Source organism: Larus michahellis, chromosome 3 (assembly GCF_964199755.1).
Source record: "Larus michahellis chromosome 3, bLarMic1.1, whole genome shotgun sequence".
Classification (NCBI taxonomy): domain Eukaryota; kingdom Metazoa; phylum Chordata; class Aves; order Charadriiformes; family Laridae; genus Larus; species Larus michahellis.
The window spans coordinates 82,859,884-83,004,062 of record NC_133898.1 but is presented as its reverse complement, the minus strand read 5'-3'; the positions used below and the strand labels follow the sequence as shown (position 1 = coordinate 83,004,062).

Here is a 144,179-nt window from a genome sequence, read left to right as displayed (position 1 = left end):
GTTGACAGATTTACTTTCAAATGTGGTCTGTTTCTCTGTCCAAGGGCACATAAGTCCCCATGTCACACAAACATCTGATTATTTATTAAATCTCAACTGTGCAGATCCGGCAAAGTTTCAGACTTTTGTTTAATTTTCCGTGTAAGAATTAGGTCGCCTCTAATCTCCACATTTTAATAACTTCCTCTTCAACTGAAATTTAAATTGCTGAGAACCTTTGTGGGGGAGAGGAAAACTCTCATAATCATCTCATTTGAATGACTTGAGAAAAACAACACGAGTATCACTGGGTGCAGGTAAGCGGACTGCAGGTGAGCAGCCACAGCCCAGTGAGCTGTCTCATGTTGTCCCACCAGGCTGAATCTGGCTTGCTTTGGCTTTAGGGTTAGGATGAGTAGGATCGTTGATACTGGGTAATTCAGACCATCCCTGTGCTAGGCATGGGAATGGATGGTGCACCCCACTGAGGTACCTCCACTTGACAGAGAGAAATTGGTGGAGAGTTGGCTACCTCTGTAGCTCCGGGTACAAGAATACTGCCTGTGAAAGAGGAGGAGCACAAGAAGAATCCCCAAAAGAGACACAGTAGGTGCATTTTGCGAATTCCTGGGACCTGTAACACAGGCTGTGAGGTATTCAGTCATGTGTCCATAAGGAAAATGCTACATGAAAAGATACTGGCAACAGATATGCTAGCAAATTTTATATGGTTCAGTGTGGGGATTGTCCCCTTGCAGGATTACAGGCTCCTCAGTCAGCCCAGTTTGGTGGGTGGTGAGAGCAATGACATCCCTCCTTCAATGGGAGTTGTTGTTCAGTTCCTCCCAAACTGGTTCTTAGAGATCTTTCTTAAACAGCAACCCTGCTGGAAAAGCTAAGCCCATCTAACTCTGATCTTGCTGCAAGGAATCATGTACCCAGTGCCTGAGGAAGCGGAGAGGGGGACACAGCAGAGGACAGAAGGAGCAGTGGAGAAGGGAAGAAGGTTGACCTTGAAGAGAATGCCTCATCCCTTGAAGTGTTCAAGGCCAGGTTGGATGGGGCTTTGAGCCACCTAGTGTAGTGGAAGGTGTCCCTGCCCATGGCAGGGACATTGGAACTAGATGACCTTTAAGGTCCTTTCCAACTCTAACCGTTCTATGATTCTATGAACCACCCCCAGCTTTCAATCTAACAGTGGCTTGCCATTTGGGCAGCAGCTCATGGTCTATCACACCTGTAAGAAGCTTCAGAGAAACACTGAAAAGACGACTTCTGCCTGTATATAACTGTCCATCTTTTCAGCAGCCTTTCCTTCTGAAAGTGAAGACCTTCCACTGCCTCATTTGCAATGACTGACACCTTGAGGGTTGCAGGGTTCTCACCCACCACATGGAGTTGCAACAGAAAACACAGCAGCTGCAGAAACTCGCATTTAAGGAAGGTTGCCTACATCCTTGTCCCACTCTTGGCTAGAGAGAAGCCCCACTAAACCTGATAATTAAACCTTGGCAGGCAGGCAGAAGTGTGCAGCAGAACCAGCATTTATTCTCATAGAATAATAGAATCCTAGGGTTGGAAGGGACCTCTGGAGATCATCTAGTCCAACCGTTTTGAATGTCTCCAGAGACAGAGACTCCACCGCCTCTCTGGGCAGCCTGTTCCAGTGCTCTGCCACCCTCAAAGTAAAGAAGTTCCTCCTCATGTTTAGGTGGAACTTCCTATGTTCAAGTTTGTGCCCATTACCTCTTGCCTGGTCCCCGGGCACCTTCATAAAGGACATGACCTTATTTTCAAAAATTATAAGTAAATTTCACAAATTACTCAGTCAAAATTATATTAAAGAGACCTCTAATACCATGAATGCCAGCTTCAGGCTCAAAAGTGATATGCGTGCCTTTTTACTGCAGAGTGTGTTTATATTTTTCCAGGAAGTTGGTGCTGAGAAGTTTCTTGCACAAGACACGGTAAGTGCCTCAGAGTCCAAATGGTATAGATCAGAAATGGTAGGTACTGTCTAATCCACTCAAATTTTTGCTAAATACTCTCTCAGTTTCACTCTTCCCATGCTCCCTTTCTCTGCTGAACTATTTCTTCCCATTAAAACCTGAAAAAAAATATACATACTTCGGCTGGCAAAGTCTCTTGAATGACTATTTTGCATTTATGAAAGGGGAAGCTATGATGGGTGAAATGAAACGTCAGGACTTCCAGGTGTCCCAAAGGGCATTCCTAGGACATCATCTAGAAAATCATGACAAACTGGGCACAACCTGGCACCAGCACCATTGTAGCCCCTGAAGAATTCTCTTTGCGTCCATCTTTCACTCACGATGGCCATTGCATCTGTGGATCAGCTCCATCTGTTTTTGCCTTCCCTTAGACCCTCTATGGTTTGGAAACAGAGAATTTTGGACATTTGGAAACAGAGTGGTCTAATCTGCTCTCCTGGGATGTGTAGTGGTGATGTGGAAGGCACAAGAAACTTAGATGAGCACCTAATCCCTGCCCCAGAGTGATGCAAAACTACTTTAAAGACAAGGCTGAAGAAGATTAGCACTATCAGTCTTGTACCTGAGCAATCTATGCTGCATGCTGCTGGCAGCTTCAGCTCCTTCAGAGCATTCCCATCTACCGTTGGCTTGCTCTACACAATGTGACCATATCGCAATTCCTAGAAACTGGCAGATAATCGCTTCTGAATTATAAACCTCCCGCATATTCTCTATTCCTCTAATATTTTTTTTTCTTTCTGACACTTAATCTTTTCAGTTTAATTTCTACGTCAGGAAGCTCGCAATTCACAGGAAGGGGTTTCAAACTGCTCAGCAAATTGAAGTAGATTAATAGAAGTGTGGTTCAATGGAACGAGGACACTATCCGTCACCCCCACTGTCCTGTCTCTGCCAGTGACAAATAGGGCAAGAACGGCCTAGACATGCTGGCTGCAACAGCTTGTAGCCCTATGAAGCTCCTTCCCTGTCTCCTCTTCCTTTGCCTGGACCAGGAGAAGCAGAGCAGGAGCTGGAGAAAGCTGACACCACCTCCCAAACTGCCACCACCATCCATCAAGACCAAAGGTCTGACATGGCCAATGCTGCACCCCATAACATGCAGAGCTTCATCAAGGTGCAGGCTGGCCCTCAAACCATCTGGAGAGCTTGCTCACTCATTGCCTTTCCTCTCCTCTGTGCCTCCTACACAAAGGGAGTGGTGGGGTGGAAGGGAAAAGGGCAAAGTGACCCCTCCAGCTCTGCCCTCACTGCTCCACTGGCCCTGTGCTGCCATTCACCTCCCTTCTCTCTGCAGCTAAATCCTCACAGGACTTCTGCCATGTTGCCTCCAAAATCCCCAGGTATCCACAGGCTCACCTAGCTCAGATCTCACAGCTATCTGGGGTGAGTGCTCTGGGAGCAGGGTGCCCTTCCTTCTGTGCAAGAAAGCCATGACAGCCTCTGGTCAAGGGAGGACCACTGAAACCTGGGGAACTTGCACCCTGAGTCACTCTCCAGCACAGATGATCAATGAAGACTGTCTTGCCGCAACCTGAGTCTGTGCTGAGGAGCATGATCTATCTAGAAAAGACTAGCACAGAGTGATATCTCATGTCCAGATCCCAGTGATCCATCTACAACACAGGTGATTCCACTTGAAGCAAGATGCTATGTGCCTTCTCCCGCTACCTCCAATGGCTCCAACACAGCTAGCAACTTTTCACCATCAACATGAGATGTCTTATCATACAGCTCTCCAAGCTGTCAGGATTTCCTCACAACCTGGAAGCTCTTTGGAGTCACCAGATCTCCATGGTAAGCAATGCCAGGTGGATCCCACCTTGCCTGCCCAGCTCACAGAAAAACCCCCCTCCTCTGTCCCTGTCCCATCTGTTCCAGGTCTGCAGGGTGTGCTTAAATCCCACAGTCTTTCAAGACCCCCTTAAATCCTGCAGTCCTCTCTTGGCTAAGTTTACAAGCCTTGCCAAGTGCCCCCTCACATGCCACTCTACAAGACAACATGATACCCAGAGAGACCACCTTTGCACCACACCTTGACAACACCTTTATGAGTTCTTGCCCATTCACTCCGCTGCCTCCATCAACCCATGCCACCCAGACACAAAGTGATAAGAGCTCTCCCCACCAGGAGAAGGCAAGGAGCGTCAGCTGGCCATCATGCATTCTGAGCTAATTCTGTGTCCCTGGGAAATTTGGCAGGCGGGGACTGCAAGTCCTGTTTCCAATGCCTGGCCCTGCCACGTCTCCTTGCAGGGTCAGCACCTAGCAGCTACTCAGGTGCCTCAAGGGAGCAGTGGGTGCAGCTGGGGTGCCCTGCCATGTGTCCCCTTCTGGTTCCCTATTTTTAACCCACTGACTCTCCCCTATATCTCTTTTTATCATTTTTGCTATTTGTGATCACCTAGGGTTTTTTCGCCTCCAGTGTCTTCTCTTCATCTCTTATCCATCTGAGGTTTCTTTTTTTTGTTGTTGTTTTTAGCCTCTGTTAGGGATGGGCTGCCTCCCATTCCTGAAGGGGAAAAAAAAGATGGGGACAGTAGCCAAAAGCAGATAACTTTGGAGGAGTACAAAACAAGGAAAAATACAGCAACATTTTCCTGGTACACTTTCCCAACCATCATGCTCTCCTAGCCTCCAGCAACTTGCAGGTCAGGGATGTAAGCACACACTTTCTGCAGAAACACTGTTCATCAGAACTCTCCTTCTTTAGTCACCCACAGTGGAGCATGTTGTATTATCTCCCCCAAATAAATGAATATTAAAGGTTAAGCCTGGATATGGCAACATTACTGGGTGAACAAGGCGTGCTGCACCATGCCCATAAATGAGAGAGACCCATGATGTCCTTGGAGAGAGAACAGAACTTTCATAAAGCCACGGAGGTTCTTGTAACAAGCTTCATTACAAATGCAGACCGTCTGCCCATAAACCAAAAGTCAGTTCCTGCCAATTTCCTTGTACGCATCTAGTTCCTGGTACCTTATGAACCAGGGCTGGGTTTCCTTTCAGTAATGAAATGGAAAATGAAAGAGCATGAAGGGGCAGCAATGGCATGCTCTAACAGAGAGATACATATGAAGAGTAAAATTCTTACCTTCTTGAAGTTAGCAGGATGCTAACACTGACTTCGTGGGGCCAGAGTTTCACTCTGATCTGGAGAAGCTGGCAGACAACCTCATCAGTCTTTGGAAAGTGCTGCTATGCTTGTATTCCCAGTATTTTCAGCAATTTTAATGACATTAAGCCCTAGGGGGTGAAGCCCCAGGAAACAGAAGGATGCAAGCACTCTGAGTGATAAAATCATGAGCCCTGCTAACTTTCCTCACCCAAATCAATACCCTCAACTGCTCCACGCAGAGCTGCAATGAAAGGAACAACACAAAGCTACCACTGGGACCCTGAAATTTTTTTGAGGGAAAACAAGCAGAGATCAGCCACAAACACAATGTTCTGACCAGGCCACTTTATTATTATTTTTTTTTCTGTCTTGGGAAGTGCTGAAAATTCACCACCACGCTTCCACTCACTCTCTGGATCAGTCATATGACAATTTATCTTATTTACATTTTTACTATTTACATACCTACTCTAATCGCAGTTTGCTGAAGAACTGTGGACACACTATATGCAGGTGCCTAACTCCACCATAAATATTTACAGCAGCATTGCCACTTAAGAGCTTTCCCATGTGGCCTTTTTAGGCAGTAATTTATGCATGTTTTAACTCTTCTGATGCATTAGAGCATGCAGGTGAAGTTTCTCTTTAAAAGTGCAACCAGTGACATCAAGAATTGCCTAATAGCTAGGACATGCTTCATGTAATACTCATGCCGGTTTGGGATCTAATCCTTCAAGCATTCTATGCCTGGCCCTAATAATGTCTTCTTTAGATTTCTGTAGCCTAACACATTGGCTGCTTTCTTTTTATAGTCTTTTTTTTTTTTTTTAAATCCTCCCACCTCTCCCACTTCATTCATTGGCAAAAGACCCAACTGAACCAAATGGTAAAGGAAGCAAGAGGAAGCCTGCAAGCAGAACTTATAAAACCGATCTAATCTTTTAAAAAAACTAGTTTCTAAAAAGTCATGCAGCATTTATTGCGTGAATAGAGCTTTGTGAAGGGGTGCCTTTATTATTTAAATTCAAGTAAGAATTTAACAAAAACACTTCTGAAGTTTAAAGCAGTGAAGCTGGTGATGACAGAGATTAATGCTCAGTTTCAGGGAATCCACTTATTAATTTTGTCAGCCTGAAAACAACGGTTAACAGTTTCCAAAATAGCTGAACAATGTCAGCAAACATTTGCTTTGACTGAACTGAGACCCTCCCTTGCCCTAAGATCTGCCCCGGGACATTTTCAGAAAGGCTTTCTTTATCTCTTGACAGTGTGAAAAAAACTTTACCTGCAAATTGACTTGTGTGTAGAAGGAAGCTATCATTCATGCTAATGGAGCCCATCAGCTTGCTTTCACTGTACCATGATACCCTGGAGCAAAAAATGTGAAGCCTGTTAAGCCCTGGGCTTAGCAATAGGATTTACCAACTCTAAAATGCCTACCTTCCTCTGTACACATGTTGTCCACCACTATCCCACACATTTCTCTCTGTTTCTGTGACAGCTGGTCAATGTAAACTAGCTCTTAAAAGATTTTATGTTGATTTTTGTGCTCTGTGAGCTGTTTGCTTAAAATAAACCCTACAAATTTAAAAAAGCAAAGGCACAAAGAGACACTGGAAAACTGCAGTAGAAACAGAGTAGAAAATTGTACAGAAAATTGTTTACAAAGCTCCCAATAATTTGGTAATGTGAAGCATCTTCCCTGCTCGTCGCGCTCCTCAAATAAGACGTTGGTGGGCACATTCTGAAAGCATTAGAGTTCATGGCTCCTGCAAAAACATCGGTTTTATAAAATGTGAAGGCATGAGAAGGGTTTATCCCAGACCACAAAGCTGGAGAACAAAAGCGTGAACAAGCTGGTGCCAACTGCGCTCGATATAAAGGCTTTGACTGGGACACTCAGGTGGGTTAAGATGCACCAGATGTGTCTAAGTGGTGGGCAGCAACTTTCTTAGAGGTAATTTCCCAGTTAGTAGTATCATAATGCTAACACGCAAAGAAGCTTTCAGTGGGGGGAAGAAATGGCTCTAAGCCATCATCACCAAATGGAGAACATCAGGCTACTCCCAGCCTGGCCTCCTGAGATCTGGAGCTGTGCCAGCCCTGGGATCTGACACACCCCATCTCAGGCAAAAGAAGAAGGGTCGGGACAAAGGGCTCATTGACAGGCCCTGCATCTCAGGTCTCTTCTCTTGCCCATAAAAGCTGATCCCAGCCCTCCAGAGCTGGTTCCGTTGGCCCTTACCCCACACTGGACCCTGTCCAAAGCTGTGAAAGCACTACCCTCCTCATAACCCAATCAACGCTCCATACTGCCAGGCAAAAGTTTAAAAAACTGAAGTCATTATTGATCGGAAGGGGAAAACACCTTGGAGGACGTGACCGAAGCCAAAAGAGAAGCAGCAAGATTAAACAGAACCAGGTCAGGGCAGGACAGCAGTCTCCACAGGCGGCACGGAGCAGATACCCTTCATTTCAGGTGAGACAACAATTTATACATCCCTCCGCTGTGGATAGGTGGCAAAATGAGACTGGTCAGGAGCAGGGTCAGACAGTGAAATACAACAGGACAAGGAAACAAACCAACCTGAGAGAAGCATTTTATGGAAGCCTGCAGTGAAGTGTAATGATCAGAGCCTCCTTTTTTTTCTTGCAACAAAAATAGTCCTCTTACACAAAGTGCTGAGACCAATTGCAACTAGGTAGTGGTGAAAAAAATAGTGTAGTTGAATCACTAAGGAGCCACAAATAGAAGAAGTAAATCTCCCTTTACATGTTGATGAGTAGCTGGAAAAAGGGAATTGTCTTTTTTAGACAGGACAAAGATGGATTGCTTTCATGCCAACAGAAAAAGGTCGGTCATGCGCAAATCTTCATACAGAAGAAAAAATGCCTAACACAATCCTGGGCATGTTTGGTTCCGACACATCGCTACAACAGAAGATTTATGTGACTTCCCAGATAAGCACACCTAAGAAGAACAGCCAAGGCACCACAGCGTCATCCACTGCTGCCTGGCCTGTGACAGGGCATTCTAATAAAAGAACCATGACCTGGTTTAGCTTTCTTCCACTGGCACACACGATCCAGGAGCATCTCTATCAAATGAAAGTTAAACAGAATTCTGTTAGACTGAAAATAGAAATTATAAGATTTCCAAGACACCTTGATATTGAAAGATCTCAAAATTGAGAGATTTCTGGAGATTTTCTTCACCTTGGGACTGTGTAACAACCAACATTTCACACTAAGCTTCTAGATATTCTTTTAATGCAATACTAGGACATCAATTAAAATTTTGATAACTCAGTTAATTCTTACGTCTATTTAACCCGGGGTGGGGGACGGGGACAGTCATAATCCAGGAGACTCTGGCTCTGCTATGAGCATCTACATTTGTTATTCATTACACTTCTCCGAATACTTGGGATATCTCTGCTCACCTGCAATACTTCTTACCCAGAAAGTCCTATTTCTCAGCTACCGGTGCAGATCTGAGACGCCCTCCAACTCCCTCGTTATTTGCAACCCCCTGTTTTCCGGGTGTGGAGGCACTGTTTATTGTCCACATGGGGCACGCATTCAATGTGTTTCCAGCACTCCAGCCCAGGCCCTTCTTGGCCAGTCCCACTGCACTACTTTGTGCAGCGTTTCACCTGTGAGTCAATTCAGTCTGGTCTCACGAAGTCTTTTTCACTAATACTCAGTCCTCCTCCTGGCTATAGCTAGCACTTCCATTCTCCATCATGCAGCCTTGGAGTTTTGGTCTGGAGCCCATTTCTCAGTGGGTATGGCACCAAAGGACCCTGAGGATAGATAGGAGTTTCAAAGGCAGATGCGCTGTGCTTGACGAAGACTACAGAAGTCCAACCAGAAAGGATAATAAGTCTTTTGAAAAATTATTTCTTTGCATCCTGTTGTACCATAAAAGTACATTACAGACCATAGATTGTCTGGACTTACAAATGAATTCCCAATGTTTAATCTATCTGAATTTCTTTCTTGTGGTTTTTTACTTCAGTGTAATCCTTCACTAAACATTTTTCAGCCATTAGCTCAGGACTATACATTTTTCATTATTAAACTGCCGCATGTTTTCATTATATCTGCACGTCAGATTTTACTTAGTGATATATCAGTGGGATCACCTCTCTTATTACTGCAATTGAATTCCTCTTCTGAGAGAAATACAGTTATTTCAGATGAAAAGGGGCTCCTCAAAGCTAAATGGCCATGAAGCATATTGTCAAAACAGATACTCAGATTATTCGTGCTGGATCCATGACAATGTGTATTAACTGAAGTAATATCAAAGTAATATCAGTTATGAGAAGGCGACCAAACTAAAATATGTCTCTTCGGAGCAAGGTGCTATGTGCAGCTTGAGGAAACACCTGCCCCATGGAAGAGCTGCCTAAATAGACAAGACAGACAAAAGGTGTGAGAAAAGAAGTGTTGTTGCCCCATGTTACAAACTGGGACTTGAGTCACAGGGTGAGTAAGTGATCTGGAGAAGGTCACACAGGAAATCTGTGTCACGGTTGGTTATTAAACCCAGATTTCCTGATTTGCCACTGAATCCCATAATTACAAGACCATCCTTCCTGTCCCTTCCAACTCTATCCATAAAGTACCAAAATTTCGCCAGTTGGGCAATGCTTTACGGGAAGAAAAAGCCTTCCGTGCATCCTGCAGCATGACCTTGGGTGATTCCCACCATTGGGTTTGAAACTGTGTCCCTAGAGAGAATTACATTTCCTTGTCCCCATCAGGCTGCTGCCTACGCTTGTGCAGATGTCCTCCCACCCAGCTTGCACCCTGGCACTGAGCCTGCTCCGCTCCCTCACGCCACCCTTCCCTGATCCTTGGCCACAGCTCCTCTCATGGTCCTCCGTGCAGGCTTCTGAACAAACCCTGCCACTGCCTTCTGGTTTAGTGGGGTTTCCTCACTTCGTTGGTTGTGGTCTGGCTGGTGGGGCTGGAGAGAGGAGGCCCTGGAGACCTTCAGGGCTGGTCCTGCAATGTGTTTAGTGATTCGACTTGAAACAAATGAAATGGGGTCACAGCGCACACAGGCTGGCTAAATCTTATCCCTCATACTTCAATAAAAAAGGAGGAAAAAAGACTAAAGATGCCTGTGTCACTGTGGGGGTAGACCTACCAAGATTTCTACCAGCAGGGGGAGGAGACCCAGGGCTCCAGAAATATCAAATTTCCTGGAAATTTAGGGAGCTTCTGGAAATCAGAAGACAAAGGAGATTGGGCTGGGACTCCTGTAAATAAGAGGTGGAAAAGGGATGTAAAGATATGAAGTGGACACAATTCAGCCTACCTAGGAAAGGAAACAAGCGGAAGCAAGCAGTACATGTCCAAAATACCAAGTTTAACAGGAATATAATTATACAACGTCACAGATTTCCATGATTTGCTGAAGAAGACTAGTCAGATCTACAGATGAAAAAATAATTTGGCTTTTTGAGAGGTTTGAAATCTGGTTTTGGAAGTGTTAAAGAAGTAGGTAGTGGAAATAAAGAGAACATACAGACGGGCAGCCTTCCCTATGGAAGAAGCAGCAAACATTTTCAAGTTTAAAAAAACAGGGCCATATGGCTGGATGGTAATGCAGGGCTGAACCCTATTTAATATCAGCATTAACACTATAGAAGCTGTTGCTATAGTAGTGACATCTGGAAGAAACCTTCAAATAGATTATTCTCTAACCTGGATGAAGGATTCTGCCAGCCTGTCTGTCAAAGAAAGCCTTCAGAGCAAATCAATAACAAAGATCTTGTTACCTGAATGCAATGTAATTTAGCGGCTAATCAGTTTGACAACATTAGAAATATAAGGAGAGAAGAAAAAAAGAACGGAAACCAGGAGATGTAATTAACAGCCAGGAAGGCAGAAAAGACTCCAGAAACACAAGGAGAAACATCAAACTTTTATATGCCACTATCCATTGAACCTGATCGGTAAAATCACACTTTCACTCTAAACCGTTCCTGGTCTAGCCGACACTTACTGTTCATAGGTTCCACTTAAAAAGCAGTAACGTTGCCAATGGATAGTTTTATTAGTAAAGATGAGAGATGCATGCACAAAATACTGCTAATTGGCAGAGCAGTGATAGATACAACATCCCATCTTTGCTTAATGTTGGTTTGAATACCTGTTTTTCTTTGGCCAAGTGAGAAGGTTCCTCTTCACTAATTAAAATGAGTGTGCTGAGCACAGACGTTTGGCAGCCTCTGGAAATTCAATTCCTCCTCATAGTTGGCCTCTCTGGCTGAAACAATATGTGAAATTGTTGCTAGAATGGCGGGTTTGTTGGTCTGTTTATTAGTTTATATTATACTTACACAAAACCATTTTGGACCTGATTTACTTCTTCTGACACTGAAGAGATCAGCTGAAGTTGACAGGAACAATTCTCAGCACCGCTTGCACCTTTTGTAGTCATTGAAATCATAAAAGAGTGCAGGAAAATTATCAGTGCCATTTCTATTCACTTGCACAATGTATAAAATAACTGCATGTCCAACCCTCTCATGTGAAATCATAATCACGACCATATGTTTTTGGAAGGTAACAGGCTGTATGTGGGGATACAGCATTTAACTCTAGAGAAAAAAATCTTGGAAATAGTAATTGACATTTTTCACGCTTGTTTTCAAAAAATGCTGTCCTTTCCATCCTTTCATGTAATAAACCTATTTGTTTCCTGCAGAGAACGAAATTATTTACTCACTAAATAGACCTTGACATTCATCAGAGGTCTTACCCTGATCCCTTCAAAGTCAGGATGGGAGAATACCTGGTCCAACCCTGTATGCCTTCACCATTCCATGGAGCAGATCGGACAGGGAGCAAAGGCAGGACACAATTCCTGACTTGCAGCCTACAGGCTTCCCTGGGGCGCAAGGGAATCCTACTTCTCAGGAACAAGCATGGGCCCACGCTTAATAGGTGATGTGTATTCACCCCAGAAGTTTTGTTGTGGAGTCCAACAGGAGCAGATTCTTGCCGTTTCCTAACGTCATCTAATGTGCCACCTGCAGATGTCTCAGAAAATGAGTGTTTTTATAGTTCTCACTTTCCTCCTTGTTCACAGACATATGTGAGTGGGAGCTAGATAGACTATTCATATCAATAACAATTAATACCAGCATTACCTAGATGTTAACACAAAATGCGCTATTTTCAGTATGCCGTAATCCTCACACAAACAGTAATTCTGGACTTTCTTGTTCATGAAGCAGAGTTAGAATGTACGAGGGTCAGCACTGGTTCAAAAGGTGAAAACAGAGACAACCTTTAGGCCACAAAGCCCGTGCTCTTTGCAAATTTTGTTTTATTTAAATATATATATATATAAGTGCGATTAAAATTATTTAATACCAGAACTCAGAGTGCCTAAACAGGAGTAGCTGCGAGAGGAAGAAAAAGTAGATGGAGGACTAGAAAAAAAATAGAGATTCAGTTTCGAGAAAGTGGTTAAGAAGTCCCTGGATGGCTGTTCATGCAGTTCTTACGTTGGCAAAACTGCCACTGACTTTAATTGCAGTTCACTCAGTTGGATCAGCCTGCTAATCAACTAAGCACTTTTCATTTCATGGCAATAAGAAGGTGTGCTGAAAATGCCATCATATCTCTAACCATCTTCAAAGCCTAGAATGTCTTCACACCATTTCATGGGTTTCCCCTTTCCAGTACTAAAAAAGGATGCTATAAAAGTCATGATTTAAATGATATATTGCAATTTTATGGACTTGGAAGCTAATTTTGCTTAGAAGCATTTTTATGGACTTTGGAAGCTGAGAGTAGGGGGAAGCAGAGCTCCTAAGATCAAAAACTTTCCTTCTGTAGAAAAAGGTTTCGGGGGGAGCAGTTTCTGCCTCCTCTGGATAGAACTCAATTGCTTCTTAAGTCTCCGATATTGAAAGGTTTTTGCTGAAAAATACACGTAAAGAGGGAATTCATTTTATCTGCCTTGCAAACAAAAGAGATTATTTTCAGTTTCTGTTATGAGAGGGAGAAGGGAGGGGGTCTTTCCAGGGAAAAGCTGTAAGATGTTTTCCTTAATTAGTTTAATTACAAAATGTACTAAGACTATTAGATAAACATTAGGTTGTTTTCGGGTTCAAAACAGGCAGATGTTAGCAGGATTAAATCAAAATACTTTATACGCCTTTGAAGATTTTTTTTACTCAAAGACCTCAGCTCGTTTTTTTTTCTTTTTAGGCTCTGTAACAGCTGATATTACATTTTTTTTTCCCCCTTGGATTACAATTATGATCATCTAACTCATACAAGTCAGCTTTCATTAGCAAAGCAAGCAGGATTTGGCCTATGGTATCACATTTCTGGAATCTGATGATTTCTTTTGTATTCATCCATTCTCCCCGCTCTGATCAGATTCTAATTATAGCTAAATTACAGCTATTGTCTCAAAGGCTGAGTAACATATTTGTGGTGTTTGGGGGGGAAACAGAAGATGGCTGATTTAAAAATAGGAATTATACAAAGTAATAAGAGTTGTTTATAATCGTTTTTTTTATGGAAGATGGCAGTGGTGGGGAGGAGGAAGGCATCTTTCTGTCCAAGTAGGAGAGAGTGGACAGTTTGCTGAATTGAAGCTACAGCTTCCCTCAATGTTAACACTCAATCAGCTGCTATGAGGCACTGAAGAACTAGGTAACGCCAGGGTAAAAAGTACAAAACATGCTGTTTTGGGACCTAACAAAGAGTTCACGGAATATATCAACAGAATCACTGGAGAAATAAATGTAGACACGTAGAAAAATATTCATAGTCATGAACAAATCTGCTATAAACTTGAAATGATGTCACAGTAACATACATACCAAGAGGAGAAATAACACTATATTAAGCAAATGTGTACAGAACTGAACCCCATGCTCGTGTATTCTCATGAACAATAACAACAGTTTTCTGAAACCATCGAAATTATTTCCAAACTGAATATAGGCCAATGGCATTTCAGGCACAAATGTCCTTAACTATAATCATTTTATCATCTGAGAGTGACAATCTGACATAACTGCTTTTAAAGGTGTGAATGTTATCAACCATAAATTAAAACAGAACGCAAAGTAAAAAGAGCAATAAACTATTTTGGTCAGAAAGGCAGTTTCCAGTGCTAATGTATTTACAAAGCATTTTTACTTCGTCACTTTTTAAATCTAGTGCTAAAGACTACCTCTAAGATTGCTTATTACCGGCCTGCAAATTACTCCAAGATACATGCAAAGCCAAATGAAAGACTTCGCAAACATTCTTGCATATCAATAGAAGCTGTTTTACAAGAACAAGGCTAAATGCAGTATATTTTATTGCGTTACCCTGCTGGTCACCTCAGTAAGATGAAAATGTCAAAAGCTTTTTTAGCATTTGGTTTTCAAAAGGAGCTTTGGGTACTTGGCAGCCTTTCACCTCCACAACTGGTCTAAAAGCGTAAGTGTGAGTTCATTGTTTTCTCTTCACCAGCATCCACCGAGTAGACAATAACAACAAAACCCACTGGGCAGGCTGATGATGAGCAGACAGCTTCACAAAAAAATCCATAAAGCACAGCAAAGAGGCATATGGATAACACCGCAAAGGTAGTGATATATCACTACGCATTCAGTAAAAAACGTGTGCATTGTGAATATGTGCTATTGCATGTGCCCGCACAGACCAGTGGCCTACCTTTCACACATGGTAATCCCTTTAAAAGCCTTTGATGAAAAAGTACAAGCTAAAATCCCTGAAATGTTCTTCCTGTGCACAAACTGAGACGTGCAGTTCCTCCTCAGAAAGAACTGTGGAAATATCATCAGGTGTTAGTGTAATGCAATGACCATCAGATTTCATTAAATTACTAAATCTATTAAATGATTAAATCCTTGGGCACACCAATTCATGTCAAATGTAAACATACGGTGAAACCCTTTTAAATCAATTACCTGATGATAAAGGAATAATCTTCTTACTTAAATGAAAGCAATTAATGTATGTCAGGGCTATGCATTTAAGAGGTTTCCAGGATGAGAATCATCCATTTGATAGTACCTAAACTCACACTTTCAGAAGTTAAATATTGCTAGCAGATGTTGGGTAGTACTAAAATATGGGGAAAACTAGTGTTTAATTTTTTTTTCTTTCAGCATGTTTCATTCCATAGGATCTCACACCATTGTACTTTACACAACACTGAAATGCAGCCACTGATTTTCCTCTTGCCATTTGTTTGAGTATCAGTAAGTGTGACACCAGGAGGGGAGCAGAAGTGGTGATGCTGCTCCACTCGTACTGGTGAGAGGTGGCATTGTGGGGTTCCTACTAGCAAGGGCGACATGAATAGCACGTGAAAGAGAAAAAGAGACGTGATAGGGCCAGGCGATGTGCCCTGGCAGCAGTGTCTCAGCTGCTCGAGGTGATGATGGCCATGAGGCCAGGCACAGCATCCCCATGCTGGACTGGGCACATAATCTGCTTGTTCTGAGACCCCTGGACCACAAAACCTGAGATTTTTGAATGGCCCCAACATACACCAGGCCAGCTGACAAAGAATAAATACAGTCACTAGTTTAACCAAGAGCATTTACAGAAATTTCATACAGGACCTGCTACATTGTCTTTGACTCTGTCTTGCCGACTAGGCCTGTCTCTTGTGCTTGGCAGGAACTGTGGCCCTTGGTCTTGCTCTTGGCAATGTGAATCTAAGGATAAATGAAGAATTGCAACTGCCTCCCTTTTCATGCCCTCTCTGTCTCCTTTACTCCTTTCAGCCCTTTAGTTCCCACTTTTACAGATGACTTTTTTAAAAAATTATTTCTGCAGTATCATGGCTTGGTGGTATTGACAAGAGGTGGGTGTTACCCCCTCAGGTCTACACATCCTTTCTCCCTCAACCTGTGATCCATTCACCTCACCATGGGCCTCACCAACACCAGAGGTACAAAGCACCACCATGGTGGCAGAACTAGGAGTCACCCTGTACGTGTAACCACTAAGAGGTCATGTCCTGAGCAGAAGAATGATAGTGAACGCCAAGCATGATCTTGGGGGGTCTGGCCTTGTGCCTTGGGCCCTAGCTGAAGAGTAGTCTTCAGTGTGCATTATGTTGGATACTTCCAATGCACTGGAAAGGCTAAGTGATACTCATGTGCAGTGTGACCATGCCCCCAGTGAAACTGTGTTACACGTGGTTTGTGCAAGAAGTCTAGTCTCGACAAATATGCAATATACAGTCAGTCATTCTACAGCAGGGCCCTAAGGCAGCCCAGTTAAGTGGCAGTGACAAGTGTGGGCATTGGTGGAGCACGCTGAAACCCATTTGACTGAGAAATAGCAGCAGTTCCTCCAGCATGAGTTCAGTGTTCGCTAACATTGCAGAGCACTGCGTGGGTTAGACGCACCCAAGGTTGCAGGAGGATGGCTGCCTCTCCCTTCCCACTGCCCCGCCCCAGCTTTCATCCTCATTCTGTGAGGAAGCAGTTGCTCTTCCTGGCGCATAGGGAAGGCAGAAATTCCAGCCTGCTGCCAGCCCAGAGCTCAGAAACTTAAGTTGTCAGATGCAGTCACATAGATAGGTAGATAGTTGAAGATAGAGTGCAGATAGAGGTGGAGACATGTCATGAGTCTTGGGCCTTTCTTTTCCTTCGGTTGACTGGCCTTTGGCACCAGACCTTGTCTAAAGTTTCACTAGTTGCATCCTGAATTCCGTCAGTCAGTCTACTGTGTAGGGTCCTGGCAATTTTCTCCTCCCTGCCCTTTCCTTCATCCCCTCCTCCCACACCTATACTTTGGGTGTTTTTAGCTAAGGCTTCGCTGTATCCTGCCATGCAATGTGTCTAATACCTATGTCTATATGTCAAACATAAAATCAGAGAGGGGAAAAACAAGCCACACTCAGAAACACCTCCAGGATCACTACGTCCAGCTGTAAAATCTTTGGACCTGTATGTCTTTGCTCTGATCCCATTCTGAGAGCCATTTTCAGAAGTGATGCACAAGACCCTTAGATGTAGAGAAGTCCTTGGCCTACAGGGTCCCAGTCTTGGCTGAGTGCATCATGAATGATGACAAGATTCATTTCCCTCCACAACCTATGACATAGCTTGGCTGTGTTTGTTACCACATCCTGCACCCCAGGTTTCACCGACAGGTTTAAAAGAGTCCCCATCCATACAGGATGACACAGAACCGCATCCTCAGCGACATCATATGCAGTATAAATGTATCACACTGAAGTGTTTGACTCATAGTCACTTTTCACTCTCACTGCCCTCATATATCCCCAAATTGACTTCTGGAACTTCAGCTACGGTTTACCTCCAGTGTACAGCCTACATACCGTATATAACTGCCAGGAAAAACTTTGAGTTCTCTCCTGTTTCTGCTGAACTTCATCACAAATTCCCCTTAACCTTTCATGTGTAGATTCAAGTTCTTTCTCTAATGACTGAAGATCACTTTTAAAACCAGACCACTTCTAAGTATTAAAACCTGGGAAATAAGTTTAAAAGACCTTCTTCCACTGTTTCCAAACCCAAATAACCAACCAAACTGCTTAATTTCAAAATCTTTCGGAGTCGAAAAAAATGTCCTGCCTGAGACTCTCCACACCAAACTTAAGCCACAAATACGTTTTTACCGTGATCATTTACAACTGGTAAATGTGTGGTTTGTAATGGAATGATTATACAGCTTTAGCTTGGGATGTCATAGGCTTTCTGGTAAGGTGAGTAACTAAGAACACAGCCTGTTCTGATCCTTCATGCATACATTAGGCACAACCGTTGCAGTAAAACTGCTCCCTGGCCCTTCACACACAGTTTCACCAGTTCTGGGGTTTGTGGAATTCTTTTTTTAATAAAGTATATAGTCTAAGGCCCAGCTTGAAACAAAAATGCTCGTTGCTTGCTGAGTTGTATGAACTTTGGAAATATGGTAATAAAATGGACACATATGTTCTATTATTATTATTATTATGCTTAAGGGCTACAAAAATAAATCATTCTCCAAGCTCACATGGACAAAATGAGCACTGCCTTCTGTGAGTGTCTGTACTTACATGTATCTGTTTACGTAGATGCATCTGTTCTTGATATCTCATGGAAAAATCAAATATTGTATCTTATGAAAAACCATTGCTGAAGCATTGTTCAGAAAATCAATCCTAAACCAGAAGTCCATTAAAAAAAACTGAATACCTGGGTCTCTCTGCTTGGAACTCTCTTTTATTGTTATTAATAGATCATTTATCTTCAATATGGTTGGAGATAAAAATTCCTTTTTAAAGTGATGAAATGAAGAGATTTGCAAGTGCTGAAACCCCCTGATCTCCCCCCTCTCTCTCATCACCTGATACAGGCTTAAGGTTTCACAGTTTGTAAAAATCAATGGGAAGTTCTCCCCTTGCCAGCAGCCCAGGCCAATTTAATAAGTACCTGAACAGAGAGGCGGCCTGTCGAAGGGGCAGTCACCTTTCGCCTGGCAGGAGGAGCTGCGAGGGCTGGGACACTGGAGCGCATTGTGTCCCTGTGCGAAGGCCTTAATCAGCAGTGACGAGATTTCTTCTCGAGTCCAGCTTCGCCCCCCCCCAGCCTGACTGTAACCCGGAGGGGAACCTGCGAGGGGATGGCCAACTTCTGCCGCAGGTTGCAGTTACCGGGAGTGGGGGGACTTCACATTTCACGTAAAGGGCTTTCTCCTCTCTCACAAGGACAAGCACTTTGCAGGGAAACTCCAAGCAGCTGCTGGGCAATTTCCTTTCAAGTCTGTCCCAACATCGCTGTTTACAGTTTTATGAAGGCAGCTCTGACTGCCCCTTCGCCTTCTCTCCCTCCCACTTGTTCAAGTTTGTCGATACCCGATCCATGAACATTTGTTTCCTCCTTCCCTGGAGGAGTTTTGCGCTCCACTGACCTCAAGTTCAGCCCCGGCGAGGCTGGCAGGAGGGCTCAGCTGGCTCTCCTTTCCCCACTTGCTGCAGTCCCTTGTGTTGGACAAGCAAAACCAGTGTAACTCAAGCAGGAGGGGGAAACCCTTCCCTTGCCAGCTCCTCACACCGCCCCGGGCTCTGCTGCTGGGGAAAAGCTTGCCTGCCCTGGTCCCTGCCCACAGAGGTGAAACCCCTACGTTCTGTCCATGGAGGTCACTGGTGCTGGGGGTGTACGGGCAAGTCCAGACCCTCATCCCTGCTCCGGCTACCCTTAGCTCTCCTCCCTGGTCTGCACCGCTCCACGCTGCTCCGCACGGCACCCCGCACCTCACCGCACAGCACCGCACACCTGCGGTCTTGCTGCATCTTCCCCAGGTGGGTCCCAACCTTGCGGCACTGCTGTGGGTGCACGGGGGGAGGGAGGGGTGTGAAACACCGGGGGATGGCAGTGGGGTGGATGGATGGATGGATGGATGGTTGCATGTTTAATTCCCTCACAGCTTGATCTCCAGGTGGTTGCCCTCCCACTCTATATCAATACTCTTCATCATCAGACCTCTCTTGCCTCCCCCCGCCTTTCCTCTCCCTACTTCTTCTCCCTCTTTTCAGCACTGAGAAAGCTTTTTTCTTTAACCCATTCGGGCTGTTCGCTGCGATCTGCCGAAGATGGATTGAGGAGGGGTTGGGAGGTCGGGGCTTTCTGCCTGTCACCAGCTGCGCGGGCGCCCGTCTAGTGCGCGGAGCCGCCCCGGAGCGGGGATCCGCGGGGATGCGCGGAGCTGCCGCCGGCCACTCGCGGCGGGGACGGTAGCGGGAGCCTCGGGTGGAAAGAAAGGGTGCGCGGGCTGTCGGGCAGCGGCGCAGACCCCCCGCCAAACCCGGATCAGGGGAGGGGAGAGTTCTCCCCCCACCTCCCGGGGATAAATCACCCCGGCTCTCCCGCCGGTTTCCGCGGTGCCTCGCGGAGGGTGGGCGCAGTCGGGCAGCGGGAGGCGGGCAGGGCGCGCTGCCGGCTCGGCGCTCGGCTCCTCATCCCGGCGGGGAGAACCGCTCTGGTTCCCCTTGCCCGGAGCCAGTTCGGCCCTGGCCCCACGGCACTCGGAAAGCGCTGCCCCTCCAGTGGCTCCTTCTGCGCCACCGGACACCCAAAGGTTTATTAAATGCCGGCATTCGTTGCTTTCTAATTAGCGGCGCCCGAGTCCGTCTGCTTCGTCTTGTTCTTCAAGACGTTGCTGCTACGCGAGTGCACATCAAACAAGGAGAAAAAAATACCTACATTTAAATTAAATTACCGCGCCCTACTCGCAGGAAAAAAAAAAAACCAAAAAACCAAACCACCACACATTGCCGGAGATAATCTCTTTACGTTCTGCTGTCCTCTGCCCTTATTCATTCCGGTCGCCGCGCTGTGATTTATTTGCGTGTATTTTTGTTTCCCGATAGTTACATAGGAAACCCGTTTACGCAAACTGCAGCAAGGGAACCGAGGCAAAAAAAAAAAAAGGTTTTGGGAAGGATGTGAAAATGAATGTGGTTTGATAGCGCCAGGACTACCGCGGGGTTCCCATTTAAACCGCACTCCTTGTCCTGGCGCTTCGGGTGTGCAAAAAAAATAATAAAATAAACTAAATAAAGAAGAAACCCAAACCCCAAGCACTCGGAATAATGTATTCTTCTGGGTGCTCATGAGGATCGGGTGGTGGAAGCCCGCGCGGCTTTGCTCCGCGATGACCCGAGGAAAGCTCCGGCGACCGGAGCCCCCCGCTCCCGCCGCCGCGGCGGGGAGGCAAGTCCGACCGCCGCTCGCTGCTGCCCGGTGCCGGGCGCTGCCGCCCAGGTGCGCTAATTGATGCTCTCCGCGTCCCACCGGGGCGCACCTCGCAGGTGGGGAGCGGAGCGTCGGGGAACCCCCACCCCGGGCTCCCCCGACACCCCCAGCGGGGCCGGCTCCGCTCCCCCCGGGCCGCGGGGCTGCCGGCTCGGCTGCCGCGGGAGCCCTCGCCGGGAGCTGCCGCTGGCGCCGTTTTGCCACTGCCCAGCCCGATCTGGGGCCATTTTTAAAATTTTTTGTCTTTTTCCCTCGCACCGGTGGGTGGCCGGTGGAATAACCGGGCGGCCAGCCGGCACAGCCCGGTGCGGTGGCTGCTCTGAAGGGCGCCCCGCAAACGAGGAACTTCTCGGCGGTTCCTGTGCCGAAGAGCGGGTGGGTGGGTGAATCAGCCACCGTCCCCATGGATGCTCGGGAAACGCAGCCGGGCTGGTATCGGGAAGGAGAGAGGGCATCTTTTTTTTTTTTTTCTTGTTCTTCCCGGAGGTCTATGTGAAAGCAAAAAAAAAAAAAAACCCTTTAAAGTGCGTTTTAAAGTGCACGGTTTTATGATAAAGCAGGAAGTCCCCCGGCAGAGAGTTTAGGTTCAGTCCCAGGAGTTAACTCGTTCCTCCGCGCCCCGCTGCCGCAGGCGGGGGGGGGCGGGAGGTGACTGAGCCCCGCCGCTCCTCGCCAGCTCCGCGGCGCTGGGAGCCACTCGCCGGGGCTACTCCAAATTTGTCCCTTCGTACGCGGTTTATAAAAACCGCTTCCCATCTGCCAGCGGCTCCCCAGAAGCGAAATGACCTGTTATTATCGGCTGGCTGAGTTTACCGCTTGCCTTTGGGGTAAGGCAACGGTAACCTTCTCACAATAAACTTACCCCGGGGGTGGAAATGAGATTCCGGGAGGCTGCTGATGCCTTCCTTGGATTGTCCTAAATGTTACATTTTGCATAGTCTCTAGTGGCTTCCTGGTAATTAAAACACCACGGAACTATATTGGGGGGGGGGCGGTTCAAGGACAAGAGGTCCCGTGCTTGCAGGGGGAGAGGTATACATGCTGGATTTTGGGAACGGGGAACAGCAATCTTCCTTCAAGCAAGCACTTACTCTACTCCTAAATCACCCCCCTTCAAACCCAATTCACCTAATCCAGTAAGGACCCGAGCCTCTTCCTCACTAGTACAGAAAAGAAGGGGGTTTGGGGGCTTTGGGATTGTTGGCATGCTACTGATTGATCCCAGCTATCGGGAAGACAGACTGGATGCAATTCAGCAGATGCAAACAAGCAGAGCCTGGCTGAGAGATTGTTTTCCTCCAGAAAGTAACCTTGCAAGATGCTGAGGTTATTGACTTTGGAGTGGGGAAGGAGGTGTCTGATAATCAGCTCGCTCTCTATCTCCCTTAGATTTATAGATCAGGGCCTCCCTGTCACTCCTGAAAATATAATCATGCTGGCAATAAACCCTGAGGGAAGAATGAGACAGCAAGTGTTTCTCCTCGGAGCTAACGCAGTGACCTTTGAGTTACATACTTAAATGAGCCACGATGTTACAGCAAGCCCAGCGCGGGTTAATTTGATTGCCCTGTCATGGTTAAGCGGCCCGAGAAGGTGCCCGAGCTGTCCCAGTTCATGCAGGGCTGGCGCCGCTTCCCACACAGCCAGCGCAGGGTGCCTTGCTCAGGATCCGAAACTGCTGCCACCAGGCACAGGGCTGGTTTTGAGATTTGTAGTTTGGGAAGCGGGGGGAGATATCTGCCTCACTTTGTTTCACCAGATGGGAAAACTGCACCAGAGGGATTGCTTTTTTCTTCTTATTATTTGTGATTTTTTTTTTTTTTTGGACAGAAACATTTCCTGTCTTCTTTGCAAAAATGTATTTTATGACCATTTTGCTGTGCAGACTTCTCCCTCTCTGGACATTGCACAGAGTAATGCAACACCTTCAATCTGTGGAGCAGATACCTCTTGATTTCTTTATCTCAGAACATGCCTTTGTCTCTCTTCGACCTGTTCTTGCTCTTCAGTGAAAACTCACCTTTTTACAAGCTGTCAAACGTAACACTAACAGCTGAGCATTCCTTGGGAAAAAAACCCATATTTACTTAAAAATCACTTAGTATTTATGGGTCCTTGATTTTTTATTAGCCTTTTAACAATGTCTCTCACTTTAACACTAATCCAGAGGGAAGGGGCTCTCTCCTGTGCCTGTAGCAGATATATCCAAACAGAGAAGGGGAGAAGAGCTGTTTAATCGCTTCTAGTATTTCTGATATTTAAGGCCATTTTGGAACATGAAAAAGACCCCACTTCAGTGTGCCCTCTGCTAAAAAATAATATTTTCAAATTCCATGCTGGTGATAGCAGGATTCAAACAAACAGCACAAAAGGCTGCAAATTCAACTGCTCCTACAGTCCCATTCCACAGAGGAGGCACCATTTCCCAAGGGACTTCCATTTAACAAGGAAGAACATAATCAGAAGATGAAAGTTTGGCCCTTTGACACAACGATGGCTCAGGCTTCGAAGCTCTCCTTCACTTTCTTTCCTAAACTCAGCTGAGTAACCCCAGCCTGCCCACAGTCTGGCGGAGGAAAGGAGGCTAAGTGCAACTAAGTGGTATCCATCTTAAATGCCGCAAAGTGGTTACTTTGGCCAAATGCTTGACAGACTAAGAGGCATTTCAGAGAGGCCCGAGGCAGCCGTGAGCATGGGTAAGAGCTTGGCAAATGGCAAACAGCAGATACAAGGTTTGAAAAAAGCATTCGCCAATTTGCCTCTCAGTTTGCTGTAGTGACTCAGGATGGAAATCTGGACATCACTGTGGATAACGCAGTGAAAACCTCTGGTCAAAGGGCAGCAACAGCAAAAGAAGGTAATTAAATATTGGCTAGCAAAGGAAAGGGGAGGCAGGCGTGGGAGAAAGATTTACATAAGCTTTGTCATCATGTAGATCAGCGGGAAGCCCCTGCCAGGAATAGGATCTCAGAAAGAAAAGAGCAGAAATAAAATGGCTCAGGGAAAAGCACCGCAAATTGTCAGTGATACAGACAACACTAATATGTGAAAAGACCATGGCTGCTTTGGGGAGCATGGGATAATCAGAGGGTAAGATGAATAACACAGATGTGTAAAGTATAATGAGTGTAATATAAGGTAGATTAGGAACTTCTTGGCCACCCTCATGACTTGCATGAGTAATATGTAAACAAGACAAGAGGAAATGGAAAAGAGATCTTAGGAATTCTCTGCACAAGGCATAGTTAACTTGTGGAACGGACTGTCATAAGATGACATTAAATGCAAGGTCTTGACGGAATTCAAAGGAAAAATATACATGGATAATGAGAGTTATATTCCTAATGAAGACAATCATATTTTTGTATTACCACATTTAGAAGCAATGCAAATCTTCATCTCTAAGTCTAAATAACAGAATGTAGGAAGAAACATGACTAATCTAGAAATGCTTTTTTTGGGTGGCTTTTACAGCTTCCTCTGGAGTAGCCACTAGCAGCCATAATTTGAGGTTGAACATTGGATACACCTTGGACTGAGCTCGTATAACCATTCCCATGTTTTTCACATCTCTCCTGGTGCAGCTTTCTTTCCTGGACAGCTTTTAGCCCTGCTTGCTTGCACCAAGTCTGGAACTGAATTCACAGAATAGAAGCGCTGAATATGACACCAAAATATGAAGTAGAACAAAGCAAATAATGTTCCTTTCTTTTCTCCATGTTCTTAATGGCACCTATGTGAATTAGGATGCCTCATTGACTATAAAAATATTAAGTCTGCAGATTTTTGAAGATGGGACTTGGGAACTTTTGAAAACATTATCCACTGCTTCAATAATAGTGCGTAATATATGAACTGTTTCCTCCTTGACCTATTCAAAACAAGAATCGTGACCGTTTATCTGATTCTTCACATGTGTGAGAGTCAGTTTGACTTTCCCTTCCAATTCAAGTAATTGCTACAGGAAATCTTTATATTTGTGTTCTAATTTTGGGACTTAGATTTGTTTTTAGTGGAACTAGAAAAGAGTACAGGCATGCAATGTAAAATTTCTTTAAAACTACAAAGAGAAAAGTTCCACTTTTATTTTTGTTCCTTAACTTTTAATAAGAATAACTTTAATTTAACATATCTGGGCAACTTGCAGACTATCAAATGGTGCCTGCATATCCGGGGTTCTAAGTACACTGGACAAATACAGTGACTTAACAAATTTTAAAAAAAAATCTCTCAAATAAAATAAACCCAAGAACAACCACTGACACTCAGCAAATATGCTTACAGACATACAACATATTTCTTTGCGCTTCTAAGCACCCATGTATTCTAGGCAAGGGGAAAAGAGTAGGGGGGTTGTACCCTGAAAGAAAATACCTTCAGTAAAAATTCAAGCTGTTTGAAGCTCAGAAAGAAAATTAGCAGTAATTTTCCACGACTCTAATAGAGTAATTTCTCCCTCAGTACAGACTGAGCTTCAATACCTCTGCTAACTGAAATTCCAGAGGGAGGGAAATTTCTTAGCTAGACTCCTTGCCACTTCGGATCAAGCACCTTCAATGTGGGATTGCTGAAGCAGGTTACAAACGTAGAAGCACCAATACTTACAATTGCTAGGACATGGTGGACTGCTTGACATGGAAATATTATTTACCTTGTACAGAAAAAGTAAGGCACAATGTTCTGCCCAAAGTTTATAGGAAGCCTGTGTAGTTCAGGAACAAAAAGCTATGTTCTAATTCCCATAGGAAGCCCACCTTTTCCACCCTGTATTTAATCCGCCTAGCCCACCTCACACAGCACCACACGTTTGTCACATTTTGCCCATATCAGTTGTCTTTATGGCCGAAGGACAAAAAAGGGTGTAGACTGCCCCAGAGCACTTTTCCGTCGGCTCTTTTCTTCAGAACAGGATGCCATTTAGACTCATGCATGCCATTATCATAAATAACCTCAGAACTACTTAAATCACAAACAGAGTTTGCAAGCATTTGGAAACCAAAAATATGTGCCAGGTACACATTTTAATTTATACTTCCTTCATCGTTTTTCGCTTATAAATGTTGGCAAATTAGAATATTGTGAAAACTGTACTTAAAGGAACGGCTTTGAGTTTGCTCATCTCTCCGCTGCTCAGCACCCTGGCGTGCCTTCTCTGTGCACCTTGACATGCAAACACGGGCTTTGGCTGCCTCGGATTATTCTGCTATTGATCATTAAATTGTTTTTGTGCTAGACAGCACTCCTCCCCATAATTTTAAGGATGGAAAGCCTTTTAGTCAGTTGATTTAAAAATGCGTTTCACTTGTTTGAGACCACTTTTTCTGATGTTAAAAAAGGTAACAAACAAACAAAGCTCCACAATTTACTTAAAACATCATGGACACTTGATGGACACTTAACTTGATATTCCTTTAATTCTAGCCTTTTGTAAGTAGAGCTCTTTTAATTGCCGATATTTAAATCAAAATGCCCTGTGATGAAAGTGTGACAACAAATAAATAGGTTCGTGCCTCTTTTTAAACTAAAAAAAAAAAAGAAAAAGTAAAGTTCCTTCCTCTCACTTTCTGTATTTTCCGCCCTTTCCTTTTGTTTTCCGAGCATCCGAAGGTAACAGAACTTGATAAAAATGCAGGGGGAGGGGTGGGGTGGGGAAGATAACATTATCCTAGGCCCTTGCTCTGTTTTGTTAGGACAGATTTAATCTTTGGGCAGCATCAGAAGATAGGCCTGAATGAATCTTCACTCTCTCTTCTTTTATCTGGATTACTCTCAACTCTTTTCAGGGATGATATCTCACTATTCTTATTTGTTAATTTAGGCTATTGTTTCCCTGTATTTCACTTATTGTAAAATGTTTTCTTTCTTAACTTCAGGCCATTGTTCCTGTGTAGTGAGCATGCTGTCACTGGAGAGGGGATTCGAGGAGGGAACTATATAATTGGGGACAGATTCTGCCCTATTTTGCCAGTTAGCAGTAGTTTGCTGTCTAGTGCTCTTGATTTCATGGGGAAACTTCTAGCTTCATTTCTAGCAGAAAAAAACCCCCATGGATAAAAGGGGTCAAATTCGGCCTTATAATTGAAGGGGAAATTAAAGAAAGATAATGAATATTATGGAATATGGAACAGTCTCAAATGGCAATTCAATTTTCAAGTTAGCAAATACTCACAATAACAGGCCATGCACTGGATGGTTTTTGAGAGAGCATTTGTTCACAGTCTTGATTTGTCAGTGCTTCTCGTTGCCTCATGATAAACACTAAAAAAAGGAAGAAACACAAACACAAAAGTCACGGTCATTTTTGTCCCATTTAACAGTGAATCTCAAGGCTAATGGTTGTAGTTCAGACACAGAAACCTCACGCCAGAATGCTAAAATATGTGGCGCTGGGACTTCGCTTGTTGTCACTGGAATGTATATTCTGGGTGGTAACCTTTTATCTAACTGCGCTTTGAAAATAAAAACGCCCAAACAAAACCCACTGTAATTACATTTTGCTTGTTCACACTGAGTAAAACATGTCACACGTTTGGGGAGAGCAGGCTGAGGTGCGGAGAAACCAAACACGAGCACATGCTTGTGCTTCACAGTGTGCGCAACCTGATGGCTGGCACTGGCATCAGCCTAGCTTTGACGAAACCCAAGGGATTGCTGCTGTGTGTGCTTGTGAGGAGGGCTTGAGTGAAGGTGGTTACAGGCCAGCTCATTAAAGATGATGAACATGTGTTGTACCACGTCTGATGACTGTTGAGAGAAGGCCAGAGTGCAAGAGCTTACATAAAAGCATTAACAAGGACATAATGCCAGTTGACTCACTCGGCACGATGTTGTCCCTGCACAGAGCATGTGGAGCCATAATTAGTGAAGTGAGTGCTGCCATGTCTTCCGGGAACTGTTGGGAGCCACCAGGTCCGTTACGTGGTTAATGACCACCTGTCCATGAGCGCTGTACAGTACAAGGTGATGGGCATTTCACAGGAAGCACATGAAGAGCCTCTCCAGCGGCAGCTACTGCTCTTTTCTCGCTCTCTCCCGTCTGGTTTGAATGATACCAAAGTTTGGACCAGAAATGCTCATTGAAAATCTCGTTCTTCACACAGGAGGGCCACATCCATGAGAGTGGGGTGCCTACAGTAAAAGAAGGGAGCAAGACAGAAGTCGTAACTATTTAATTGCTCTTTCAAAATGAAGCAGGGAGGCAATGGCATTTAACATACTTGTACTGAGAGCACCTCCCACCCTGAAAATGTTTATTTTGAACTCAAAAAAACCCACAACACTGGGCCAGATCCATCCCTGGCGTAAACGTGGGATGTGGGACTTGCTGTCAGTGGGGTGCAGAGCCTTTTGGTTGGATGCAGGAGGAGGCCCCATGGAGGCACCACCATGTCCCCACACCAGACACTGGAGGTGGCCTGAGGCATCCCGCCCTGTGCAAGACAAGGCGGCAGCTCTTCCATGGGGTTTTCACCAGCTCCTTTAGATAAACTGACTGAAGGGATCAAGCAGGTTGACGGGGGAGAGGACATACAGGAGATCAGTCCCACCAGAAGCCAGGGACTTCCAGAGCCTGCACCTCTGAAACACCCCACTCCCACCAGTCCCCCACCACGGCGTTCCATGCCCTTCCCCAACCACTGAGCTCCCATGGACCCCGTTATCTTTTTATTTTTGTCGTGTTTTTTCAACAAATTATAAACGGGAGAGGAGGTCTGACAGTGCTGGGCGAGCAGAGGCGTCACCACCGCCCCTGCAGCGGGCCCAGGGGCGTCCCCGCACCCCGCCGCGCCTGAGGGGAAGCAGCTGCCCCTGACAAGGGCCGGGGGGAGTCCGCTCTTCCCCCGCCCCCCCCGCGCCCCCCAGCCCCCCGTGGAGCGGGGGAAGGAGCGGGGCAGGGGGTGAGGCCCTCGCTGCGGGGGCTCCTGCCCCCCGTGTCCCACCACCCCACCTCCGGGGCCAAAGTGAAAGCGAAGCGGCTCCCAAAGCCCTTTGGGGGTGGCCGCAGGCGCCATGTGACAGCCGGGAAGCGGCCCGGCCGCACGGGGCTGCGGAGGGCGATTAACGGGAGGCCGGGAGGGGGCGATTAATGGAAGGCGGCGGGGGGGGGCTGTATGATTTCTAACGGCTGCGGTGCCCCCCCCCACCCCCTCCGCCCTCTCGCCGGAGCGGCCCCGCACCGCCTTCTCCTTTCGCTTCGCTTCCCTCCCCTCTCCGCCGTCCCGCTCCGCGGCCGGTCCAGGGAGGCGGCAGCGGAGGCCGGGCCGGGCAGGGCAGGGCAGGGCAGGGCGGGCGGCTCCCCCCGTCCCTCCCTTCCCCTCCCCTCCGCCGCGTCCCCCTCAGGCGGGGCAGGGCAGGAGCGCGCCCCGCAGCGCTGCCCCCGGGAGGAGGGACTCGCCGCTCCGGCATGGTCACGGCGGCTTATTAGGGTGGTCGCCTCCCTTCCCTGTTTTTCTTTTAATTGCTATTTCTTTTTAATAATTTCCCTCCTCCTCCTCGTCCGCCGCGGCTGTCACCGCTCTCACTGTTACTCTTATCACCGCTCTTCCCCGGCGCGGCCCTGCCCCTTTTGTGCCCGCCGCGATGAGGCGAGGGGCCGGCGGCCGGCGGGCGCGGCCGGCCCGCGGCGCCCGGGGGCAGCGGCAGGTAAGCGGCGGGGGGGCGGGTGACGGCGGCGGCGAGGGGCGGGAAGGGGCCAGGCAGGCCGTGGGGTGGGGGGAAGGGGAGGCCAGCCGGTGTTCACAGCGGGCGAGGTGCCGGTGCGGAGGGCGCGGAGCCGGGCGGCGGTGCGGTGACACCCGGTGCCGCCCCCCCCGCCCCCGGAGCAACCCGCTCCTTAACCGGCCGGGTTTGCTCCTTCCTTTGTTTTATTTAGGCTGTGTATAGAAACTTGTTATCGCCGCCAGCCAAAAGGACACCCCCATCCCCCCCCCCCCCCCCCCGACACACACACACTTCAGACCTCCGGGGTCTCTGCCCGTTCCCGCTTCGCCCCGTGCTTTAACTCTCCCCCATACCAATATTAAACCTGTCTCCTGCGCGTCTTCCCTCTCTCCAGCCTGTCCACCCTCCCGAGTCGTGTCCCCCCTGCTCTCGCCCTCCAACCTTTGTGCCTATTTTGATTTATTCCACACACACCCCCCGCCGCCTTTGGTTTCTAAGGGACTCCCCTCCAACCTGTCTGTAGGTATGTTTGTGTAACCGGACACTGAGAGTAGCTGTCTGCCGAGGAATTAACTCGGCAACCCCCAAAGCTTAGTTTGCATTCAATAGAGGTGTTTGTTTTGCAGGTTTAAAACCCTCCAGACGGGTCGAAGAAATCGCCCGAAAAGAGGAACCACTTGGCAGATTTTTGTTTCCTCCCGTGAAATCCCACTGGACGTGGTGCAGGTGGGATATCAGGAGGGGAGAGATTTTTTTTTGGGAGGGGGTGGGAGTTGGTGGTGGTTTTGGATGGAGAGTGACCAGGCGCCGAGTGGGGTTGGGAAGAGAAGGGGGGAAAGGGCTTTAAAGTTGGGAGCGTGGAGCCGCGCTTTCCCCCTTCCCCTCATCTGAGGGCAGGGAGGACAGCTCAAGGCTCTCGCTCTCTCGTTCGTTAAAAATAAATACTACAGAAGTTGGCAAATTTTGTAGTTTTAGAGAAGTGGATTCTCTCCAGGATTAACGAAAAAAATGTTGATGTTTGAGGAACTGCTCTTGCTCAACCCGTAAATAAAGCGGAGATGTTGACAGTTTGTCTAGCCTCTGGTAAACGAGAACAAAAAAACATTTCATTTCTTGAAGGGCATCAATAATTGTGAGGGTGGGAGGGGGAGGAAGGAGTTTAACTATTAACCTTTATCTGGGATCGTAAATGACTTGAAACTCGTGTTTCTGAAGCTTCTTTTACCCATTTGCTTTTCTGTTTCCCCCCCCCTTCGCTTTCCTTCCCTGGAGATGGTGAAAGGTAAATGAAAACGATGATGCTCGCATTAATTGGACAAGCAGGCGATTTTATGGCTCACCAGTAAAAAATAAATGCTACGGGAAAGTTGCTGTTTGCAGTGCGAGCGGTGGGAAAGTGGTCTGGAGGGTGTGTGGGGAGGGGGGGCCGCCAGAGCAACGGGGCTGGCTGCGGGCTGTGCGGTTACTTTAGGGGGGTTTTGGTTTTGTGTTTCCAGATCATTCACTTGAAGACACAGGAGGACGATTCGTGGAAGGTAAGAGAGCCTTTTTCCCCAACAATTATGTCCTCTGGGGCCACGTACCTGAGTGTTTGCCTACCGCTCAGGCCCGCAGTGCCAGCACACTCGTGCCGGGAAGCAATAAATAAGGAGAATGCTGAGCTGTTGCTGGTCACGGTGTGGATACTGGGAAGCGGAGTGTTTTTTAGCAAGCAAATAAGCTGCTTTTACGCACCGAGATGCTTGTTAAGCTGATGAATTCCTCCGTTCCAAAAATATGGGGTACCCTTTCTTTTCTTAATCAGGACATAGCTTAGGAAAACAGGAGATGAAGAGTACAATGAAAAAGTTTCTGTTGCGACTGTTTTCTACACGTGGAAGTAATATGCTGAACTTAAGATGTAGGTTGTTTCCAACAAAGAAGTTAGTATTAATTGTGGTATGAATTGGGAAAAAAAAAATAACCTTGTACCTTCTTAATTGCACCTTTCCCAAATGTGGTGTTATGTTATTTTGTGGCACGATTGCTGTCTGAAGTGAAATAAAATGACTCTTACTACTTAGGAAAATAAACTGTCCAGCCACCAGAACTCTTCTCCTTCCTAAAGGCTTAATGAAGTGAAAGAGGGAGATCTTGGGGAGGAGGCAAGGATGGAGGAGATACAGGATCATAAAATTTGGCAGATCAAGTGATTGGGGGTGTGTGTGTCTTTGTTAGTTTGTCAGCGTTGCAGTTACAAGCAAAATATGCTGTTCCAGTAAATTCAAATTCAAGTAATTTAAAATGAAAATTGTAAAAATGCTTCCCCATTATATTTTTTTTCTTAGTAAGAACAGCGTGTTTCACTTGATTGTCATTATTTTGTTATTCTCTTGTCTAGGAATCAAAAATACAAAGACTGAATAATACTGCTTATTCTCATGAGTTACTGTAGAAATCTGTACAGCATGCTCAGTTGTGAGGGAGTTCCTCTTCCCCCCTTTTAAATGAGTCCCTGCCAGCAACAAGTGTGTTGATATACTGATCTGAAGGACTTGGGCATGATGCCAACTCAAGCAATTTAAATGACATGGTTAATAGTGTCTCTACTGTCCTTATCACACAGTAGTTGTCTTTAATAAACTCAGTGAACTTCCAAGTGATAATCATGGATGACAAATTAACTTGAGTCCTAGCTCTCCTGTTCAGATGAACTCTGTTGTGCTCTGATTGATAAATACTAAATGCTAAAACAGATGAACTATAAGAATTTGCAAAATGTACCTCTGTCCTCTAAATATGTGATTTTTTTCAGGCAAATAAGAGCCAATTAGATTATCTGAAGGAATTTCTGGATTCTACTGCTAGCAGTGTCATTTTCTTAAGTTTTTCTGTAGTAATAAATTTATGTGGGGCACTGCATCCTTCAAATGAATACTTATAGAACATTTGAAAAGGGGAAATAATTTTGCATAAAGTAGGTAAGCCAGTATAATATGTCTAACAAATTCAGACACTCTGTAATTCCTGTAAAGCATTTTGGATGGAAGTGAAAATGATTGTTCCATCAATTTCAATTTGAAATAGGTAACCTTTAAAAAGCAACTAACAGAATTTCAGAAGTACGCACACAGGCAAACAGTAAGCTGTTTCACAGTGGGAGTTTTTTGAGTACCTCTAGTACTTTTCCCCTTGTAGAATTAAAAGATTATGACATAATGCGAAACTACAGAAGAAGAGGCAGAGTAGTACAATTGACAGTTTAACTGCGAATTGCATGTATGATTGCTTAGAGTATGATTTTTATTTTTTGAGATATTTGATCCTAAAAATATCTTTGCTAGATCTCATCTTCCTGATTTCCAAACCTGCTAAATCTTGCCAAAAGCCGTAGAAATGCTCATGTTCTCAGCAGCTGTTAAGAGCTTGCTAAAGCGCTTAATTATGATGTGTTTCATGTCTTGTGGCTGTGATTGAAATAGTGCCCTGTGCTTAACCAATAAGTTTGGAAATGCTGCTTTTAATGACCAAGATTGTATTTTTGAAAATTAATACATGAATGCAGATTGTCTAATGTCACAGGTCTGATTTCTTGTGGCTTAGTTTGCAAAATTCATTCCTTTGAGACTAGTGGAAAATAACTAGATTCTACCTGTGTCTTAAAAGTAACAATAGATAAATAATATAAATAATTACTTTCCTAAAAGCCTTGTACAAATGAAGAAGTGACAGATTTTTTTTTTCCACTTTATATGTCACCAATCATATTACAGCCACAACTAAAGTTATTTAAGTGTTAGCTTTCATAAAAGTGAAAGACCTAACCTGAGATAGTACTGAAGTCTTATAATGAAACTCCTCTGGCCCAGAGAATGGGGCAAAGAAGGGAATGCGCCTTTACGTATATATTCGCGATGCGTTAGATAGATAGTTAATTTCAGTCATTCCTTGACAGTATGGATCTGGCCTATTCATTAAAAATAAATATTTGTTGGTTCCAAGTAACATTTGGAAAGATACTCGATGATGTGAAGACACAGTATTTCTAGAAACGCTTTTTGATAGCTGATAGGTCACTCCTCCGTTTTGGATGCTCTGAAGTTAGGATAGTGGCTTTCTGATACTCAGGATGTGAAGTTAAAAGTGATCTTCATTGTTAAGCCTTGTGATTTATGAGTTTTTTCCCTGCAGCCCTCCTCAAACCTGATAGCTCTTTCAGTTTCACAGTTGGCCTCATGTTCCACTTTTCTTTTTGCTTTGAAGGCTGGGCGGAAGCCTTGTCAGGGTTTGGAGTTGTACTGCTCCGTGCGGGGCTGGGTGGCTGTGCTTGAAACCATATGGGTGTTAACTCTTCAAGAATTGTTGCCACCGTTCCCGATTCCTCTTTTGTATTAAAACCAATGCTTAGGATCTCTTCATTAGCAGTGTAATGCATTAGAAACCACAAGCTAAACATCATGTACTTACATAATGGCATTTTGAAAGGTAAGGCTATGAAGACTTGGGGTTTTTTTTTGGTGAAAACAGGGCACATTAAGCGCACAGAAAAAGTGTTCAGGTTCAGAAAGATTTACAGATGTAGTATGCCTGAACCATTTCTCTCTAAAACATCTTTCCCTTTTATCCTCCGTTGTTTGCCGTGTTCATCACTTAAGACCTGAAATTGCTAACATGCATAATAAGCACAATTTTACTACTGTGAGGAATGCCACTGAAGTAGTTGGAATAATTTTTGGTAAAGCAGTGCCCTGTGTTTGGAGAATGGACTTGCCCTTGTCTTTTAAGCTCCGCAGGGCAGGGAATTGTCTTCGAAGTATTTTCTGTAAAGTGCCTGGTGTGTCTGTGTGTGCCAAAAACTGATAAATAATAACAAACAGTAGTTGACAATTTATGTAGACTTTTTTTTTTTAATTATTATTTTGGAATTTGCCTATAGGGTACTTTCTAGCAAAAAGAAAAATGCCAGAGTGTCTTCCAGCTGGGGCAAGATGTGCTCTGACAGCGAGAGCAGCTTTTAATCGAAATAGAACACACATTTAATCGATAGTATCTTCTGTGAAGCCGTTGGGCCAAAACATCAACTGGCGTAAATCAGTGTATCTCCACTGAAGTCTGTAGAGACATGGCTGACTTACAGCAGATGATGTGAGCGTCCTTTTTGGCTTTAACAGTTTTCCTTTAATCTTCTTGCCACTTAAACTTTTACTATGATCTGCCCACATTCCAGAAGTGTGGAATGAAGATGGGATAACATTTCCTTACTTCCCTCCTCCTTTGAGCCTTTGGCGGCTTTTCTTTTGTGTGGTGGTGTATGTTTTATTAGTTATATATGCTCTAGTCTCCCCTTCAAGCCTGTGAAGGTAGCCGTCCTCCTCAAATCACACCTGAAAAGGAGTGTCGTCATATTCAGAAACACTCTGGTCTTGCTTAGCTTGCCAGATGCAGGTGTACTGTAAATAGCTTCCTGATCATACTGTATTTGTTACTAAAGGTTCCTAAATACTGTTGTTAGTAACCCTCTTATTAGCAATTTGTGTCATGTGAAGAAGTTTAGAAACATTGCCCCCCACATCTATTTCCCAGAATAATTTTATTGTGTCTGCCAAGCATCTTAATGTTTTAGTTACTAAACTACATCATCCATATGAAGTAATTGAAAATGCTGAGTGTGTACAGCTTGTGTGGTGGGAAGACTCAAATGATATTTGGGCAGTAAAGAGGAGAAATAAATGATTTTTCTTTATCTTCCAAGCCTCTAATAAACAGTTTTGAATGCAGTGTTAGTAAACTAGTTCTTGTTAGACATGGGAAAACTGTGAGTAATGAGCCGCTCATTTTCAAAAGTTCAAGCTAAATCTTTTTCTTTCCTATTGAAGTATAATGCCATTTTTAGAAATTCAGGATAAATATTTTTAACAAAACTTGTTTTGTTAAGTAAAGCAGAAGGGTAATCAAGTTTGTTAGACGATTGCCCAAAACTGATGGTTTTGAAGAAAGATGGGATACTTGTGAGTGTGTGTGTGTGTGTGTGTGTGTGTGTGTGTGTGTTCAGGTTTGGAAGCAACAGAGAAATCATAAATCCTAACACACACAGAGCAGCTATGAGGAGAACGTGATTAACTGCCTAATCATATATTTTTGCTCAAACGTCTTCTCACCCTATGCCCAGTTTTTCCTGAGCTTTATAAACTAATAATATCTTCAGTGGAAAAAAAAAAGTAATAAGATGAAAATATTGTGCCCAGATGCTGCACGGCAGAAGGTTACATAGAAATGTCTGTAGAGCCTGATAAAGCGTGGATTCTGCAAGTGGAAATGAGCATACTCCATTTCCTTTGAACTGACTGGAAAGTTACTTTCCTCTTTCCAGCTTGCCAGTTCTTCCAGAGCTATAAAGGATGGTAGTAACTAAACCTTTCAGCAACATTTTATTAAAGCAGGAAATATATGTAATTACAACATTTCAAGTGACTCAATAAAGATACATAGAAAACCAATAATATATGCAATAATTTTAGTTCTTACAGGCACTCAGATGTCCATTTTCTTTTTTGTTTGTAGTTAGGAAAAACTTTGGATGGAAATGGGGCTGCAGAAGGGCAAGAGTTGACGCCAAAAAAGTAAAGCACATTTCAGAGCCTGTCTTGATTTTATTTTCTATCGGTGACGCAGTCTTTGCAGAAAGTGAAAATATTCTAACAAAACTCTAAACTTGACTGTAAGGCTGTAAGAGTTAGCCGTTTTCAAAAATATGTGTCTCTTCAAGCTTATGCAAGAAGACATGTTTTCAGTCTTTTTTTTGTATCTATTTTATTGTCAGAAACACTTTGCAGGTCTTAAATTAGTCCTAGTGGGACATCAGCTCCAGTTGAGTTATGACAGTTTATAGCAGCTGAGGATCTGATATAATGCTGACTTGAGAGCCTGGTCCTGCCAATAATGTAACATTCAATGAAGTCAGATTTCATAGTTAGCATGTTATGGTAAGGAAAATTGAACTTCTACATTTTTACCCAAGAATTTCCTAAAAATATAAATTTATAAGATGCTTTCATAGGAGAGGGAAGTCCTGTTATTTCACTGTTTTTAATGTTTCTTAAACTTCTGTATGGTATTTACAAACTCCAGCTAATGATGAAGAATCAAATGCCATAAACTTGCATTGTAGTTTGCTATGTCTAATGGTGATTTTAGGGTTGCAAATGCTTCACTGGCATTTATTTAATGGATAAAATAAATTCATTTATCTGTTCAGTTGTAACAGCAGCTTATGAATTGGAGAATGATTTCTGTTAAATATTTTCAAGTAACTTTCTTTTCCACCTTTTTAATGAAATTGCAGAAATGTACAAAAGACGAGGTAGATGTTGGCAAGTGATTTAGAGAAAGTAAAAAAAGAAAATAATTTTTTAAGTGAAAATCAGTAAAGCTAGAAATGATTGCTTTTGTGTGAACTTTGTTCCTAAAGAGAAAAACACCCCCAAAAGATTTTTTTCTTTTTAAGTTTTATAAATATTGTAAAACAGTGAAAGAAATTGTACATTGTGGATTGCTTTTGTCTGTAGCAAGGATTTTTTAAGGATAGATCTTGGAGGATTTTATATATTAACTACAGATCACTCCCGGCCAGTCACAAAAACTCTCCATGATGCCTGCTCGTGTAAGGTTTTTGTTTTGAAATCAAACACTTTTCTTTTTTTTTTTTTGCTTCTGCATTATAAACAATTTGAGTAATATATGGGACATGCTACACTGAATAGCAGAACACCCAAAAGTTTAGCGGCTCGGGAGTTTTATCCTTCCACCCTTGCTCTGCAGTTGTGTTTGCGCAAGTTAAGTGTCCAGTTATATGAATCTGCCTGCAGCGGGGAGGGGAACACATGGGAAGGCGCAGACCGAAAGTTCTTCGTGTGGGAGTGTTGGCAAGATCAGAGCCTTGTACTGTAAATTGGCCCTCGTGATTTCAAAATTAAAGCTATAAGCCTAAAAATAGTTACCCTGAATTTAAATACGCAGTGACAGAATTGTAAAGTGCTCTTCTGCTGTGACTTTGTATGCCGAGTTATCTATTATAGAACTTACTAATGAAATTTAAAAAATAAATAAAAAAAAACCACTATGGAAAAAATATATCTGATCAAAGCAATTGTTAGAAATGACACTATTTGATAAGATCATCTACTGAAAATAAAGGGGGAAATGAGATCTGACTGAGGTAAAACCAGGTAAATAGCTTTCAGCTCTGCTTTTGTTATTCAAGAAGAAAGAGAAACAATAGGTGCTGTTTAGAGTCAGGAGCTGCCCTTCTAACCTCTGCTGCTCTTAAAATGCCTGAAGGTTATTGCATGGTTCATGGTGGCTTTTATGCTTGCGGTTCAACTTTTAATTTTCTAACAAAAGGAGATGCAGTACCAGCCTGCTGATAAACACGGCGCAGAACAATCGGAGAGAAAAATGGAAAAATTCCTCATGCTTTTTTTCCTCCTTTCCCGTTAGTGAAGTACACTGGCAGATTTTTAACAGAAGGAGAAGAGCACTGCCTCCTATGTTAAGCTGCCAAAGCTGGAGACGGGTTTTTAAGAAGTGTTTTCCACATTTATTTCTACAAGGATAGGATGTGCTTTTACATTCAGTAGCCCCAGCCCAAACAAATGATCTGTTGCATGCTGTTACGGGAGGTGATCTGTACGTCCATGGGGGCTGTATCTATTTCAACAAGATTTCTAATTCTTGCTGCACTGGCAAAGTCAAGTCACGTTACCCTTAAATCCAGCCTTCGCAGCATCAAAAACTCCAGCTGCCTGGCCCAGAAGCGTTCCTGCTGAGCATGAGAAGCACCCTTTCCCTGCGAGTTGTAAAGCGGGGCACAGCGTAAGTAAACACGGACGAATCTCAGCCAGGGCTTTGGCCCTGTACCTTATACGAGCTGCCTGAATTTGTTGGAGTGATCATCGCCGATGTTTAGAATACCCAGCTTGCTGTGATGCTTTTTACTTGGATACCGGTGCGATCAGAGGAGAGAAGGGGTCAACTTCTGAAGGTATTGTTTTCCAGCACAGCTGAAAGTAATGGAATGTAACAGTTTTAGGAATGTACACCTGTGAGTATATAATAAGAGAGTATCTGTTTGTGTATTTTCCCCGCTGACATTCAGATCAAAGGTTGTTGTAGTAAGAAAAAGGGAAAGGGGCCACATGTCTCTCCAACTCTGACCTGTTACCTTGCTCGTTGTTTGCAAGTTTTCACTAGCAAATCAGTCATGAGCCTGCTTTGATGAGGTGACTTAACTTTCAGGGGTTCACTTAGGGCACATGGATATCCAGTTAAAAAAGTGGCAGATTCAGTGATTTTTAATCACTAAGTGATTAAAAGAAGAAATACTATCAGCAAGTGCTGCCGCATAAATATCAAAACTGATGCCCAGTGCATTGGATAGCGCTGGGATATTGTCACGAGGATTTAAAAAAAACCCCACCGTTGTGTTTTGGGGCAGTGAGTGTTACTCCTGGATGACTGATGCCAGAAAGGCTGACAAGTAAGCTGAGAAACATCTTCAACTCTTTACAAACACATACCAGCTTAAGCATCTTCTTCGACTCTTTACAACTACATGCCAGCTAAAACAAAAAGCTGAGGAGGAGCCTGTCTCTTGCCTTCCAGCTTGCTTACAGCTAAAGGAAATGTATCTCGAATGGAGGGGGATCCCCCAGGCCCTGGAAGTTGTTTAATTAATCATCACTTTCAGCCTGCTCATTAGATGGCTTTTCTTTTCTCACATGGGCAAATGAAAAAGATGATTACACCTGGGAGAAACAAGGACACTTGTTAAATCTTCCACTATTGTTAATCAGAGTTTAAAAAAAATAATAATTTAGATTTAATTTTAGATATGCAGAATAAGTAGAACTATGCTTGCTTGCTTTTTATATAGGTTATGTTGGGTTTGTGCTGGTACATATTTGTGTCATAATAATGTATTCCATTACACCTCACAGTAATTCTTATCTTCCTTAACTGAATTTGCTTAAATCAGAAGTAGTAGCTTTTTTTTATCTATTAAGGTAGAGAAACTTTTACCATCAAATTTTTGCTCGCTTCCGTGACACATCTCACTTGATTTCTGTGTAACAAAGGTGTTTTACGTGAGAGTCAAAACTACCCTCACCAGAGTCTTCAGTGGTTTTCTGCTTCTGTTGCATTAACATTTTGGTCATCATCGACGTCTTGGCAGCTTATGATGTAATTTATCATGTTTCTTCAGCGCTGGGGCTTTGTCAGCAACAGGGAATTTCAGGAAGAATTTTCCATTGGCTCAAGGAAGCCAGCAGCAGCACTGTGAGAATTTTACATGGAAATCTGAGTGTAGACATGGCCTAAGGGAAGCTACTCGTGTGTCTGATTTTGGGGCACGTTTGGTAAAAAGTTGTAAGCCAGGGGTGTTGGGTAACTGCGGTCATCAAGAGCTTAGCTTGCTGTCCGTGCCCGATATGTGTAAGACCTCTTGCAATCTTTTCTCAACATGTGGAAAGTTATTAGTGCTTTGATAATACACATTTTTCTCTTTCCCTGTGGGCTCTGCAGCTCCAGTTTGCTCTGGATGAATTCCTGGGGCGCATTGTTTGCTTACTGTACTCAGGCCTGGGAAATCAGTATCTTATGAGGCGATAAAGGCTGTTGTTTGGGCAGTTTGATTTAAGATGTTCTTTCCAAGATAGCGAGTCAAATCGAGTCCTCATTTTTGCTTCATCCGGATTTATTCCACAGAAAATCACAAGCTGTGTATAATTTGCAAATGTTTGCTTTAGTTGCAGAGTTTTCACAGTGTGTTCTCCCAGTCGAAGGGTGGGGAAAAATATGCAGTAAGGCCTGTGACACCATTTCACACAACCCTCGGCCACATGGTTGTATTTTATTTTTTGCTTTCCATTGGCAGACACTAAAGGGGGTGTTAATTCATGGCCTGCTAATTGTGCTTAGGTCGATTCAGCCGTCGGCAGAAAAAAAAGGGGTTACCAGCCTTGCTGTTTCCCATGGCATCAGTGGTGCAACAGCAAAGCCATCAGCCTGGCTTCTCCTTTGCTTGCGCACTGCTTCTTCAGAAGGTAGCAGTGTGGTTGCTTGTCAACCAGTGGTACTGTGTGCTTGCTGTGTCAGCCCTCTATTTTTGGGTTGACAAGCTATGAAGTAGTGACTTGACTTTCAGGTGGTGCTGCTGTGTGTATCTCAGAGCTCTGTGGTAGGAACTAATTACCTTAAAGATCGCTTCCTGGAGCGATGTCTGAAGGATGTTTGCCTTCAGATGCTAACCTGTTTAATTTTCCCACCGTTACATTGGCTACGAGCAGGCGTGGTGAACTGTTTGCCTGCTGGACCTTGCCCTAGCCCATCAGGTTTACATCTAGTCCATCTTTGGCCATTTGGCTGAAGTGGCATTGTTCCAGAAGGTGCAGGTCCACAACAGCTTAAGCTTTCCCTTGCCATCCAGTTCTTGCCCTCTCCCTCGCTCTAGAGCTGGCTCACACCCATCCCGAAGGCGCCACCCTTACAACCCTCAACCTGCAGACTAAGACACAGAAAATCAAGTTGCTTTCCTGCAGAATTATCTCCCCAAATTAGCTTTTCATGGCAGTGGACACGTTCCGCTGCCAGCAGCAAAGACGTGGTGGGAGCAGACAGCCTGGAGAAGGGGCAATGGTAGCACGGCCCCAGCACCGGCACAGTTTAGTTACCTTGAGAGTGTTGTAAAAATGGAGCTCTTTCCTAGCGCTGTGGTTATTACACATATTTCTAAGCAGGAAGGCCTTTTCATTGTTTTATCACATGTCTGTGTACATGAGAGAGCAAGACAAAAGCTAGGGACATTTTATGCATCACTGTTAAAGGGCCTGGGGGGGTGGCGTTTGTTTTAAATGTTATCAGAATCCTTGTGGTTGGCAGGGACTGAGAGCTGGTCTGTATTGTCATATTATTTTTCTTTATGTTGGAGATAATGTATCAGCATAACAATTTCCAAACTAGGAAACTACACCGCTTTAACTTAAATCCAAGGAACAAGCTCGGTGCCTCTCTGATTCCTGCTTTCTGCAGAAGACTTGGCAATACCATAGCAGGCATTTTTGGCTGAGGCAAGGAGTCTATTTGCAGTATTTATGTAAATATTTTTTTTTGGAGGAAATGCCACTCACTGTACTTCATACTTAAGGTGATCAGCCAGTGGGAGAAAATGAGTTTTTGCTGTTTAGCTTACTAAAGAAGATAGAACCCTTTCTACTTTTTTTTTTTTTTTTGCCTTTTAGATATCAGAACTTTTTATCTTCCCTGTTTTTTTTTTTTTTTTTCCTAAAACAAGGCTAAAGAACTAAAGTATGAGCTGTCTGGAATTTGGAACGATAAATTTTTTATTAAATTTGTTTTCTTATTTTGCTTATCAGCTGAAGTGTTGAAAAAATCAAACCCCCAAAACCTGAGTGTATGACATGCATAACTTAAAAAAAAAAACAACCAAACAAAACAACAAAAGTCTGATTAAAATACCTTGCCCTTACAATTGCTTAAGTTTTTGTCTCTTGATATATGTGGTGTTAAAAACCAGCAAAAATAGGTAGTGAGATGAGGGTTCAAGGAGAGGAGGAAAAAAAGCAAGCTCTAAGAGAAAAGTGAATTTTGATACAAAAATAAATGCAGCAACAAGCACAATGCCATCTGTCCTCAGAATAATGTTAAAATGGGTTTGTTTAAGTTTCATCCTCGGAGGGGCTTTGTTGTGTTCCAGTGATTCATAGGATAAAGTGATTTTTATGTCTTTTTCACTTATATTTAAGTGGGATTTCGCTCAGATAAACAAAGTAACACACACTCAAAGACTCTTTCTGCCTCATTTAAACACCCCACCTTATCAAAACTCCATTGCCATGAGTGATGGATCTTGGCTCTGGATGGGAGAATGAAGTATTCAATTACCTTATTTTCATGTGCTAATGAAGCAGAATGTGGCTTTAGGGGGTTTCTTTTCAGCAAGGTAGCCTGTTTGGCTATGCACATGCCGCCTTCTTATGTTTCCTTCCACGTCTCTGTCTACTCTCAAGCGGTGGCCTTCATGGGCAACAGTGGCTAATCCGCCTGCCTGACAACAAGCCCTGGCTGCCTTCAGCCCAGCAGGAGCAGCCCTGGCCTGTAATTAGCGGAGCCATCAAACCGACTGTTTGGGCTCGAAATGACTTCTTTTGGCACCCCTTGCAACAACTTTCAATATGCTGAAAATCCGTGCAGGTTTTGTTTGGTTGTTTTGGGTTTTTTTCTCGTTTTTCTTTGCATCTTGGAGTTCTGATGTGAGCTCAGAAGTCCTCATCCCGAGCGGCAGCAGATTGGTACTCCAAAAACTTTGTCTGTCCTCAAACTGGAAAATGTACAGTTTAAATGTTTGCTGTAATTTGTTCAGCTGAGCTTAAAAGTGCAGGTGCATTTGTTACTGAGAGTCACAAATAAAGGCAAGTATTTTTCATAGCAATGTCACGCTGCTGGTGGTGACATGTATCCACGAGTGGCTTTTCAGTACTGGCACCCCCTCCTCTGGCATCCCCAGCGTAACTTCTGTCAGAGGCACTGGTTTAATGGGTGGGATCATTCATAGTTTGAAGCTATAATATACTTTGGGTGATAGCTCCTTAGCTGCAGTTGCACATCCTTTTAGCACTGTATAATTAAAATTAACACATCATGGGGGTTTTCCTAGCAACTGTATGCTAGGAATTACTGTGTCAGCTTCACCACAATAGATGATGGAGGGAAATAACCATCCGGGAGTTACTCACTGCCAGTTATGAAGTTGAGGAATTGGAAAAAGGCAACAAATTTCCCCTTTTTCCTTCCCCCAGAGAATAAAATAAGAAAGCTTTACACGGTACATTGAAAAACATATCCAAGTTTGGATTTTTTTTTTTGTGGAGAGTTGTAAAGAAAGTGAAGAAGTGACTTATATGGCTGTGGTAGGTGTAAAAGAGTCACCTTCAGTTCTCCTGTAAAGCATTAAGACGGGGAGCAGGAGCCTTTTAATATAATACAAGTTACACTTCTCCTCCCTAAGATTCATAAAGAATGTTCCTAAGAATTATTCAGCATCATAATGAATCTCTGCTCCTGCTAACTGATGGTAACTTGTAAGTAAGAGGAGGAAGTGTAATAGACACCGAGTAGTAGCATGAGTTTTGTAAGGTACACCAGGCTGCTGGGTGTTCTGTATTCTCCTGAAAGAAAAATATGGAAAAAGAAATGTATGAAAACAAAAACTGAAGCCCTCGGGTGTTCTTTTGAGATAATCTTTCACAAAGGTACTAAAGTAAGTGTAGTGGTAAAGTCCTGTCATGAATTACAACAGGTGAAAAAAACAGGAGGTGACTGATAATAGTCCTCGGCTCTCAACCTCGAAGAAACTCCTATTTAACTGGAGCTTTTAAAAATTGGTATTGGGAGGGGTGTGTGTTTAGGCAGAGAGAGATCAAGAAGCAGCTGTGATCAGTGGGGTTACCTGGCCAGTGGTTTGAAGTTATGCATGTAAAGGCTGCTGGGGGAAGATAACTCGAGAAGTACGCAAGAAAATTAGGTAACTTGATAACGCGCATTGTGGCTGAAGTACATCATAAACCAGATTTGATGGTGCAGTGATGTTACCAGTTCCCCTTCACGGAAATAAGGCTGATCCTGTGTTCTGCTGCAGCCGTTGAATACGGCTTCATTGCCAATGGCCCAGCCTGCACGGCTCCCAGGAAATTCATCTCATCTGAAGGAAATTCCCGACATGCTTCCCCTCCCTCCAGCCTTCCTCCCCTTGAGGGGGAATTTCCTTGCCTCTCCTGTATCTTTTGGCAGTCCTATCTCCAAAGTGATCTGAGGGAAAATAAGGTGTAGTTGTAGTTCTGCAGAGCACTGGCTGCCTTTGGCAACCAGAGAAGCATGCTGAGATGTGAATCAAGTCGCAGCAGCTCTTTAATCCCTTACATTTGGGGAAACAGTCCTGTGCTCTTTAGCTGAAGTTCGGTAAAAGAAGTTTTCGTGACTAATATTTTGTTTGCCAAAATGTGCTGTTCTGGAAAGCAAAGCAATTAACTTGGTTGGTTATGAATTCAATTTGTTGTTGTGGTTACAAGTTGGAGAGTTTTCAGTTGAAACTTTTTAAAGCTTTTAATTTTTTTTTAATCTTTCTCAAAGCACAGCATCTCAGAGCGTCCTTTTCAAAATAAAACATGTATTTTTTTTAAATACACAAATTTTCTTTGGGAACCCTTGATGAGACATGTTTTGTTTCACATTGCTTAACATTATTCATTTGTCCCAAAACAAAACTTCTTCACTGTGCCGAAAAAAACCCACCTCCCTCCCTTCTTAGCTGGTTTTGACACAATTCTCCTCCTCCTCCCCTCCACGCCCTTTTCTATGTCCCTTTCTTGGATCTGAGTAGTAAAGTGTCTGGTATCTCAGTGTGGCTTGAAATTACTGAAGCAAACTTTCCAGAATTTTGAAAAAAATAAAGGGAAGCAATGTAGCAGAACGTCTCCTGACTTGAAAACAGTGAACTTGTTTATACTGCTGCACTTGGCACTGGTCAGCTTGGCAAGAGCAGATACTTAATGTGCATTCAGAGCTGGTAGTAAATTAAAATTAATAATAAACTGCATATCTTTTATAAAAGTGTATTTCTTCTCAGAATAAAAATAAGTTTGTTACTTCTTTAGTTACCTAGGCTTTTAGCTTATTTCCCGGGTGTTTCTCAATTGAGAACATCTCACTAAAGTTGTTCATTTTAACTTGTGTCTCACTTTCTGGTCACCAGCACCTTGCTACACCATTTACGTTGGAAACACAGCAGAGGTGTTTGTTTCCATGAGCATGCTTACTGAATGTTTTAGAACTTTGTAAACTGTTGTGTCTTGGAAGACTCCTCTCAGAAAAACTAAATTTTCCATCACTTTCCATTTTAGAATGGTGATGACAGGAAAGAGAAAAAACATTTTATGGTAGTAGAGGTAGTATCTTCTATATTATTTTATATCGAGGAGAAATGTTGAGTTCACTTTACAGTGAGATGTGTCTTTGTATATTTAAATATGCATAATTCCTAGGCATGAATTTTGTGTGAGAAGCAGTTATCTTACTGCATCTCATCTCACTGTAGAGGGAACTGTGAAAATTGTATGATCATATGGTGTAACTTTTGTATATAATAGGTATATACAATATAACCACTGAATTTGGAGTACTGAATTGTAATATTCAGTGCCTAACAGTTTAGAAGAGATTCATGTGTTTATTACTTCAGAGATGCACAGACTAGCAGTCTTCCTTCTGCCCGATTAATGTTAAATTTATCTCTACCAAGAAATATAAAGCAAACAGTCTCAATAACCAAGCAAAACCAGGACAAATGGGGAGAAGAGTATAAAAATAGCAAAATCTTCTCAAGAAGGGAAGGCTCCCTTCCCAGTGAATTGATTGCAAACCTAAGATTATCATTTGGATCATGCTGCTTCTTGCATATCAGTAATCTTATGCAGACATACAGGGCCATTGGTTTCTATTGTGGCAGCATAGGCAGACATGTATCTTGGGGAAACTGAAAGCATTTACAGTTAAAAACCCATACCACTGCACTAAATTCAACCTGCAAACCTTCATGCATAAATAATCGTAAAGTCACACTTAAGGCTGCTTTGTGTTGGATTTCACTTCAGCTTCTCAGTGATCTTAAGGACCAGAGCAAGTAAAGCCACGACAGTAGGCTGTTCTTGAGGTGACCAGAATATGGTAAATGTCAGAAATCCACATCTGAAATAAGAGGTCACACGCTCTTTACCAAGCGCAGACGAAGAAAAAAGGCTCTTTGATGTGGCTGTAGCGTAGTATCAGCTTTGTCTCTAACAAGACCTCTGCGCTGTGAACTTGATTTGTGTGTAAAAGGCTGTTCTGTTGGGTGGAAGGGCTGATACAGCTTATCCTTCCTGTCGTCTCCACCCCCACCCGCCTTCTGCACCTCTCCGTGATCTCTGTTTTGGCTGGCTCGAGTCTTGGCCAGCTAGTCGTCATCCCAGCCCAATCACCTAAAAACCCCTGGATAATCCCATTCCAGTGCATAAACCAGAGCAGCCATAACAGCGATAAACAATTGCAGAGCAGCTGCTTATTGCAGGCGTACACCCACTGGTGATGCCTGGGGAGGGAGGCAGGGGGACCTCAGATGCTGCTGCCCAGAGAGTAGCACCTCAGGTGGCAAACCATGCCTCCCTGTCTCCCTCTGGTTCCCAGCCCACGGGGCAATTTCTGTACCTAGAGCAATTCATGCTTTTGCTGAATATGAATATTCATATTCATAATCATATTCATATGCTGAATATGAAGTATACCCCCTCTTTCTTAATATTAACATTGCCTTTCACCCCACTGCTGCTCCTGCCCCTTTCTGTGCATGGGGCAATACTGGCAATACACAGTAAGTACCTAAGGGCTCCTCTTTCGTGCTTTCCTCCTGCACGGTCCTCCCTTGCCCAGGCATTTTGTCCCTGTAAAGGAGCTTTGTTTGGTATACCTGGTCTGGCAGCATAAGACAGGACAGTGCCCCTCTTTCAATCATAATTATTTACAGATTAGGTTTCTATACATGGAGATGTGAATATGGTAAACATTCTAATAAGTACTGTCTTTTGTAGACATTAGATGTGGTAGGAAGATGGTAAAGGATGAAATAACTAAGAGCCTCCAGTGGGGCAACGTCACTGCCCTTCTGCTATACCTTTCTCATGCTGCCATTGCCTTTTAAGTAGCTTTATGTTTTGGAGAAAAGGGGTTAGGTATTCTGCTAGGTAAGAAACATCCTTCCAGTCACGTTAATGTAATTAAGCTGTTACATGGATCATTGGTCCTCGTACTTCAACCATGAAACGGTGTTGGCCGGTTTGAGAAGAAAACCTCAGCTCCTGCATAGGCGCTGCTTGCATTAGGGCAGCTGGTCAGGGATGCGTGTGTGAGGGTTTTCACTTCATTCAGAATTCGGGCTATCCATAAAGATGGTAGAAAATGGTATTTAGTAGTTAGTTAAGGACATGCTCAACTTGATTATTGAAAATTAAGGGGGTCCCACATATTGCCACGGCAGAATAGCTACTATTGTGGTGCACGCGTTGGCGTGCTTTTTCGGTGCAGTGACGCAGGGTGCTGCAGGACAGAAGGGTGGTCCCGCGAGCCCTGCCGTCCCTGATCCCCGTTGCACCCAGAGCCAGGCACAGCACAGCAGGGTGTCAGGCTTGGGCTGGAAAAACACTTTCACAGGCTACAAAGCCTGGGTGTCCAGTTAGGGTGTCATTACTAATGCATTACCCAGGCGTACCAGTGGTAATAGTGATTTCTGCTGTCCCGCTCCTTACCTCTCTGTCCCAGAAAAGTGCTGATAATCTCCACCTCTGCCAATACAGTACTGGCTGTGATGGTGTATAAAAATCATTAGTGACCAGCTATGCAGTGTGGCTGGATTTGAGGAAAATGCATGTATTTGGACTTGAGAAAGGAGCCTGAGCACCAAGCTGCCTGTTCCGCCTTTGCCGCAGGGAGTGCAAGGATGGGAAGCGATGGGTGAGGCGAGCCTAGGGTCCCCTCCTCCCACCCCATGGGCTCACGGGGCAGAGCCGCCACGCCAGGTAGGGCAATTATTAATTGTAAAGGAGGGATCAATCAAGGGAGATTAATACCTCCTAGCAAATTACTCCACCCTGTAATCTTTTGGTTATATGGTTTAATATCTTCGTATGGTAGAGCATTAGCTGTTTCACGTGTTCACATCGCAAATCAGTTTGGTCAGTTCTAAGTCTGCTGTATAGGCACTTAGATCACAGCTGACAGGAGGGACTGCTCCTCCAGGTATCATCCTGCAAATTGCTCCTCCATGCATCAGAAATCTGGCTTTTCTCCTACCTGGGTAAGGAACAAAAGAGGAGCTGATAGAAGCTGCTCATTGCTGTTAGCCATGAAGCAGCCGTGACCTTGTTTGTTTTGAGCTAGTTTTCGGATGAAGAAAGCATTGACATTTCTTTCCCCTCCTTTTAGATTGATGGGTGGAAGCAGTCCTTGGGATTTGGCTATTTTCAAAACAAAATATTTGACCTGAGAGGTAATATTTATAGCAGGCAGCTAATAGAAAACACGCTTGCCCTCTCTCTGTCTCTCTTGTGTATGCGTGTGTGTGCACTGTGGGTTCCCTCCTGGTCCTGACCTCTGCCGCGCACGCTGTGGCTTCATTGACTTCACCTTCTGTTCCCTTCTCTGGAGAAATGAATCACTGGAAGCAGCGGGGCTCGGTATGCGAGGAAGCAGGGTGCAGGAAGTTCACGGCAGTCCCGTGCCATTCTGACCCTCTGCAAATGTCCCCTCCTGACGGAGTGATGGATGGCGTGGGGCTTCTACGTCCCTCACTTGTGAACTCCAAAGGTCACCCGAGAGAGCGTTATTCTCCCTTTGGAAAGAGACCCCGGAGGGATGTTGATTTAGTGACATCTAGCAAGGACTGACCCTGTCAGTCAGTGCAGTAATGTCGTAGCAGGGAATGGTGTTAGCATTGGGTCACTGGACCTGAAGCAGGGGGAAGCGATAGGTTGGACTCCGTGGAAGCCCTCCTCCCGGGTCACTGATTGGATCTGGCAGGTGGGAAAGGGCTATTTTGGATGAGGTATCTGGCTGATGGAGCAACTGCAGCCCCAGCTCCCTGGCGGCAGCAAGTGCTTTGCATTTAAACGAGGGCTGGGTGAAGCCACCTCATTTGCTTCCAAACAGGCGCGCTCCCTTTTTTTCTGTCAAGGAAAAAATATTTTGTCAGTGCGACAGTGGAGTCTCTAGGGAGCTTAAAAATGTAAATAGAATGCCCATGTAAATAGAAATGGTGCCTGCAGTTTTTAGGCTCCAGCTTCCTAAGAATTTTGGATTTGAACAAACCCGGTTTTCTCATGTTTGGACCCCTGTGCGTCTCCATAAATCCATTATTGTTCAGTGAGGATTTGCTCTGAGGGGAGATGGCTCAGTGGGATTCAAGGCGGTCATAGAACAGGCAGTGAGGTGCTTATGCCACTAAAATGAATGTGGAGGGGTAAAAGCAAACCAGTTGCAAAGCAGCATGTGGGGTGAGGCGGGAAGAACCTGGGCTGAAACAAATACAATTCTGGTCTCCCTTCTCTGTTTCCCACAGAGCAGATCAGTACTTGCAGTCAGAAGATAGCCCCTGCCTGAGGTGCAGTGCCGGTGGGCCTACCATCGAGGCGTTTGCAATACCAGTGTATATACTCTGGCCATAGCTGTAGACTTACCCTGTGTTTCAAAACACATCATGTTTTTTCCCAGCCACAATTACAGATACACCAAACAGCAGTGGCTTCACGACAATCCTAAAGCTGGAGACCCAACACAAAAATCCAGCATTTCACAAACATCATGAAGTTACAGTTTTTGGTTCAGCCATTAAGGGTTTGGAAATAGAGAACATACTCTAAACAAGTTGGAATTTGAGTGAATTTAAGCTGAGTATTTATTAAAGCTCTATTGAGACTGGGCCGTGATGAGGCTGGATTGCAGAGCTACAGGCTGCGATCAACACTCAGCAGGAGGTTATTTAGATTAAATACCAACTGCCTTGGAATGGTGGGAAAAGTTTCAGACAGAAGTTTTATTTACTGTTTTTTGGGATAAAGTTGTGGGCTTGCAGTAATATTTCAGGAATTCTGCCGGACAGATAGTTTTCCTCCTTGACGAAATGTTCTTTTTGCGTTGCAGTGTTCTTGAATTCAGCTACTCCCTTGTATATCCTCTGATGAATATGGTTGATATCCAATTTGCTCCCCTCCCTTATCTCCTTACCATGAGACTATAATCATCCTTTTGCTTTCTTTTAGTCTGCTTTTTTTTTTCTTCCTCCCCAGGAGAAAAACAAGACAAGGGAGAACTTTTGTTTGGGGGGGAAAACAAAACCTTCACAATTTTCTCATTTTTCTCAAGGTTTTTCTCCCTTTTCCTTCTTTCCTTTTCCATTTTTCGTGTTGACCTTCCTTCTCACCTTTCCTTTTCCTGTGTGCTAGCTAAAGGGTGGGCTTGCTCCTCCCTTCTCATCTGCTCTTTTATTTTTGAAAATAAGAATGATGACTGATTGCTTTTCCCCCCTTGTCGTTTATCTGCTTGTCCGCACCTGTTTCTTTCACTCTGGTTTCCTTCAAGTTTTAGCACGTATTCTCTCTTGTTCTGCCTTTTGCTTTTCGTTTCTCCTCTGTGATTACGCCGGATCCCCCTGGTCCCCCCTCTCCTCCTTTCTGAGTTGCCAGCCCTGGGCTTGCTTCCTCCTCCCCAGCTGGGACAGAAGACTTTGCTGTTGCAGTGCTGTGGACACACTCCTGCCTTCCCATTTCTCCCACTACAGCGGCATTCGGTTTGAGCGCTAATGTGATTTGCATCGTTTTGTTATGGGGTCAGCCCTTTCAATAACAAAGGCACGTAGGAAGCACCGTAATGACTATGTTGCAGTGCTAGGCTTGAACTGCATGAAACAGGGTCCACTGACTTACTTTCAGAATGAGTGTGCAGTGTATAAAAAATCACGAAGAGGAAAAATGATACTCATGCAGTTAATGTCCCTGTAAACAGAATGAGTGATTACGTAAACAAATGTGGCAAGCACCTCCCTAAAATTAAGAAAAACGCATGTTTCCTGTAATACTGCTTCATGTTTATACGGGGTCTCTTGTCTATTTCTGGCTGCATAAAGTGAGCAATACAAAATACTGGAAATTATAGTTAGACTACTAAAGGTCTCCAGCCTTTCTCACTTGGGCAAGTAAGTGAGATTTCCTGTTTCTCATTGTCATCTGGCTACATGACGGATGTATTCTGTACAATTGCTAATTTTATTTAAAAGGTTTTTTTGTTTGTTTGTTTTTTAAGGCATTCTCAAGTGCCACAAAGTTTTCCTGAAATTAGTTTTACTAGTTGGTGCATTTCTTTTGCCTCAGTTACTTTTCTTTGTCTGTATTGGAGCTTGGAGGTTCCAGGTAAGACCATGCCTACCAAAACAGTCAGTGGAGGTACGCAGTCCTTGTCACACACTGCTGTGAAATAAATCACCCCACAAAGGACCTTGGCCGTAATGGGCTAAAAGCAGCTGCTCTCAAAAAGCCACAGGCGCAGGCGTGCACAGTACGTCAGCAGGGAACTGATGGGAATGTGGAGGTCTCGCAAGCACAAGCTAATCAGAGAGAGTCAAATGCTGGAACAAAACGAACTGGCCCGTGGCCAATGCTTAGCACATGGATGGGAGGGAGGTACAAAGACCAAAGTATTTTATCTGTAGAGGCGCAGTCTGAAAGGCTGATGTGTGAAGGGTGGTACTGCTCAGCAGAAGCTGACGAAGCCCAAGTGATCTCAGTTGCCAAGTGAACCCTACATGTCCTTGTGTGAGCCGTGCGGGACAGGCTTGGCAGCTGGCATCCATTCGCCATGTTAGTAAAAGAAATTGATGTCAAATTTGTACAATACAGATACTTTTGCTTAATAATTTCAACAAAATTCAACAATACAAAAATTATAAAATTTGTTAAAACTGAGAATACTGAAAGCCTTTGATCAGCATCTACTCAATCCCAAACTGAAACTGTCATCTTGTTTGATTTTCCAGTGTCACAGTGAAACCAAATGCTCATTAAATCACTGTAACAGTGTTTAACATCCTCATGTCTTTTAAGTAGTCTAAAGAAGTTTTTGTTTCCAGCAAAATAATTTCATCAAAGTCACATTTACCATCTGAACTTTGCTAAGGAGGTTAATCAAATTGTAATTTAATATCTGAACCACAAACACTCTGTCAGTTGTGCAAAGCTCTCTGGTTACACTTTCAGGTCTTATCAAAGAATCACAGAATGGTTTGGGTTGGAAGGGACCTTAAAGATCATCTAGTTCAAATCCTCCTGCCTTGGGCAGGGACACTTCCCATTAGACTAGGTTGCTCAAAGCCTCATCCAACCTGGCCTCGGGTTTTACATCCTAATTATCCTTACATACTAATCTCTCGGTCTTACATCCTAATTATTCCCCTTCCATCCTGCCCAGCATAGAAATGCTGTAATACTTTAAAAGCTTATAGCTCTTAACCAGAACCTATAAGTGAACAATCTCAAGACACTTTTAAATAGTGTCTCCTGCAGACCCTTATAGTGCTTAAACACGGACTGTTTCTTACAGCACCTGTCTCATATGAGCTTCTGGGGAGGGTCCCATATGTACGCAGTTTCATCTGTGTATCCTGATGAAGAAGAAACTGGAAATACCCATGCTATTTAGTTCAAAAAAGATGTCAACAGACATTGGAAAATTAAGATTGTTAAAAGGGGAAAAAACATGAGCGAAAAAAGCTTCACAGGTCCTCAGCTTGTGCAGCACTCTAGTATCACAAGTGAGCGGCAGTGCAAAGTAGATGTCAGTGAGCTGCTCATGAGTTGTTTTCTGCAGGGTAGAGCGAGACTGATCCTTGGCCGGTGTGCATTGACTTACACAGCGTCCTCTTTCCAGGGTGCTTCCTTGCAGAAGGTGTGACCAAAATGGCAAGCCATCTCAGATGGTGCTTGATTACGATGATTTAGGAGTGACGCCTGGTGCTGGCCAAGCAGTAGCCACCACAGGGAATGCGTACCGTGGCAGCTCTGGTTTGTAAGCAGTTGGGTCCACGTTTGCAGGAGATCCCAGTTAGTGCACTTCTGTTTGAAAATGTTTAAACAAAAAATTTTAAAGTAGTTTGGGACTTTGTGCCAGGGTCTGTGAGCACCCCTCTATGCGCCCCATCAAAATTTCCCATGAGAAAGGCCATTTTAGGAAGTGTGCTCTTCTACTGTTGTAACATCTCTACTTTCCAGAGAATTCAGCATAAAACTATAATTAATATGGTTATTAAAATTCAAGCACACAGCTCAGTTGCTAAAATGATTGCACATCAGCAACAAAAAAATAAATCCTCATACAATAAATGCCATTTTCTCTTTCGCTAATCTAAAGAGAAACATTCTTGTTCTTCATGTAAACAAGGCAAGTGTAGTTACCTTCCTATTTTGGATTTCATCAGTACGTCACACAGTTTATTTTCCAAAATCTAATAAAACGGATGGGAAAAAGTCTTTGGAAGTCATTAAAATGAACACTAATATATATAATTTAAAATGTGGTTTCTCTGCTTCTACAAGCTGTTTGCATGCTATGCTATACTACTGGTTTAAGATCTCTTAGATGAGCAAAGTGTGATGAATAACAAAGCTGCAGCTTTCCCCAGCATAGGGGTGACAGCCTGAGCAGAGATTTCTACTAATACAAAGAGAATTCCTGAGAATACATAAAGCTGCTATTTATTGTGGTAGCCTCTGAGCCTAAATAACAACTCTGCAAGTTGAACACAGAGGTCCCAAATTGCCACCTCATACCAATTCCCAGGAGGATATTTCACATCTCAGCTGAAAACAAAACTCCAAAGTTTTCTTTTCCATGGGTTTCTGAAAATAACGTATTCAGGTTGTGTCCGTGTCCTCTCTTAAAAATTTGGTCCTAGGTTCTGGCTCTGCACGCATGGCAAAACTGCCAACAGTTTTAACCTGGCTTTGTATTGGGACCATGAATTTTATTTTCAGCCATGAGATTTCAAGGCAAGATTGTGAATTAATGCAAATTCTTAAGCTATCAACGATTTCACAGCACACACAAAAATCACGCAAAGGCAGTGTATAGTTTATCACTTGCAGCGTTGTCAGGAGAGTTTTATGTGGGCCTGAATTTGTTTCATGTGCTTACAGTAGCTCTGAACAGCGCAGCCTCCAACATTACGTGTCATAGAAGTAAGAAAATATACATTTCTCTGTCACTCTTAATTTGATACTGAGCTGTGATAGACTTGTGAAAGCTATGTGGAAGAAGCGCTATTTATTTCTATATGAGGTACTGCAGGAAATGTATGAGAAATGCTGTGGGGTTAACACATTTGAGAAAAAAGTATGGGTTCAATGTATTGCACATACAAAGCATTATTTTCTTCTTTTTTTCCTCCCCTCTAGATCAATATATTGTGTTTAGATGACAGGGAGAATATAAGTAAGGCTCCAGATCTGCAAACATTCAATAGGACTGCCCATGGCAGCAAACCTAAGTATACTCATTTGTCAGATAAGCAATTTAGAGAGATAGTAGGATTCATAACCGACTGTTTTGTTTGCTTCCTTGCTTATAAATGGTTTATTTTTGGCTGATCTTAGGTTGGCTGTGTGCAGACGGCATCAAGCCATGTTCTGAGGCAAACCTGCTTTGTTACATTTGGAAAAAAATGGTTTGGATTATGGTTTTCCCTCAAATTATTAACAGGCACAAATGGTGTTTTATTTAACTTGCTTTTTATTTACATGATGATCAATGATAGGGCAATGCCTGAATTAGCTTGGAAACCATGCAACTGTTTTTATTTGACCTGGTTTCTATGTTTGGATGAGTTTCTTTTTCCTGCATATAAATATCCATAAAAACGTGTTGAAAATTTCAGGTCTCACCTAGTTATTCACTTTGTTGTGGCTACTGCTATCTTTATGAGTTTGATTCTACAAACACTTATGTACCAATGTTCTACTTGATGGCCTGTTAAAATACATTGTGCAAATAAAACCCCCTCCGCTTCATCTAATTTTAATGTCATATTCTAGGAGAATCACAGAAATAATAGATAGATAGGTCAACTGGTGCAAACTTTTCAGTTGTGTAAGACTGTTCCCCAATTCCTGACTCTCGTCTAATGTTTCTTTCTGATTATTTTTATTACTTACCAGTTGTTGTCTGTTACTTAATAGACAGCCAGATACCAGGCGTTACTTAGGTAGAAGGCTTTCTTTGCCCCTGAAGCTTGAGCAGTTAGTCATGTTATTATTATCCACAGAACATTGTTTTTCCTATGGAAAGACTGGTAGCTACGCTGTTTATAAGCTGGCTACTAAGAAGGCGTAAAACCCCATACAGTTCTGACTGTTCCTCTATACATGGAAAGTACAAAATAATTTAAGAACTGTGTTTCTCTTTTTTACTCAGGCGATGTTCCGAGTAAGATTTCAGCAGAATTGCTTTTGTGATGCAGCAAGAATAAAATAAAAAAAAACTGTCCAAGGACTCCACTGTTTGTCCTCTTTTTCTGTCTTTCTCTTTTTTTATGTCTTGCAAACGGGCCTTGCTGTTACCCAAATTAACCTCTTCTGAGTTTTGCTTCCCACCCCCCACCCCGTATTTGGATCAGGCTTCTTTCTGTCTGGGTGGGGCGAAAAGTGAACTTTCCTAACATACAGTACAAATTAGGTCTTTTTAAAAACAAAGGCTCCTCTTAAGAATAGCTGTATTTTATTTCTGACAAAAGAAGGGAAAACACAAGTGCGCACACTAAATCAAGAAGTCAAACGTGTGTAATCTGATGCCAAGTGTAAACATGTATGGGCTTTACAAGGCTTGCCGACAGTAGATACTCTGATTTTCTTTCATTTGAAAAAGTGCTTTTGAGTTTTCACAGTAGTGCTTGCAAGAGGCAGTCAAAATCGCAAAGTGAATAAGAGCAGGTCTATACAACAGCTCATGTTGAATCGAGTCGTTTTTGATTTTTTATGGACACGGTATTTTCTACTCAGAGTAGCTAATATAAATTTGGTAGCTCTAGCTCCATATGCAGCGGGGCTTTTTGGCCTGGCTTTTTGGCAAAAAGTTTCTGAAGTGAATACTATAAAAAGCTGCTAAAGAGTCAAAATATTATAGTCCCTCACATACTAACAAAATTGTTTGATTTCAAGGGAGGTTAAGCACCTAACTACCTCAGGATATTGGCCCTAAAGACCACCTGAATTCACCTCTGGCACCGAAGGGCCTGAATACCTTTCTGTGTTCAGCGAAGGAAAAACAGAGCACAGAAGTTAGCGATTTAATAAAGAAAGATGTTGTCTTGTCTTCACTGCTGTTCTATCAGGCGGCTGCTGTAACAAATCATGGTATTGCTCCATCTGTGCAGAAGTACTGATGTAAAACTGTAAATTTTCAGGCTGCTTAACATTTGTACTGAACGGTTCAAGCTGTGTTAATTATATATCTGTAAGCACTCTGGTACTGACTGTTGGTTGGGTAGATCCCAGAGGTCTGCCAAGGAATTTTTCACATAATTTTAATGTTAACAGTATTTTTGTAGCTGGGTATTTATTTTAAATGTATCACAAGTGTTTCTAAGCACTAAAAAAATCATGTTTGCAGTTAGTGAGTGTGACTTCCGTTCTTCCCCCTTACCTCTAATCACATCCCATGACTGTGAGAAAGGGTGTTTCATTTTTGCTTGTTCATGCTTTAGAGCAGTTACCAGATTGCTTTGATACTGTTGTGGGGAGGCAAATGTAATGACTTTAGCCCTTTACGTTCCTTCTGAAGACGGTGAGGCATGTGGTGATGGTCCTTACTTCTAGTGCAGAGGGAGATACTGATCAAAACAAAGTTAAAGAGTTTTTCTGTGCTGAGAGACGACATGCCCCACAGTGGATGCTCTGAGCCTCTGGTGTCCTGGCTCTCGGGGAAAGTGGAAGGTCAGGGAGGTGTTACATCACCTTTCTTCCTCCTCTCCCTCCTATTCCTCACTTGGCACTGGCTGAGGCTGGTTCAGCCTACCATGCCACCTACAGCAGCCATGGGACTGGTCCAGCCTAAGCCACTTGGCACTTCTGAAAAATTGGGCGCCAGAAGCCAACTGGAAGAGCTCTGCAGCTCTGGAGAACTATGGTACCCAAGGAGCTGCACCGGTAGCTCAGGATCGCCATACTAAACCAATGCCCCTAATGCTGGGCATTCCCTACATAGGTCTGTAGGCAGAAAGGACCGCAGGATGCTGGGTTCACCCCCCACCCTTGAGACACCCCCATGGCAGGCAAACTCCCACCTGCCCCACTCCAGACATGGAAGCAAATGTAGCACTAGCCAAGTCCCCATCCCTAAAAATGTCTAGGGAGGACAGTGCGACCAATTCCTTAGGAAAGACTGACAAGAAGAGATGGGATGGTATGCTGCTGCTTGCTCTGCCTGTGCCACCAGACCTGAGGGACACCTTCCGAAGAAGGATCTAGAAAAGCCTAGATGGACTCATACAGTACTTCTCTTTCCCTTCCCTCCTCCCCCAAGCTTTTTCCATGTAAAAAACCAGAACTGGCTCCTAAAAGTCACTTGGATGAATATAAACTCTTGAAAGTGTCACGTAGCCCTTGGAATAATTCCAAATAAACCCCGGCTTATTTGGAAAAATTGCTCCTTGAAAGAAAAGCACAAACATTGGTCTCGATCCAAAGCCATGAAATCAACAGGGAGACTCTCATTACAGAGGGCTTTGGATCTGGCCCACTGGTGGCTATGATCAGAATGATGGTCTGTTACAGTAAATAATTTTTAGATTCCTTGTTTTACAGATGCCTGCAAAGTTTTGGTGAGAGGAGAGAGAAAAGAACAACCTTCAGTTGCCTTCCAGTGAAACCTTCTCTTTTCCAAACTCTTTGAAACTATAATTTATGGGCTGTCTTATTATTCTACTTTGAATCCAGTACCACCTTTCTTTTTACAACAATTAGAGATGTATGTAACCATTTAGAATGAAGAGTGAATTAGCCATGCCAAGCACTTCTAATGCTCTTTATTTTCTTTTTGTGTTTTCCTTAACTGCTCAGTTTGTTGGATTATCTGAATCCATGGGTCATCCTATGTGACCTAAATACCCATGACACAGAAGAAGAGAGAGACAACAGCAGGAACTGAAAGAAAAATTCAAAGTTTGTCCTAATTAATGTGTTATATATTGAGTTCTTCAGTGTGTTTTTGCAGAAGAGAACCTTGAAACTGCTTATTTGTTAGTATAATTTGCTTTGCATCCAGTTTTTTATCATCTGCGTTTGGTTTTTTTTTTTACTGAGAACAGTGGACGCAGAGTGTGCTAGCTTTGCCAGAAAACCACAAGCTTCGCTAGAAGAGAGTTGCTGATTGCAACGAAGAGCAAAGCATTGGTCTAGAGGCTGGAGAAAGGAGTTTATTATGAGTTAGGGTATCAAGACAGATAAGCAGAAAAGACAAGAAAAAAAATTAAATCAGTGCAGAGAATATGGGGTCTTTAGATTATCACTTGTAATGTAATTAAACTCCAGCTTCCAAGAACTGCAAGTCAGGCTCTGAGGTCATGAAGTTGGCTTAAAAATTACAGGTTATGAAAGTAATATTTTGAGTTCTTTAATTAGCCTTCTGGGTTTGGTGCTATTAGATTTCGGTTTCAGGCTTTTCTTTGTCACCAGGAAGACTAGACACTTAATTTCTTTCTCTCATGAAGGCTGAGATTCCCACAAAATCACACGATTTTTTAATACAAGGCTTTAAAAAAAGCCTGTGTTGAAAGACTCACAGTAGAATTCTTAAAAGCTCACAGCAGTGATCTTGCATAAAGTACAAGCTGATGGTAGATAAGCAGGGTCTCCAGACTAACTCTAATAAATACATTCTGTTCCTCACCTCATCAGATAGATATCATCTTACCATCCCTAAATACTGTGCTCATAAACTCTTAAGGAGCACCTGCGACCTTTAACTGTACAGAATAGTCTCTACCGTGCCTGCAGTGGCAGAGTTTCTCCATCTCCCATGCCAGGTTGGCAGCTCCAGGTGTGTCCTGTTCTCTCTTTTGTACTGAGAAAGGAGAAAACAGGGGGCAAGAGGGTGCAAAGTGGGCTATGTCTGTCTCTCTAATTAGCAGCTCTAATTAGTTGTCCTTTCCCAGAAGCCATGGAGATGGTGGAGGGGCACCAGTAATAATAGGTTTTCCTATTGGCAAGTCTGGAAATTGAATAGAGACTGAAATTTTTCAGGTCATCCAGAAGAATGGGTAGTAATGCATCTGAGAAATCGATGCATTGGCAGAGAAGCAGGACAGGACGCGCTAGTGGGTTTCGTTGACGGGCCTGCTAGGATTGAAAGTATGTCTGTATGGTGTTTAAGTGTTTCAGAGAGATGAATCAAATTCCACTCTTCTGTTAGACTCACAGTGAAGCCAGTAATGTTCTGGAAACAGGATCAGCTTTACAGATAAGTGCTACAGGCTTATATCTTGGTCCAAACTTTAGGACTCATGCTAGCAGGATCTCACAAGTGGGCCCTGGCTGCTCTTTCTGGAGGAGGTAAGAAGGCAGAAGAGAAAAGGTGATCCATATTTCTGCCCTTAATTTTGAAAAGCGATGACCGTTTCAAGTAGAAAAGAGTTATAGCTGGGGTCGAGGCATCTGGGATAGGATGAGGTTGTCTTACTGAGTCCCAAGTGAAGGAGGCTTGTCAATCCTGAGGAAGAGACAGAGTGGTGATCTGAATGGCTGGGCCATGCCCCACCTTGTCCAGCAGTTTTTGTGGCTGGAACAGGGCAATAGCACAGCACTGTGCAAAGGGGACATACTAATTCCTGATTTTGCTCATCAGTACATCTTAGCAGATCCTTTTTTTGAGTGCATGAGACTGAGTGAATAAGGAGAAGCTGTGGGACTGAGATGGGGACTACTGATGTGTGGGAGGTAAAAGGCTTTTTAGTCCCCTTTAGCCAAGAAAATCCATACTTGGCCCCACTTGTGCAAGTTACTGTCTCTGGTTTGAAGAAATGGTTGAACCGATGTGCATTGGTTTAGTTTGGTTTGGGTTGGTTTGGTTTGGTTGTTGATGTTTTGGGGGGGTTGGGTGTTTACACTTTAGAGAAGGTCTTCTTAATGCTGAATGCCCAGAATCTACATGCTGTCATACACAAAAGTTGATGTGGTTTCTTTAATATTCTGCGTTCCTGCAAATACAGGATTATTTGTTTTCTGACTTTTGAATGGAACAGTAATATGTATATATATGTGTGTGTGTAGATGTGTTCACTTACGGTAAATGTGGAAACAGGGGAGACCAGGGAAGGATAAATGAAGAGTCAAAGTGAATTTCAGAGGAGGTAAGTGGTGAAAATGGGTAAACAGAAGACTCTACTTCTGTGGGAAAACATGGAGGAACAAAACCACAAACAGGAGAGGAAACAGCCAAATCTAAACAATGAGCTGCAGCAGCGAGCTGCAGCAAATGTGATTTTAAAGAACAGAGTGTTCACAACAGGCATGCGTCACTGCTGAAGATGGAGTATGTGAGCACTGCTTTCCTGCTTCCCCATCCCCAGTACCTCCATGGAAAGCTCAGCCTCTCCTGTCCACCTTATTTGTTCAGTAGTGGACTTCATACGACTGATTCAGTTCTCATTAAACTGATTTACTGGGCTCGCTGGCTCTGCTCAGCTTCAGTTTATTCCTACTTTGTTTAAAATTCGGGAAGTGCTGGGGGAGGGGACAGGACACTAATGGCCGTTCTTGTGCAAGTGGAGTGGTAGCTGATTTATTGCAAAGGTTATAAAGGAAAAGTATTAAGTGTGTTCCATTCTGCTTGGCAAAGCCATCCTGCACAATGTCCAACAAAACCCTGAGAGCGCTGGTTTGTACCAAAAAAAAAAAGAAAGGGAGGAGGGGTATGCGTGTGTGCGGAGGGGGGACGCTCCACCAAAGATGTGCTCTTCTTCTTTTGAGCATTAATTAAGACTGTAAATCACAGGCAACATGAAACAACTGTATTCGACGGAACGTGGACAGTTCTGGAGTTCTGCTGTGCTTGCGCGATCAGTTCGAATACCTACACTGAAATGCTAATGGGAGAGCAAACTTCAAAGAGAAATTTTGGCATGAAGAAGTGGTCTGCAGGACCATTACATGGATAAAGTTGTAAAATAGACTCCTCCGTGCAAACTGGGAAGGGCGGTGGAATGAAAGTTTGAAAGGTTTATAGGAACTCAGGCTTCTTTTCCTATCGTGCACAAAGTCAGTCCCACATTAATTTGGTCTTGTCTTGAAATAGGCTTGTGTGTTTGTGTTTTGAATAATAGAGGGGAGAGGAGGGTGACAGCCAAAAAATTGTACTTGGATAATGAAAAGCTCAGTTAATAGTCTTTAAAATTAATTTTCTTTTTCTGATAAATAGTTGAGGGAGCTCTTTTGTCACATCATAAGTAATGGTGGGTCACATTCCCAGGCTTATAGAATTTAAAGCCTTAATTTGTTATGATCAGGTAGTTTTATCTTCAGCAGAACATCAGTTATAGAAATTCACCCAGTAATTCCTGCATGGATCTCATGTCCTAAACGAATGTGCTAAAGCTTGTTTTTACGAAGCCATCTAATCTTGATTTAAAGGCATTAACTAATTCAGAGCACGCCCCACACACACCCATGTCAGCTTGTTCACTTTGTTATTATTTACATAATATAAAACTTAATCTTTAAAATTTATTTCTCCGTGACTTCATCTAGTTTCAGTTTCTTGCTAATGTGTCAGTACTGGGCTGCAGTGGAGCTGCACTAGGGTAGTTAAGAAGATCATTTTCACCCATTGTAGAATATGGCCCATTTGTTCCTTGTTTTACTTTGGTGTAAAGCTACTGGATGCAAGTAACATCTTGATGAAAAATGGTCTGTCCTTAATAGTTAATTCACGAGCAACTTATTTCCCAGCACAACATATTTACGTAATTATAAGTAGACTTCTGTCCAACTGCTTGTCCGGGATTCCTCAAAGTGTTTTTGGCTTGCCAAGTGTGGTTTGAGATGTAATTAATAACGTGGGGGATTCCAGCATGGCTGATGAGGTTCATTTTCTGTCTTGTAGAATATGATATTGTAATAGAGATGCTCTCCTTAGATATGCGAGATGTAAAAAAAAAAAATAATACAATTGTAAAGAATAACTTTGGAAAAAAAAATCTGGAGTTACTTATATTTAGTATATAGAAATCAGGAGTCCTGTTTGCAGCAATAGTCCCCAGTGCTTACCATAAAGCTGCTTCTTCCACAGACCTTATTAATTTTATGCCATCAAAGGATAACCATCTGATGTCGTGATACTACTCTGAAGACTATTCATTAATATAGATACATTATTTCTATATTTAAATATAGTATAAATGTTTATGCAATAAGTGCAGAAAAGGAATTTGTTCTATTACAGGAATGCACAAGCTAGAGGGTTTATGGAATGAGAATTTGAGTGCCTTAAACCAAAGGTAGGGTTCAGAGTAATTGGACTTGTAGCTTACAGAAAGAGCCAATTTATCTTATGTTGTCAAAGACAGTACTTGATGTAAAGCACAGTGTGTCCACTGCTTTGCTGCTGTACTAGTACGTCAAACCAGTACTTCTCCTTTCCTTAATGACAGAAAAAGCACACCAGCTGACCTTCTGTTACATTTAAGGCAGCATCTTTTTTCTTGATTGGGAACCAGGATTGTGCTGGCTTAGCATGCAGCGCCTTGTGGAGGTACTCACATGGTCTTGAAACAAGAGTAAATGCGTGCTGTTTGCCAAAAAGGGTTGAACCATAGCACAATCTTGTGTTTGAAAAGGCTTACACTTGCATGTAAGGCTTATGCTTGCATGTCCAGATGTAAATAGTTTAAAGAGTGCACAGTCTTGAATTGTACTTACGCTGGAAAAAAAAAAAAATAGTCTTGTCAAGAAGGCTGAGATAACAGTAGACACCTCTGTTACTTACCTGCTGTTCTCTCTCTACCAAAAAAGGAGGCATGGCATAAATGAACACTATTAATAATTCTTATTTAAAAAAGAGATCTCAGTGTTATTACAGTAATTTATACAAAAGGCGCATTTGTGGCTTGCCTAACTCGGTGCATCGCCACTGATTTCCGTGGACCTAAACCAGTGTTTCTTAGACCTAAACCAGTGTTTCTTAGACCCAGGCAGAGTGGCTGCATTCAGCTGCTGAGGACATCATGTGCAGCCCCTATGCAAAAGCATACTTTCGTTATTCAGTCGTCTTTCTGGCAATGCTGTGGCTAGTTTAGATTGGCTGTGGGTAAATATGTGGTCACAGGAAAAACATGCATAAAAAAACCTTCTGACCTGAAATGATTGGCAGATGCAAAGGATCTGTCCCAGGCTCTTTAAAACAAGCATACTATAACCTTAGTTCCCTGCTTGCCCTGGTGTATATATTCCTGCCAATTCTTGGATCATCCAGGAAGAATACCTATCCATAGCCCAGGGGTTTATGTCAATTCACAGATACTTTATATGTAGGGGAAGCAGGCAAACATTTCTGAATGAGAGGTGATAAAGGGAAGCAAGAACCAAGGAAAGTGCTGGGTTTTCTTGTTGACTTCAGATCAAGACCCAGTGCCTTCCTGGGAAATACACTCCATGCAAATGAAGTGCATGGAAGTACTTGCCAAATGAAAAATACTGGCTAGTGCTATGTAAACGAATGGACTTTCTGCCCATGCTGGCTGAATCTGTGATAGCAGAACAGCTGGGCAAACGCCCTTCAACAGCACCGAAGCGTGGTTGCTGTTCCACAGGGATATTGTATCCATCTACGCACACAGGTAAGCGTGTTTTAAGTGTCATCTTGTGGCAAGCATATTGACTTGGAAGAGAGAACATCCATCCTGAATTTCATCACACTTTGTCTCCAGCGTGATCCTGGGCAGGGAGCCGGAGTGGTGTATTTTTCACCCAGCTTCACAGGCCTGAATTTGAGTCAGTTCTCTCAGAGTTGCCCTTTATTGTCCATGGAGAAAAACAGCCAACATTTGCAACACATTTATCAATTTGTTTCAGACATCTGCAACAGAGAAGTTTACATTTAGTGAGATGAAACCAACACTTTAGCACCAGACTTTAAAATGCGTTAAGATGTCCAGTGCTGCAGATGGATACACATTGGGCATACCAAAAGATGGTGGACATCACTCTAGGCTGTTCTCTGTTCCCCGAGGAGACAAAATACCTTTAACAATCAATCTCTGAGCCTCTGGGTTAATGATGCCAGCCTACTGGGCATAGGAGCCCTAGGTGCTGGAAATCTCTGCTGCGAGCTGGTGGGGATGGTTGCTAGCAGTTTTGGTGGTGATGGTTGCTAGCGGTTTTGGCCTGACTCAACCAACATTCTTTTGGACAATTCCTGGGGACGATTTGGGTGTTAAAGACAGGCCTGACTCAACCAACACTCTTTTGGACAATTCCTGGGCACAGTTTGGGTGTTAAAGACAGACCAGGGGTTGTTGCAGGTAGGTGGCTTGGATGCAGCCCTGTCATAGGGGCTAAAAGATGCTGGTAGGGGAGACATAGGCCCATCTGGGTGAGTAGTCTGCAGTGATGTATGATGATTGCAGCCATGGCTGTAGCCTGTGTCCCCCTGTTCCTTGTTTATTAAACCATGGTGTTCGCTACCTTGGAGTTGTTCACGAATGTAAGTTAAAGCTTGTGGAAGAGCACCCAGCCATGGTAGGTACAGCCGGAGCAGCTCCTTGATCCATTTTGCCCACAGCTGTAGAGTTGCTTGTGGCTTTATCATTGGGGAAGGCTGGGGTGGGGGAAGGTAAATGTGTCTGCAGGTAGAAAGAGGGGGGTGGCAGCCACTGCTTTAAACCAGCATTGCTGCCAGAAACCTGTTCTTCAAATGACCCCCTGCTGACTTCACCTGCCAATCAGCGATCGTTTGCATAGTTCAGTATATTGGCTTCGGGGAGCCCCAGAACAAAGGCTTTCCTTAAAAAACTCAGACCTTACTCAGATAAAACTCCCACTCATGCCCCAGGGGCTTTTGCGTGACGAAGGATTACGGGATGGTGTCTCAGCTTTCCAGTGTGTACTGCTTGTAGCCGTTTTTTACTTTTGGGGATGAATAAGACTGTGCCCATTAGAGCAAAAATTGGTTTCCGTTTGCTCCTGCTGAGTTTGCTGGAAACTTTTTTTACGATCCTCTTTGTAGGGATGGTAAACGAGGTGGGGGTTTTGAGGAACCTACAGGTGAAGGGGAAGGACATCCATCAGAAGGAGGTGAATGTGGGGAAGGAGAGGGCTTTGAAGATCTTAGCAGGCATTTGAGTTTCCTAAATTGCCCATGCTCCCACCCACATGGGCCCCAAGGTTTCAGAGGCGAGATGCTCAGTCCTGGCAGGACTGTGGTTTAGCCCCAGCTCAGCCCGGGAGTCTGTTCAGTGCCTGGGGATCCCGAGATGCTTTTTTCCCCCCTCCTTTCCTGCTGTGGCAGGTATGCTGCATCATGCCTTTAGTTTCTGTGATTCTGCAATTACTCATTGTTATTTTGTGTGAGCAAAGTGGGCAGACGTTACGAGACCTTCCTCGTCAGCACGTCCTGTAGTTTCTGTTTCCTTGGATGAAGCAGTAGAGCAGTCACTTCAGGGCCAGAGAACTGGGCCCCATTTCGTCAGCTGGAAGGTGACTAGTTAAAATCTAACTAGCAGTCTCACACCCAGTGCCTGACAGGAACAGTCTTTGAAGACTATTAAGAAAATAAAAATTCCCTGCTCTGTCACATAATGGAAATGAGTATACTTCAACAGCCATCCGCTCTAATCTGTTAGCCAGCCCTTAGCAGCTTACCAAGCCTGTATTTAACCTATTTCCCTAATGGCAATTAAGAAATGTTTTCATTTCCCAGGGAGAGGATTGCCAATGAAATCCCCCCCTTCTCCCCCCCTCCCTCAATCCCCATCCTGCGGCTTCGCTCTCTCCCTCCTCTTCCCCACTCCCCAGCTTCTTCTTCCTTAGCCCAAGGCATCCAAAGCATTCCCCCTGTGTTTGGGTAGCATGCAGTGAGGAAGAAATGATTAAGCAGCTGAATGTTTGAAATCCAGCTAAATGCACCGATTATTATCTGCTTAGGGCTTTCTTATCTCGAACTGTGTGGTGCTTAATGGCAGGCCCATTGTTTTCAGCTCAAAGGTATTAATGAAGGAATCAGGGCAGCAGGCTGATGTCATAGGTGGCTGAAAGGTGACTTGCTGCACTGATTTCCCTTACTCCACCCCTTCGAGAGTCCCTTCCAACTAGTTCAGGAGAAGGGTTGGTATTTTTAGAGGGGCGGGGGGGCAGCCAGGTTGCATTTGTGCGTCTGGTAAAGGGATTGCAGAGGCTCCTAAATATCCTGCTTAAAAGATGTACTCTCTTAGCTTCTGCTCTACTTTCTCACTTCATAAAGGCTCTGAACTGCTGGCACAGGTCTCAGTGTGAAAGCGGCCGGCCAGGCCCTGGTTCACACCAGCCACTGGCCAGCAGACTACCCTTCATGTCCTGACCTATATAGCCAAGGTGAGGTTTCCACTTGGTGTTTTTTGATGCGAAGAAAGAAGAGTTGTGAGTAAGTAGCTGCCACCAAGGGTCACTTCTTGAGGTGGACGCAGCCCCCAAGATGATGGACAACTTAAGGAAGTGCTTATGTAGTCAAGTATCAGTTGTAGTTTTTGTCACTCTTCCGAGTTAAATTACTTTTTGTAAAAAAAAAAAATAGTTATTAGATGCAAAGCGGTGTATGTAGTGTGAAGAGACTCATCTCTGGGGTGGGATACTGTGAGCGTATTCATTTTTCTATTACTCAGCACAAGCAGGGAAAGAAAGAGGTGAAGATTCAGACGCGATTAGATTTCATTGTCATTGCTTGTATTTTAATCATACATTGTTATTTCTGTAATTCTTTTTGTGACAGATTTAATCTGACATTCCCTTCTTTCTTATCATAGACTTGAAAAACACGCTGCTTCCTTTGACTTAAAGCTTAAGAATTAATAGTCTTGCTCTACACTGTAGAACTTGGCATCACACTGCGTGCAGAAATGGTAAACACAAATAAAATTTCATCAAGCTAAGAATTTGAAGAAAGATGTGTTGCCAGAAACTGACTTGTGGAGCTTTTGTGATTTATGGAACAATAAAAGAAAAACAGCTTTTAGACAGTGATGTCATAAGGTAGCAGGTAAAGACTTCTTGTGTGCATACATATCCAGGCAGGTCTCAGATAAGAATAAAAAATACTGCTTTTTGTGTAATGCATAACTTAATCAGAGTCTTTGTGACTACAGTTAAAATTAATGTCTTTGCTGGCATGTGATTATTAAGTTAGGGTTTCTGTTTTACCTAAAAGATTGAGTGAAGAATTTACTCCTTTTTCTTATTCTTGGTTGTTTTTGTTTATTTTTCTCCATTTCAGTTTAGTTTTGGTCTGTTGGACACGTAGTAGCTTTCACTGTTCAGTGATACCCATACATGCATCAAAGCCAGCTGCTGTCTTGATGAATAAGATTTGCTTAACAGCAAATCATCAAACACGGAAATGTTGCCTTCAAATTTGTTTTTTTCCTGAGGGAAAAAACACAATACCTATATACCACTAGATTTCTCTTTTTTTTTTTTTCTCCTTTCAATTTATTTGCTCAAGGTTGAGGGTTTTTTGTCATTGGAAATTAAATCAGCTAGCATTCTGAAAGAAAAACTGGAGAACATTTAAAAAATTTTAGCCAAGGTGCTCCAAAAGCGTTGAGTGAACTGACGGGCACTTCCAGTCCCATCCTCTCCCGTCCCCCCTCCCCGTTTCTGTAGGTTCAGCAGTAAAAACCTATTGAAATGTGAGATCACCAAACTGAAGCAATCAGTCTGAAATGATTAAGGAAGACGACTATTCTTTTCTTCAGATGACCAAAAGTCATCTTGTTCAGAGTTCTTATCTTCGAGCTGCTATTTCACAACTGTTTCTGTCTTTCTGAGTTTGTATTTCCTGTTAAACTCTAAGAGTGCTTTACCTCATATGTAAGTTTGTATGTAGAAACCATCACCAGTAGTTATAAGAAGTGGGGTCCGTCTTCCCCTAAAATTATGTTGAGATTTTTTAAAGGAAAAAGTGTTTGTTTATTTCTTCAGTAATTTAGCAGATTACGTGTCAAGCCCAGGGTGAAATTTTGTTTGCTGAACTTATCTTAAACCTCAGGAGGGGAGGAAGGTTCCGTTTAAAGGTCAAAGTGTTTCAGGATTTCAATTCAGTATATTTTTTACCTTTAAAGTTTTCCCTTACCCCACCCAGACCTCGGACCCTGGAAGCTTTTCAGGTGTCTTACGCGTGTTAACCTTGTATTGAAATTTTTGAAATGACTCTACATTAAATAGTAGTAAATAGTTAAATATGCGCGTAGGTATTATCATCCACTGTGCACAAACATCACTCTGTGAAGAAATTTGGTGTTTGAGGTTAAGGGAGAATGCTGGAGCTGACAAAATTCAGATGCTAATGATAATTAATTTATGTAGTGGCAAAGATAGGTGCGCTGCCAGGTGCTTTACAGGCAGATAAGATCTGGTTTCTGCTTCAGTGACTTTACAATCTGAGGCCCTGCCTTTGCCACTAGTTATGCACATGAGTTATGCCACCGAGTGCAGGGACACTGCTCATGCATGTGAAGTTACTCACCTGTAGTGAGCATATCTGTGTACAGTTTCAACTACCTTAGCTTTTCAATTGATTTCACGGTGAGTCAGTAATTGTTTGGTGTGATAATTGAAGTTATTTAATAAGCTCTGCAAGCCAGAAGTTAAAAGAAAACACAGGAGTCCCCTTTCCTTAAGGGAACTGAGAACTGAGATTTTTCTGGGAAGTTTTTTAGGATGCAAACAATCCATGTTAAATCTGGCACTTTCATGTCACACTGGCTTAAATTATGTCTATTTGCTTACAAATCAACCAGGAGAAAAAAAAAATCACCCGATAATTGGAAGGGAAAAGTGCTATTCTCCTTCCTCATTTGTCGTGATGCTGATCTTGGGGCCACATTAAGAGTGTTTCCAGCGAAATTACTTTCAAGTCTGGGAAAATTTAATCAGCAGAGGCCTTGGTAGCTGTAAATTTGTGGCAGCAGTCCCTAATTCATCTTGTAATTCTATGACAGGCTCTGAATTGCCCGTATTTGGCCAGGGATCACCTCAGTGGACAGTTAATGAAAGAGTAGAGGGAACTTGAAGGTCAGTCGCACTGAATTCTTTTTTCTTCCTGGATGTGTCTATTTTATTGCAACCTTTCTTTGTATAATTTATAAAACAAAGTCCTTTTTTATGTTTCCTGCAAAGGCAAATCTATCTCTCTTTGTTTATCTGCCTTCTTTCTTTGAAGCATTTACAAAATAGTCCAAAGAGTCTCAAAATGTATGTTTCTGTTGAAATTACTGCCAGAATTACATTCTAGCCAATTTATATTTCTTGTCTGAGCGTGGTTGTGAGAATAAAACTGCAACAGATGCTGCAACCAGGTATTTTTTTGAGAGTGGAATTTGTACATTGACATGTAAATCTAATCTCAGTACAATGAGAAGACTTTAGTTACTGGCTCAAACTCAGAATAAATTAATTTGAACTTCAGAAAACTGTAAGACTCCAATCAACATAGCACCAAAAATAAATCTAGGTCTGCTGGATTCAGACCAGACAGCAGATAAACTGGAATAGCTTTTGTTTATTGAAATACTATAGTAAATGGGTGCTGATGTAGCAAAACACGGGATTTTCTTGTGACATGTATAGCGTAACAGATATGTTGAAAATAAAATGGAAAAAAATAAAGAGAAGGGCACAGAATAAAAATTATAATGGCCTTTTCTTTTTCTTCTTTCTGCTTTCTTATTTAATAAAGTGAATTCCTGTTAGCACTATTTTCTCTTTTTCAGGATCTTTTCTTTCTTTGGAGGATATCAGCCTTACCTCTTGTTTTGTTTCATTCACTCGCTCCCTCAGAGTATCTTGTGTCTTAATCTTCTCTCTCTAGGTTATTGCTCCACCCTTTTTGCCTCCTTTTTCTATCCATTTCCTATTGCTTTTTTCTCCTCCTTCATTTTGACTTCCATTACAAATGCAGTACCTTCCCACCTCAGAGTTCCCTTCCTCTGTTCAGCCTGTGTCAGAAAAAAATTCGTAGGGCTTGCCATCATTTTACACTTCAAGATCAAGTGTTTTGAATGACCACTCTGGCTTCAGAGGCAAAGGGGGTGTTGGTAGATGAAGTAGTGGTTTTTCAGCACCTGAACTCTTAGCATCCTCTCCGTCACAACAAGATCACTGCTGCTACTTCTCAGGTTGAATTCAAAATTGAGAAGCTCTTGGGAAGCTTCATTTACTATTAAATTAAACCTACAAAGTGGGGAGAAACAGGAGGTATGAAAGGTGGGTAAAGTCCACTTTCTGCCTGGTATTAATAAAAGATTTAGAGGTGAGTTTATTTTTCAAAGTACATTGAATTTAAACTAGCCATAAGAATTACCTGCATTTTTATGGTTATCATCTAGTCAGGGATGCCCTTACTGTAAATACAGTACAAGCTCTTTTATTTGTAAATTTAGGATTTCGTGTCACTTTTTAATGGGCTTCTGACGCACATGTCCATTTGACCAGCTGTGATACAGCAGTGGTCATTGCTAGCTGCAGGACCTGCTACTTTGCGTGCACTAGCTGAGCCTGTCTCAGGTGGTGGAACATCTCTTGTGGACGGTGTGAATGTGACCACTCTTTGTCATTTACCAGCACCAGGAGATTTCCAGCTTTAGCACTTGTGCAGATCACAAGTGTGCTATGGGAAACAAGATGTTGCCTTCTAACTCGGTCGTGCTGTTGCATCTGTGCAGGCCAGAGCGGGTTTTGCCCACATCGAACCCTTTCAAAATGATGCCAACATAATCTCAGTCAAGTCCTGTGGAACAAAAAATGGTCTTTGTTCTTGCACAAACCAATGTGGGGAGCAAGGTGGCCTCTCACTTTGTAAGCAACACCGCATTTCTACACGTGCTGAGCTTCCAATATTTGTACAAGAAGCCACTGTGAGAAGGTTGATTGGAAGTGATCACGCTTGTTCTACATCTTGATTTTGTGTATTTCTATTTAAATCAGAATAAGTGGTCATATTTGAAATGCTGGAGTTGACAGTAACTGCAGAGTAATGAAATTGCTTGGAGGAGGACATGAAAATCTTCTGTTTGTTTGTGGAAGGCTATTGTTAATTTAATAGAATTGGGTGTCAACCTTCAAAAACCATCATACGCTATGTGTTTATAAAGTACTTTCATTAATGGTGTAAAAAAATCCAATAACAACCCAAGAAACTTCTCATTGTGAGACGAGGAAAATATTAGTGCCTTTCCTGACAGGATTTCTTTTCACGAGGGATTCCTCTGTGGAACACTAATCAAGTCCATTCAGAAAGGCCTTAATTAATTTAATTAAAATCTGTCAGATCAAACTGATTAGCCTGACATCCAGCCTGGCGGGAGGGAAGAGGCCGGTACACGCGTTGTAGCTGTGGTGAGGTGGGCTTGCCGTCTGCAATCAGAGACGTATGGCCACTGCCGTGATCAAAGCTGTCTTTCATTGTCCCCGGAATAAACGTTATGGCTCCCCCAGGCCGAGTGATCCAGTTTCTTTTTGTTAGAAAATATTTTATACCTTCGCAGCCCCGGCAGCTCAGGAGAGGACGGCAGGTACCTGGCTCTGCGCGTGATTGAAGGGGAGCGCCGGGTGACCTTTCTTACCCTTCCGACAATGGGAATAACAGATTAAATGTTTTTCATCCCTTTGCCATCCTCTGTCATAGCCGTTGGCCATGACCGCTGCCCATTGGCAGGAGAGACACAAAAGCCACGTTGACAGGGGTGGCTGTGGGTGCGGGATGGTGAGGATGGATGTCACCGCAGCAGAGCCTTCCAAAGAACGGCATGTCCATGCGGGGCATCTTCCTTTCGAGAACAGAACTGAGGTGGGAGCTGAGGAACTACACCCTCTGCTATCTGCCTGTGCCTGTCCCCAAAATATGGGGAACTACCTCAGCCACGTAGGCTTCTTAATCCTACAGCTGCTAATAATGATGTGCGGTTTCTATGGCAAACATAAGGGCAGCCAGCGCAATCTGTGTCTCTAGCCCTTTCCACTTCCCCTACCCCACACATGTCCTTATGGAGTATCTCTCATCTTCAAAGCTTTTTTTACAAACACTTTTATCCATCGTTAAGAGTGGGGTGGATCCATCAAAAGGGTAATAGCTAGTAAATGCTCAGGTTTTTAGGTCCCAATCCTGCAGGCGCTTAGGCATATGTTTTAGCTTTATGTACCGTAATTCAGGCTTCAGTGGAACCATTCACAGTGCATGAAGTTAAGCATATGTGTAAGTTAGGAACTGCAAAGATTAAACAGCATTCCTGTTTGCTAGAAATCAAAAGGTAGATGAAAACAGTGACCCCAGCTATAGAGGAACCGCAGTTCCTGAAGGAAGAGCAGCAGCTGACATGAAAGACTTGCCAACGGAAGACCTGCCAGTGGCACGTAAGCATTTGGTCTTTATTTGTGAGAAGGACCCTTCTCCTGGCAAAACGCTAACAGTTTCTCCAAGGGTGGAAGGCACTTGGGGCATCCAGTTCCAGTTGCACGGGCACACACATGGTGAAAGCATCCTTCTACAGTTTAGCAGTATGTATGCAATTTCAGTACTTGGGCTCGACCAAACTTTTTGCCAGTGAAATGACAGAGATGCATTGTCGGAAGAAATAGAACGTAAGTTTCATCTGCAGATATTTTTCCTGACTTGTAGCTTCCCGATATTTTCTGTCCCTGTCAGTTGAATTGATACTGATATCCTTGAAACAGGCAAGGTAGCTTTAGTTGGAACGCTGAACCTGCAGTAAAAAGTCTGTGTTTGGTCAGTTTAGGATCTCACCACTGAAGAAGCACGCTTTGTGGAATGATTCAGGGTCATAAGGGTAGGGCAGGCAAATGCATAAGAAAATAAGCCACTAGCAAATACGTTTGTCTTTTTTTGAGATAATGTAATATTTTGCCTTCTCTGCTATCTAAGCCTAAGCTTAGATGCGTAGACACATTTTCCCCTGCCTGCCAAGGGCTTCTTTCATCCTGATCTTGTAGTGTTTCCATGCTGTCCCAAGGATCCACTCATGATGAGATTTTTTTTGCAAGTGAATGTATTACACAGTGTCTGCATGATCTCTGTTGAGGATGACTCAACTCTAACAGTTTCTTCCTAGTGGAACCAGAGTCTATTTCTTTTTTCTTTTTGCTTTTACCATGGGGTCCCTTCTCTGGCATCTTCCCAGTTTCTCCATTATTTTTGTCTTGAGATAATACAAAACTGAATTCTGTTCCACTGTACTCATTAAATGGGATTCTGCTCTAAATTTTATTTTATACTTAAGGTACGTAGCCTGAAAAACACTTGAGATTCCTGTCGTGTAAATGAGAGTGAGTGGTTGGCTCAACTCATTGCAATAATGCGTATTTGTAGACATAAATCGGCAAAAAGAAGGAATTTCCAGAGAGGTGTTTCCTAATAGGATTTTATAAAGTTTGTCTCTTCCCATAAAACAACTGTACTAACTCTATGTACTATTTGAATCAAAGTGATTTTTATTTTTTCTTCATCGTTTCCTTTCAGCAGCCTAATATTTGTGAGGAAATAACACTGGACATTATTGATCTATTTTTTTCTTTTCTTCCTGGCTCCTAGGTCACAGTTTAGGCCCTAGTTCAGCAAAGTACTTAAGAAGAGGCTTATCTTTAAGCACATGTTCAAGTCTCAGCGGAGTAAATGAGAATTAAGCAAATACTTAAGTACTTTACTGAATAGGGATAGAATTAAGCACGTAGTTGAATGTTTTGCTGAATCAGGGCCTTAAAATTAAAAATTAATCTTATTTGTGCTACAAAGATTGGAAAGCTAGGCACTAGATTTGGATCTTGAATTAATATAAACCAGGAAGAGGGTAGCACCAAATGTCACAAGAAGAAATAGGTGTAAAAATGGGGTAAAGCTGGGGTTGTTAAAATCATGGGTAGGACATAGGAGAGATGCGTGTTCAGTTCCTACCTCTGTTTTAGACTAAATTGCTGGAGACTGACAATCCCTTTTGCTTTAGTCCTGGCAGTGGTGAGCCCTGGCATGCACAGAAAGCCCTATAATGTTCATAGCTGCCGTGCTAAGTCTAAAGTTGCATGAGAAGGGGCTTAGTCTTTCTAAGCCTCAATACATACTCTACCTGTCCTGTGAAGGGAAGGTAATGCCACTTCCCTTCTTTCACATCGTGTCTCCCTTCACTATCTGATTGCAAACTCTTTGAGGTGGTGAGGTTTCCTTCTACACGTTTATGTGATGCCTGGCACAGCGCTCTTGCTTGTGGCTTCAAGATGGTTTTGTAATAAAAGCCCATAATAATAAATCTTGTGCTTTGGGCTTGACAAAATAATTTAAGTGAAGTGACCGGGTATCATTACAGCTAAAGTTTTTGTCAAGATTTAGGTTAATACAAAATAACGGCAGCACTAAGTAGCTGCGTATGAGCTGCATGAGTAACTTGTGAGACTCTACAAAAAAAGATTTGAAGAAACATGGTAACTTTCCACTGTTTTTTAGGAAGACAGCTGCTGTTTTCAGCCTCTAGAGTTGAGCTGCTTATAGGTGAATGTATGGGAATGAAACCTCTTACGCATGGACTTGTTGTAGGGGATGTTTGTTAATAACAATCTGCAAACCTCTAGTATGTGTTTTTAGTGCCCGTGAATTCCTTCTGAGCAGTTTTGCGTACCAGTAATACAGGTTTGAGTTGTGTAAGCGAAGTACTTGACAACCATGGAGCTTGTGCCCAGGGTTGGCTCAGTGTGCATCAAGATGTTCTGTGTTGGGGCGGCTGGTGGTACCCTTTGGTGATGCTTAGGGAAGACTGACTGACCCAAGTGCTCTTCTTAAACTTAAATTCATTTAAGGATACGTTAACAAGTATGCCTAGTGAGTGTAATACGATCTGTAATGGGTGCTAGCTAATGGTTAACGGGCTCTATTGAACCTGTGCTCCTTAAACAAACGCTATCAGTGTGGGATGAGTTGTCTTATTTCTGCAGACAGGCGTAGTGCAGCTTGGAGACTAATGCTTTCTTCTTAAGAGTAGAAGCCAGCAGGAGGGCTTTCACTGCCTGCTCAAACAGGGAAGGCAAGGCAGGCATCACGTTACTAGAGCTGCTATTTTCAAATAAAGGGAGGGATGAGGGTAGTGGGGTCTCCGAGTATGTCCCGAAGTTCGTAGGGTGGCTGACCTCGACTCAGCTGTTACTTTGCTTTTTTAACTGACTGTTGTCAGAACAGGTGCTTGATTCAGTATAAAGCTTCCCAGGATAGTTGGCGTAACTTTGCTTTCACGCTTTGAGAAAGGGGAGAGAGACGGGCAAGATCATGCTTTACGTGGGAGGTTACCGTGTGGAGATACTCTGTACGGTCAATGGAGGGACAAGATAGTGCTGAAACTCTGAGCTTTCTGTACAAGGCAAAAACGTAATAGATCAGGTGAGTCAAAACTCTGTGGATCTTGCTTGTATGCTGGGGGCTTTGAAAACTTTGTGGAAATTGCTTGTCGTAAGGCATATGGGATAACAATCTTATTTTCTGAACTTTTACCAAGGCAAAAATTGATGTTTTATATATGGGAGAGAACTCTTCACCCAAGCACAGTTCTTGCAGTGATAGCATTGCGTGGTAAGCTTGATTAATCACCTTGGCTTATAAATGGGTTGAGTTAGTATCTTTAATCTGAACAGTTCTTGACCTGTTAGAAAAACACTGCTTCTGGACAAGATGCAATTTTATCTTTTTTTTTTTTTTTCCTAATGGCAAACGCAAATCTCTTCTATGCATTTGAAATAAGAGAAGTAGGCTTTTGTTGAGCACAAGCAAATTATTCATTCCTACAGGTAGAAACCCGGAACTCAGCATGGAAGGCTTCAAAAGCACATCTAGAGCAAACCCAATGTATTTTTTTTTTTCAGAGTTACGGACAGAGTGAGTTGGTATTTCAGTTTTTTGACCATGGCTAGTAGGAGATATATAAAGTACTTCAGAAATTGTCTCTTTGTGATCATTTTTTCAGGTTAAGTTTTCCTCCCTTGATGAATTAAGTGACCTACCTCTACAAACAAATGAGATTGTTAGCTTTGAATAAAGTAATGGATTTATAACGCTATAGTATCTACTGCTCACAGTAGAAGCTTTTGTTCAGGACAGGAGCTTAGAATTTGATGCGTTTAAGGTATTTTTATTGACCAGATAAAAAATTCATTGTTATAACATCGTTGGCCATTCAACTCCCTCTTCATTTAGGTTGTCCTTGCACTGGTGTTAAGTACATTTAATTCAATGAAATTCCCTGTGACTTAGAGCATTAAACGTGTGATGAACAAAATTATGAGAGAATTAAAAGATAACTCTCTCCCTTTTATTTTTGTGTTGTTTATTAACAGTATGCTTCATTTGACTTTGGTTGCACAAAAGCTCTGTCAATTAAGTTAGTAGTAAAATGTCACTTTCTAGTTAACATGTCACGAAAGCCTCTAGAGTTTATAATGATTATTTTAAGAATCTTTCATTCACAAAATAAAATACATAGCCGTAAATCTTTTCTTATTTAATCTTTTAAAATGACTACCAAAGAACAAAACCTTAATTTGTAGCCTGAAGTTATTCTGTTAAAATCATTTTTCCTTGAAAGACTTATTCATGCATAAGTATAATTTGATATGATAACTGAATTGATTTATAATGCAGAATGAAACAAAAGTGAACGTATTTTAAATAGATCAATGAAATATTGACAGGCCTGAAACACAGATGATGTTGTTTTGTGAATTGCCTGGTCACTTTTTTCTTAGGCAGAAAAATCACACTTGGACCATCTCTTTGAATTATTCTGTTAACTGCAGAAAGTTTAAGATTATAAATCAAAATTTTTGAAGTGAATCTGAAATTATGAATCCGGAACGAGAGGCTGGTTTTAGACTCCGTCTTTGTTAAACAAAGATGCATTAGCTATTTGCTGGGAAGTTCCTCTTTTAAGCATAGCAAAGCTATAAATATTTATCTCCTTAATAGCTTTTTGGATTAAAGTAATGACGTCTAAAATGACTTTATGAATGCAAGTTTCAGGATTTTTTTTTGTTTTGTTTCACTAACATCCATTTTATGGAGACTTTATGAGTTCCAGTGCACCTTCCAAATATTGACAGTGCCGGGGCTGGATGGAAAGTTCAGACCAAATCTTGAACCTCCACCGTGTTGGTTCTACAGACTGTCTGGAGTCCAAAGGTTACGAACTGCTTGTAAACTATCTCCAGAATAAAAGCCTGTGTGCCAGGACATCAGTGCTGGTATTGTGTTCTCTATTCTTTTCCTAATTTGCAGTTTCTCCCAGCCCTGCTCCCGTGGATTCTCAATGGCCCGGATTGCTTCAGCCTATTTAATTCCGTGAGGCGATGCTAATGGATGGCAACTGAAAGTCTGTCCTGAGGCCCTGAGACTTTTCAGAGATGTTAATTCGCTTAGTACTACAAAACTAAAAAAAAGGAAGAGTAGTTCTAAATTGTCCGCTCCTGAGGCACAGATACTAAACCGCTGGATTTCTTCGGCAAGCTCTTTAAGTGAATGCACAGCTTTAATGACACTGACTTTACAGGACTAGTTTCTTTAACATTAAGCACCGCGTACAAATATGAGGTAACCGATGCAATTTGTTTGCAGTAAAGGGTCTCTTTGCAGCATTTTTTTTTCTCTGTTGGGTCTGGCAACGTAAAGATTTAAATTTGTGTTCAAAATACGCTGTACAAAATTGACCCAGTGACTACTGAAGTCAACAGAAGTCTTCCTGTGAATCGGGATTTAAGAGTTTGCTTTACTTAGCTCTGGAAGATGTGCATGCCAACTCAAATAAGACCATTTATATACTTAAATGTGAGACAGTAACACACTCCTGAACAACCTACAGGTTTTCCAGAGCAGATCTGGACTCTTGTGGTAGGTACTTGGCGGAGAATCCTCAAGCTTGAGTTAGGTGCTAAGGCTCTCCAGGTGTCTCACTGGGAGAAGATAGTGATCAGGAGAGGACTCCCAGGAGCCAACAAGCTCAGCCAGAAGCATCCAGAGTTCAGTTCAACATCACGATTTGTGTATTTTTGCAAAGTGGAGGATGGGACATAGTCCAACCACATCCTCCCCCAATAAACTGAATTGCCTGTCTGTGCTTTGGATGGCCTTTGAGGATGAAGGCTCAACCTCTCAGGCAGAAGTGCAAAATGGTAGATTTCCTCAATGTTATAAAAAAAATGTGTTCTAAATTAACATTTCTGCCTAAAGCCCTTTTCCAAATAAATACTTTTGCTAGAGAGACAGGGAGCAATCACTTACAGCTTTCCACAGGCAAACACTGTATGTATTTTACTCACGACTGTGATAAATTTACCTCTGTTTTAGTTCATTAAGAAAACTTCAGCAGGGAAATGCAATTTCTGCTCATTATGTGTAAACATAACAAATGGCACTTATCTCCTTTGACTGGTTGTTTTTCCTGAAATTCCTGGTAAACAGATATAATTAATATAAAAACGTAATGCATTTTTCCCCTTGCATCAGTGTGTGGGTTTTAGTTAGTAACCAAGTGTGCAGAATCAGTGGTTCATCAAAGTGATCAAAGGTCCAATGAAAGCAACTTAGTGAGTCTTTAACTCTGAATTGATCCTCAGTGATAAACTTGTTGCTTTATTCACCAGAAAGAATAGTTTTTACCAATAATTTTTTTTTTGTATCAGAATTTTTTAATGTTATGGTGGCATATGCCTCATGGGCATGCTCTAAACACCCTTCGTAGCCAGAAGTGATCTGGATGATAAATCATTTTACAAGGCTTCGAATGTTCTTAACTTTTAGTGAGATAATCCCGATTTTAGTGTGTTAAATATTTTCAAGAAGTGGGCCCGCTGACTTTTAATCTGCAGCTCTGTTTTGTACAGCATGCAGTTTCCAGGTACTCAGTATCTCTCGTGCTGCGTAACCCGTATCGCGTGCAGGGCTATCTAATCTTCCGGCAGGTGAGAAGCTGTAATTTGTGGGGCGTCTTATCGAAATACAGAAAACTGATGGGGAAAGAATGGTGATTGAGCCCTGCTTGGCCCGTACGGTCTTAATTCTGGGTTGGTTTTTTTTTTGAAAAATAAGCGGCGAGGAATGAATAATCTTCAGAGCTGTTAAAGCTCTGCTGCAGGTTGGGTGGTGTGACAGAGAGCGAGGAGCTGCACGGGGCACCAGCGCCCCTCGCTCGCCAAGATCTGTTTGTCCAGTGATGCAAGAGTTTGCTAATTAAACAGTTCCCAGCGGTGTTTGGGGCAGAACCTGTGGACATTTAACCAATTGAACAATTTATTGCTGTAATTGAAGGGGTTAGCTGGTGTTTATTAACTAGCCTTCCTGTCACGTTCGAATGGCTGGACTAACCCTTGGTCCCTGACTTGTTTTCAAGCGTCCCACCGGTGGTGTTGGCACTGCGGTTGTCACTCTTCAGGCTGCTGCTTCAAGGCCAGAACTTTACTTATCCCCCTTTTGCAAACTCAGCAACATTATTTGGCTTCTTTTTTTTTTTTTTTCTTCTCCCCCATGCAGGAGCAAGCATTTTATTACAAATGAAGTGCTATCCCTTTAGAGTAAAAAGGAAATTTTATTTGAGACACAAAATAAATTGGGATAATTAGGGAATTTCAGCAAACCACTTCTGGCTTGAAAATGGGGTTTACGCTTTGTAATCTCAGCGTAGCACTAGCTGATTTTCCTTTTACGATCATGGCCACCTCTGCTGTCTCCATCGTCATTAAAGTGGGTTCGGGGCTAGGATAAAGGCGTGATGGCGGGGGCATGCAGCAGGGCTCCCCGCCACACCGCGGGGGCACCCCCAGTTCGGGGGACAGATCTATTCAGGGGAACAATGAGTCCTGATGGTGATAACAGGCTGCTTCTCCCCCTTACCCATATAAGCTTCTATAACTAGAACTAATTGGCCGTTCCTAAAGTGTAATTAGCAGGGATATTAATCTAGGCCTGACAGGTGTGAAAATGTGTTTCTTTGAGTCCATTCAAAAGGCACCCTATCTGATCAACCATAGGGGGAGCCTGAAGCAATTGTGTCTATAAACTCGCAAGGCTTTAGTTTGTCGGAACTGAACAGCCCGCTTTTATTAATCGCGTTTGAGTCAGAGGACATTAACTCAACAGAAACGGACAGGAGGAAGTTCACTTAATACTAACATAATACTTGGTATCACTTCCATCATCAGGAAGGGAAGTGCTTGCTTCCGCCTTCATTTGGGTATGGGAAGAAAAGGGAAGACTTTTTCAAAAAACACATTTTAATTAGAAAGATAGGTCTGAATTATTTTGCATTGAGGATCATTCAGTGGGTGGGTTTTTTTTCTCCTAGTTCACTTCTAGTGAAGTTTGACAATCACCATTTGCAATGTTTGTTACTTTTCTTATTTAGTTGTTCTTCATCCCACTGGGCGCAGCACATAGCAGTGACTTTAAAAGGTGGTGCCACCAAGGCGGCATTCTCATCAGCTGTGCAGGTATTAAATAGTCCTAATGTAACAATCTGCGATGTGGTTTCAGGGCTTGTTTAAGGAACTTGGGCCACATACGTCACCACTAGCTCAGCTTCTTCATGTGTGGTGTAAACGGGCACAGCTCAGTGGAGCGGCACTGATTTATATGTGTCTGAAGATCCTGAATTCAACCAGCAGACTTACCATGGGATATTGAAAGGGTCCCAGCTGAATCTGCAGATGGCTGTTTGTGCTAGTGGGCTTCAGGCTTGGAACTAGATGAGAAAATCTGTATTTCCCGTTTTAATTAGAGGAACGTTCACAATATAAGGCTAAATGACAAAGCCTACCCCAAAGACTGCATCTGTTTTACATAAAATAAATGCATTATATGAGTGAGAAATAGCTTGAAGATAGTCTTGATACTGGAAATAGTGTGTGTTCATCGGCATGCACATGCATGTGTACTGCTCAGTCAGAATTTTCCCCAAAAGAATAAATTTGTTTTATTATGTATGGTCTGCTCTGAAAAATGTATACATAGTGCTTTACTAGTTCATCCGTCTGTAAGTATCTGGATGTCTAGAGCACTGTGATATTTCTTAGAAATATCTTAAGACGATTTCCTAGAAAAGATGAGTCTAGAGGAGGTCTCCCTGGTCACTCAGCCCAGTCTCCTGATGGAAGAGGCAACTTCATAAAAAAATTGTTCTACTAATGAACAAGGGCTGTCTTACCAAGGCTAGGATGTTTTTTCCCCACTGCTGTGATGAAAAAGCCCCTCTCAGACTGAAGAATCAAGTTCTGGCCTGAACTTGCTCAGATCAGTTTTCTTCTTGTGTGAAAATCTTCAGGTGAAATAGCTCAAGAAACAGCTCCTTGCTGTTTACCCCATGACATATTTACAGAGCACAACCATATCCTTTCCCAACCTTGGCAAAGACAGAAAGCAAGAAAGTTCATGCTTGCGTTGCATTACAGAACAAGGCTCAGTGGCCTTCAAGAGCATGAGCAGTGACTGAGATAGCCTTAGAAACAGTATGAGTATGTCCCAGGACTTAAAATTGTGTGCCTTTCTAAGCAGTGAGGCTTATTAACTTAGTTGCTAATGTGTTTGCATCACTTTCTTGATGCAGCGATGTCCCTTACAACACGACACTCTTCCACAGTCAGCAGGCTTGCATCTGGCTCTGCCGGCTTTGCAGCAGAGCATGCTGTGTGGTGCAGACGTGCCTTTTTGCATCTTTTCTCAGAAAGGCTCTGCATTTTCTAACCTACTGCCGTCTAAATTGATCTTGATTCAATGCGGATGACCAGCATAGGAAATGACACCCTCCTTCCGGAGCATTATTGCGATTTGTCATTTCTTTGGAACCCGTTGCCCTTCTGTCAAGACTTTGAATTTTCTAGGTGATGTATAGGTTTAGTATTCAATTCCTGATGTAGGAGGGCAAGGCAGTCTTTTTCTTGTTTACCCTAGATAGTGCAAAACATACGTGAGGAAGGAGGGTCTTGTGATTGAGACAAAGGGCTGTGATTCAGGACATGTGGGTTCAGATCCTGTCCCTGCTGTCTGCTTTCAATGAAACCTTGGTGAAGTCATTGGATCTCTTCCTCTTACGTAAAATCTCTGAGTCTTTCTCTCTTTTCTGTTGAGCTGAGAGATTCTCGTCACCAGCTGCGCGTTAGTATGCCTTCCCCACCATCGTTGTCCACTAATGCAAGCTGGACAGCCTGCCTTCTCACGTTTGGGGAAGAGGGTTCAGGTATGAGAGTTTTGGGGTCCGTTCTTAGAACAGAGAATGTGATCAGAACATGATCCCATGCCCAAATCTGCTACCAGGACGACTCCTTGCTTTTTCGGCTCTCCCCCAATTCTCTCCCACCCAGCACCTCCTTTTTTCCCCCGTCCCTCCTGAACCACCCAGACGTAGAGAGGAAGAGAAGGTCTTGCTTTCGCCCTCCCCACTGTGAAGCCAAAATATATTATTATCAGTCTCCTCTTAACCAGACGTGGGAACAAGATTACTCAAATTGATGTCAACCGAGTACAAGTCACGTGGTTTTGCAAGTTGCTGACTAAAATTATTGGAATTACCCAGAGCTAAATGATTTGTTCTAGCTGGAAATTGGAGAGCCTCTGGTGTTTACACCATTGGTCATGGCGGAAGGGGTAAGTCCGGCTGCTTCACCTCTTCATACTTTTTATAGACAAAAAGGGTGCACAGTGAAGATGTTTGTTCATACTTGCTTAACCTCAAATGGTTTGGACAGTTACTTTCTTCATACCTCAGTTATATTTTCATTCCTATTCAATTTTCATTAGCAAGTTATTTGGCAGTTACCCAGAGTGATGTTTAATAATTGCATTGAGATGTTTCTCTCTCAGAAATCTAAACTGTCATAATGCAGTAAAACCTGCTTTTGCTCAAGAGATACCTGAGCAGAAAAAAATCCACTATTAAAATAATGGCTAAATAAGCACTGATGTGGTATTTATTGATAGAAAGCTGCAGCTCCTTGCTGCGCGGCTGGTAAGAAACAAGAGAATGAATAATAGCTACCAGTGTCCCAAGTTTGAAAAGTCAGAGGAAATGGCAGCAAGAAAAAGCAAATGAAGATGGATGAAACCCCAGGAGGGTGAAGGGAGACGTCCTCCATGCTGGATGGGGCTGGGGGGCTGACTCCTGGGTCACCTCAGCCGTGGCTTTTCGGAGGGGTGTTTTGAAAGGGCCCTGTTTGGGAGAAGTGCTTCCTGGCTGCCACCGCCGCCCACTGCTTGCAGATGCTGCCTGTGGGTCAGGGGGAGGTCACCGCCAGTTAACTCAACACCTCCAGCGAGGAGAAAGCTCTTGGGGATAAACTGCCTTACCATCACTGTCTAACCCGCACCGAGAGAACTCCCAGATGCTTAACTTGTCCCTTTGCTTTGTCCTGACGTACATTTTCTGGGGCATCTTTAACCAATACCTCTCCCCTCGCTCAGCACAGTGGGTTCAGCATCAGTTTCTCCAGCCTGGTGGGTTGGGTTTTCTCCTGGCAGGTCCTTCTGCCCATGCTGTGGCCAGGGCCAGGCTGCCCTATGGTGCCTCACTGGCACCGGAGCAAAGATGCCAGGAACCGAGCGAGATTTCAGGGTCTGCCGAGGCAGCAGCATCCCACGCACACGTTGGTGTCCCCAGGGCTTGCCGTGTGTGCCAGGGCATGCCTGGTCATCCCCTGGGACCTAAAACTCATAGAATCATAGAATGGTTCGGGTTAGAAGGGACCTTAAAGATCACCTAGTTCCAACCCCCCTGCCATGGGCAGGGACACCTCCCACTAGACCAGGTTGCTCAAAGCCCCATCCAGCCTGGCCTTGAACACTTCCAGGGATGGGGCATCCACAGCTTCCCTGGACAACCTGTTCCAGTGTCTCACCACCCTCACAGGAAAGAATTTCTTCCCGATATCTAATCTAAATCTCCCCTCTTTCAGTTTAAAACCGTTACCCCTCGTCCTATCCCTCCACTCCCTGGTAAAGAGTCCCTCCCCATCTTTCCTGTAGGCCCCCTTTAGGTACAGGAAGGCTGCTATAAGGTCAAGCTCCTCATTGCCATGGCACTCGCAGCTCCTCAGTGCCAAAGGGAAGAGGCAACTCTGACACCTCTGCCTGTACTCTGAGTGTTGTTAGTGGTGGGGACATCAAGGGTGACACCATCCAGATAGACTGGATGGTGTTTGCTTATAAAATGTAAAGTCTGAGTACGTCCAGCAAATTGCATCGAGTGTTGTAGCTCTCCAGAAGCAGACTAGTTGCATTTAAATCATTATGTTTCAAAAAGATTAAAGATGCAAATAAATGGCACAAGTAGTGCAGGAGCCCATTTCTTACATATACACAGAGGTACATGAGAAATAGGGGTATTTTACATTGCTCCCAGGTTTTTTTTGCTACTGACAGCAGCTAGAGAGCCCTGCTCACAGGGGAGTCTGGGTGCAGGCACTCCCTGGTTCTTACTTCCCCAGGCGTGAGAATTGGTGGGGCTTTCTCGAGCATCCACACGGATTCTGGGCAAAAATCTGGAAAAGTTAAAATGCTGAGGCAAGGGGATTGAACTCTGTAAAACCTCTGCAGGTTGCAGACTGCTGTGTTCGTGTCCATAAAAGAATTTAGTAGGCATATATTTTATGTGTGTGGGTACATCAGTAGATGCATAAAAATACATATGTCTGTTTTCAATAAAAGCATTCCATGATCTAAACATCTTAAAAATCTTAGGCTTCACATTTTCTCGAACAGGCTTGTTCAGGGAAACAAAAGAGGGTGCTTGACAAGATTATGGTGTTGCTTCTATACATTTCCTTTATTCTTGTGGCTAAAAGGAAATTACAATGTGTTGTTAAGTCAAAGTGTGGTCTGTGGAGCTGAACCAAAAAACCTTTAAATGGACTAAAATTCCCCTTCTGATAAAAGGGAAAACTACACAGCAGAGAGACAGGATATCTTTAATTTAAATAGTGGGTTTAGGTATATTAATTTGAGTTCAAAGCATCTTTCAAAGGGTATGATGCCCACATTTTTAATTTTACCTAATACTGAGCATCTGGTGTGGACTGGTTTGTGGTACTGAGAGCAAAAGGAAATACATTACTCATAGATGAAAGGAGTGAGGGGGAATCACTGTCCTGACTAAAAATAGCCTTTTTTCCACCAGTTAATATCAGCTGGAGGTTTGATTAAATAGTAATTGTCTAGAAAAAGACAATAATTGAGTGTGACTGTTTCCTTTCAGGGGCCAGGCCCAGGTGGTGAAAGTTAAGTATTGTCCTTCAGATAAGGTCCTGAAAGCAGTTTTCCTGGATGTCCACCGAGCCCTTCTGCAAAATGTCCTTTCTGGGTGCTGAGCTGCAGACAGACAAAATCCAGGCCTTTTTGCAGGGCAGCAGCAGCAGCAGCAGCTTTCGGGGATGTAGCGCCGGAGGATTTTATGGCTGCACTGCAGATACGAGCCGGCTCACCTCTTTGGCTGGAACTCTAACCCAGAGGCGCAGAGATCACAAGAGACAAATGTCTTGAATTAAGAAATGGGGTTGACATCTATAAAAGTCAGAGCACATCTAGTAGGCAACATGTGTAATAAGACTATAACATTATATCTAATAGGGAGATCGGAAAGCTGTCTAAAAAACCACAGCTTCCATTCAGATACGCACGTTCAAAAACAAAATACCCCAGGTTAGTGCTTTTGGGGATTTTTCGCCCCTTAATTTATAATTTCGCTCCTTAATTTCGCCCCTTATCATCTTTTCCTAAAAATCAGTTGACCTTTTTCAGTACAGGGTTAGTGATAATACTGCTAACAACTTTGCCTAGCTTTATTGGATTCCATAGTGAAGAACTGCATATTTCTGTGAGGTTAACACTATTTTCCTCTAGATTTCTGTAAGGTTATTCTCTCTGAATGACCCTTTTATGCTTCGTAATGTTAACACTTAATCACTTGTCTGGGACTTTGCATATTATGAGTATCTAAGCATTATTTAATTAACCTTTGCAAGTGTCCAGTGGGCCAGAGAGCCATGAGATGGAGCCAGGCAGGAAATGCTTTTTCTGCCTTGTGAAAGTTTTCAAATTGCTACTTATTCTGAGTGGAATGGACTCAAAATGTTGGGGATGTTTTCGAAGAGGAAAAGTGGAGGAGGAGAGCGCGTGAGAGACCAACTGGTCTGCTGCGAAATCGCCAGCAGTTACAGAGTGCTCCCCGGGGAAGGGGAAAGCTGTCGTTTCAGCCCTTTGTCCCGCTTGGTGAAGATGTAGGACTTCAGCCCTTTCGCCTCCACATGCTGAATTAGGACCGTAGTGGCTGGGCCGGAGTCAGGCCAGCTCTGCCGGGTGGCCTGGGGACAAGTGCTCGGAGAAGTGGTCACCGTAGCCTGCTGGTGAGAGCAGCTCCCAAAAGCTTCGCCAGCCGTAGCTCGGACCATCTTTTTTTCTCTCGTGCTCCAGGTAAGTGGTCTCACTGCAAGATGAGGCTGAGCACTAGCCAGAAATACCACTCACCTGAAAAGCAGTGCACGTCTTCTACTGGGAAGCCTGGGTTTTGGCCAGTCAACTTTTTCCAGGGTAGGTAAGGGTAGTGGCTTCAAAGCCACAGCAGAAATTGATACTGTATTCAGTTTGAGAATTCGGATATCCTGATTCTGTGGTTTAAACCACGAGACCACACTCTTTCTGAAATAGGTAGGAATATTTGCATTTTTACATAAGGAAACAGAGGCACGGAGACAGTACGAGGCATGCCAGAAGCCACGTAAGAAGCCTGTGGCAAAGCTAAGAACAGAACCCAGGTTTCCTGATACCAGCACCTGTGATTCAGCCACAGCGCGCTGTGAGGGCAGGACAGGAAGGAATGAAGGGATAAAAATTGAATTTCTTCTGAAAGTGAAGACTCTTCTTGCTTCAGTTAGTGTTTTCCATTATACCTAGAGCGAAGATGAAGTCAGATTCATTGCCGCAACCCTATAATCTGATTTTTCTTTTCTTTAACAGTTGGGTTTAACAATAACTATCGCTTTGGCACCTACCATTGGAAACCGCTGCCCTTCTGCTAACCACAGATTGGTAGGCTAAAGTAAGAGGCTGCCCATTGAGAATATAATCCTGGTCTGCAGGGGGGCACAGAGATTTCTTCACCTCTGGGAGGCAGCCTGTAGTTTAAAGTAACTGGAGCCTGAAACTCCTCATTTAGGTACAGCGTGCTGAAAATTAACATGAGCTTTAAAGAGGGGGAAAGCGGTCTTTAGCTGATGAGAAGGGTGACAAGTTCGCTTGTGCCAACTCAAAATATGTAGAAAATACATACGAAAATTTAAAGGGCATGTTAACCATGAGTTCGGGAAAGCAGGCATTTTCCTGTCTTCCTCCATTGCAAATACAGTGGAAAAACAATATAATTCTGTCTAGATTTACCAGTGTGTTTTAATAGAAAAAAATGGGGTCAGTAAGTCCTCTGAAAAGAGGCTAAAATGAAGGAAGATTGAGAGTTCATCGCTTCCATATTTTGAGCCTGCGACTTCCAAAATCAAAGGCCTAGTAATCCTAATGGATTGACTTCCAAAATTCCTTGGATTTGTATTGCTGGACTTGTCTCTCTCCAGGGCTTAGCTGGATCCCTGCAGATAGATTTTCAGGTTTATATGCTGTAATTCCACTTAGTCCAGCTGTAAACTTGTGGTGGCTGAATTAATACATTATAGGGGAGGGGAAAAAAGAAAAAAAAAAAAAGAGTATACCTACCAAACCCCTAGCTTGTATATCAAATCCTGAGGGGGGAAAACTGGGCATTTCAATTAGTTGGTTGTGTGGCCTGATTGAAGAACAGCCCCATGGCTAACAAAGCTTTGTCTGTAGTATCAGCTTGCTCCTCATCCACCAGGACAAATAGAGTGGTTGGTCATTAACGGGCTAGCCATCGGGTAGGGGTTTTGTTCTTAAATGGGGGCTTTGTCTTATCCCTGCTGTTTAAGCCCTCTCCAAGCACTCCTCACCTGTCATATCTGTCATACATTTAATTCATCACGCTCTCCGGTCAAAAGCTACACTGATAGTATCAAAAGAAGAGGAGGGGGCTTCTTATAACTTTAGCGATCAAAGGAGATTACCGAGCAAATAAGATTTTAATGAAGACGGCAGGTTTGGAAAGGAGAATTTACCGCATTGCGAATTGCTAACACATAAAGGTTCATTTTATCCGTACAGTATTTGAGGGTGGAATCCCAAACTATTACAGAAAGAAGGATGGATACATGTGTTGGTTCGTGGTTTTAATTAAGAACACAGAGGTGGGGGGTGGGGGAAGCTCTTTTATTTCACTTATAAGGGTCATATTTTTAACCTGTAAATATGATAAGCGTGGCAGAAACAAGTTCGTTGCAATTATGACAAATACATCCAACAATCTGCCACTGAACCACTGTTGTCAGGCCGATGCTCTCAGTGATTTCTCCTAAGTTTCAAATTACCAGTCAGCACTGCAAATATGCTTGGCCTTGCTGTAAGCACCCAAGGGCGACTGGGAACTGACCACACGGATATTCCTGTGATCCTACATGGCGGAGGCCAGAGATATCCGAAACGCATCCTTTGTGCTGGTGGGTGTTTTCCAGGATGTGCCAGGGCAGTGGGGAGCACCCAACGTCTTAGAGGTTTGCATGGAAAAAGTGTATGCTGCCCTGTGGCACCTTGTCGTGGAATGCAAGCTTGCACCCGCACCTTAATTCACAATTACTTTCTATTAAATTTGCAGTCTTTCCGCAGAGGAGTTATCCCATTTGGGACCGTCGGTCCAGAACACTTACTCCGTTTTCTGATAAAGTGGAAACAACCTGGTGGGGAATTACCTGTCGCGGTAGTCAAGTGCTGCATGGGCAGTCGTTTGGAGATTCAATTAGCGGCAAAGATGCTCTACTGGAAACATAAAGCCACGTTCATCCACCAGTTGGTATCCATGCAGTGTACAGAGCTTTGGGACAAAAGCAGCAGCAGAACTAGGCAGATTTATTTTTGCAGTTTTTCCTTGCGATGAAAAGAAAGCCTCTGCGATGGCTGAAGCCTTTGATAAAAGAAGGGGTAGTTGTATTATTAGCACGGATGTTAACATCTTTACTTAAAAGACGGCATGGGGCAGGGGGAAGTGGCTGCCTAGCTTTCTTTAAATTGACTTAAAAATGTGGGGTCCAGGAAGGAGCTCAAAAAAACATGTCTGAGCTTGTCAGCCTTTACGGGTTTGGGTGGAAAACTCCAGTTCTCACTTTCCGCTGAGTAATATTGAGAGCTCATTATTTGTGTGGTTTTCAACCTGGCTCTGAATTATGAATGATTTATTTAAGAAGTGATAAACTCTGGGCCTGCCCATCAGCTATGAGGAGGTCCCTACAGCTGAGGTGTTTTATGTTCAGCGAGGAGATGGGCCTCAGCACCCTTCCCACGTCGGAGTTAATATCTTTAATCTAAGTTTAATATCTTTAATATTTTCAGCAGAGGGCCAGTGTCCATCCCTTTAGTTGCTTTTCTGTAGCCCCCGGAATCTCCTGATATGCAAGGCACAATGAACTAGTTTCACCAAAAGAGAGATGAAAAATCGCATGCTGTCATCTGGTGACATGAATTCAGCTGGACCAAAGTCAGACCCAGATTTATTTGCCCGCAAAGACGGGGTAAAGATACAGCCCGCACCAGTTTGGAAACTCTGCTTGAACCTTGCTTTGAGTAAGCGTGTGAGCAAATAGCTTCTAAACTGATTTGCTTGAATCAATAATGATAAAACCTGTGTGTGAGGAGGGCCTATATTTATCTGATACTGTGATGAGGGAGCAGCAGCAGGGCTCTCCCCCGCGCTCACACCAGTGCAGTGGGTGAGTGTTGGTGGCACCCAGAGTCGTTCTGCAAAACTCTGCCCCGTTAACAGGGTTGGTATGTGTGCCAGACACAAACGTTTGCCTTTGCTGTTGGTTTAAGGGCCTCCATGCTTTTATTCAGCTGCAAACTGATTTTTTTCCCCGTCTGTAAGTTGAGGGAGGGAGAGGCTAACTTCCAATGTCGTCTTCTCCTTCACAGATTAGAAACTCCGGGAAGGTGCATGGGTTACTTGAGGCATAGACCAACCGTCCTGACTAATGGGTTCTGCTTATAGATCTTTAGAGGCATTTGCAGGACCAAAGTACTTATGTAAAGAAGTGTTTTTTAAAATAACGTTAAGTCCACATGACAGCATATAAAAGTCAAATGACAGGGCAATTCGTGGGTTATTGTTACAAAACTAACCTTTCAAATGAGATACTAAAATACTCTGTGGTTGGAGTTTCACTTAAGGAATTTACTTCTAAGCCACTTTTCTCCAAGTTTAAATCTGTCTACAGAAAACTTCAAAAACTTTTTTTTTTTTTAAGGAAAAGAGAGAAAGAAAAAAGGTATGCTTTTTTTTTCTGCGTTAAAGTGAATGCTTCTGAAACATGCCACCCCATACCTGACTGGAATAAAAAAAATAATTAATTTACCTTCAGAAACTGGGCATCAGTGTTCTTCGACAGAACAAAAGCCACCGTGCCAACACTTAGCAGTGCAACACATCAACTGCTCTTATAGCTCATACTTTATTCTCTGCATCAAAGCTTGGGGGGGGGGGGGGGGGGAAGAAAAAACAGAGAGTGAGAGAGCGAAAGAGTCAAGCTCTTCAGAGCCTCTAATGACGCGTGCCAAACACGTGGAAGGTAAATCCCCTAATTCAGTCTATTCTTTCAGCATTCCCTGGCGGGCGGCCAAGCTAAATATTTCTGCCGGATAAAAAATGCACCCTCGTACGCGGCACTTTCTTAACAGGATGGCTCTCTGGCTTTAGCGGAGGGGGCTTCTCTGGGGGAAAGCCAACATGTGTGTTCTCTTATCTATTTATTTATTTTATTAAAAAGGGGCTTTATGGGCTGTGATTGGATTAACTTAGTGAACCCTGGAGGAAGAGGAAAAACAAATTGGGAAGCTGGTTTAGCACCCCCACCTTTTTGTCATCTTCTTTTGGGATTTCCTGGCTGGCTGCCACCTTGAGCCTGTTGAATGTTCTTTAGATCAATCAATTAAAAAGGCTTTAATATTTGGGTGATTGGAACGCAACATATGGGCTGCTGGTGCGGATGTCATGTGGTGCGTGGAGTTAATTGAAATGATTAATAGAGGTGTTAGTTTCTTCAAGACTAATTGAAGAAAGAATATAATTGGAAGCATGGACTAACCATTATTGTTGACTTTTTTTTTAACATATTGTGTCCCTTAAACACTTCTACATGTTTATAAGCATGCAGATGGATTTTGTTTAGATTTCTTTGCTACAGTGATTTGCAAAAATCACATCTACCATACAAAAGTCAAATCTATTCTTATGTAAATTAATCTGAAAAAGTATTTCCATGTGTCTTCTCTCTTTCAGTAACCAGGGGACACGCTGAATTTCTGGTACCTGTTTGTCTTTAGAACCTCGCTAGGCTTAAACCAATTTACCCAGCCTCACTGTTACCTGTGGGGTTACAGCATCCATCCTCAGAAACTGAGCATGAGCCTTCGAAGGTCTGTTAGGGCACCCGTCTCTCTGCACAGAGTTGTGACAATTTACGCTCTTCTGGTGTCCTAGCACACTCCAAGTGTGCCAGGAATTTCAGGGAAATAGTATCTCTATTGTACTGCCCCACAACTTGTCAGCTTGACCATATTTCAAAGGGATGCAGTTTACCTATACGTAGGACTGGCAAAAGCCTGGCTTTGACAGTCAGAAAGAAATGTGAAGTGAGAGAAATTCGGAGGATTTAACTGCTGTCGGATCTTTTGGCCTCTCCACCTTCTTTAAGAATAATACACACTTTTTTCAGTAGTAGTAGTCGTCTGCGAATTTTTACCAAAATTGTTAAGCTATCGTGAAGTACAAAATGAAAACCGTGAACTGGCTGCAGAGGACATCTGGCAGCAAGGAGAGGGTACAAAGGATGTGTCTCTGAAAGTCATCCTGCTGCACAGGGTCGCTCTCAGGTTAGAAATGGGGAAACTGAGAAAACATGAGAATCTCTTGTCTGCAGGCAGCAAGCACGGGCTGGCTGCCCAAGCAAGAGCAGCGTTGCGTCCTGCTTGCTGCTGGGCTGTGGTTACCAGTGCCGGAGCAAACTTTCAGCTGGGGATTTCTTAACATTGAAGACCATGGCTTAAATATCTCGTGAATCTGCTAGAGGGCAAGCAGTTACCTTCGGGAGAAGGGAATATGGCAGGATGGTAATGGAGGGTTGATCCAAAAGGTAAGGCAGTTTGGATTTAGGAGGAGAGATAGGCTACATTTTGAAGCGCAGTATTTTCACACCAGTCATCTTTTTGCCTGCTTTTGGTAATAGAGGAAAAGTTGAGGCATAATTCTAATGCTCTGGAAAAGAACAGTCTTTATGGATGGGACATACAGATTTTCTCAATTGTTTTCCTTTGCACATGTGCTGCAGCTTATGTGTTTGTGCATCTTTTTCAGTAGTCAGAAAGTTTATTCTGCAGTCCAGAATAAACCGAGCAGAGAAGCGATAGATAAGTTTAGAGGGGGTTTGTTGCTGGCTTAGAAGAAAAAGAGTATAGGATGGTTTTAATATTTTAGAGTCTTCCCACACAGATTTCCAGTGATGCTTTGAAGGCAACTGTGCGTCTGCAAAGACTTTGAGCCTCCCCGGAAGATGTGGCCTGTCTTGTGTACACATCTGAGCGAAGCGTTTGTAGAAAGGAAGTGGCTGCCCTGTACTGGGGGGCTGAGAGGAAGGGAAGACATTAGGTCTGATTGCAAGCTTCCCTCACTCCCCGTTGCCTGATTTGTGTGCACGTTAGCGCTAATCATTCTAGATGAGGAGTATGCCGGGACAGACCGGGGCAAATCAATCTTTCAAAAAAATATTTTTTTTTATTAGTGTTATTTGGTGACCAGATTAGTCACTTAAGGATCTGGTTTTATTACAGCAAACTACTGCAATTAGATAGTAATTTGCATATTTTTTTAATCTTAACAGTGACGAAAAATATTAGCATCAGCATTTTTCTTGTCTCCATTGCTCTTTAGGTTTTAGTACGTGAGAAGAAGTGTTTTATGTAAACTTGTTGGAACAGGAGCATCTTCTCTGTCTTTATCAAACCTTGCCATGTTGTGTAGTTAATACAATTCTAGTGCATTGGCCTGGGCCACTGAAAGAGGAATAGCAAGCCAAGGAAATAGGGTTTAAATCTATGCACGTGCTTTGTGTGTTATGATCATATTCTTGTCGTCAGGTAAAGGAGAATGTTCAATAACATCCCCCTAAAATTGATCTCAGGAAACTGATCTCCAGTACAAGCAGGGCTGGTAGCATCACCTGTTGCTAAGACAGACAGACCATTTGCATTGGAGATCCGACTTCTAGGTGCTCATAAACCTACTAAATTCTAAACGTGTGGCTCAGTTGTTTCTTATATTTTACTTTCTTCAGGCTGTATTTTTCCCCAAAACCTAATCTGCCATTTCCAAGAGCTTGGCTACGGAAAAAATGGCGTTGCTAACCTTAAAAGTGTGATGACTTTTCTTTTGAAAAATAATCTCCGCCATGATAGCCCCCATTTTTTGGAGCAGAAGTTTGAATTACAGGTTCAGTGGCCAGGACAAGGACAGTGTATGTGGCAGGGGAGGGTGGTGGCCATTGTTGTCAGGGATGCTCAAATACCATCCCTCTGCTGGGAGCACTTCCCGGTTCCTGGATCTGCACATTTGTGCTTCACTTACAGTGGGACTCTGTCAGGGCAAGACCAGTACACACACTAGTCCTGTCCCCACCTTCATCCCAGACTCCCACGCCCAGGAGAGTTGCTTTTGAGCTAGAAGCCAACTTAGATGACTGGCAGAGCAGTCCCCCCAGGAGCTGCAGGAGGCCATCATGGCTCGCTTCAATGAGTGATCACTGTTGGGTCTAGACCTGAGCCCCTGAACTGAGAGCAAAAGAGAGCACGTTCGGTGCGTGCTTACTGCAAAGCGTCCTGAGGCCAGAGAGTCATCAAAAGGAGCTGTTTTTAAAAGCCTGTGGACAAGAGCTGAACTTGTTGGGGATTATGAAGGAGGAGAGACTGCGCCTGGAGATCAGCAGTGTCAGGGAGGAGGGAAACCGAGAGTAAGGTTGGTACAAGACTGAGGGATTTATCTTTATGGGTTATTGTAGACGAAGACGAGCGAGCTCGGTGTTAAAAGCGGGTGGGATGTAAGCCAGCTCTGATCCAAAAGCTGCCTGACTGCATTAGCACAGTGCTAAGCCCAAGCTAATATATCCGGCTTCTCACCAGGGCTTATTAGCTCGGGCTCAGTGCCATACTAACATAGTCACAGGACTTCCAGTTGGCTTGACACCACGCGCTCAAAGTGTGAACTGAGCTCACCGCTACGTGCCTGCCGAGGAGCCCAGGAGATGCCTGGAGACTTGACCACACCACGCCGCTCTTCAGGCTGCGGAGGCCAGGCCTGCTTGCCAGCGGGAAGGGGCATGTGGGGATGGAGAGTCTACCGTGTTTGCTTAGATCAGGAGGGGAAAGAAGTGCAGTGGAGATGTGGAACCTGGAGGTACTCAAACTGGGTTGATGACAAGACCTGGCACAAGGAGCCTGGGTGTGGGAGAGGAAAATGGGAGTGACTGGAAAGGGAAACTACAAGAAGGGTTAGGAGGAACAAGGTGAGGACTTGCTGGGCAAGGAAACCAATCAGAAGTCTGAGGCAAAGTCTGGAAGATGGGCTGAGACAGGAAGAGAGGGCAGGAGGAACAAACTCCACACCAAACCTGGCATGAAACCGAGATGCCTGAAAGCAGTCATTCCTCTGCTTCCAGCACGTCACCTGGGGGAAACCACCAGCAGAAGTGTCCTGTCCCTTCCAGTGCTTGTGCTGACCTTGCCAAAAACAACCGTATGGTTGCTGAGACAGGTCTTAGCTTCCCTGCAGAGGTCTGCCTGTGGCAGATCAGAATATCCCAGCCCTGCTGATGATTCGTGTGGGTGTTGATGTGATGCCAGGTCATGGGATCTCTGCTTTTTCTATTCACGGTTTCAAAAATCGTCACAAAAACTGTTGAAGAACATTACTAAAATTGCAAACCCAAGTTCTCTAGAGTTTAGGTTGTTTGCCTAACCCCAATTTGATCCTCTTATGCATTATGATACAGTCTTTAATTACTCATTTAATTACTGTTTTTTCTACTGGTTACTTGCCTCATTCAGGCATCAGACAAGCTTGCTAGGGGAGATGAATTGGAGTGGTGTAATGAAATTTTATCTTTAAGACACCTCTCCCCCCATCTCATTCACTGCAGCGTGAGGAAGCAAACCAGCCGTGGTAGGAAGGAGTGTTGCTCTTCTCAGGGGAGGTGAGCTCTGCTCTGAGGAACCAAGTATTATTTCTGCCTGTGATTCTGAGTACGATTCACACCAATTCACCTCAGCAAAGCCTTTTGCAGGTGGTCGTTAATTTTGACATCTTCTGGGTGCGTGATGTGAAGCCCTGCAAAATACGGAGCCATCACCAATGCGAGGAGGAGAAATGCTTTGAATATAGAAAGTAATACACCGTGATGAGTAATCGGCGGCTCTGCATCCCAAAATTATTGTACACTTTTGATGTTCATGTCATTGTGTCTCCATACCCCTTCTGCAAGCGAGAATAGGAATAATACCTTCATCAGCATATGGGGCAGGTATTGTGACAATCAGATTAGTCATTATTTGATATTTGTGAGGTGTTCGAGTGCTGCTGTTGTGATGAGCAAAGTGGAAAAATACCAGACAAAATGGGTTTGTCTTTCATTTGAACGGTCTGTGGTAAAAGGCACTGGGCCTTTCAAGGAGAAAGAAGAGAGAAAAAAATCTGGAAAATTACTTCTTTAGTCAGCACTCTTCTTTCTAAACACTTCAGTGAGGAAGAGATTTGGTGGAAAAAAAAGATGGTGCATGGTATGCCAGGAGTGCAGACCTGAGTTTCTGTATGCACTTCTACGCCTTGTGTCTCCTACCGTTTGAAAGAGTGCCTGATTTGGCACCATAATAGTCTCCGGTTACTGTCATTTTGGAGCATTTGTCTCGCTGCAAAAAGTGTGGCTTTTTACGTGATGCTGTTGTCTTGCAAATCGCTGTAGGTTTTTACAGAACTTTGACTCAGCTTCAGGGAAGGAGGAATGAAGAAGCAGAAGAGTGAAGTTCTGGAAGCTGAAACCCTCCTTTCCCTGTGTTTGAGCAATCCGTGCTCTTATGAAACCTTTTGAAATCTCATTCGCTGATGTCTTTCTGACCCCCAAAATTATTCTTGTGCAAATGTTGACACCCAGCAGAGATGAAATCATTGACCTAGGAAAACATGTCGAGCTTATCAGAAACTGCAGGATTCCAACAATACGCTAGCAACACCAGCCTTTATTTTTTTCTTTCTTTTTTTTCTTTATTTTTTTTTTGTTTTGTTTGTGGTTAGTTGGCAGATGGTATTGTGAATCAGGTTATACGTATCTGAGGAAGCAGAATATTGTTTCAGTTCATATGAACCTGAGTCCATGTCACGTACCAAACTGGTTTTCATTTTCTGGTCTTCTCGTCTGCTCATTAATTTTCTGTGCGCTTACGATTTTGATATGTTTACTAATTTTATGTTGACAGTTTTAATTACATGCTCCCAGAGTGCATTAACAGAACAAGGACTAGATATGTTTTCCAATTGAATTCAGGCTGTGTGTAAATTTTCTGTGTGGGTTGAACCCAAAGCGCACTGAAATCAAAGGACATCAAAGTTTCTCCGCTGACCGCCTGAAATCAGTTACTCCTCAGCTGTTGTTTTTTTGATTATTCTGACACTAATTTCCTTTTATTTGATTGCCGAAGGAAAGTGAACTGAAAGTGGGTAGCCAAAACATCAGAAGAATTTTGGAGGCTTTGGCCTCCCATATCATGCCATTAGACAGCAGGCAGGGAAAAAAGAACAATTTCGATCCAGTGACTCGTGCATGCCTGTAAAGCCAGAGGAGGCGTTTAAACTTGATTTTGCGTCTTAGAACTTTTAGAGTCACTAGGTAATTCCAAAAAGAAAAATATGTTTCTACGGAGTTTGCTGTGCGTAGGAGGAGGGATCTGCCCCCTAAGAAACTAGCAAAACCCCAGTATTTTATATATCGTTGGTCCAAAAGTGACAATTTTGAGTTCTGCTGTTCAGACATGAGTTTTGTTTTTTCTGTTTTAGATTAAAGGCGTGTCTGAATGTTCATTGTCCCTATGATAAAAGCAGTAAAAATAGGTGCAAAATGGCTCTTGTGCAATGTTGTAATTTACCTTTATTTTAAACTGGCTTACACATCTTAATGCATTATGACAATCAGAATTATCAGGCCACCAGGCGGAGAGGAGTTTGTTTTGTTAATTGCTCTTGTTAAGCCTAATTACAGAACGGGGTGGAGTGGATGCGAGGGGAGGGAGGAATCTGCTAGCAAGAGGAAATTCTAAAATCCTCGGAGCGGTTCCAGGCAGTGCGTGTTGGGGAGCGAGAGGGCGGGTGGGGTGTGTGTGTACCGGGGTGCGAGCGTGTGTGCGTGCGTGTGTGCATGTGCGTGCATATGTGTGTGTGTGTGTCAGGGTGACAGAGTGCATGACAGACCTCCCATATGGACTAAAATCCTGAGATGCATGAGCTGGAGGTGGGGAACCCTTGCTGTGTGGACACATGAAGGTAACAGCTGAACAAAGAAATGTGCCGTATTTTGCCTTATGAATTAACTCCTTTTTCTTTCTGTCTTTTTTTTTTTTTTTTGGGGTGGGGGGGTGGGGGGGCATGATGCAGATTACTTTGCAGTTAATTTTTGAATTTTGTGTTGGGTTGAGTTTGCTGATGTGATGTGCCATCCTTTGATATTACGGGGTTGTGGGCACAAGGTATGTGTCCGTAGCTGTGGGCTGCTATCCTAGATCCCTTGGAACCCTTTCCCTTCTTCCTGGTGCCTGCAGCGGAGCAGTGCTGCCCGCAGTCTGTGTTTATTTGTTCAGACTTTCCCTATGGAAAGCATAGGTCCGAAGAGCCCTCCTGCCCTGCGTTATTCCAGCTTGTTTGTGTGCCCCACATTAGGCTGCTGGCGACTTGCTGTGCCTGACCCGCATTGTCAGCCCCCTCCGTTGCCTCGGGAGCCTCTGGCACAGAAGTTTTTGATAAGGCAGGGTTCTTTTGAGCAAGCCAGGCGCAAAGCAAATGATTATATAGCAAATCTGTGCTCTTCTCCGGGGTATGTTACCTGACTTGTTTGCTGCCAAGGTGGTTTTATTGTTTTGGCTACTGGGCGGAGGGGAGGAGACTCAGAACAGCAGAGGAGTCACGCTTTTGTTTTGCTTAATTACAATGTACGCTTTTAATAAAACCTTTTAGTGCCATGAATTAAATGGCATTGCAATCCTGCACAAGAAGAAAAATGCTACTGCTGTTGCAGCTGACAGCTGAGTGGTTAGATGGCCAGCGTGGCTCTGAGGCTCAGAAGCCTTTTCTCCGCTGGCTGGAGATACTGCTGGGTAAATGTGTTTACTTTTTCCTTAGTATTTATACTAGTTAATGTGTCGCACTAGATAAATCTACTTCCTGAGTCCATCTTTCAGCTTGCTCCCTTCCCTCCCGATTGACAAATGGTTTGAGTTTGACACCGTTTTATCAGTTGAGCCCCTGCTGGGTGCTGCATGCCTGCTTGTTTCTGCTTTATCGCGAAAAGTGAATTATCTGCAATATTTTGTTACCATCTAACTAGCAGTTGGCAGGCTTTCCTATATGAACTGATTCAGATTTCAGCAAGGGGAGGCTGTTGTCTCTTTCTCTGCAAAGCCCCGTTGTTGCTCTCCAGGAAAACAAAAGATCCCAGAGCTTTCTGCACCGCAATCTGCTGCTGTCCCACTTTCAAGGAGGTGTTTTGTTTGTTGCGGCAGCTTCCTATCTTAAAATGATAAACTGAGCGGACATGTGCGCCGTTTTAAACCTCTGTCTCCAGGGCTTTGTGTATCACTTAGGATAAAATACATTATTTTGTGGTAGGCTGTGGTGTGATTTACACTTGGTTTAAAGATTACAAAGCAAAAGGGAAAGCATCAACATCTTTAGCAGCGGTAGTCTGATGAGGAATAGCTGTCAGAAGAACTCTACTGACTTACCTCAAGTGGGTTGCAAATGCATTAGGGATTCATTAATATTAATAGTGGAATAGACATTTCCTGCATTCGTTTGACATCTTCCACGCTCTTTTTTTTTTGCTTTGCCTTTTTTTTTTTTTTTAAGAGCAACTTGGAGTGCAGTTTTAACACTTATTCAAGTTAATACAAGGATGATAAGCTAAAGTTAAACAGAAGGAGACCCCTGAGTGTGTGGGGTCGGTCTCTAGGAGTCCTGGAATTTGGTGCTGTGCTTTAAAGATTGTGGTAAACTCTTGGGTGAGGCTTTCAAGGCAGTTTCCAAAACGGGTCCACTAGGTACGATTGTAACCAGAAGAAATTGTTGTCAGAAGAAACTGTTCCATGAGGGTGACGGGAAGGTCACTATCAAAATGGCACGTAAGAGTTAATAACTTCGTAGATTTCTAAAGCAGGCACAGTAGTGGCTTGTTCACCTACTGGTGAAAAACAGAAAATTCGAACCATTCTTCAGTCTTCAAATGTTTTATGAGGTTGGCTGAACAGTTCAGTTTGAAAAAATAAATAGGTGCAAGGTAATTTTTACTTATTTTCTCTTTTAAGTCTTGTGATGCACATTTTGATGCTTCTGCTCTGCCACCAGTAGGCTTCCAAGCTTTCTTCAAAAAAAACCAACAAACCGACATTTGAGAAAAACCCCAAACATCTTTGAGACGTGAAATAAAACCAAGAATATTGTCAGCACCAGGAGGGAGCATGCAGTTGCGATGATGGTTTTTCAGTGTCCTGTGCAGCGCATCACAGTTTCGGCCCGCTGAGCCCTTTAACTAGGAGGACTCGCTGTAGTAAAGCGAGGCAGGGGCTTGCTTTTTATAGAAAACACGGCTAAGAGTCGCAGTCCATAAAACGTCAAAAGAAAAAGATAAGCCCCCGCAAAGTGCCTAGTCTGGCAAGACTGGTGATGCAGCAGCTACAAACGCAGGAGTGCGCACGAGTTTGGCAGCTCTTACTGATAGGGCAATTTGAATTGTCAGCGTGCGTCTGCTCTACTTGTTGAGCCTAATGAAGAGTACAGTTTAATCACTGGTGTGCCAAATTGACCATGATTAGCTGTTATTGCAGATTAGTGCATTGTCTGGGGCTCCAGAATTATTGATCCGGGTGCTGTGCGCTGGTGTTTTCTGTGCCCTCTATCGTAACCTCTTCTTAATGCTTAGGGGAGGGAAGCAGGAAAGGAGAGTAGGAGGGAAGAAGTCCAGATGGGAAGAAAACAGGTCCTGAAAAGACCACATAGGAACTAGGTCAGGTACTCTGGAGATTAAAGAAGCATGCTTCATCCCTGGACGCAGGAGGCAGGGACAAGTAGCATACAATTACGAGGAATTAGAACGGCAACAAGTAGTGCAGATTTATCAGCTTTAATTGTCTATTGTCAGGACAGAGCCCTTCTTGTAGATCAGGCGCTGCCAATGCTTTAATACCTCTAATGGACTCTCTATTGTGGGATTATCTCTCCTAAGGACAATGTCTTTCTTAAAACTAGTTGTTTTGGGAGAGGGAGCTAAAAAAAAAAAAAGGGGGGGGGGGAAGTAGCTGCAGCCCTCGTTTTTTTCACTCTGGTTTGTCAAATTCTGTAGGAAGTAGCTGAGAGCCCAGTGTTGCCCTTCTGTCAGCAGCACTATTCCTTCAGGGGAACTGATAGATACCTATTGAACATTAACCCCCTTTGCTCCACCTTCCCCAACGAGCTCCTCCAGAAAACAATAGCTGGTTGATAAAGAGCAGATAAGCAAGGACACCCGGCTTAAGAATCTCTTTGCTATCTTTATTTTAAAAGCTTTCCTGGGTTTTGCAAAGTAAACATTACAACATTTAAAGAAGGATAAGGTGTCAACTATTTAATGAGAAGTTGTGTTTAATAGCAGAGGAATTCTTCCCTCCCCCAGCCAACACACAGGTATGAAAAGACTGTTATTTCACCACCGTGGGGTAGGAAAGGTGGAGAAACGACAACTGTACTCTTAGAAGCTTAAAAAGTGGTCCTTCAGCCCACCCGCCAGATTCCCTAATCAGCTCTAAAAATACAGTCACAATTTCAGATCCTTTGGTCCTAGCTGCACGGTAGTTGCATAGCTGGATCTGTGATAATCTGTGGGTAAATATTTTTGTTTCCACCGTATGCGCTTTGTCATGGTGTGTAGCTGTTGTTTTTGTTAATCTGTTTTGAAATGCGCTCTGTGGCCAGTTCTTTGTCTGAGAAAAGTGGCGTGGTTCCACCCATGGATCTCACCTTCCTTCTGCTGTGTTCATCAACTCCAGGAGATCGGGCAGCCTGGAGAGTTACCTGAAATGAAAACTGAATTGTGCAGGAACTGAGTGTGAAGTTTCACTGTGGTTCATATCACTATGACTTACCAGGCAGGTTGAGGAGACAATACCCCAAAAAGTGCCGTGACTGCCAAGTTGGGAAGAGACGTGAAAGCTGATGAACTATTGCAATTAATTCTGAGGTGGCTTTGTTATTTCAGATTGTTTTGAGCTTGTTGCGGGGCTGATGTCTTCGAAATAGTCACAGGAGCGAGCCTTCTAATGTATGTATACCGTCCCATCCCTCATCCATAACAACCTGGAAATCAGCCTATTTTAAAGGAAAATTTCCCAAAGCACACCCTTTCCTCTGACAGTCCTCTGTCACCAGTAAGGTTGGAAAGTGGTTGGAATGGGTTTGCCTGTTTTCACTGATTTTTCCTCAGACTCGATTGCTATGGACAGAATATTCAAAAGTCCATGTCTGGGATGTGGAAGGTTATTTTTTTGTGCTCAGGTTTTCTTGTCTGGTATAAACTTGGGTTGGTAGAAACATGCTAAGACAATACAAGCATTGTATGGGCTCCTGGCTATCATCCCTACTTTTCCCGAGACCACTGTCACTCAGAAGTGTGATGGGAAGGCTGATGGAACCAAGAGGGGAAAATGTGTGGTCTTTGCTTTGAGACATTTCCCTTCTTGTAAGGGACAAGGAGATGGCTCCTTATGTTTAGTCCAGACCTTGCTGCCTTCTCCCACGATGGAAAAAAAAAAGAAGAGCCGTGACCAAACCTCTGCTGCTGCTGCTGCTTTCTCAATACCTTCGCCCCAGCTTGCTTCCTGGGAAACAAGAGTGAGTGGCTTCAGACTGTTTCATCTTTGCTGCTCAGCTGCGTTCTCAGCAAAGAGAAGCCCAGCTTCTCACAGTGACTTCTGGCCCTGCTGATAGCGGGCCCAGACAGCCTGGGCTCCTTCTTCTCAAACTTGAGCCTCAACAAGAGGAAATGGCTGAAGCTTAGTTCTCGCTTCTGTGTGCTGCAAGAATGTTTTTTTCCATTGGAGGAGGGTTGTTTTGGCTTATTCATAAGTCATCTGAGCAGTGTTTTAATAAGGCCTAGCTGGAAACAAAAAGGGATATGGTATTTTAGTTTGACTCCTTTTTTCTTTTTAAGGAAAATTTCTTGAGAGGAAAAAACAACCGAAATCAAGAGAGATGTTAAGGCTTGCACTAGGCAGTAGCTGAGAGTGCAGCCAAAAGATCTGTTCTTGGTATTGCACAGCCGAGACAAAAATAAACGTGAAGGCATTTGGAAGCGCTACGAGGCAGTGACCAGGGTGCTCTGTAATTAAAGGCAGTCCCTGAAAGCTGCGTGTGTTAATTCAAAAGCCTCCTGGCTACAACATACACCACCCCAAATGCCCTTGCAAAAACCTTCATGTAGATTCAAGTGCAATTTTAATTTCTCTCCTTATAGGCAGTACCATGCTGAAGTAGTCGAGGGCATACAAAGCCTCTGAGATGGTATCTGAAGCCCATAGGCTGTGTTTTGTAAAGGTCAGGACAGTCTGTGAGAAGAAGGCTTTAACTTTTCCTGTTGCACAGGGTGCTGGGTCTCTCTCTTTCCCTTGAATCTAACAGCAACCACGTTTTCAGAAACATGGCCCCAAAACACGAGTTTATCTCAGCAGAACTTGAAAGCAAGTTCTTTGAGTTTCTTTGAGTTCTTTGAGTAAGAATCATACTTCTTTGAGTTTGATTTCTCGGTTGGCTTTTAAAAGCTGTGCAGTCGTGCAACTACATCATGTACCTTCTCCGAGTAATGACCACAACTGGTCCCCAAATGTTTACCAGCACAAGGATGCCTACATGCAGGAAGTGGGAAATGGGGGTGGGTCTGGTAGTTACTCTTGATGTGGTCAATCTGCCACTGACCTTGTTTGGGTAAGGGGAAGGGGAGGATGTGAAAATGAGACTCCGCTTTAATCTCTTGTGTGCATTTTATCTCCCCTCCAACTTTCTAAAGAAGTTTCATCTATTAGAGCCAGCTCCCTTCCCTCCTTCTTCCCCTTACGATTACAGCTCTCGCAGGCGCAGGGAGAACAGCAGCAGCAGCGGCAGCTGAGCGGGGCAGGCTTGTTGTTGAGCTGAAGTGGTGATAGCATCAAAGGAAATGGATGGGGATTTCTGAGATCAGAGCTGTTAGGGCCATTCATGATTTGTTGCCAGGCTGAAAGCTGCTGCAGAGAGAGCTGCCTGAGAAATGCTGATTAATACGGTAATTGAGGTTTTCTATGAGCGAGAAGGAAAAAATGAAAATATGACTAAAAATGTTCTTTTTGAAATGAACAACATTTTGAGATTGCACATTCCAGACAATAGCAGCTACTGGCATGAAAGATTTCTATAAAAGAGCAGAAAACTGCTGGTTGAACAGGGCATCTTTTTATGTTTCTCTATTAAGGAGGAAGGTCAGAAGGTCAGTCTATATATTTCTTTAATGGCAGAGTTTCCTTTTTGATTCTTACTTCAGTACACATTCTTAACAATTTGTTTCTGTCTCTTCTTTCTTGATAAACTTAGTTTTACTCCACATCAGGCACCATTAGGCTAGACCTGCACGCCAGTGAAATCCCTTCTCCTGCACTACAGTAGTTCTGGGCTCAGCTTCCCTGAGACACCTGGAGCTAATTTCAGGATAGCCTCGGAGTGTGCCACGGAGTTATTTGAAGTCCGTAGGCTTCATAGGCTGTACTCGCCTCCTCAGGTTCCGGGAAGGGAGCCGCACTGACCTGGGATATTGGCATCCTCCTGTCATCCTGACGAATATTTCACTTCATCTGATCTGATCTAATCTCTGCTTCCTCTTCTTCTCCTGCCCAAAAGCATTCTCAGTTCGTTGAAAGGCAGATTTGCTTTTCTCCTGTTCTCTCCTTCAAATTAAGAAGAACAGCCCCTGAAGGAAACCCATCAACCCTTTCTTCTTGCCCCCCCCCCCTTTTTTTTTTCTTTCAAGCTAACAGGGAAGTGAAAAGCTCTGAAACAGCTGCCTCTCAGAGTGAGACTATTTTTCGGTAAAATAATCACCTTCAGTATGACTACATTGTTTTTCTGTTCTATGCGGTGTGACTCAGCATCAGTTAATTAACCCAATCAAGTAGGCCGGATTTCTCTCCTTTAATGAATGGTTCTTCCTACTTCAGAGCCTTCCTAGACCTCATTTTGGATGCGCCTCGGTTTTACTGGGTATATCCAATTACATTTATATCCTTCAGCCCAGTGCTCGGGCCACCTCTCTTGTGGAATTACGCCATGGTGGAAGTTAAGCTGGGACGCTCACTCACTTGCAAGCAGTTGCCCTACTTATGTCTGCTGCCACGAGCCCTCCTGTGTTAGCGCATACAGAAGGTCTTTACACAGATATACTATTCTCAGCATCGCAGACCGAAAATGGCAAGTAATCCTTTCCACACGTCTTTTTATCAGAGGGAGGAGGAGCAGGTTAAGGGAAAGGGATGTGTGTACACCCATCAGAGAGACAGACAGGCACCCGATTGCGTAAAACGTGCTTTTTTTTTTCCTCTTTCACCCTTTTTGCCTGTGAAGAAGTACGTAACACCCAGATCAGCCCAGAATATAAGTGTGTTTAAAAGAAGAATGTGAAACTAGCTGCCACGTAAAGTGCTGGGAAACTGATTAAGAAATACACGCGCAGACAGGCAAGAAGGAGGAAAAGTGTAGTGGAGTTGCCTCTCAGTGCAGCAGCTAGCGTTCGCAGTGGGCTGTCGATGGCTATAAATGGAATTGTGCATCACCGTTCCTCGGAGCCTGAGGACGCCTCGCTGAAGAGACAGGACCACTGAAGGAAGTAAGGCATCTGGTTGTTTGGTAATGAGAAGCAGGAATGCTCTTAATAATAAACAAACAGGACATTGTATGCCATCATCACAGGATGTCCTTCCTTCAGCCAGCACGCCGACTTGGATCGGAGGGGGGAAAAAAAGAAATAATAATGGGGCGCGGGGTCCGCTAATTGCTATACCAATCCTCCTTCCATCACCAGCCTGTTCCTGGATGGTCGCTTGTGTATCGCCCCGCGCAAGATGAAGCACTCGTTTTCTTGCCCCCTGGCAAAAGAGGCGTCAAGGTTGGGGGCGCTGCCGGCCTTGCCCCGCTCCCGCCATGTCGCTTCCCAGCGGCTGCTGAGGCGGCAGCGAGGGAACAGCTGTCCCTAAAGGAAGAAACGGAAATGTTTTTCCTAATTCCTTTTACAAGCGTTGATTAGAGGGAGACGCTAGGAAGGGATAAAATCAGAACTCTGAAACTCCCCGATTGGTCACAGCAAGTAAAGTGCTGTCTTGTTAAGGGTTAAATCGGGTTTTAGTCGATATTCTGGAACCTGGGAGTGATTTTAATTGGTTTTTTTTTTTTGGTTTTTTTTTTATGGTGTTCTAACTAGTCAAATCGAGGGAGAATGAAAGCGGGTACGTGTTGACCCTCTGGAGCTTAAAAACAGCAGGAGAAACAGATTTTTAGTGAAAACGGGCTCGCGCTGCGCCTCCCGCCGAGCCCAGAGGTGCCCGCCCGACCCAGGTCTCCCCGCCTGCGCAGGGAGGCCCTCCCCGGCCGTCGCACCTTGGTCGAAAAGGGAGAAAAATAAATAAATAGAATAAAATAGATAATAACGATAATTTTAAGAGGGCGGCAGGTAGAGCCCCACCTCCCCGCCCTGTGAGGGCGAAGGGAGGGGCCGGGCCGGGCCGGGCCGGGCGCGCGGGGCCGGGCGGTGCGCGCGGCTGTGGCAGGCGGCCCCCCAGCGTTCCCCGGCGGCAAGAGCAGCGGCGGCGGCGGCGGCACCTGTCTTGACAGCGGGGGGGAGGAGCGGGAGGGAGCGGCGGCGGCGGCGGCGGGAGGTGTGAGTCAGTCTCCCGGGGAGCCGGCCGCTGGAAGGAAGGAGGAATGTTTACTCTGTAGAGATGAGCCAGGGTTGCCGCCGACGGTGGGCTTCGGTGTGGAGAGGCGCGCGGACTCTGCCCCGGTAAGGAAAGGAGAGCGATGCCTCCCCCCTCGCCCCGCTTCTTCCCCTCACCCCCCGCCCCCCGACTTCCACCGTCGCGGCTCCTTCTTCTCGGCGGCGCCCGGAGGACGGAGCGAAAGTTTCCTCGTCGTCGCCTCTCCCGGGCGGGGAACGCTCCGCTGGTCGGCATTAACCCTTTCGCTCCGCCGCCCAACTGTCACCCCCCACCGCCCCTTCCCGTCCCGAGTTTCGCTGTTTACCTCCTTCTCCCCCTTTTAATGCCGAGAGCCGGCAACCATCGGCGGGACGGGGTTCGGGGGGCTGGTCCCCCCGGCGGCCCTGGCAGGGGGGGAGCTGCCTGTCCGCTGCCACCTCCCCCCCGCCTCCGCCGGGCCGGCCGGGCCTCCCCGGGGCGGGAGAGGCGGGCCCGGGGGTCTGCCCTCAGCCCGGGGGGAGTCGGTCAGCCCTTAACCTCTGCCTTGGGGGATCGCGCTCTTCCAGTCTTCGTGTTTTCGTTTTTCCCGGCGGAGGGGTGTGAGTCTCGCAGTAGCTGCGTGTCCAAAAAGGAAGAAATGAAGGGATTTTACACCGGGCTTGAGCGTCATTCCCAGCTACCGGCGTAGGCACAGATTTTGGTCCCTGATGAACCTTACGGAAAGAGCCCGACCTCGGACCTGTTTGGGGATAGGTTTGATAACAGTGTCCTAAATAGACAGACGGATTGAAGGATTTGGTGGAATTGTCCTGCGAGACTCCCAGCCAGTGCTTTGCGATGGTAATTCTCGGAGGTACCATCAAAATCAATTGGGATAGAAAAACCTATTTAAAATTATTTACTTTATTTATTTCTCCTGCTCCTTTTCTCCCCACCCCCCCACCCCGGGAACGTGTTGCAGTGCTTTGTGCAGGGCTGCCGCTGCTGCAGTGATGCTGGCAGGATGTCGGCTTTCTCAGCCTTCCATGCCAAAGGATAAGGGGACGTCAGGAGGAGGAGGCGGGGGGGCCAGGTTGTTTTGAAAGTTGTTTGTGTGTTGAAAGCCGGTGGGAAAGTTCAGGCTTCCCCATTTGGAAGAGGCAAGGCTGGGTTCCGCTCTTCCAACATGCGCTTTCCATTTTTAGCTTCATTCAGACGCAGACAGCAGCTCCTTTCCTCTTCCTCTCCTTGTTTGTGACACTTTTTTGAGGCAGCTTTTCCACAGGCAACTAAGTGGTCTCGCGGCCATGACCCCACGTTTTCTTCAGTATGGAATATTTTTTTTCTCTCTGAGGCATTAAGGAAAGGGTCTGAAAAAGGTAAAGCGGTTGTCAGCCTAGGGATTTTTTCCTCTTTGTTTTTGTTCCCTCCTCATTACCAAGGCTGGCGTTTTAAGGTGCTGCTTCAGTCAGCACAGCTTCGTTTACACTGCTTTTTGGCTATTACTCAACTGTACCAACTATCCTGCATACGCTTTTAAAGTGTCACAGACTACTGTATTAGTCACGCTGTCTCAACGGAAACCACAACACTGAAGGACAATGAGGATTAAAGGCTGTTTTCTTATTTTCCAGGCTGCTACACAGTGTAGCTCGGACGCTGTGAGTTTCAAGAATCTGGTGAAAGGGAGAGAGTGGACAATGAAAATGGACATGGAAGATGCAGACATGACTCTGTGGACGGAAGCCGATTTTGAAGAGAAGTGCACATACATTGTAAACGATCACCCGTTGGATCCCAGTGCCGACGGAGGCACCCTAACTCAGGCAGAGGCTTCCTTGCCAAGGAACTTGACTTTCAAATATGCATCTAACTGCAAAGAGGTAAGCGGCGATGCTCTGGGGAAGGTTGGAGTCAGACAAGCCAAATCACAGCGCTTTGCAAAGTGTGTGCTCACCCTGGCTCCCATTCTTCAACACACACACACACACACACACACACACACACACCCCACCACCATCAACAACAGATGCTGCCCGCTGACTTTTAAGATGGTACCCTAATAAGTCCTGCAAGAAACTGAGCTGTTCATATGTCATGCAGCATTTTCACTGGAAATCGCAGCTAGCCTATCCCTGAAACTGGTTCTCTACCAATTCGCAAACAGTTAAATTTTCACACAATTTGAACAGCATCTGAATAAGCATATTTAAACTGTGGGGTAGTTCTCTGTGCCAATTTCTAGACTGCTGTTTGCCAGGACCATTCATTGCCTCTGGCTCAGAGATTAAAGTGCCTCGGTTGTCCAATAAATAGCTTTAAAAAAAGTAGAGGGGAAAAAAAAACAAATTCCTGGAAATGTGTTTAATTATTTCTTTTTGTTTTCCCTTTGGTTATGAAATTGCTTTATTCTTTTCGTGAGCTTGCCGTATTTGCGACTTCCTAAATTCTTAAAAACTCCAGCATATCGGTTAAGGAAGTGATGGTAGAACTGTAGCGAACTTGACAGAAGGGTGGCCGTAGCTTAAATTAACTTTTGTTTATCTGGGACAGTATCTTCACTGGTAGCTAGCTGTGCGAGTCTGCCCTATCCTTGTCCCTAGAGTGGGTACATTCTTTGTTGTTGTTTCAGAAGGGCTGGAAAGAAATGAGCCCGGATGAGCAATTTGGTTTTGTGTTTACTCCTTCATATAGAGTAGCTATTATAGCTAGGTGTGATGTTCGGCGGGGTAATAACCCAAGGGACAACCCTTCATTTCTCCTTGTGCTGAGACTTGTGGTATAGCAGCTATTACCTGTGCTTCTACTTTGGCTAAACACACTGACCACAGAGCTAAAAAGAAGAGGTACACTCATCTGTGCCTATCAAATATTTCCTTCCAAAGTAGGTACTTGTTTCATCCTGCGTACAGAAATAGGGCCGGACCCCCAGCTGGAGGGTATTGGCACCGTGGAATTTAGCTTGGCAGTGTGTAATATAGTGCCTGGTAGGTTTGGTAAGAGGTTAAAGCTAAATTCTCCTGTAAAATCACTTCTCTTCCCATCTGCCCTGCCCTGCCCTGAAGAACTTTGGCAGAGAAAGGACATGCTCCAGAAAAAGAGTGTGAAGCCTTGTTTTGTGTTATTGCATTGTTAGATAGGTCTTACTTTTGGGGGGGGAGATAAAGCTGCGACTCTGCTGTGTGTTATGGAAGGATTTCTTGGTCGAAGGATGAGCTTGCAGCTCAACAGCTCGGGCAGATCCTCGGCAGCCGGCTGGTGACTGATTGCCTGCTCAGGCTGCTCGCTCTCTCTGCCTCCGCGGCAGGAGACGTCCGAGGAGCTTTCAAAATTCCCAGCGCCGTGTTTGGAAACACCGAGATGTAATTTCCTTACACTACAGCTCGGGTCAGTGAATCAGGGTAGGAGGATTGCTGCCATCTCTGTATAAGAGGTGTGTGGGGAGAGAGAGAAGTCGTTGAAAGATTCCTGGTTCTTCCTTGTAAAATGCGACCCGTGCAGCTCCCTGCTAGTGGGAGTCTGAATATAGGACATCCTCCTTTTGTTCTCCAGAGTTCCCCCCCGTCTTTTATTTGCACTGAATAGTACCTACCATAAGAAGCGATAGGAGCTTTCAAATCCTGAATATTTCTAAGGTAGCTCTGAATGAAAGGGCCGATCTGATCCTTTTTTTCCCCCACCTTCTGTGAAAGCTACAGTCCTGTGAATGTCCGGACAGGTCACTCATTTGCTACTTGTCTGCAGGGTGAAATAGTTGCAAATGGCGTAATCTGCTTGCATTCTAGCAACTTCTGATGTGAAACATTATTTTTTTCCGTCTGCCTTCCAAGTTTGATTTTGTTCAACGGGGTCAGGACTAAGTGCGTGTTGCTCTCGCACATCAGTGTTTGTGGGGTCAGAGAGGGAGCCTGATTCTGGTTTTGACCTCATGGAAAACCACTGGAGTCCCGACAGCTCGATAGGGTGGGTTTTTTTCACTTGCGAAAGGATGAGGTAAGACTTTGGGGGATGCATGCATGCGTGTTTGTCAGTGGGTTTCAGATGTGAGCTGTCTTCATTGTTAACTTTGGGGAGAGCTGTGGCTTCATCTGGTCGAGAGTTTTAAATGCTGAGTCAGTTTATTGACAAAAACATATATAATACATCGCTTGTGAAATGCTAATACTGTCATGATTAGATCACGAAATCCTAGTGCTGTCATGATTAGTATTATATCTCCACTTGGAGTAGGAAAAGTACTGCGTGCCGACTTAGGAGGGAGGAAGTACTACCGCTGTTGTTTGGGAAGGGTTGCTTTTTGTGTTTCTTTTCCTTGCATGCTTTGTGAAGTGAGTAGCTCCTTTTTAAAGGGTTATTGAGTTTGCAAGGGAGTCCATGACACGTCATACTCTTGTTTGTTTTTGGATCTTCATCAGGGATTTTTCTGAAGGACACATTTTTCAGTATGAGTTCACAGTATGTGTCAGCATTTTAAAAAATGAATTACTACTGCTCGTAACATTTTAGGCTGCTAGATTTACATGAAGTCATTTATTTATTTCTATGCATGAATTATTTATCCTTTGCTCCAGTTTTAGCAATTGACAAAAAATGATGAAACTCAGTGCCAAAATCATGCTCTAGAAGGCCATATGTGAATGATCTTTTCCATGCAGATATTTAGAAACTTTTTTTTCAGTATTTTTTCCCTTTGGTCTCAGTCCTTAAAACCCAAACAGCCCTTCTTGATATAGAGTGCCAGTTACTCTGCTGTCTTGAATATCACTAGTGCGTCCTGGTCTGTGAGCTTGACAGAGGGAAACATATCTCAGCAAACCCGTTACTTGTTGCATTTCTCTGATAAGGCCGTTTCTTAGAGACAGACCCTCAATCAGTGATTTTGGTGAAAGCAGTGATTTTGGGCTGTTACGAAGTGTGCCTTGCTGACCTCGGACGCTTGCTCTCCCCTATTGTTTTTATTTATTTTATTTCTTTTATATGTGATCACCCAGGAAGCGGTCTGAAAGCCTTTTATTTCATGGCATCTCTTTTAGAAAACTCGTCACTGAACGAAGGGGCAAAATTTATCCAAGCCTAGAACTAGTAGTTTAAAAAAAAAATAAATCGGTGTTATTCCAGGACACGTGATGGCCTTTCCTATTTGTGTTTGGAGAATGCTGTTATTTTTCTGAAGCCAATAAGAGTTTGTTCGGTGTTTGGGGTTGTTTTTAAAGCAGTTCAGCGATCCCATTGCCAAACACCCTCCCCTTGCAGCATTAACAGGGGTCGTCCTTTACTTCCAGCGCGCTCTCCCCAAAGAAAGATGTAGGAGTGTTGGTCTTTGGAAGCGCCTTTATTATCAAATTTGGCAACGGGGCTCTGCCACCCGGCCTGCTGGCCAGGCCCGCCGGGCTCCGTCCCAGCCCCTGCCCGCCGCCCTGCTCCCGGCCGCCGGCCCCCGGCGCCGCATTAGGACCCTGGTCAGTTCCAGGCCCGCCGCCGCCGCCGCCCGGGGCTGCTCACGGCCCCGGCCCCGGGGCTCCCCCCGCCGGGCCGGCCCGCGGCGGCCGGGCTCTCCCCCGCCAGCCCGCCCGGCAGCCGCAGCGCCTCCAGGTTGCAGCTGGTTCCCGCTCTCCATCCCGGCTCCGCTCGGCGCATCCCGTCCCGCTTGGAGCCAGGGGAGAGCGGGTTAGCTCAGCCCGGCCTCGTCAGGAGCCACAGCTGCCTGCAGCGCCGGGAACCGGCCATACGGCCTCAGGCTAACGTTTGGCTTCGTCTTCGTGCTGGAAATGCTGTTTTGCTGTAAGGAAAAATGTGGTAGCGGCCCGCTTGCAAGAGCGTTGAAAGTTTGGAGCTTTGAAGGAAGAGGGGGGTAAGCGTCTGTAGAGAGGAAATTGTTCTGAAAATAGCGCGTTGCTCCCACACGGCGTGGTGCAGACCCAGAAGGCTGCACAAGGGCGGTAGGCTCTTATTTGTGGGGAGCGAGCTCAGGTCATGCTCCTCTGTGGTTCCCTGACACGAGGCTGTTTCGGAAGGTCTCATCGCCGAGAGGCAGCAATGTGCTGAAGGACACCTGGTGGACACAAGTCTGAAATGCCTCTCTGCGACAGCTTTTCGGCAGCCGGGAGACAGCTTCTCCTCAGCTCTGGACGTGGAGTTCCTTCGCTGTTTTGCCTACAAGTGCTCGGCAGCTCTGTACTTCGTGGCCTCTTGTTAAGCTGCCCCCCCCCCGCAAGCTGCAGCGAGGCAGGAGCCCCTTTTGGCTGCGGCAGTGGGGCTGCCAGAAGCCTGGAGCCAGCCTGTCCTGACAGTGCCGGCACCCCTTTCCTGGAGGGTACCCCTCCCTCCTCGACCACAGCAACTGAGCTTGTTTGGGGCACAACGGAGGCCAAGAATTGCTGACCAGAAATCCACCCTCAGTTAAAAGTCATCTGGACAGCTTTAGTCTGGTTTAGCAAAACTTCAGAGTTGGCACACGTGGATGTGCAGAACATCCTCTGCCAAAATAACGTGATGGGCACTGGGTGAGAAATTGTCTTAGTGTTCAGCTGCACCGGGGAAGAAGCAAACACTGCTTGTAAGGTGGGTATCAAAAAGTATCTGCTGTGTCAGAGACGCCAGTTCAGTCAGTGTTTCAAGTTGACTAGTTCGAGGAGTGATTTCTAGAGATTCTGAGAATTTCATTAAAGCTGTTTTAATTAAGGCCAAGATATTTTAAAACCATGAAAAAACTGAAGCTACCATACAGTAAAACTGGTAGGGTGTGCTGTATCTTGGTTGTGAACTTTTCCTGAGAGGGCAGATGGATGTAAATGAAGATATATGGGGAAGATGAGAAGAACATCTGCCTTTTTCAGCTCTCTATGAGAAATGTACAAGCAAGACAAAAATAAAACTGAGCCACTGAGCTTGTTTCAGCTTGTGGTAGGTGTAGGAAAATTTCTGGAAGTCCCTTTTCTCTCTCTTCAGTCCAGATGCACAGATCAATGGAGCATTTAACTACCTCTACTGTTGACGTTTAATTTTTTTGTAGTGTGCTGAAACACATGTTGAAATGCAGACAAGCGCAAACAGCCACCATGTACACCCAGCAGTCTGTTTCCGGGTGGATTACCTCCGTGATTCCATGGCTGTTATTTGTCCTTTTTATTTTGACATTTAACGTGAAATTATGCTAGGCGTTAGTTGTTTACTGGAATTTTCAATCTTGACCAATACACAGGCAAGTATTTCTCCCTCTCTCACTTGGTGTGAGAGGATGATACAACTGAAGAAAATGCAGCATGAGAAAATCACAAAGCTTAGCTAATTTGTGAAGTGCTGTCTACAGTCCAGGGTTTTTACTGTCCTTTGCTGCAAAGGACTGTTACAAAGAAAATTAAATGCTTGCTGAAGTGAGCTATCTGCAGGGTCTGATGAGTGCTAATCTGTTTTGGTAGAAATGTTGATTCCTTGTGGGTTACAGTAATCCCAACTCTTGGTTTTCATCAGCCACTGCTGCTGTTCCCCTCTCGTTTTGAAAGTGGCAAGATGTGTGAAGGGGATACGGTTATTACATTTGGCCATGAAACTTTGGTTCTAATACCAAATTAATGGGCTTTTCACCTTCCTTTTTTTCCACTATCTGAGCAGCAGGATCAATCTTGCAAAGGCTTGGGGTTTTTGGTTTACAAAATTGTTGGTTTTCCAACATTGTTTGGATACATTACATTTAAAAAGATTAGTGAGGAACAGAGAGAGACAAAACCAATAACTCAGCAGTGTTTTGCAAAGGGTTACTCCAAGGCACGTTCTTCTGAATAATGATGAATTGCTTCCTGATTTGTGGTCAGTGACTTTTTTTGGTATAATTACTGTCAAGAAGGAAGCCGAACAACTAGAGTACATTTCTTAGACCTAGCATAGTGGAGCATTTTCATCAAAACCCTGACGCCTTTTTGACCAAACCCACTTGACATGTTACCGGAACTGCTGCCTCCTTTTTATAAAAGAGGGTGATCTGTGAGTACATGTCCCAAAGCCATTTCATATTCTGTTTTGTATGCCACTGTATGCTGGTGAGAGAATTGTAGGTTGTCTTTTTTTTTTTTTTGTTCTCCTTTTAGCTATTGGGACGGGTATAGAGTGAAGAGGGTGGGGGTGGGGAAGATGTTTCATTTTGATCTGGAGGAGCAGTCATTCCAGTTCCTAACTTATTAGAAAAGCAAGCTCTGTAGCAGTTAAGTGATTGATAGCTATCGAATAGTTCTGTTTGCTGGAACTAGACTTTTGGGGGTTGCCTTTGATAGCAGAAATAACTTCTGAAGATATTTGACAGTCTCTGTACGTTTCACTTACTGTTTCTTCTTGTAAATGTACTTCCACAAAACACATTTTTCAGGCGGTGTTCATCTTTGGCTTCCATGTGTCTCGGTAAGATGTTAGTATCTAACAAGCTGGTCATACCGTATCAAACACGATTGTTAATTTATTTCTGTTTTGTTCACCTGTCACTAAAAATTTCTTGCACCGGTTGCTTTACCTTGTTAGGCTTGGGGGACAGGGGAGAGGAAGGAAGACTTTTTGATTTCTGCTGGCGATGAACTGATCCTGTGCTGCTCTTCTTGTAGGTCACTGGAGTTATAAGCAAAGAGTACATCCCAAAAGGAACGCGCTTTGGACCCCTGGTAGGAGAGATCTATACCAGCGATACGGTTCCCAAGAATGCGAACAGAAAATACTTTTGGCGGGTAAGCAGGAAAAAACAGCACCATGTTGTTGCAGTAAGCAGATCACTAAATGAGTACAGCTGAGAAGCTGGGTCACTTCCTGCTTCAGACCTGTGCAAATGCAGGGGGCAACTTCTGTACACTGCCAGGCACAAACAGACAGTGGGCTGAAGTAAGCCAAGTAAAAGCCTGGCTGTCTTGGATGTAGGGACTGTGTGGGTGGAGAGAGCAGGGGAGATCCAGAGCCCTTCCCGGCTCTGTCTTCCAAAATGGATCAGTGCTTGATTGTGTAAAGAAGTAGTTGTTGCCTACTGAAGGGGCAGGTTATTTTGGATTTCTTCACCACGGAAAGTCATTCTTGTTTATGCAAATACCACGTATCCTTGATTTTTCCAGCTATGAAGAAGCTGTGAAAGTACTGCATAATCTTTTGCTCTGGAATTATGATACATTTTGTGACATTTTTTCCCTGGGTTTTGAATAGACCTGCTATAACACAGTGGTGGTGGCCGTCGGTGTATATCATTCAAGTCATAAGCTTTTCAGAAAGTGTTAAAAGAGCAGCCCATGGATCTTAGTGAAGAGAAAAATCCATTAATGGCAGACAAACACTAGAGGTGATGCCTAATTTGTACTCCGTAGTACAAGCTGAAAGGGAACACCAGCCAATTTGTTTTGGCTTGGGAAGTGTGTGCTGGGGAATATGCTTCCAGTTTATCAGTTGACATAATCCTCAGTCTCCTTTACAGACCCATTATTAATTGTTAGAGAACATTCCTTCAGCCCCATCTCCTTCCATGGATTTGTTTTGCTGCCTTCTAGCCATTTAGGTTGTGTCTAAATCGGTGGATTTGGGAGTATATCCAAGCCTCTGTGCCCAGGTGCCTGCCTGCCTGCCTTAGCAATATCCCGACCTCTTATCCAGGTGAAACCCAGGGCAAGCACCAGCGTTCCCCACACCCCTTTCTTCCTACCTAATTGCATCATTTTGGTTTTCTCGGATCATCTTTGTGCAATGTAATACAGCATTGCACAGGCAGTTATTTGCATGAGTGTTTTTACAGAGCAGGCGACTGTTTTCACATTCATAAGGCTACAAAATGTTTCTTATACTCGAGTTTTTCGGGAGCTTGCTTCTGGCATAGGAAGAGACTTGTATGCCAGGCCAAGTCCTGCCAGTTGGTAGTAAGACGGCAAACATTGGGAAGAGGGGCTGCTAACCATCTTGCAGGACTTCATTCGTATATTGCAGCAAGAAAGATGACATCATTCTCATGATGTGATTTTAAGCCTTAATGCAGAGGGATCCTCAGAAATAATATCCTAGGAGCCGTCTAAGCATCGTTAAATTCCCTATTATAATCTCTTGATTCGTTCAAGACATGCTGCTGCACCGAAAATGAATTCCTTCCTCGGGGTCTGAAACAGGCTTGCATATGCAAAGGAAATTGTGGGAGATGATAACTTCCCACATGTTATTAAAGGCATCCTGGGCTTGCTGGCAGGAGGGGGAACATCTGCTGTGTGCGCGGCGGGACGCTGCCTGCGCTTTGCCCGCACGAGGGGAGCGGGGCTGCCCGGGGCCAACGTCATTTCTGGGAACCACGCCGTGACTCAGCACATCTGGTCTCGCCTTCCCCAGAATAGGTGGGAGCCCGGTGGGGCGCCTTCACCCCGCAGCCAGGAGCAGGGTGACCAGCAGCATCCGTGGCCCTGCCGTGGGAGCCGTGGAGGGCCGATTTGGGAAGCGGCGGCAGGCGTCGAGCACCGGAGCCCCGTGTTCCTGGAAGTTTGCGAGCCGAGGTGAACAGAGAAACCCGAAGGCTTCTCTTGATGCAGCACAACTCGCCCGGCTCTCTTCCATTTTCTCATAACAAACACACCGCAAAATCTCTCGCAAGCTGCTTTGATGAGGCCACATGTATTTCCCCCTTCTCAGTTTACAGGAAGTTACTCTTAAAGAAAGTGATTCTGGTGTTTACGGCCCGCATTAAAGGGCCAGGCTCCCTTGCCCCTCTCCACCAGCAGCTCTCCTGGGCAGAACAGGAGAGTTCCCAGCTGGCCAGTGGGCGCTCATGGGGCATGCTGCCCGGCCAGGTCAGTGCGAAAGACGGTGGTGTGAACACAAAGGCAAAGGCAGGAACACACCGTAGAGTGTTTTCCCCCGAGATAAGTTTTCTCTCCCCTTTGGAAAGGCATTTCCTGCTCAGCGAGGTGCGCCGCTGGTGCAAGCTGCTCCCACTTCGAGGTCTGACTTTCGCCTGGTCATCTGTTTTGCAAAAACCAGAAAGCCCATTTCATCCAGCGCAGAGCTAGTTCCCCCCGAAAGTAAGGGATGTGTCTTTAACAAATGTACCTCCTGGATTTTTCATTGCTTTTTTTTTTTTAAATAATTTTCTTATTCTTACCACATTAAGAAACAGTAGCTTCTCTTAGTGATTGGGACTTCTTTCCCCGCAAGCCACTGAGCAGATTTTAGATTCATGTTTTCTTTCCCTTCTGTGGACAAGCCAGAACGTGTCCCTCGATAGGAAAAGTGACTTCTCATCGGTTGGCCCCTCTCCAGGTCTTCGTTAAGTTATGGCAGGTGAAGTTCATCTTTGCCTCGCCCAGCCTTTCTACAAAAGGGCTACAGTCCAACTATGAGCAAGTGTTGCTTTAGGACTCTGGGGGGGTGGAGGATGTTTGCATAGTTTAAACCTTTGGGCGGAGGTGGTAGGAAACTGCAAGTACAGAGGCCATAGAAAAAGGCGAGAAAGACTCTGACGTAGCACAGCCAGTCAGTCTTATACACAGGTGACTCAAAGCATTAATGCAAGCATGCACTCAGACCTGCAGTCATTAGCATTACCCACTTGTTGATCATAGCACCAGGAAAAGGACTCTAAGGTAGACTGCTCATGCAGGGAGAGTACTCTGCATTTCAGATTTTGGATCTGATTTGTCCATACTAACAGAGCCACAGAGGCTAAGCAGACATGGAAAGGTGACTGTGGATTTGCCGTGGAATAAGCATCTCTTTTCTTAACGCAGAGGATATCATAGTGGGAAAGAGGGGGACTCAGCTTGAATTCTTATTTTAGTAATACCTTATTGTTTACAAAAAAACCCACCTTATCATTTTTCCTCTCTGGACTCTGTGCGCATGTGTTGTGTATTATGTGTATATATATTCATAGGCACTTCCTCTCTATTCCAGATCTATTCAAGTGGTGAGCTTCACCATTTCATTGACGGATTTAACGAGGACAAGAGCAACTGGATGCGTTATGTAAACCCTGGCTACTCCGTTCAGGAACAGAACTTGGCTGCTTGTCAGAATGGAATGAACATTTACTTCTACACCATCAAGCCCATCCCTGCCAACCAAGAGCTGCTTGTGTGGTATTGCCGGGACTTTGCAGAGAGGCTGCACTATCCCTCCTCCAGAGAGCTGACAATGATGAACCTCAGTAAGTGGATTACAGTATAAAGAAAGAATGCTAGTAATGTCTCTCCTGCCTATGTGATCTAATAATAAGTTGTATAATTACACAGCTGCATCATCTGTTGTGTCACAGTAGGTAGCTCGGAGTGGAAAAGGGGAATTAAAAAACCCAGCACAACAGAATGAGTTCCCTGTGCCCGTTCAAATGTAAGCAGATTATAAAAAATCTGAACAGTTACTGGTTTACAAACTGAGTCTTATCTGATGAAGTTCTGGACAAACAACCTGAATGTATCCCCGGCCTTCAGAACCATGGATGTTGGTTCACTCTCAGATTTTCCAAGTCCAGATCTCTTAGTGCGTTGCGCAAAAGCCTGCTTTGATAGCATATACTAAAGGCTGTCCAGTCATGTTCCCAAAGGGCTGCCCTCACTCTATGAGGAAGCGGCCATATGCCATGACTCTGTCTAGGTGCCTGGCAAAATATGTGTTGACTGCATAATGCTCGTCGAGCCTTGCATCTACGCTTACTTGTCTTACAGGAGCAAACCTCCTGTGGCCTTCTCATCTGGTTACTTGTTTTTTAAGCTCAGTGTAGTTTGTCCCCGTTTCTTGGCTGTATGTCGCAGCTTTCATTTTCTGTTCAAAAATAATAGCACTGGTAGCAGGGGGAAGAGGTATTTCCAGGAGTTTATCTCTTGTGTTTCTCTGTGGTTTCTGACCATTTCCACCCGCAGCACTTTACTCATAGCTTAATCACTGCCTAGCGCCTCATCCAGAGCCCCTTGAAGAGAGGGAGAGATTCTTGCTGACTTCTCATTCGACTCTTACGGTGCCTCCCCTCCTGCTAGCTGCTCTGAGATAGAGCAGAGCATTCTTTTGTCCTTCTGCCAGCGCCTACACTGAAATTTGAAGGAAAAACTGCAAATAGTTGTGGTTTGGTTTTTTTTATAAAAAGGACTATTTGCTGTTAATTGGCAAGAAATAATGGGTTATAAAATATCAGTATTACTTTGGGGATCATTGGAGCTAAAACATAACCCCGCATCATGAAAATGATGTCACGCATTCAGATTAATCAAAAGTACATCTGTCCTCCATGGATGTTTCACCGGTTTTTGGTCTTTCCCTACAAACCATAGAAGAAAATTTGCTTTCTCTTGATGGCAGAGGGAAGAGAGGGAGGGCATATCCTATGCTGCTATATTCCCTATTCAAAAAATATCTCACTGATGCTGTCATCTTTGCACATATGTCATTTCACCACTCGCTGTGCACTTTTATTTCCTGATGTGATGAACTGCTGGCTACAGGTGGGAAAAGACAACAATGTTAAGGGTTCCTGTGGGTCAGGAGTTTGCAAAGATCCAGCCAAGACACATCTGGCCACTAGCTAGGAGGATACACAAGCACATCCTCAGTTTCCTGCATCTGCTGTCATCTTACGTTGCCTTGCAGAAGCACCAAGGAATGTATTTGTAAAGTGTCAACTAATTACCTGGTTACTCTTACTAAGGTCAAAACTAAAGGTGTCTGGACATGTGCAGAATAATTAATTTTAGTAAAAGTAGGCTCAGTAAGTTTATAGAGATGGAATCTTAAGCAAAAATTGTGTAGTTCAGCCTTACATTTGAAAAAGCTGAGATCAAAATACCTCTTCTTGTTTTTAAAGATAATTCCATTTAAACCATTTAGAAATTTTATGTTAGCCCATGCACCTAAAGAAAAGAACAGTTCAGAAAAATGAAAAACAGTTCTCACTTTTTTTATCTTTTTCCCTCGTCTTTGTGACAAACATGTTCAGGCCTAAGGACTGCAATTGGGCCAGAAACCCTACAGGTACCATAAGGATTGGGGTTTTCTAAAGTTTCTGTGCCCTTTTTTGAAAACTACAGAAAAAAATCGAGAGGTCTCCCAAAGATGCTTATTTACTGAAGGCTCTGTAGCAACAGTGGAGCAGGGATGGTTTTTCCAGTGTTAGTACTGGAACCAGATAAGTTGAAAGTGAATGTCAGCACCATTCAGTTTTCTTCTTCCTTCCAGGCCAATTCTAGTTAAATCTAAAATTAGCGACCATCCCGCTGCCTCTCCAACCTCTCTCTCTAGCACAAGCCTGGCCAAGGTTCCCTCATGCTGTGTTCATCTACAAATAAAGTGCAGAAGGCTTGCCCCAGATAGCTAGCATCCTGCGCCTGCTGCAGGTGTGGGGCTTTGCCCCATCAAAACATCTTAACACAGTCTTGCTTGGGGCGACCCCCCACATTGGTCACCTCCTTCACCTGCTAGAAAGTCAGGAAGGTCTCTCCAGCCAAACTGATTGCTAATAATTCAGTGTTTAAAGTGGCACGGCTTCCCTCAGAGGAGCAAGTGAGCATCGTCACCTCTCCCGGCTCCTGGATGCTGGTTTTGGCACCCTCTGAGGAAGAGGGAGGCAAAATCGGGGTCCAGGTCCCACCGCAGGCTAAAGTCAGGGCTCCCTCCCACTGGGACACGTGCCGGCACAAGCGTGGGGCAGCAGCACTGCCAGCCCATGGCCGTAGTGTGTCGTGCCCAGCTCCCTCCCTCTACCGTGTCTTGGGTGTGCAGAGCATGCTAGTGCCTGCGGGAGGCTTTGGAATAGCTGTGTCTTGGCTGGTTGCCTGGCCCGGCACAGGAGAGGCCACCTGGGACACACACCTACAGAGAGCTTCCAGTGTGGCCTCGGTCTTGCCAACTTAAAATATAGGCAGGTGCTTTAGGTGCCTCAGGGGTTTGGGGATCACGGTCTTGAAGTTCAGCACCTCAGTTCCTTTTTAAGCACCCGGGCAGGATAGGCCTCTGGGGAAAAAAGTATCAGAGAATTTCTCTGGCTTTATTTCCTGTAATTAGTGGCCTCAAAAATGACAGAACCACCACTTTAGAGCATAAATAATTTTACACATCCATATATAACATCTACTTGCCTCTGTAACAGCAAACTTTCAAATTAAAGGTAACTTCTGTAGCGTTAGTTCATTTGTGCCGTAGAAGGAAAGCATCCAGATTAAAGGCAGCAATTAGGCACGTACTTAGTTATGGGTTTAACCCTGTCCTCTGTGTTTTCTTGAACTGGGGCCTTTGACCCAGTCCTTCAGACGCTGAAGCACACACCTACCTTCACGGCCATGATTAGGTCTGAGTGGAGCTACGTAACTTCAAGTGGATGTTGAAGTGCCTGCAAAGGAGTTGCTCAATAGTGGTGGCGTCAAGACTCTGCATTATCCCAGCAGTGGAAACTCAGTCTCGTTTCAAATGATTCCCTTCTCCTTCCTGCCTGTTTTGAGGCCACTGGTGGTTTTTTCTATCAAGATTTGAGATACGTCACCTTCAGATGGTGCCGTTGTCCAGTAAATGGTTTTAAGTGCGATGGCACAAGATTTCTGTGTTCTGCTGGCCAAAAAATCAGTTTTCGGTAATTTGTTAAATGTGCTTAACCTCATTCAGCTGTGCCCTCAGATTGTCTTTTAGTCTGTCATATTTCATTTTTGAACTAGCAAACAAACGGAGGAAATTTACTTTGAGGGTCTCACATAGTTTAGCATTTCATTCCTACCTCATCATAGGAGGATTATTTTGGGATGGAGGGTGGAGAGGGTGATAGTTTTTGTTTTGTTTTGTTTTGTTTTTTTTAAATTAAAAAACCCCCGAACCTGCATTGAGTCAGGACATGACTATTTGATAATAATGTTCATGTATTGCAATCATATGATGCAACTTCCTGCTGCTCCTGTCTGTTTGTCTCCTCAGTCAAGTACGGGCAGGTGACATCTTTCGGTCAAGCTTCAGAAAAAAAGTTTGAGTTGGGGGGAAGACAATTTGCATATTTACAAATCATTTGGCAATCTTTCTGTTCCATTAACAGGTTTAATGAGGTGTTATTGATAATCTTTCATATTCTATGAAGATTGACTTTTTAATGCTGTTTCTTCAATGTAATTTATTCTTTTCTTCTTCCTGTTGGCCCTGACACGCTGGCCGTTAGCTAAGCCCCGCCACTCGCTTTCCCTTTTGTTTATGGACAGTTTCACTTTCTGGTTTTGAAGCTTTTCTGTTTGTGTTGAGAGGAAACATCTGCACTTGCTTAAAAAAAAATGCCTCCTGGAATCTTCAGAAGGGCTCAGGAAAATGATTTTGAAATTATATGAAAGGTTGTCTTCACAAAACCAGAATTTAGGGACTAAAGTTGACTTTATATTGAGGATTATTTGAAGGCTCCCCTAAAGACCTTCTCTGAGCAGAATGTTTTCAAAGGCATGTCACCCTGTCTTGGACACATTTAGAAAACAGATGATCAAATTATATACTTCTAAATGTTGGTCGCCGTTCTCATTTTGAGTGAAAACACTCTTTGTTTTGCCCGCTTCACAACTTCGAGGTTCTCTTTCTACTAGTAAAAGAGGTGCTTAATTTAGATCGAAAATGTGAATCGGCATAATTAAGCTCCACCACTCAAGGTGTTCAGTACCATCTCGCTCCTGAAATTACTATTGAAATTACTGCCTGCCTACAACTGTTTTTCAAGTTTTTAGAAAAAACAGATCATTGTTTTATGAAGTCTTTCTCAGGCTACAGCTTGGAGCCCGAGAAATGAGAGCAAAGCCTACGGCTATGCAGCAGTCTGTAGCTGGAACACCCACATTGGAGTGACTTCAGGCAGCTGCTCCGCTCAAGTTTTATTAATACTTAAAAGTAACAGGAGTTTTGTCCCTTTTCCTCTTGCACGCACTCACTAATCTCAGATCTGGGCAAATAATCTATTGACCTCGGTGAGAAGTGGATCAAGCTCCTAAAGAGGCACGTCTGGGTTTTTTTCTTTCTCCCCCCCCTCGGATCAGTAACTTAGAAATGCAGCTGCACTGTTCTTGTTTTGTCATGAACGTCTTTTCTCCGTGTGTCTGTGACCACAGAAACTAGACAGATCTTGGAAGAGTGTGTGCCTATATTTAATGTATATACATGTATATGGGAGTGGGAGGGAGAAATACATTTGAAGAGTGAGAGGGAGACATTGTGATCATTAAGAACTTAAATCTAAAATCACAAGTTAAAAAAGAAAACAACATAAGAAATATATCTCTTTAACTTTGAAGTATGGCTCCTTTAAGACCAACAAGAAAGGTTGTAAAGCTCTCAATCAGTTTCTGCCTTGGTTTAAATCCATGTTCAGTATAAAACATAAGACCCTCTTCTTGGCCCCTTCTCTTATTTTACACGGTGCTGACACACTTGTTTATGTTTTGATCTCTCTCGTGTTCCCAATTGTCCCTTGTGCTCAGGTAATAGGGGAAAAAGCCAAGAGGGGATTTATGGACCAAAGATAGCTTGCAAACTAAAGAGACCTGACATAGTTAGACTGGAAAAATAATCTTTAAATATTGCAACTTCTCTCTACATGTGGAAATTAGTAGGAGGGGAGGCTTTACTGGGAACTTTAAAGGGAAGGAAAGAACAATTATCTTTAGTCTGTCAAGTGGGGACACGGGCCTGTTGCACAACGAAAGTTACATTCTCGGCGTAAGCTTCCTTTCTGTCACTCGCAGACTTGCTCCGGCGCATAAGGCACGTACATCCCCACCCTGGTGTTTAACCTTGTGACAGCAGGAGCCGTTCCTCCAGCTGAAGCGGCCCCGGTTTCTCTATCACTTTTCCAGCAGCGCCAGCACTTCTCCTTCCTCTTTCCCTCCCCCCAGATTTTTTTTCTTTAAAAGAGAAAAGTGTCAATTTGAACTTCCTGCTTGACAGACCCCACTGAGAAACTGATACGGGGCTGATAAGGTGGTATTTATTTATTTTTTTCTGCTGCAAGGCTTCACAAGTTCTGCTTCCCTCCCCCACCACCCAGCTTTCAATACTTCCCGGTCTCAATACTTCCCGATGTTGATAGCGTCACCGGGAATGTCTGCTCTGAGATGCTGGCGTGGTTACAGACAGCTGATAAGAAGATGTAGATAATACTGTCCCCAATGCCATTGTGGAGCTTCTTGAACCTAGTAGGACCTCTATGTTATACCCAAAAATCTGGGTGGACATTTAGAAAATAAATTAGCAGTCCACAAGTATAGACAAAATGACAAAAGAAAGTAGATGATTTTTAATGCCAGGCAACACAACACCCTATTAATTTATTTTTGTCACAGCTCTGCATTAAGCTTTAACATCGAGAGAAGTAACTGGGAAGCCGTGTGTGTATTGTGCTTGCTGTACAACATGCCCTATGTTTTATCTTAAGTATTTAAATTGAACGTAACTGTGTTAAATTGCATTTCATTGCAACTTTAAAATACACAAACTTCCCAAATATCTCAAACTAAATTTGCTTGTTACTAGTCTAATGCCATTTGAAAAAGGATGCTACTGTAAATTTGAGTTTCTGTGAGTAGGAGCATGCTTTGAAAACAGCTGTTTTCGTGGATACATTTAGTAAATGGTTGTTCCGTTGCCTTATAGGGTAATGTTGCCAAATTATAGATTCCGTCAGAGTAGTGAATAGTGAAGCAAAGAATCCAAGTTGAAAGCAGCGTGGTCATTGCCTGTTCCCGTCTTCTTCACTGGGTTCAGCTGGTCCTCCAAAAATCAGAAATAACTGTTTCTCAGCCCAGTTAGTGAAATAAGAACAGTAGAAACTCGGCTGAAGGGCTGCAATACTTTCGAGTGACATACATACCTATCAGTGTTGACTTGTACCTCCTGATGGAAAACCTTGCACATAACTAACCACGAATATGAAACCTTCTTGTAGTTTTTCCTCTATAATAAAATACCTTACAAGTCATCATTTCAAGATTATATAACTATTAACTCTGGGAGATTAGATAAAAGCAGGCTTCTTTTTCTACTGAAGACATCTTTCAGTGTACTGTTTATATTATATTATATTATGTCAAGATAAACAAGGTAGAGTCTTTGAATACAATTAAACAGTCTATGCGCTGAACTGATTCAAATGGTTGCTAGCTTCTGTTCCCTTCTAAACGCATATTTCTTTTGCCTGTTTTTTTAAAGTACATTTCAACTTAAGCTGGAGCCAACCAGTCTTGCTTTCTTTTGCTTTGCTTCAGCATTTTTTTTATAAAGTACAGCTGTAAGCAGAGGAGTTTTGCATAGACTGAATGCCACAGAAATCTGCAGTAAATAGTCTGCTTTGTTGTAGATGTTCCTAAGCAGTATATTTAATGAGTAATGATCTGTTTACTGATGGAGAATACCTTCTCTTTGAAGAAGGCTTTCATCCTAGCCAGCCATGGTTTTTTTGGTACTGTAAGTAATTGAACTGGCTGGTGAAGTGACTGCTGCGGTTTGGCAAAAGACGATTTGTCATGCCTTGTTATTTTACTGAGGAACATTTCTGGGAGCTTGCGTTCTGCAAAGTCCTTCTGTTAAGCCTGTATTGTGAACAAATGCTTGTTACCGCGTTTATTAGAAATACCGCTTCAGTAGACATTCAACAGCAAAGCTAGTCACATTTAAGGGGAAAGAAAGGTGAAACCAGTTTGCGAAGTGGAGACTAGCACTCTGCAGATGAATCATCATCAAGATCTGGATGTGCTGGCTGGTATCCCTTAAATTAACAATGCCTTTTATTAACACTTAATACCAGCAGGCATTTCTTCACACAGAAATTAGGTTTTTTGCAAGTTAAACGATTGCTCATCTCCGAGAGTAGCCCTTCCTTCCCACTAAACTTGCAGGTGTTAGGTTGTGTTTTGAAAAGAGATAATGACGGTGGCGTATCTAAATAATCATTACCTTGTCTTTGTATTTCAGCACAAACCCACGTTAATCCAAAGCAGCACAGTGCTGATAAAGATGAGCTCTGTCAGAAAAGCATCCCAAAGAAGGAGCACAGTGTGAAAGAAATCCTGAAAATGGAATCCAATCCTCCAAAAGGAAAAGACTTCTTCCAGACCAACATTTCACCAGTTACTCCAGAAAAAGACTTGGATGATTTGCGTAAGAACTATAGCCCGGAGAGGTGTTTCTTCCCTCGAGTTGTCTACCCGATCCGACCTCACATTCCAGAAGACTATCTGAAAGCTTCCTTAGCGTATGGGATGGACAGACCCAGCTACATGACTCACTCGCCCATCCAGACGTCTACGACACCGAGTCCTTCCGGGAGGAGCAGCCCAGACCAAAGTTTAAAAAGTTCAAGCCCTCACAGCAGTCCAGGGGTCACGGTTTCACCTCTGGCACCTACTTCCCAAGAGCACAGAGAGCCATACTCTTACTTGAATGGATCATATGGCTCAGAAGGATTGGGGTCTTATCCTGGATACGCACCCCCTGGCCACCTCCCACCTGCCTTTCTACCGTCCTATAACCCCCACTACCCCAAATTCCTGTTACCTCCGTTCAATATGAGCTGTAATAACCTGAGCGCTTTGAACAATATCAATGGCATCAACAATTTCAATCTCTTCCCAAGGATGTATCCTCTTTATGGCAACCTGCTCAGCGGAGGTAGCCTTTCCCACCACATGTTGAACCCCGCCACGCTCCCCAGTTCACTGCCCAGTGAAGGAGGCCGTCGCTTGCTGCAGCCTGATCATCCGAGAGACTTCCTCATACCAGCACCTAACAGTGCCTTCTCTATCACGGGCGCTGCTGCCAGCATGAAGGACAAGCCATGCAGCCCCACCAGCGGGTCACCCACAGCTGGTACAGCAGCCAGTTCAGAACACATAATGCAACCTAAACCTACCTCAGTGGTGTTGGCTGCCACCGGCGGTGAAGAAGCCATGAATCTCATTAAAAGTAAGAGGAATGTGACCGGTTACAAAACCCTCCCATACCCACTGAAGAAGCAGAACGGGAAGATCAAGTATGAATGCAACGTCTGCTCCAAGACCTTTGGCCAGCTCTCCAACCTGAAGGTAGGCAGTGGAGAATAAGCCACAAGCCTTCTTGGAAGGCGCTGGTTTCTCCCTATAGGTTATTAGGAAAAGCAGGGACAGGCCTTCCTTGCTTGTTAGGCTATTTATCATTTTGGGCTTAATACAGCCCCCCCAGCAAGAAAGCATGGTTGTAAAGATGGTGTTTGAATACCAATGCCGCCTAATTAACTAGATAACATTGTATTTTGACAACAGCAGTCTTCCTCTAACTTTAGGAAACATCTGAAAGTACTTTTGTTACAGTACTGGAAACTGCAAATTTTTAATTGCTTTGTTTCTCCCTAGGTGCACCTCCGAGTACACAGCGGAGAGAGACCCTTTAAATGCCAGACTTGCAATAAAGGCTTCACGCAGCTGGCTCACCTCCAGAAGCACTATCTGGTACACACGGGAGAGAAACCCCACGAGTGTCAGGTATGTAACACGCACCACAGAGACAACTTCGCTTCCCTTGGAGGCCGAAGGCACGGCAGGGCTGGCGCAGAGCCCGTACGGCGCGCAGGGAGGGCTGCGCGACAAACCCTGGGCTGCTCAGGGCTGGAGTCCGTATCGCAGCCCGTCCCAGCCCTGTGAGGCAGCAGGGTTGCCTTTAGCCTGCTGGAGCAACATCTGCCTGATACGGTTTTGCCGCCGGCCATACTCAAAATACTGTTCAGCAATATTTAAATAAAAAAGGTGGGGAATTTTTTTTTTCCCCTTTGTGAGAAAGTGTGAAGATATAAAAAGCTGCTGCTTCATCCTGCCGTCTCCTCCTAGGTGTCTGTGATTTAAACCATAAAATCCCCTCCCACTCATTCACTGTTTCTCTGCCACCCCCCACATTAGGTTTGTCACAAGCGGTTCAGCAGCACCAGCAATCTCAAAACCCACCTGCGGCTCCACTCTGGAGAGAAGCCTTACCAGTGCAAGCTCTGCCCCGCCAAATTCACCCAGTTTGTGCACCTGAAGCTGCACAAGCGTCTCCACACCCGGGAACGTCCCCATAAATGCATCCACTGCCACAAGAGCTACATTCACCTCTGCAGCCTCCAGGTCCACCTGAAGGGCAACTGCCCCGTCGCCCCTGCCTCCGGCCTCTCCATGGAGGACCTGAATCGAATCAACGAGGAGATCGAGAAGTTCGACATCAGCGACAATGCTGACAAGTTGGAAGAAGTAGAGGACAATATCGACTTGACATCGATCGTGGAGAAGGATATACTGACCATGCTCAGGAGGGAAATGGAAGGAGCTAATCTGAAAGTGTCTCTACAGAGGAACCTGGGAAACGGACTTATCTCCTCAGGATGCAACCTTTACGAGTCGTCAGATATGTCAGTTATGAAGTTGCCTCACGGTCACCCACTACCTCTGTTACCTGTAAAGGTCAAGCAAGAAACAGTTGAACCGATGGACCCTTAAGACTTTTTGGCAAAGTGATTTTTTTTTTTTTTTTCTATTTATGACTTGGCAAGTCAGGGTGCCTGTAGCAGTTGCTTGTACATAGTTTCAATGCTGCAAAGCAATCTTGGCTTACAGTAGTTTCCCTACGCTCTCCAGCTGAAAGAAGGAACTCCAAAGTTACTGTTTTCTCAGGGCATAAAAAGGGGCAAAGGACTGTGCGTTGCCTCGCCAGTTACTAAAAGACAATCATCTATCCATAATTATTTTTTCAATGATAGTACTTCATAATTTATTATGCAATTAATCATTCTAAAAGCAATAATTAGGAAAATGTTTACAATGACTGGAAAATTCATTGTAATTTTTACTTTAAATGTTTTTATTTTTTGTTTTATGGCCATTCGTTGTAGATACTTTTTTCTGCACATCTGTTTTAAGAACCTAAGATTGGGGTTTCAGTAAATGTGTTTTATGTACCAATGTCTTTTAAACAAACGTGGTTTTTCCTTTTGCCAAAGTTGGACATTTTGACATACAGAATCCTAGGTCCGCTGGTTTGAAAAAAACAAAAAAGCTGTGTACTTTTATGTGCAAATCACCCCACTGGGAATTGAAAAGGAAAAAAAAAAAAAACAAACCAAACCCAGAGTAGCAGCAAGCGGGGGAAGAAACTGCTGCCCCTGCCTCTCTGAGGACAGGAGAGAGATTCTTCTGCCTGCAGCTCTACCCGCAACAGATGTGGCACAGCAAACCCCGACCTGCCATGGACAATACCACGGGTTTTTTGAAAACAGCTGTAGCCCCACAGATCGTCATGTATCTTTATGACCAAAGGAATGCATCAGCTTAAAGTGGCTCTTCCAAAAGAAAAATCTCACTGACATTGTTTGTTTCAAAAAAAGCAGTTTAAAAGCAAACACACAAATTTTCTTAATATTTTGCCTGAAAGGGGGTTTTTGGCAGACTTGTTTCTTTTCTTTTTTTTTTTTTTGTTGGCCAGAGCCTTCCAGGGATAAAAAAAAAAAAAAAGGATGGTCAGATTCCCTGAGAAAGAAGGGGTTCGGTTTTACTTGTATTTTCCTCTCCCACTTTGCCTGGGTAGAAGTGGGGAACAAAGTCCTTTCCTGGCACATAACATTTTTTTTTCGTCCTTCTTGTACAACTCAAGATTTTTCTCAGTATTTGTGTTTGTACATTTTGTGGTTAATTTAATTAAATAAAAAAAAAGGGCATTGCAAAGTTGTTGAACAACAATTACCTCAGTGCTTGTGTCCAGTGGTGCAAACAATGCTGTTTTATCTAAATGCTTTGCTACTTTAGAGAAGAAACCAAAATGTGCACAGGGAAAGATAGAATGCACGTCCTTTTATCTTTTTGTTTTGCTAAGCCCAAAGATGATATGGTGATGTTTGAGGTGTAGCAAAGAATACATGTATATTTATAGATATATTTATACCACTATACTATATATGTATATGTATATATATTTATACCACTTAAGTTGTGAGCCAAACCATGTAATAAAACCTATTTTTCATCTAAGTGTGAAAATCAAATGTTATCCAGTTCTGCATATTACCAGTGACCTCAAACCCAGAAGGTTGTACCAAGGCATTTAGCGCTCGCCAGCGCGCAGGCAGCTGCCCAGGTGACGCCCGAGCTTCCAAAACACCTTACGTGGATAACGTCACCCACGCATGGTGTCTCGGCCAATTCGGTGGGAGCCACCCTGTTTGCAGGACGAGGGGGGGCGGTCACGGCTGCCCTGCGTACTCGTTGGGGTGGGGGGAGAAGGAGGCGGGTGGTCAGTGAACAAAACAGCCAGAAAAATGTAACTGAAAGAACTTGCAAAGAAGCCAAATACGAACCATGCGCGGCGTGTTCACGAAACGCAGCAACAGGCAGGGCGGAAGTTAGTTGGGATGAGCCCCTCGTCTCGTTTTGCCCTGCCATTAACGAGTTGCACGGTCAACGTGCATAAATATAAGTAGCATTATTATACACCTACCCTCCATGTATATCTTTTTGTCTGGTTATATTAAAAATTTTAAAATAGCCCGCTTCAGCAGTCCAGGATTCGGTGACCTTTTTTTTTTTTCCATCAAACTTCATTTTAATGCCTTCTGTTAAAAAAACCAAAACAACAAACAATCCTGAAATATGTGTCTCTCAGCACAGCTTTTGAAGGACTACAGTTCATTACATTTCCACTCCTGCAAATTGTGAGGCTGACATCTTTTAAATGTAGCAATAGTTCATAAATATAGTACTTACTTGTAGGATAAACCAAAGTATCACTACTCTGTCACTGGACACACACTTTTCCTATTATTTGCCTGTAGTGCTTTCTTGTATTTGATACAAATTTTACAAGAATTTATATGCATCAGCTTTAAGAATTGTTACTTCTCTTTACTGTTTCCCCCTTCCCTTAGAAGTTTTACATGTGAATGTAGCAACAATCAACAGTGTTTTGGGGTTGGTTTTTTTTTTTTTTTGTCTCTCTCGAGAAAGACTCTGACCAAAGTTAACAGGCTTTTTACTTTGCTAGAACAACAAACTATCATATGTTTACGTATTGGTTTACATCATTATTTATGTGCAAATTGTCAAATGTAAATTAAATATAAGTGTTCATTGCTTTACTGACGCTTCCCTTGTCTTCAATCTCTCTGCGCTGGCTGCGTCCTTCCCCTCCCGGCCGCAGACACGGGCTGCGCCGAGGGCGAGGATGGCTCCCAACATGCCGACATCTGCCCTTGTGGGCTCTGATTTTCTGGGATTGATCGTTGCGAACAGCGATGCCAGAGCCGAATGCCCTGGCTTTGTTAATTACGGCTTTGTTAGTTACGGCGCTGGCTTCAGTTTTAGCCAATACCTTAAAAAAAAAAAAGGATATTTTTAAAAAAAACCCAAGAATTTTCAGTGTTTCGATGGAACTACTTGAATGCTATCTGCCTGGCAGATATGCGAACAGGGTTCTCATTTACATATTTCCAAATGATTGTCATTTCTGGCCTGAAACCCTAACCACTGGGACCACAATGACACACTCAAAATGTCAGCGTGAGACCACTTAAGTCCTGTATCGGCGTGGTGGGAACTGCATTCAAAACAAATGTGGATCTGTTTTCACTGCTCACGGCCGAGACGCGAACTTAAAGCCAGGAGAAGGTCCGAGGGTCCCTTCCCCACTACCTCGGCCAAAAAGTAACAGCAGGCCGGGATGCCCCAGAAAAAAAAGCTAATTCCACGTTTGCTACTTCCATCGTTTAGCGTGAGATCTAAACCAGAGAGGCCATGTGCTGCCCTGCCCTACCTGAACGTTAAAGAAATAATGTTCCTGCTCATATTGAGACACTCAGCGCCGTATGATGTTTTAAAAGTTATTTCACTGTCCTCTTAAAAAATTCATTTAAACATCTGTCTCAAGAATTTGAAATACTGCCAACACCGAACTGTGGAGTTAAGAAAACCAGAGCACTGTTGTCATAAACGTGCCAAATGCAGCATGTTATATTCCTATAGTCGACAGAGCTATTGCTGTAATAATTTTTAAAAAAAAACATAGGATAACCGTTGCCGCCATAAATCATACTTCATTACTTGGCAAAGCGTTCCGTTGCGCTGGAGAGTTATGTCCTGGGGACACTTGTAAGCTTTAGAAGATGTTTAATAAAACACATTACATAAAAAGACAATGCACGTTATAGATCACAGCCTCGCCAGCCCCAGCCCGGCAGCTGCTGCCTTGGTTTCTGGCAGCCCCCGCAGCCGGCTGGAAGCCACCAGAAATGCGGCGGGTTTCAGCCATGGCAACGCCACCACCAGCAGGCCGGCTAACTGCCGCAGCCGTAGCAAGGGGCAGGGACTGGGGGGAAAGCTCATCGTTTTGGGTCCTGCCATGAAAACGCAGCCCTGCAAGGCTGTGTGCCCCCAGCGCAGGGCCATGGGTGGCCAGCGGGCGGGCAGGCTCCATGCCCACCTTGCCACCGTCGGCGTGAAAACGTTGAGGGACCAAGCGTGATGGGGCCTGGAAGGCGACGTGCCCTTTCCTTCCACAGCTTTGCCAGCTGCTTTGCCAGGGGATGGGGCAAATTACAGCCAAGATCATAGACTCAAACACAGATTTAAGGAGGATCCTGCCCTTCTGGCTGGTTTATAAAGCCCAGTGTCTCTCAGCTGGGTGCCGGGGGAGACACCGCTAATTCCCAGCGTGGGCAATTAGGACCTTGAGGTCGAAAACTGAAGAAGTGACTCACTGAGGGGGTATGAGCCCTTCGGGTTCAAATCAGCGGCTGCCGGTGCACGGCTGCGTCCCAACACGTGCTGGGACCGCGCTCCGTGCGGGATGCAGTCCAAAACCTTTGCTGTCGTTCAGAGGCGTTACATTAGAGCGAGGGAAATAGTTGTGGCTGTAATTAAAGGCAGCCAGGAAACACTTGGCTAATTGCTGCGTGAGTTGGGGCTGAGTGGATGCGGTGCGGCCGAGGAATGCGCCCGTCACCGGGCAGGTATCTGCAAAACACAGGCCGTCATAGAATCATAGAATTGTCCGTGTTGGAAGGGACCTTTAAGATCGTCGAGTCCAAGCATCAACTGAACCCTGCCAAAACCACCACTAAACCATGTCCCTCAGCACCACGTCTACCCATCTTTTAAATACCTCCAGGGACGGTGAGTCAACCACTTCCCTGGGCAGCCTGTTCCCATACTTGACAACCCTTTCGGTGAAGAAATTTTTCCTAACATCCAATCTAAACCTCCCCTGGCACAACTTGGGAGAAGAGAAGCTTTTCCTAATATCATGGTGGCTTAAGAAAAAACTCAGCAATGGCATCGAGGTAGCTGCCCTGGCACCGAGACAAAGGTCTCCCTCCTCCGCGCAGGGTCGGGGTAGACTGGCAGGGAAAAGGCAGCTGCCTGGGCTGGGATGTGGTGGGGCACAGATGGAAATTTTGGCAGCTTCAGCACTTACCAGGTCCTGCCTGAATGGCGGGAAAATGTGACTTTTTGTCAAAGTTGAGAAAAGTTGAGACGCTTCCCAAAAACATTGGGTTTTAATTTTTCATCAGATGCAGAAAAAGGGCCGTCCTGCAACCCTCACCAGCAGCATGTGGGAGTGCTGGCAAATAGCACATCTGCACACCCGTCGAGGCCACCTTTGCACTAACTGCAGCCAGCGGCAGAAGGCTCCAGAGGTTCCAACATGTGGAGAGGTTGGGGAAGATTTTCCAGCCGTTCACAGTGGCGGCCAAAGGGAACAGGAGCTGCTAATCCTCGCCGAGCCCCTGCTGCCTCAGTGCCTGCTTTGGATGCAAAGTGGTATTTTTGTCCCATGCCTAGACGTGTCAGGTGTCGATGGCTCAGGCGACTGCACGCTAAGCAGACATCTGCTTCAAAGCCCAGCCTCCCGACCTCCACCATGACAGCTTGCAGCTTGGCACAAGTCGAATGGCACTCTGCGCAGGAAAACCCGGCGCAGGGAAGGTTAGATGCTGCTTTTCCACCTCCAGGCGCCACTTCTGCAAACTTCAGCCTGCACAAGCTCACCTAGGAAAGGCATCTGAGATGTAACCTGGGCTCCCAAACCGTTGTCTCTCATCCCGTGCTGATGTTGTCCTACCACTTGCTGTAAAATTCTCCCTGGCACCCTCTCCTAGGGCAGGGCGATGCAGCCCTGTGCGCCAGCCAAAGCCCAGCGCCTGAACATCTGTCTCCTGCCACTTCACGGGGCCCCGCCAGCCATCACATCTGGCCACAAACTGCTTTCTGGAGTTGGGGGTAAAACAGACAGGCTGCCACCACAGGTAAGCCGGGGCCCTGAGGAGAAGGCCAGCAGCGGGGCGAGGAGCTGTGGTCACTGGGCAGGTGGCACGCACCCCTGGGAGCACACCCTCCCCAGCAGGGACCCCTGCAGCTGGTAGCGGGGAAACTCCGGCACAGGATGTGTGTGAACTTCTGCTCCTTTTCAATGTCAGAGCTTGGGGCAGAAACCTGTGCCCAGAGCACAGGGACTGGCGGCACTGGTGGGGGCGTTGGGCAGAGATCTCTAAAGAGAGATGCCCAGCCCTCCGGGAAAGGGAGATGGGCACTCGGTGCTCTCCCTGCCCCACCAGCTGGTGGCCAGGCACCTCGGTGGCATGCGGGCGCAGTGGCCCTTCCCTCCTCCTCCTCCTCCCCGGCCGCACGCGGGGAGATGGTTGGGATGCCAAACCACTTAGGTAGGTGTGACCAAATAGCCCTATTGAAGGGAGCCAAACCAGTATGACTTCCTTATTGTGCAATGATTAATAAAGGCCTTCAGCTCTTCTTTTTTTTTTTTTTCCCATTAATTGTGAATAGGCAAGTCCTTGATCATTTCCTTATCCAAGAACCGAGTGAGATTCCTTACAGCATTCCTGCCCCAAAGTGGCCGCACTGCGCTGGGAAGAGAAGCGATTCCTGCGGTACTGAAACCACGCACAGTGAAATCAAAGGCTGTGAACCTCTTTCCCGGTTCACCCGTGCTGAGGACTCGGCCGTCGCAACCTGATACCGAGCTTAGGGAGACCCCAATGTTCCTGCCTTTACCACTTGAGTTTTACAGGGTAAATCCTAACTTAAATGAGCAAAGCGGAGAGTAGCTTTTGGGCGGGAAGAGGAGAGCGGCAGGCAGCAGTCTGTATGGGATTTCTTGGATATCATAGTCTCAGGTCCCAGCTTCCCTACAGCTTTCCTATAGCAAAACATTCTGCACGAGGACTGTCCCTCTCTGAACCGCAGGAAACATTTGCTTTCCCCCGTCCTTAATCTACCTTGTGCATTCAGATGGCCTTTTTATTTTAAAGGACAGGTCCTGTGCATCTTTACAGACAAGATCTGCTCTTCTTGTCAACCTCAAAGGCCCGCGCAGAAATTCTTTAGTACGCGGGGAAGGTTTGGTTTCCTCTGGCCATGCTGGGGCCGTGTCCTCAGGCGGGGACCCAGTTCACCAGATTGGGTGGCGTCCCCGAGAGGTCTCACTTTACTCAGTCAGGAAAAAAAACAAGAGTTAAAAATGTTGTAGAAACTGCAACCAGGTGCGAAAGGGAGCAAGGATACATGAAAAGTGAAAATTTGCCTTTTTAATAAGCCGTTACAGGTTAGTTGGGTGTTTAGGAGGGAACACGCGCTGGTGCTTATAGTCATTCAGAGAAGATTCTGTGTGTGTGTGTGCGTGTGTGTTTTTAATGAGACCAGAAGGTGCAGAACGGGGCTCCTTTTCTAACCTATATTGCAGCAATTTGTGCATGTCTGTAGCTGTGGGTGTTATGTGCTTTCTACTCTGAGTGGTAAGTTTCAGTTTGATTCTGCTCTCGAGAGCCGCGGGGACAGTTTGCACTCGCCTTATCAACGCAGAATCCAAATAGCTTCACGGGGTGCCCGGCCCCCTGACACTGCAAACTGAGAAAATACATTTTAAGCACAGAAAAGCGTGTGAGGTGACAACCAGAGGGCTTTTTCTCACCAGAGCATCCCAATCTGCCAAAACTCTCGTGCCCGAACAGCAGGGTAACAAGCCGTCTTGAGAGGCACAACCTCGGCACCTCCCTGAGAGGCCCCAGCCGGGACCCCAGGGAGCAGAACTGTGACCCCAGGGCTGGGGGTCTTCTCCTACATCCCCATTGCCCTAAAACCCTGCACCACCTCCTCCAGCCCCTTGCGCCAATGCCCCAGCACTGGGGCCCACTGTAAACTGGGCAGCTGCAGAAGGCGCTTGCCCATCCCCATTCGTCCCTGGGCTTGCCCTGAGCAAGCCTGGCTGTGAGCCACTGGCCAAAATTGTGCCCATGATGAGAGACGGCAGCAAGGGAAGGGAAGGGCAGGGCAGGTACTTCCATGGCCCTTGGGAAGCGGCTCTAGTTTGGCTCCAAAGACTCATGGTCTCAACAGTAATCCCTGTGCCCAGCCACGCAGCTGATTTCCAAAAGAGTGTTGTTACCTTTACATCCATTTGCTAAAAACTTCTAGACTACATACCAGTGTCTGTGCTGCCCGTCCTGCTGTCCCCACATGGGCTGTGACCGAGAGGTGCCCCGCATCCTCCATCCCTGTGGCTCCTGCCTGGGTGTCCTGTGTGGCCACCAGCCCCACAGCAGCAGCGCCGGTGCTCCGTCACCCTCGAGAAAAGCCTGTTCCCAGCAGAGAGACACCCCACAGCAGCCCCAGCAGTTGCTGCTGAAATCTGAAGAAAAATGCCCCCCTGAATCTGGAGCCATTCGGGAGGAGTTGAGCGCAGTTCCCCTGGGATGCCTGGGTTCCTCTCGCCCTCCTTGGGCGCCGCACGCCGCGATTCACTGGGAGCCTTGTTCGTAAAATACCTGAGTGCTGCTCAAATGAAGTTATGACCTACATAGCAGCTAAGAGCGATGTGCAGATTTCCTCCCTCCCTCAGATCTGCTTGAGGTTTTTAATTCCCCCCCACTAGACACAACACTCAGGAGGGACTGTGTTGTTTGCTGCACAGTCACTTGTCTTGCTTGAGCCCAAACAGGAGCCCAGGAGACGAGGTGGAACAGCGGCTGCAGGTACAGCTCCCTCTGCTCTGCCAGGCACAAGTGGTCCAGGCTCCTCCAGGGAAGGGACGACACGGCACGGGCCTTTCTGCTGTTTCGGGCAGTATTATCCTTATTCTGCTAGCAAACACCCAAAAGAGAGGCAGGCTGAGGAGCAAAGGGTGCAGGCCATGCTGGAGGCACAGTGCATTCTGATTTCCTTCAATATCTCAGCTACTTATCCAAATTAAGGAGGCCAGAGAAGAGGGCCCTCCCTGACCAACAAACCCATTCTCCCGAAGCAGCACGTGCCCCTGCAAAATACTCTAAAAGCCTTGTTAGATATGAACATCCTAAATCTCAGCCCTTTGCCACTGGCGTCCTGGCTGCTGACTCCCTCTGGGCACGTTAGCCACAAGGTAACACCTTAGCCCTGTGTCAGTCTGACTCCAAAACAACATTCATGGGTGGACCCAACCACAGAGTTCAGCTACAGGTTCTCATTTCCCCCTGATTTGAGGTATTTAAGACTGGGAAAGGCTGTCGATGTCATTCCTAACGCATTTTTTTAAAAAATTAATTGTCAGTGTAATTGTTTAGATCAATCTAAACACAAAGGCAGTGATGCGCATCTACACAGGGGAATGTATCCAAGTTTAAGAGTATCTAACAATTCAGATTTAAAGACAGTCGTCTTTTTTTTTTTTTTTTTTAATCTAGAAATTTCAGTACTTCAAGGCCAGCGCTAAAGTTTGCATCAAGGACAGGGACCCAGGAGCCAAGACGGATGGGTTCTGCTTTGAGTACCTCCATTAACTGGCAGCGAGGTCTGGAACAAGTCGGTTGACCTTCCCATACAACGCCCGACTCATTTGTAGAATAGGTAACAAGACTTGTGCAAGTTGTGGTGTAAGACTAATATTTGTACCTTGTTTTGAGATCCTCCAATATATAACAGCACGTATTTTTGTTGTTCGTAGAGAGAACAAGTTGCTTATAGTACTATCTGCAATATCGTAATATTTCGAAGTCCTCACTTACGGGCTACGACTACCCTGAACGCAACAAAAACTCTCTCTGCCCCAAGAAGCTTACAAACGAAGCACTATTAAAAACCCAAAAAACCACAGTGGCTAGGTGCAGAGCTTAAATTTCCATTTTCTCTCAGCATTTTCCCACGAGGGGATTGCATGTGAGAGCACACAACAGAGAGTCAGATCACACCCGGTTCGGTTGCTCTGGCATGCCATTTGGCAATACAAGAATGACATAAATTAAAGTGAAACCCTTCACCTCAGCCTAAGTGAAAATGTGAAGAGCGAGGGGGGTGAGGAGGAAGGGGGGATATTGATCCGTATCTACTCAACAGTCAGACCGGTGGTGTGGTGGCAACAAAAGACATGCCTTTGCTTTTTCAGTAACTAATAATCTATAGAGAACCATTTCCTTTTCTGCTGTTAAGATAACACATTCACCACCTCAGCTGCATGCAAATAATTCGTGCCTCTGCTTAACTAATTTACCTCTCCGGTGCAGACAGAAGGGCAGAAACCTCTCACCAGTGTCGACCAACGTGTGACACTGAAAAAGGAGCCAGCTCACCCAGAACTTTCTGAAATGTTTAAATCGTTAGAGGAAAACTGCACCAAACGCTCTGCAGGAGAGACATGGCTTCGTAAGATTAAATGGGTTGGTTTTGCCGGTCTTGGGTCCTGCCTCTGCCCCACATGTGGGTTGCAGGCTGGAACTCACATTATCCAAAGAAAAGCATTTGATATCTCTGCACACAGACCACAGCTGGTCAACAACTCATCCCAGATTTAAACACAATATATTAGCTCTCATCTGTTGCCAGAAATATTACACGCTATTAAAAGTCCGGGCCCCCAGAAGTGTGCTGAAACTGAGTGGGCCTTCACTTCACATTGCTTGGAAACAAACGGGTATCGGGTCGGACATGTGTCTGTATCTGATGGAAACCTTGTTCTAATCAAAACGCTGATGCTACTTTCACTCGCTTGCATACGCATACGGCTCTCCCCGCATTAACACAACGCGAGCGAGGTTGCAATGTCAAGCACCAAAAAGTTATGAAATGCCAGAATTAATTAAGCTTGTCCACACATAAGCTTCAGGAGCAGCCCTTGCTTGCAGGATCATGCGCTGGTTTTCCCACAGGACTTCTACCTCGCTCAGCACACAAAGCAGCAGCTGCTCACCCTGCGCGGGATGGGGCAGGGATGCCCTCCCTCTCCTCCTGTCTCCATCGTTGGCCACGCAGCTCTGGCCCTCGTGCTCCTGCACTACTCTTCAGCCAGGGCTGGTTGCTCCTTGGTGCTTTTGGTGGGCCCACTGGGAGGATGGCTGAAGGCTTCACCTGTGTCACTCAATGTCCAGATGGGAGAGGAAGGTGGTATCTCTATGCACGACAGAAAAAGAAACAAAATACAGGAGTTGCAAGTCAAATATTCTCTTTGGGTGCTCAGACTTTCCAGGGCAGTTTATCTCAACTGAAGTGTTATTGGACTGCAGCATGGCTCATCCTAGCTTCAGGGGTCACTGGGAATACCCAACGCCTTCAAACCAAGCATCTAAAACCAGAAAGTACGATACTTCACAGCCTGTGAAAATTCATGTTAAGTGACTTGCTCCATGCTATGCACAACTCCTTGGGTAACGTGCTTTTCCCAGGCAGCACCCAGCTCCCAGCTGGAGATGGCCCTCGCATCTACCCCACCCCTTTCAACAGAGACCACCAACAAGGTGTAGTGTTCATGGATTAGGGCCTCCTTCAGTTTCCGATGGCAAAGGCCATGGGGAAAGGTAAGACGCATCCTGTGAAGACCACATCATTATGCACATCCACAGGGGCTTGACTCAGCCTTAATTTTGGCTTTTCTCAGCCTCCGAGTGCCTGAGCTTGATGCCTTGGTGCCATTCTCACAGGCTGCTTGCGCATGCTCCCGGGTTTCAGAAAGCACATGGACCAGTGAGATTTGTCCTGGTCTGTGGCTGGCCTGGGGTATGTCAGAACAACACAGCAGGACTAGCATTTTTCCATGAATCCAGCCACCAGCTCTGCTGGCCATGGCACTGCTGCCAGGAGCAGCCTGTCATGAGTTATGTAGACTAGCACAGGCAGGTGGTGAGCCCCATGTTCCTTCTCTCCATCCTTTTTACTTTTCTCATCTTCCCCTTCCCTGCGCTCAGCCCCGTCCTCTTGCCTTCTTGGTGAGCATCCCCAAGGCTCTCAGCTCCCTGCCGGTGTGGCCAGCCCTGCCAGCATGCTGGCCATGGGGGAAGGTGGCCACTGGGTTCTTCAGTCTCCCCAGCCACGACCCAGCGGAGGGTAGCGGTGAAATGCCACCTTTTCTTTGGAAAACCCGGTGCCTCCTAAGCGAGGGGACCCATACAACTAAGGGCAAGGGTGAGATGAAACACTCAAATAAAAAAAAAAAAAGGAAGAACATCTTTTCACAGTCTGTAGATGCAAAGTGAAACTATTTTGATAGATTCAGCTCTCCCACGTCGAAAAGCCCATAGTTTCTCATCTCTGACTTTACTCTGAGGCATGAAATTTCACCCATGACTTGACAAACTATAACATCCACTATGCTTTGTGGCTCCTCAGAAACCTGCTGCCACCCTGCCAAAGCTCACCTTGAGCATTTTGCTGGGTTGCCATTGACAACATACTCCCTTTTTTAGGCTTTTCCTTATTTTGACGCATTTTACTTTGCTAATACTTCTCCCTGGCGCTGAAAACCCAATGGTGTGGGAGCTGGTGGCTCTTGTTAGCACATTGACATCTCCATGGCTGGATACAGACAACCAGGGAAGCAAATAACTGGGCCCACAGTAGCAAAGTGTCCCCTTTACTGGCAAGCAATAACAAGCAGCATCCCCATGATGTTGAGAAGATTACTAAGCTGCTAAGCAAGAGCCATTTGCCTTCAGCCTCCTCACAAGGACTCATGTAGCTCAGCAGAGGGCAGCCAGGCAGCCTGATTTTGGACAGTCTCCATCTACAGCCCTCGTAGTGGACATTTAAATCAAGACTGGTTTATGTAGAAGCATTTTAAATGATGAGAACTGTGTTTAAGCCTGATCTTAGGAAAGCTCAGCCATGTGCTTGGCTTACCAAAGTTAGCTTAAAGAGATAATAATTTTATATACTGCCTTTGAAAAGACGCAGTGGTTTGGCTCTATACTGTTTTACTAAAAGAACAATCTAGCTACAGAGATGAAGAAATCAGTAAACGTTTCAGTCTGGACCAAGCATCTTTCAAAAGGAAATGGTCAATCTCAATGAAGTTGCAGAGGGGTTCAAAGGAGTGGATGACACTCAGTAGTTTGTATCATACAAGGAAACAACCAAGGATTAAAAATCTATTCTTCTGGGCTTATTGGATGAATTTTCCTCCTAGCATTATGAAAGGTTTCTGCTTCCCTGTCGACAGATCATCTTTCCACAATGTTGTCTGAAATATGTACTACCCCAGCCACTCACTGTCACCATTGTCGCACCATTTGGTTTAGGGAAGATAAGAAGATAGGTCAAAAAAAGAGGTAGCAAGTGATTGTACCACCCGTGAAATATTCATGCCTCGTACGTTGTTTGATAGAGTTGACGCTCGGGTACTGAAGATATGTTTCCTGTTTCTTCTCCCTCAAGACAATTTCTTTATCATTTCTGTATCATCTTGGTCAGTTTTGGCTTTGACACATGTAGGAGCCCAGATAAATATTCTGCCCTGCTTCAAGGATAACTAACATACCTCTCCAGAATGATTTTTAAAAGCCATGAATAGGGAAGAACAAAAACAAAAGACAAGTTTGATGCTCTGGATACCTTTTGTGCTGGTACACATGGGAATTAAATTGTCTTTGTCTTCTCCCCCTGCTCTAATGACAGAGGTGGCATTAATAATGCAGAGAACATCTCTCTTCAAGCTCCCTTGCAGCTTTTAAAACACAGAGAGCTAATGGCAAACTTACCTTTCATGTCCTTTTGAAAATTAAGGTAGGCCTTATTGGTAACAAGTGAAATTAAACTGGTTGTTGCTGTTTAACTTCTCTGTGCTATTTCCTCACATGAATTAGTCATGATCAACTCTACTTGGCAGTTGTCCTTACAAAAAAACAGAACAGAGAGAAGGGTTAAGCACTCCCATACAATTTACCCAATAAATTTGTCATACCCCTTATATAGAGTTGTCCCTCCAGTTCTGCCTGTTCCCTAACATATCTGGCAGTTTGAACAATGTTGGCAATATTTGAGCAATTAGCCATTCCAAGTGGAAAGGTTAATATACCTTACCCTCAAACCCAGGGTGTGTTTTGTCTTGTGCCTTCAACCATCCTTGATGAGGACTGATTGCACAACAGCCGCAAAGTAGGAAGGTCTTCTTTCAATTTCGGTATGGCCTAGATTGTTTTGGTTTAGCAAAAGGCCGATAGTCCAATGGTGAAAACAGGACAAAAGCACCTTGACCTGAGTGCTATCAAGACAGATCACAAAGAGGGGACTTCATTGCTGTTACCACTTTCTGAGTGTTAAAGCCTTTGGTCATATTGACCCCGGTACAAAACCAAATAACCCATACAAGAAAAAACCCTCTCATGGAGCTCAGAGTAGGACTGGTCAAAGAGATGTGAGATTTGTGGTTCATTTCCCTCTCTTTTGGTTGAGCAGCACCAGGATCTTGTTTTCTCTTTTGGCCACTTTGTTTGCAGTCCAAGTCCGTTGGGAAGCTGTGGGCGGTAGCAAGCATGGCTGGAGAAGTCCCATAGCCTCACATCAGGTGGGACCTGCAAGACCACGGTCCACCAGGACAGGGACGAAACCACCTCCCAAGCGAGCCAGACCAGGAGATGACATCCTCAGCCCAAACCGACACTGAGGTTGGAGAGCAAGTGCGAGTTGCAAACAACAGCCCCGCAGAGGAGTGCCCCAGGTCGCCGGGAGGCCACCAGCCACTGGACCAGCTGCCACAGCCCTCCTCCACCAGCAGCAGGGCACACCCAGCGGCTAGCCTGCCTGCCCTGCCCAGCAGGGATGCTTGGCTGAGTAGTCAGGACCTGGCTTAAGCCAGAAAAAAACAAATCTAAGCAGTAGAGAAGGAAGCTTTGCAGGTTCCAGCCACCACTGGTGCTGCCCATCCAACCCTGAGCCTTCACGGGAGGTCTGGAGCATCGGTGGATGAAGGAGGTCAGGTCTGAGATGCCCGGCTGCCCCCTCCCAAGGGGACTTGAATGGATGGGAATGACCTGACCTGTGCCGGGGTACTCCCATGAGGCCCCACGCACCTCACCAGGGTCTCTCATGCGGCAGCCTCAGACCGGTAAAAACTGCCGAGAATTGGGCACTTGGCCTCTCCACTTGTAGCTGGTGGTATTTCCCTGGCTGGGGTGATGCTGAT

General features: G+C 44.4%; 1 protein-coding gene across 3 annotated transcripts; it reads left to right on the top strand.

The window, feature by feature from the left end:
* Window positions 1-29,498: 29,498 nt before the first annotated feature.
* Window positions 29,499-132,455, top strand: PRDM1 (PR/SET domain 1). Of its 3 annotated transcripts, XM_074581028.1 has the most exons (9): window positions 29,499-29,534; window positions 30,179-30,278; window positions 31,049-31,087; window positions 108,467-108,715; window positions 115,421-115,540; window positions 118,719-118,971; window positions 126,729-127,837; window positions 128,144-128,272; window positions 128,684-132,455. In XM_074581028.1, the coding sequence occupies exons 4-9, from the start codon at window positions 108,533-108,535 to the stop codon at window positions 129,257-129,259; spliced, it is 2,370 nt and encodes a 789-aa protein (XP_074437129.1). In that variant the 5' UTR covers window positions 29,499-29,534; window positions 30,179-30,278; window positions 31,049-31,087; window positions 108,467-108,532; the 3' UTR covers window positions 129,260-132,455. The 3 variants fall into 3 exon arrangements, with proteins under 3 accessions (XP_074437129.1, XP_074437130.1, XP_074437128.1); XM_074581029.1 differs by lacking the exons at window positions 29,499-29,534; window positions 30,179-30,278; window positions 31,049-31,087 and adding an exon at window positions 106,827-106,939; XM_074581027.1 differs by lacking the exons at window positions 29,499-29,534; window positions 30,179-30,278; window positions 31,049-31,087 and having other exon boundaries at window positions 108,031-108,715.
* The last annotated feature ends 11,724 nt before the right edge of the window (window positions 132,456-144,179 follow it).

What these genes read in the sequence shown, in the direction of transcription:
- PRDM1 (XM_074581027.1), top strand. Translation starts at nt 108,434, where the DNA reads ATGAGGATTAAAGGCTGTTTTCTTATTTTCCAGGCTGCTACACAGTGT. An exon ending in ATGCATCTAACTGCAAAGAG is followed by an intron (nt 108,716 to 115,420) that starts GTAAGCGGCGAT and finishes CTCTTCTTGTAG; the next exon opens with GTCACTGGAGTTATAAGCAA. An exon ending in GCCAGCTCTCCAACCTGAAG is followed by an intron (nt 127,838 to 128,143) that starts GTAGGCAGTGGA and finishes GTTTCTCCCTAG; the next exon opens with GTGCACCTCCGAGTACACAG.